The sequence below is a fragment of the Carya illinoinensis genome, chromosome 14, assembly GCF_018687715.1.
Source record: "Carya illinoinensis cultivar Pawnee chromosome 14, C.illinoinensisPawnee_v1, whole genome shotgun sequence".
Classification (NCBI taxonomy): Eukaryota; Viridiplantae; Streptophyta; class Magnoliopsida; order Fagales; family Juglandaceae; genus Carya; species Carya illinoinensis.
The window spans coordinates 33,277,465-33,418,919 of NC_056765.1; the positions used below are offsets into that span (position 1 = coordinate 33,277,465).

The 141,455-nt window shown below is 37.3% G+C and overlaps 12 protein-coding genes, 1 non-coding gene and 1 pseudogene across 26 annotated transcripts; 3 read left to right on the forward strand and 11 right to left on the reverse strand.

Moving 5' to 3' along the window:
• Positions 1-205: 205 nt before the first annotated feature.
• LOC122295210 lies at positions 206-1,788 on the reverse strand (annotated as a pseudogene).
• Positions 1,789-12,748: 10,960 nt separating this feature from the next.
• LOC122294945 (feruloyl CoA ortho-hydroxylase F6H1-3-like) lies at positions 12,749-14,409 on the forward strand. Its single transcript, XM_043103938.1, has 2 exons — positions 12,749-13,406; positions 13,536-14,409. The coding sequence occupies exons 1-2, from the start codon at positions 12,898-12,900 to the stop codon at positions 14,104-14,106; spliced, it is 1,080 nt and encodes a 359-aa protein (XP_042959872.1). The 5' UTR covers positions 12,749-12,897; the 3' UTR covers positions 14,107-14,409.
• Positions 14,410-15,010: 601 nt separating this feature from the next.
• LOC122294933 lies at positions 15,011-18,344 on the reverse strand. Of its 2 annotated transcripts, none has more exons than XM_043103929.1 (3): positions 18,217-18,344; positions 18,042-18,097; positions 15,011-16,706 (listed from the first exon to the last, which is right to left on the reverse strand). In XM_043103929.1, the coding sequence occupies exon 3, from the start codon at positions 15,699-15,701 to the stop codon at positions 15,213-15,215; it is 489 nt and encodes a 162-aa protein (XP_042959863.1). In that variant the 5' UTR covers positions 15,702-16,706; positions 18,042-18,097; positions 18,217-18,344; the 3' UTR covers positions 15,011-15,212. The 2 variants fall into 2 exon arrangements, with proteins under 2 accessions (XP_042959863.1, XP_042959862.1); XM_043103928.1 differs by having other exon boundaries at positions 18,042-18,103; positions 18,217-18,339.
• A 1,654-nt stretch (positions 18,345-19,998) lies between these two features.
• LOC122294266 (probable CoA ligase CCL12) lies at positions 19,999-47,202 on the reverse strand. 2 transcript variants are annotated; one of them, XM_043102860.1, is made up of 15 exons: positions 46,769-47,202; positions 46,224-46,262; positions 45,986-46,115; positions 45,607-45,866; positions 44,607-44,808; positions 24,531-24,571; positions 24,104-24,232; positions 23,903-23,976; positions 23,605-23,825; positions 22,761-22,855; positions 22,468-22,684; positions 22,079-22,204; positions 21,108-21,206; positions 20,734-20,940; positions 19,999-20,435 (listed from the first exon to the last, which is right to left on the reverse strand). In XM_043102860.1, exons 1-15 carry the CDS (start codon positions 47,035-47,037, stop codon positions 20,322-20,324), a joined length of 2,223 nt encoding a protein of 740 aa, XP_042958794.1. In that variant the 5' UTR covers positions 47,038-47,202; the 3' UTR covers positions 19,999-20,321. The 2 variants fall into 2 exon arrangements, with proteins under 2 accessions (XP_042958794.1, XP_042958795.1); XM_043102861.1 differs by lacking the exon at positions 46,224-46,262 and having other exon boundaries at positions 46,769-47,195.
• A 1,003-nt stretch (positions 47,203-48,205) lies between these two features.
• On the reverse strand, positions 48,206-52,725 carry LOC122294270 (constitutive photomorphogenesis protein 10). 2 transcript variants are annotated; one of them, XM_043102871.1, is made up of 4 exons: positions 52,367-52,725; positions 50,179-50,252; positions 49,031-49,178; positions 48,206-48,773 (listed from the first exon to the last, which is right to left on the reverse strand). In XM_043102871.1, the coding sequence occupies exons 1-4, from the start codon at positions 52,548-52,550 to the stop codon at positions 48,676-48,678; spliced, it is 504 nt and encodes a 167-aa protein (XP_042958805.1). In that variant the 5' UTR covers positions 52,551-52,725; the 3' UTR covers positions 48,206-48,675. The 2 variants fall into 2 exon arrangements, with proteins under 2 accessions (XP_042958805.1, XP_042958804.1); XM_043102870.1 differs by having other exon boundaries at positions 48,206-48,776; positions 52,367-52,722.
• A 39-nt stretch (positions 52,726-52,764) lies between these two features.
• Positions 52,765-52,836, reverse strand: TRNAM-CAU. Its single transcript has one exon. It is a non-coding gene; the product is annotated as a tRNA-Met (tRNA).
• Positions 52,837-53,477: 641 nt separating this feature from the next.
• Positions 53,478-59,785, reverse strand: LOC122294267 (glucan endo-1,3-beta-glucosidase 4). 6 transcript variants are annotated; one of them, XM_043102866.1, is made up of 6 exons: positions 59,515-59,785; positions 59,103-59,188; positions 57,209-57,342; positions 54,724-55,971; positions 54,015-54,042; positions 53,478-53,929 (listed from the first exon to the last, which is right to left on the reverse strand). In XM_043102866.1, exons 3-6 carry the CDS (start codon positions 57,273-57,275, stop codon positions 53,782-53,784), a joined length of 1,491 nt encoding a protein of 496 aa, XP_042958800.1. In that variant the 5' UTR covers positions 57,276-57,342; positions 59,103-59,188; positions 59,515-59,785; the 3' UTR covers positions 53,478-53,781. The 6 variants fall into 6 exon arrangements, with proteins under 6 accessions (XP_042958800.1, XP_042958799.1, XP_042958797.1 ...); XM_043102865.1 differs by having other exon boundaries at positions 59,479-59,785; XM_043102863.1 differs by having other exon boundaries at positions 57,209-57,365; positions 59,515-59,784.
• Positions 59,786-61,436: 1,651 nt separating this feature from the next.
• Positions 61,437-66,847, reverse strand: LOC122294269 (serine/arginine-rich SC35-like splicing factor SCL30A). 2 transcript variants are annotated; one of them, XM_043102869.1, is made up of 6 exons: positions 66,667-66,847; positions 65,494-65,648; positions 64,746-64,823; positions 63,683-63,847; positions 62,152-62,298; positions 61,437-61,819 (listed from the first exon to the last, which is right to left on the reverse strand). In XM_043102869.1, the coding sequence occupies exons 2-6, from the start codon at positions 65,634-65,636 to the stop codon at positions 61,639-61,641; spliced, it is 714 nt and encodes a 237-aa protein (XP_042958803.1). In that variant the 5' UTR covers positions 65,637-65,648; positions 66,667-66,847; the 3' UTR covers positions 61,437-61,638. The 2 variants fall into 2 exon arrangements, with proteins under 2 accessions (XP_042958803.1, XP_042958802.1); XM_043102868.1 differs by having other exon boundaries at positions 65,494-65,655; positions 66,668-66,846.
• Positions 66,848-75,129: 8,282 nt separating this feature from the next.
• On the forward strand, positions 75,130-81,756 carry LOC122295137 (IQ domain-containing protein IQM2). Of its 2 annotated transcripts, XM_043104200.1 has the most exons (9): positions 77,652-77,959; positions 78,749-79,256; positions 79,352-79,466; positions 79,551-79,616; positions 79,719-79,807; positions 79,912-80,002; positions 80,102-80,341; positions 80,490-80,591; positions 80,752-81,756. In XM_043104200.1, exons 2-9 carry the CDS (start codon positions 78,790-78,792, stop codon positions 81,493-81,495), a joined length of 1,914 nt encoding a protein of 637 aa, XP_042960134.1. In that variant the 5' UTR covers positions 77,652-77,959; positions 78,749-78,789; the 3' UTR covers positions 81,496-81,756. The 2 variants fall into 2 exon arrangements, with proteins under 2 accessions (XP_042960136.1, XP_042960134.1); XM_043104202.1 differs by lacking the exons at positions 77,652-77,959; positions 78,749-79,256; positions 79,352-79,466; ... (3 more) ...; positions 80,102-80,341; positions 80,490-80,591 and adding an exon at positions 75,130-75,567 and having other exon boundaries at positions 81,175-81,756.
• Positions 81,757-82,999: 1,243 nt separating this feature from the next.
• LOC122295139 (protochlorophyllide-dependent translocon component 52, chloroplastic-like) lies at positions 83,000-89,108 on the reverse strand. Of its 2 annotated transcripts, XM_043104204.1 has the most exons (7): positions 88,319-89,107; positions 86,611-86,798; positions 86,166-86,255; positions 85,895-86,084; positions 85,525-85,713; positions 83,811-83,998; positions 83,000-83,475 (listed from the first exon to the last, which is right to left on the reverse strand). In XM_043104204.1, the coding sequence occupies exons 1-7, from the start codon at positions 88,841-88,843 to the stop codon at positions 83,220-83,222; spliced, it is 1,626 nt and encodes a 541-aa protein (XP_042960138.1). In that variant the 5' UTR covers positions 88,844-89,107; the 3' UTR covers positions 83,000-83,219. The 2 variants fall into 2 exon arrangements, with proteins under 2 accessions (XP_042960138.1, XP_042960139.1); XM_043104205.1 differs by lacking the exon at positions 85,525-85,713 and having other exon boundaries at positions 88,319-89,108.
• Positions 89,109-102,831: 13,723 nt separating this feature from the next.
• LOC122295138 (protochlorophyllide-dependent translocon component 52, chloroplastic-like) lies at positions 102,832-108,989 on the reverse strand. Its single transcript, XM_043104203.1, has 7 exons — positions 108,127-108,989; positions 106,504-106,691; positions 106,039-106,128; positions 105,763-105,958; positions 105,424-105,612; positions 103,642-103,829; positions 102,832-103,306 (listed from the first exon to the last, which is right to left on the reverse strand). The coding sequence occupies exons 1-7, from the start codon at positions 108,649-108,651 to the stop codon at positions 103,051-103,053; spliced, it is 1,632 nt and encodes a 543-aa protein (XP_042960137.1). The 5' UTR covers positions 108,652-108,989; the 3' UTR covers positions 102,832-103,050.
• A 7,169-nt stretch (positions 108,990-116,158) lies between these two features.
• Positions 116,159-118,668, forward strand: LOC122294033. Of its 2 annotated transcripts, none has more exons than XM_043102501.1 (2): positions 116,159-116,309; positions 116,488-118,668. In XM_043102501.1, exon 2 carries the CDS (start codon positions 116,511-116,513, stop codon positions 118,188-118,190), a length of 1,680 nt encoding a protein of 559 aa, XP_042958435.1. In that variant the 5' UTR covers positions 116,159-116,309; positions 116,488-116,510; the 3' UTR covers positions 118,191-118,668. The 2 variants fall into 2 exon arrangements, with proteins under 2 accessions (XP_042958435.1, XP_042958436.1); XM_043102502.1 differs by having other exon boundaries at positions 116,495-118,668.
• A 124-nt stretch (positions 118,669-118,792) lies between these two features.
• On the reverse strand, positions 118,793-122,865 carry LOC122294035 (probable cytokinin riboside 5'-monophosphate phosphoribohydrolase LOGL1). The gene is made up of 7 exons (XM_043102505.1): positions 122,676-122,865; positions 122,435-122,532; positions 122,138-122,168; positions 121,940-122,039; positions 121,710-121,780; positions 119,644-119,787; positions 118,793-119,135 (listed from the first exon to the last, which is right to left on the reverse strand). The coding sequence occupies exons 1-7, from the start codon at positions 122,769-122,771 to the stop codon at positions 119,058-119,060; spliced, it is 618 nt and encodes a 205-aa protein (XP_042958439.1). The 5' UTR covers positions 122,772-122,865; the 3' UTR covers positions 118,793-119,057.
• A 5,399-nt stretch (positions 122,866-128,264) lies between these two features.
• On the reverse strand, positions 128,265-137,416 carry LOC122294034 (uncharacterized hydrolase YugF). Of its 2 annotated transcripts, XM_043102503.1 has the most exons (8): positions 137,038-137,414; positions 134,581-134,673; positions 132,408-132,616; positions 131,231-131,375; positions 131,071-131,143; positions 129,575-129,721; positions 129,249-129,374; positions 128,265-128,672 (listed from the first exon to the last, which is right to left on the reverse strand). In XM_043102503.1, exons 1-8 carry the CDS (start codon positions 137,310-137,312, stop codon positions 128,583-128,585), a joined length of 1,158 nt encoding a protein of 385 aa, XP_042958437.1. In that variant the 5' UTR covers positions 137,313-137,414; the 3' UTR covers positions 128,265-128,582. The 2 variants fall into 2 exon arrangements, with proteins under 2 accessions (XP_042958437.1, XP_042958438.1); XM_043102504.1 differs by lacking the exon at positions 134,581-134,673 and having other exon boundaries at positions 137,038-137,416.
• Between the last annotated feature and the right edge of the window lie 4,039 nt (positions 137,417-141,455).

The window sequence follows — 141,455 nt, forward strand, 5'->3', positions numbered from 1 at the left end:
CAAACTTCCCTTACAGCATACTGAGTAATGAAACGTCACCCGCTCCTTGCCACCAGTTGGCCAAAAGTACTTGAGAATCAGTTCCAACTTCAATGTTTACCATGATCTGAAGCTTTCAGCATACTCTCAGGCCATCTAGAAAAGCCGCCCTTACTTCAGCCATGGTTTCCACCGTTCTTAAATTGCTGGTCAAGGTTTTGGTTGTACTAGTCATCTAATACAAGAGTTATTTTGAAGTTGAGAGAACTGCATCTTGATTGAATAAACCCGGCCTGCTAAGTGCCTTTTTTTTTACTTAACACATTCGTTACACGCTCACACAAACAAACGTTTGTTCTAAAAAAAAACAAAGAAGAAGGATCAACGTGAAACCCAATTTTGTACAATCTACCATCTTGAAAGGATTCTTAGTCCTTAAAGCACGAGTCTTATTTCATACCAATGATCTCGATGACAATAGAACAACGTACAGCACCCCATAAAAAATATCATATTTTTGCAAACTCAACCGTGTTCTTCCCATCATGAGCCTTCCTGAAAAAATGCTTCACATAATCCGAATACAGAACTTGCCTATATGCTGCTTTCCCCCCTCCGGCGAGCACTTCTGGGAAAGGACCAATTATCTCACATGGCTTTGGATTCACGAAGATGGGAACCGAAATCCTGTTCTGGCTTCCATTGGCAGCACACGGTGCTCAATGCTCTTGTATCTTCCATTACTCATTATTTGAAGTGCATCGCCAACATTGATAACGAGCGAGCCACTTATAGGTGGAACATGGATCCAGCTATCATTTTTCCCTCGCACATAAAGTCCACCAATCTCATCTTGAAGCAAGATAGTGAGGGTTGAGACATCGGAATGACGGCCTACTCCCACCGTGAGCTCGGGGTTAGGACAAATGGGATAGTAGTTAAGGTTGATTCTCTTTGAACCCATCAACAGTGACTCTTTCATCTCATCGATTTCGTTCACATTTAATCCCTTCATTAGCACCTCTAATAGCCGTTTGATAACAACTTCAGAGCTCTTCATGTATTCCAGCACTTGATCCCTGAAAGGTCAAAACAATTAGTCCACAGCAAATATTTACCTGCATTCATCTATAAGATTAAGATAGATATTAGTGTCTGTAAATGTAAATGCATAAAGTGTTATTTATTCGTTATGTAGCTATGTTACTTGCAGACTGGAGGCCATAATGCAGAGGCCTCATCCTCAGAAACATAGAAGAGGCTGAGGTAATCCTTCCATTCAAGAGCCTTCTCTGCTTGAGGAGTAAAGCTGGTTCCAAACCGCACGTTGTTTGAAGGTGATTTCTCTTTTTGGAACTTCTTCTTGTCCTCAGCTGGCAACCCACAGATTGATTCTGCAACTTCTGGGTCGTTCCAGTTTGACATGTCAATGATGGGGATGGACTCTTGAGGCATGATGTTGCTGAAACTGATCCTTTCTTCTAGGGGTTGGATAAATCGTTGGGGAAGGCATTCGAGTCCCATTTCAGAGAGACCCTTCACTCCATTTCCTTTGCTTATAACAAAGTTTGCTATATCTGCGGAATCGGTGATCGGTGTAGCAATTGTTGGAGCCATTGCCTGGAATTGGAAATATTAGAAAAGAGGAGAAAGGGGATCTTTGGTGGGGTGCACTTTGAATATACCACCATAGCTATTTATAAAGCATTGTCTTAAAGGAGATCCTTTTGCACGTGCTTCACCAACTCAATGGCAGTCTGCATGCATTCCTTCACCAACCCAATTGATCGAAGCTGATGTTCAGTTTGATTCCGCACGTACATACATTCCTCCGGTTCTACCATTTGTCTTCTAACTTGACTTTGATTGAAAACAAGAGAGGACGTCGTAAGTCGAGCAACTGAGATTTTCATCCCTAGTACTCGATCGCTTGAACATCCACTCTTGGAGGAATATATATAAGATCTGGATCAGCTTGATTGATAATGTATGTGGATATTATTATATAAAGTTGTATATTTAATATTTTTAAATTAAATTACTTTCATCCATCGCACCGATTAAGGAGTACGTAGTAATAAAAAATTGAAAAATAGAGAATATGATTAAGCTTTATTATTGCTTGGCCAATTCTCATGTCAGCAGCTCATTAAACTAATTAAATAAAAAGGAAAACAAGCTTGAGAGTATAAACCAACAACCCCCTCGCTCGAGAGGAGTGGAGTGGCTCATGCAGCTTAATTGGTAACATGATCTGACACAAATTTAAAACAAATAAAAAATTTACAGAATTTAAAGTAAACATAATAAGAACTTAACAGATGTCATAAATTTATACAAATATCTATTCTAGATATGGTAGATGATCCTCATGTATGAAATAATGAAAAAAATACATATAATGAAGTAAAGCGCTAAATTAAGAATATTTAAATTGCATTTTTTTTCTCCATCTTTCTTTCTCTAGTTAAATATATCGGATGATTTTTAAATTGATTCAAGTATTTTAAAATCTCCAAAATATTTTAAAAGTTTAAAATCGTTTTAAATGACGTATTTATAGTGTTATTGAACAAAGTCTAATTTTCAAGTAAGCCCCTTTATATTTTAGACTATAGTTTTAAAAATCATTTTATTTAACTGATTATATTATGTTAGGACTATTATTTAATATTCATCAATTTATAATTTTATGTTAAAAATTATCCTTATTAATTAGATGACTCTATTCTCTTAAGAAATATTTAATAAAACATATCATTTTATTTTATAACGGAAAATATTGTTTTTGCATTAAAAATAAAAAAAAAATTAGTGTATTTCCTTTTTGTTCGATTATCATTCATTTCAGGATTCCAAACTGTCCTTTTAAATAAAATTACATCTTTATATTAAAAATGGAATACTTGTAAGGCTAGATTAGCCTATCCATTCTCTTGTTTGCTTTTCCTTCTATGATCTAAAATCATCATCCTTTTTCTATTTTTTTTCATGAAGGTGGACCGGTAGAGTATAGAAAGTTGTAAGCTTTTTTTTTTTTTTTTTAATTATCAAATAAGTATTAGGAACTCAACTTTTTGTTTTTGTTTTGTTTTTTTTTTTTTTTTAACTTCTAATCAGCAAGCTTTATTTATGTAACCTCACTTATAGCGAAAGAAAATCTTATTACAACCAAACAGCTTAAACCAAACAAAGAATAATTAAAGCAAGACATCTCAAAATTTCTAAAACAATTAAATTCTAATGCTTGGAAGACCAATCTTGTCTAAACGAATCATGCCTATTAAGTTATGTGGTAAAGAGGCAATTGTAATAAATATTCTATTAAGACCCTCCTCTCTCATCCGTGCAAGAAAATTTTCCAAACTATTCCCTTCTCTGAATTGATGCTCAATGGTAAAATAAAGACCATATAAATAAATCATCAACTCATCCCAAAAATCCTATAGGTGGAAAGCCTTGCACCGTAGATTTTTTATCCAGCTAACCACAAGACTAGATCGAGTCGTATTCAATCGTAACCTGTGAGAAACCTATCTCTTTGCAAACTCCAACATCAACTATTAAGACTCGTAGTTCTTCTTTATTATTAGTACGTACCATGCCCAAAATGAATAGAGAAAACACTTATAAAATTCTCTCAATGGTCTTATAAAATACCCCCACCACCATAGCTACTAGGATTACCATGACAGCTTCCATCCACATTTAGTTTGATCCGATCCTGTTCAAGTTTTCTCCAAAATATGAGCCTCGGTCTTCTTTTTGGATAATTAATAAAAGGCACCTCGAGCAATGATAGAATGGCCTCATCAGTGGAGAAAATAGACTATTTTTGAACCATAAGTGAAAAGAGTTTACGTAGCCATACCATCACCAACAACCACACTCTCATTGCTTAGTCATGCACCCCGTCCATCCGAGTTTTGCATCTCTTTAGCCATAATAGCCAAGTGATGAGAGACGATAATATGCCAATTAAACTTCCACAATGACTAAGCTTTTTGTTCTTTTTCTCTTTTCTTTTTTTAAAGTTTTGGTTTTGGGGCTTCGTGCAAAGTGATGTTAAGTTTTTTTTTTTGTTCATATCTTTGTAAAATGGGTAATGATTCCCTTGCGGTTACTCTACTACTAGTTTACTAGTCCTTCGTGGACTCTCTATTTTTGCGTTCTCTGAAAGCCAACCTCGCCCTTCTAAAATCATGTTTCCTTCTATCAAAGACTCAAACGATGTGATGCCTGCTTCTTGGAAACTTTACAAAATTTGGTGTATTTCCTTTCCATCTGATTATCATCCACTTCAAGATTCCAAACCGTCCATTTAAATAAACTTGCATCTTTAGATTAAAAGTGGAATACGTGTAAGGCTAGATCAGTCTGTCCGTTCTATTGTTTGCTCTTCCTTCTACGATTTAAAATCATGGTCCTTTTTCTTTTTTTCTTTTATGGGGTGGACCGGTTGAGTATAGAAAGTTGTAGGCTTTTTTTGAATTATCAAATCAGTATCAGGGACTCAGCTTTTTGTTGTTATACTCTTTTTCTTTTTTTAAAACTTTGGTTCTATGGTTCCGTGCAAAGTGATGTTAACTTCTTCTTTTTTCTATTCATATCATTGTCAATTTTTCTATTCATATCGGTTTTATCCACAGATCTTTTTTTTTTTTGTTAAATTTTATCTATTCCATGTGATTAATATAGAAAATTTTACTTTCTTTATACATTTTCATTACTCTCTCTCTCTCTCTCTCTCTCTCTCCCCTTCCATTTCTTATCCCCTCCAGCACTAAAACCCTTCCCCATTTATGAAAACTATGTCTCTTTCTTCCCCACTACTCTCTATTTTCAAAGGTAAAATAGTTTGTTCTTTTTTCCCTCTTTCTCTCCCTCCCCTTCTTCCCCTACTCCACCAAAACATTCTCCTATTTGTCAAAATCGCCTTTCTCTCTCTTCATTTTTGGGTCACCTCTCTCTCTCTCTCTCTCTCTCTCTCTCTCTCTCTCTCTCTCTCTCCACTGATACTCACCAGGAGAGCTCATCGCCTCCTCCTTCGTCGCTGACGATGTCAAAAGAACCTAAGTCAATTCTCTATTCCATCTGTCTCCCTCATTCAAGTCAATTCTCTGTTCCATCTGTCTCCCTCATTCTCTTTTCATGATTTTGTCAGACACTCTCCTCGCTCGTCTCTGTTTGGTTAGAGTTCCACTAGCTACCACAGCAACCCTCCACAAAATGAGAAGAGGCGGAGTGTTAGGGTCCCTAACACTGAGTCTGGCTAAAAAGAAATAAGGAAGACGCATAGTTTAAGTTGCAGAATCAATATGTGATGCAGCAAAGACATGAGTTTTTTTTTTTAAGGTTATTAACCTTGGGGTGCCCATTGAAGCGCTTGAGAATGTGAAGGATGCAACCCATTTTTTCATGTATATTTATGTGAAGAATATATATATATATATATATATATATATTCTAATCTAGACATGTATTACATATTGTGTTTGAATTTGGTTTCATTTCATGTATATGAGTATGATTTTGTTACATAATTTGTAGAAATTCAAACAGATTGTGGATTATATGTGAATTTGGAAAGTTTATGCGTATTGGTGATTCACCAATCATGTAGCTCTAGGTATACTAACTCTCAGATCTCTCTTCTCTCTATCTATTCAATCTTCTCACGACCATATAATTTTTAAAAAGTGATCCAGGCAAATATTATAGATTTTGTTTGGTTTCGTTTGATTTTATGCATGTGTATTCATCTCGTTTTTTCATGTATTTTGATTTGAATAATTTTTTTTTATATTTTTTTACATCTATATATCTACTACAGATTTTGTTTCGATTTGGTTTGGAAAAGAGAGATATGAGATTGGAACTTCGTTATAAAAGTAGAGGTAAAATAGGAAAAAAACAATGGACAAAAATAAAAATAAAACTATAAAGAGATAAATGAAACACTTTAAAATTACACTTTACACAATCGGTCAAAGGAATAAAAAGCACAAAATTATGAAAATTTTGGGAGAAAACTAAGGGCAAAATTGGGGGAAAAATTAGATGAAAACACCATTCATCTACTGTTGGGACTTATTGTCATCTAATAGAAGACTATTTTTAAAGTTGAGAGAAAAACATCTTGATTGAATAAACCCGGACTGCTAAATGCCTTTTTTTGCGTAATACATTCATTACACGCTCACACAAGCAAACGTTTGTTCAAAGAAAAAAAAAAAAAAAAGACCAACGTGAAACCACATTTTGTGCAATCTACCATCTTGACAGGATTCTTAGTCCTTAAAGCACAAGTCTAATTTCATACCAATGATCTCGATGACAATAGAACAACGCATAACACTCCATAAAAAATATCATACTTTTGCAAACTCAACCATGTTCTTCCCATCATGAGCCTTCTTGAAAAAATGCTTCATATAATCCGAATACAGAACTTGCCTATATGTAGCTTTCTCCCCGTCGGCAAGCACTTCTGGGAAAAGACTAATTATCTCACATGGCTTTGGATTCACGAAGATGGGAACTGAAATCCTGTCCTAGCTTCCATTGGCAAGCACACAGAGCTCAATGCTCTTGTATCTTCCATTACTTATTATTTGAAATGAATCGCCAACATTGAAAACGAGCAAGCCACTTATAGGTGGAACATGGATCATTTATTCCTCTCACATAAAGTCTACCAATCTCAACTTGAAGCCAGAGAGTGAGAGTTGAGACATCGGAATTATGGCCTATTCCCACCGTGAGCACGAGATTAGGAACTTCTTCTTGTCCTCAGTTGGCAACCCAAAGAACAAATATGTTGCATCCTTCACATTCTCAAGCACTTCAATGGGCATCCCATGGTTAATAATCTGAAGGAAACCTCATGTCTCTGTTGCATCATAGATTGATTCTGCAACTTTTGAGTCGTTCCAGACTCTATGTCTTCCTTATTTCTTTTTAGGCCAGACTCTGTGTTAGGAATCCTAACACTCTGCATCTTCTCATTTTATGGAGGGTTGCAGTTGTAGCTAGTGGAACTTTAACCAAAAAGAAATGAGTAAGGAGAGGGTCCAACAAAATCACGGGGAGAGAATAAGGGAGACAGATGGAATAAAAGAGTTGCCTTAGATTCTTTCAACATCGTCGACGACAGAGGAGGCAGCAATGAGCTCTCACGGTGAGTGTCAGTGGAGAGAGAGAGAGAGAGAGAGAGAGAGAGAATGTATAAAGAAAGTAATGAAAAAAATTTCTAAATTAATTACATGGAATAGATAAGATTTTTTTTAAAAAAATATATATATTTATGGATAAAATGAACAGAAAAATTGACAATGATATGAACAGAAAAATTGACAATGATATGAACAGAAAAAAGAAGAAGTTAACATCACTTCGCACGAAGCCATAGAACTAAAGCTTTAAAAAAAGAAAAAGAGTAGAACATCAAAAAGCTGAGTCTCTGATACTGATTTGATAATTCAAAAAAGCCTACAACTTTCTATACTCCACCGGTCCACCCCATGAAAGAAAAACAGAAAAAGATCAATGATTTTAAATCGTAGAAGGAAAAGCAAACAAGAGAACAGGTAGACTGATCTAACTTTACATGTGTTCCACTTTTAATCTAGAGATGCAAGTTTATTTAAATGGACGGTTTGGAATCCTGAACTGGATGATAATCGGATGAAAAGGAAATACACCAAATTTTGTAAAACTTCCAAGAAGTAGGCATCACATCGTTTGAGTCTTTGATAGAAGGAAACATGATTTCAGAAGGGAGAGGTTGGCATTTAGAGAAGGCAAACAAAAGAGTCCACGAAGGACAAATAGTAAACCAGTAGTAGAGTAACCGCAAGGGAATCATTACCCAATTGACAATGATATGAATAGAAAAAAGAAAAAGCTAACATCACTTCACACAGAGCCCTAGAACCAAAGCTTTAAAAAAAAGAAAAAGAGTAAAACAACAAAACGCTAAGTCATTGTGGAAGTGTGGTTGTTGGTGATAGTATGGCTACATAAACTCTCTTCACTTATGGTTCAAAAATTGTCTATTTTCTCCACTGATGAGGCCAGTCTATCAGCACTCAAGGTTCCTTTTATTAATTATCCAAAGAGAAGACTGAGGCTCATTTTTTGGAGAAAACTTGTACATGATCGGATCAAACTAAATGTGGATGGAAGGTGTCGTGGTAATCCTAATAGCTATGTTGGTGGGGGTATTTTACGAGACCATGGAGGGAATTTTATAAGTGCTTTCTCTATTCATTTTGGGCATAGTATGTACTAATAATAAAGAATAACTACGAGCCTTAATAGTTGATGTTGGAGTTTGCAAAGAGATGGGTTTCTCACAGGTTATGATCGAATGCGACTCAATCTAGTCTTGTGGTTAGCTAGATAGAAAATCTACGGTGCACAACTTGGTACTTGACTCACCTTAAAAATTGTTTTAAGAGTTACTCCCAAGTATAAGAGTTGCCAAGTAATAATAGGGAAGTACCTAAGTCATTTCCTCAAGGAATGATTAGTTTGAAGTGCAAATTCGTTCACTATCGAAAATAAAATAAAATGATTAACTAAAGCTATTTACAATAATATTCACAATGAGAATTGATTCTTGGATATTATCAAAAATACCTTAATTTCCTTTTGCATAAGATGGTGAATGAGTGCTAAAAATATGCAAGAAAAGATAATAAAATAATGTGTTAAACATGAGTGGAGAATAGGAAATATTTAGCTAACATGTAAGAAATTTATGCTCTAATGCACCTTGATGCTACTTCAATTGCTTCCATACATTAAGTGGATTCGTGAATGTGCATTGATTAAATTATGATTATCCTTGCTTAAGAAGCTAAACCACATTCATCAATGTATTCTAATCCAATGTTTCCAAGCAATAAAAAGAAGTTCACGAAACTTACGTTCTAAGGGACATAAAAGAAAGTAAAATTTTCTAAATTAATTACATGGAATAGATAAAATTTAACAAAAAACAAAAAAACAAAAAGATTTGTAGATAAAACTGATATGAATAGAAAAATTGACAATGATATGAATAGAAAAAAAAAGAAGTTAACATCACTTTGCACGGAGCCATAGAACCAAAGTTTTAAAAAGAGAAAAAGAGTAGAACAACAAAAAACTGAGTCCCTGATACTGATTTGATAATTCAAAAAAAGCCTACAACTTTCTATACTCCACCGGTCCACCCCATGAAAGAAAAAAGAAAAATGGACCATGATTTTAAATCGTAGAAGGAAGAGCAAACAAGAGAACAGTTAGACTGATCTAACTTTACATGTGTTCCACTTTTAATCTAGAGATGCAAGTTTATTTAAATGGACGGTTTGGAATCCTGAACTGGATGATAATCAGATGAAAAGGAAATACACCAAATTTTGTAAAGCTTCCAAGAAGTAGGCATCACATCGTTTGAGTCTTTGATAGAAGGAAACATGATTTCAGAAGGGAGAGGTTGGCATTTAGAGAAGGCAAACAAAAGAGTCCACGAAGGACAAATAGTAAACCAGTAGTAGAGTAACCGCAAGGGAATCATTACCCAATTGACAATGATATGAATAGAAAAAAGAAAAAGCTAACATCACTTCACACAGAGCCCTAGAACCAAAGCTTTAAAAAAAAGAAAAAGAGTAAAACAACAAAACGCTAAGTCATTGTGGAAGTGTGGTTGTTGGTGATAGTATGGCTACATAAACTCTCTTCACTTATGGTTCAAAAATTGTCTATTTTCTCCACTGATGAGGCCAGTCTATCAGCACTCAAGGTTCCTTTTATTAATTATCCAAAGAGAAGACTGAGGCTCATTTTTTGGAGAAAACTTGTACATGATCGGATCAAACTAAATGTGGATGGAAGGTGTCGTGGTAATCCTAATAGCTATGTTGGTGGGGGTATTTTACGAGACCATGGAGGGAATTTTATAAGTGCTTTCTCTATTCATTTTGGGCATAGTATGTACTAATAATAAAGAATAACTACGAGCCTTAATAGTTGATGTTGGAGTTTGCAAAGAGATGGGTTTCTCACAGGTTATGATCGAATGCGACTCAATCTAGTCTTGTGGTTAGCTAGATAGAAAATCTACGGTGCACAACTTGGTACTTGACTCACCTTAAAAATTGTTTTAAGAGTTACTCCCAAGTATAAGAGTTGCCAAGTAATAATAGGGAAGTACCTAAGTCATTTCCTCAAGGAATGATTAGTTTGAAGTGCAAATTCGTTCACTATCGAAAATAAAATAAAATGATTAACTAAAGCTATTTACAATAATATTCACAATGAGAATTGATTCTTGGATATTATCAAAAATACCTTAATTTCCTTTTGCATAAGATGGTGAATGAGTGCTAAAAATATGCAAGAAAAGATAATAAAATAATGTGTTAAACATGAGTGGAGAATAGGAAATATTTAGCTAATATGTAAGAAATTTCTGCTCTAATGCACCTTGATGCTACTTCAATTGCTTCCATACATTAAGTGGATTCGTGAATGTGCATTGATTAAATTATGATTATCCTTGCTTAAGAAGCTAAACCACATTCATCAATGTATTCTAATCCAATGTTTCCAAGCAATAAAAAGAAGTTCACGAAACTTACGTTCTAAGGGACATAAAAGAAAGTAAAATTTTCTAAATTAATTACATGGAATAGATAAAATTTAACAAAAAACAAAAAACAAAAAGATTTGTAGATAAAACTGACATGAATAGAAAAATTGACAATGATATGAATAAAAAAAAAAAGAAGTTAACATCACTTTGCACGGAGCCATAGAACCAAAGTTTTAAAAAAAGAAAAAGAGTAGAACAACAAAAAACTGAGTCCCTGATACTGATTTGATAATTCAAAAAAAGCCTACAACTTTCTATACTCCACCGGTCCACCCCATAAAAGAAAAAAGAAAAAGGGACCATGATTTTAAATCGTAGAAGGAAGAGCAAACAACAGAACGGACGAACTGATCTAGCCTTACGCATATTCCACTTTTAATCTAAAGATGCAAGTTTATTTAAATGGACGGTTTGAAATCTTGAAGTGGATGATAATCAGATGGAAAGGAAATACACCAAATTTTGTAAAGTTTCCAAGAAGTAGGCATCACATCGTTTGAGTCTTTGATAGAAGGAAACATGATTTTAGAAGGGCGAGGTTGGCATTCAGAGAAGGCAAAAAAAGAGAGTCCACGAAGGACTAGTAATGTGACGCCCCCAAATTCCGTTTGGGATCGGACGGACATTTGAAGCGTCGAGACATACAACACAAGATTACCTGCCCCCGTTCATGACATATAAGATGCAATATTCCTAACATGCATCTAACATTATGCAATATTCGCAGCGGATAATTTTTTTTTCTTTAGCAATACTATGTACCAAATTAAAAATATCTCAAATGCTTAAAACATACTTCATACATAAAGACCCATTGAACAATTAAGATCACAACACTAGTCCAAAATAGAAAAAGGCTAATCTATACTCCACCGGTCCACCCTCATGAAAAAAAATAGAAAAAGGATGATGATTTTAGATCATAGAGGAAAAGCAAACAAGAGAATGGATAGGCTAATCTAGCCTTACAAGTATTCCACTTTTAATATAAAGATGTAATTTTATTTAAAAGGACAGTTTGGAATCTTGAAGTGGATAATAATCGAACAGAAAGGAAATACACTAAATTTTAAAACAAATTTTATTTTATTTTTAATGCAAAAATAATATTTTCCGTTATAAAATAAAATGATATGTTTTATTAAATATTTATTAAGAGAATAGAGTCATCTAATTAATAAGGATAATTTTTAACATAAAATTATAAATTGATGAATATTAAATAATAGTCCTAACATAATATAATCAGTTAAATAAAATGATTTTTAAAACTATAGTCTAAAATATAAAGGGGCTTACTTGAAAATTAGACTTTGTTCAATAACACTATAAATACGTCATTTAAAATGATTTTGAACTTTTAAAATATTTTGGAGATTTTAAAATACTTGAATCAGTTTAAAATCATCCGATATATTTAACTAGAAAAAGAAAGATGGAGAAAAAAATGCAATCTAAATATTCTTAATTTAGCGCTTTACTTCTTTATATTTTTTTCATTATTTCATACATGAGGATCATCTACCATATCTAGAATAGATATTTGTATAAATTTATGATGTCTGTTAAGTTCTTATTATGTCTACTTTAAATTATGTAAATTTTTGATTTGTTTTAAATTTGTATCAGATCATGTTACCAATTAAGCTGCATGAGCCACACCACTCCTCTCGAGCGAGGGGGTTGTTGGTTTATACTCTCAAGCTTGTTTTCCTTATTATTTAATTAGTTTAATGAGCTGCTGACAAGAGAATTGGCCAAGCAATAATAAAGCTTAATCATATTCTCTATTTTTCAATTTTTTATTACTACGTAACTCCTTAATCGGTGCGATGGATGAAAATAATTTCATTTAAAACTATTAAATATACAACTTTTATATATAATAATATCCACATACATTATCAATCAAGCTGATCCAGATCTTATATATATTTCTCCAAGAGTGGATGTTCAAGCGATCGAGTACCAAGGATGAAAATCTCAGTCGCTCGACTTACGACGTCCTCTCTTGTTTTTAATCAAAGTCAAGTTAGAAGACAAATGGTAGGACCGGAGGAATATATGTACGTGCTGAATCAAACTGAACATCAGCTTCGATCAATTGGGTTGGTGAAGGAATGCATGCAGACTGCCATTGAGTTGGTGAAGCACGTACAAAAGGATCTCCTTTAAGACAATGCTTTATAAATAGCTATGGTGGTATCTTCAAAGTGCACCCCACCAAAGATCTCCTTTCTTGTATTTTCTAACATTTCCAATTCCAAGCAATGGCTCCAACAATTGCTACACCTATCAGTACCGATTCCGCAGATATCGCAAACTTTGTTATAAGCAAAGGAAATGGAGTGAAGGGTCTCTCTGAAATGGGACTCGAATGCCTTCCCCAACGATTTATCCAACCCCTAGAAGAAAGGATCAGTTTCAGCAACATCATGCCTCAAGAGTCCATACCCATCATTGACATGTCAAACTGGAACGACCCAAAAGTTGCAGAATCAATCTGTGATGCAGCAGAGACATGGGGTTTCTTTCAGATTATTAACCACGGGGTGCCCATTGATGCGCTTGAGAATGTGAAGGATGCAACCCATTTGTTCTTTGGGTTGCCAGCTGAGGACAAGAAGAAGTTCCTAAAAGAGAATTCACCTTCAAACAACGTGCGGTTTGGAACCAGCTTTACTCCTCAAGCAGAGAAGGCTCTTGAATGGAAGGATTACCTCAGCCTCTTCTATGTTTCTGAGGATGAGGCCTCTGCATTATGGCCTCCAGTCTGCAAGTAACATAGCTACATAACGAATAAATGACACTTCTATGCATTTACATTTACAGACACTAATATCTATCTTAATCTTATAGATGAATGCAGATAAATAGTTGTTGTGGACTAATTGTTTTGACCTTTCAGGGATCAAGTGCTGGAATACATGAAGAGCTCTGAAGTTGTTATCAAACGGCTATTAGAGGTGCTAATGAAGGGATTAAATGTGAACGAAATCGATGAGACGAAAGAATCACTGTTGATGGGTTCAAAGAGAATCAACCTTAACTACTATCCAATTTGTCCTAATCCCGAGCTCACGGTGGGAGTAGGCCGTCATTCCGATGTCTCAACCCTCACCATCTTGCTTCAAGATGAGATTGGTGGACTTTATGTGCGAGGGAAAAATGATAGCTGGATCCATGTTCCACCTATAAGTGGCTCGCTCGTTATCAATGTTGGCGATGCACTTCAAATAATGAGTAATGGAAGATACAAGAGCATTGAGCACCGTGTGCTTGCCAATGGAAGCCAGAACAGGATTTCGGTTCCCATCTTCGTGAATCCAAAGCCATGTGAGATAATTGGTCCTTTCCCAGAAGTGCTCGCCGGCGGGGAGAAAGCAGCATATAGGCAAGTTCTGTATTCGGATTATGTGAAGCATTTTTTCAGGAAGGCTCATGATGGGAAGAACACGGTTGAGTTTGCAAAAATATGATATTTTTTATGGGGTGCTGTACGTTGTTCTATTTTCATCGAGATCATTGGTATGAAATAAGACTCGTGCTTTAATGACTAAGAATCCTTTCAAGATGGTAGATTGTACAAAATTGGGTTTCACGTTGATCCTTCTTCTTTGTTTTTTTTTTTTTTTTGAACAAACGTTTGTTTGTGTGAGCGTGTAAGAGCATTGGCATTGGCTTCATCAAAGCCATCTTCAAATTTTGATGAAAAGTACATGTTTTCCATAATCATAAAATCTTCCTATCCATAATCCCACATTGGATTAGCCATTAGATTCATCAAAATAATAATATAATATTATATTTTTAATAATAATTTTTTTTTTTCATATTTTGCAATTAAACTGTATTTCCATTCAGTTATATATTGCTGTATATATATTTATAGTCAAGGCAGTATATGCTTTTTTTGGATATAAATATGAGACATACAGCTGCAACATCTTCTTAAATAGAAATACAAATTCAGTGGATTAAAAGCTACACATCTCGTATAAAACCAGTTTCTTAAAAGCTGGATTTAGCTCTACACAACTCTACAAATTCAGATTCTAAAACTGGTACACAATATGGAATATACATCTCGTATGGATCTAATAAAACCTACAAACTATACTATTGACTGCAACTATACAGCTGCAACATTTGGAGCCAATAAACCTTCACAAATTCAACTGCATGACATAAAAAATACAGCTTCAAAATAGGAATATACAGCAATCGGAAAAGCATACAAAATCAGCCTAACTAAATGACACCATTATCATATATATTGTCCACAAACAGATCCAACAGACAAGTTTAAGAATACTACCTCCATTCACTAAATACTTCCAGCAAATATCCAGTTTCATCACATACAAATAGATCCACAAACACTTCCAAAAAATGGATACTTCACAGATTTTCTATCCACAAAACCAAGTCCAAAAACTAAACTAACATTCACAAATTCTAATGTATTTCCATTCAAAAAAGCTGGAAATCAGAAAGTCATCCATTATCATAGTGGCTGCCCAGCCACATGCTTCATTATAAAGTCTTGTGGCTAAGCAGCCACTACAAGCTGGAAATCAGAAAGTCATTCGGATATACCATCTTCATCACTCATTGACTCTTCCCAAATTTTTTTCTGAACTTTACGGAAGTAGGCTTGCTGCATGGCATTCATACCAGAAAGATCCTTGCCCATCATCTCAGCATCAAACTTTCTTTTATCAAGATCCAGTTGTGCACCTCTATCACGATCAGCCTTCGTCTGCCATTCTCTTCTCTCCGCCATGAACAATCGTCTATCCTCGGTCATTGCTCCTAATGCAGTGTTGAACTCAGCATCAGATGATTCTTGAGCCTTTCGCTTCCTCAAGTTTTCCTTTTCAGCCTTTTTTCCAGCAGGCCTTTCAACATGCTCCTCCACAACATCTCCCAAAACTTCACTTGACTGCTCATTGGAAGGATGTTTATCATGTGGCTTTCTCCTCGTATTCAACGTATTCATATGTTGATGCCATTTGGGTTGGTGTCTCAAAAGATTCCAAGAATGATCCATTGTGAAATTTCCTCGTTCCATCTCTTTGTACAATATTTTTGCCTTTTCGATCTGAAAAAAGTTTTAAAGAATAGTGTCAAATAATAAATCTTTGAATAAATAGACCATATTATTAAAGGAAAAGTGTACATACCTTATCTTGTTCGGTTGCACCACTCGGGTGCAATGACTCTACTTGAGCTAGATATGCACAAAACTTATTTGTGCATTTCTGAATCATGGACCAACGATTGATCAATGATCCAACCGAACGGTTCATAGTCTGTGGTTTTTTATATTCGTGATAAAATTCAGAAATCCTCTCCCACATTTGAGTGGATTTCTGATCAGTTCCCCGAATGACATCAATACTAATGTTGAGCCAACCAGAGACAAGTACATTATCCTCCTCAACAGTGAAAGAAGCTCCTCTTTGAACTTTTTTTGTTGGAGGCCTCTTTTCACCGTGAAGGGGGGTTGAAGCGACCACAACATTAGAATGCTGTGAGAATGTTGGAGTGGTAACTAGTAATAGGACCTTCTCCTCCACTTTGTAAGAGAGTGGTGAAGAATGGGTCCTCATCCAACAGATTGTCCATCCTAGGAGAATTATAATTATTAAGTTGTCAGACAAAGCAGCACATACAACGCAGCACAATAAACAAGACAGTACATTTCAAGCTTTTAACATTAGCATATATAGCAGTATATGACTGCAATTGACACGAATAAATCTGCTACTAAGACACAAAATCATAGAGATTTTTGACTAATAAAAATAGAACACCTCATTGAAATTCTACTTAAATCTGAAACAGGTTTTATATAAATAGCAATCTTTGAAGTACATTTCAACTATAACATTTTTATTTTTTAAAGTCTAAAACAGGTTCACCATTTATTTGCATGAATAGCAATCTCATTTCAGAAAGAATCAATACTAAATGTTATAAGCACACATGAGTTGGTTTTCAGATGTTATGGATCCAGAAAATACAATACCAGAATCTGTGTGGTTGCTAGAGCCAAAAGCAAGACTGAGTGCACCTTAGAAAATCACAAAATTAATAAAACCAAAGTCAGTCATATGCATTGGAAGCCACCAAAGTTAAGTGCAGTAAGTTAAGTGCAGTTTATTTTGAAATATTTAACTATATATAAAAAGATTGAAATAGAAGCAGTTTATTTTGGAGGCAGCTGCAATCTTCATCATACAATTCAGTTAAGCATGGTCAGCATCTACCATGTGACCAATGCTTTTTCTAGTTAAGCATGCTCAGCATCTACTATGTGACCAAATAAATCTAATATCCAATGAACCTCACACAGTGGTATGTAGTGTCGAAGAAAACATGGGCAAGAAAAGAAACAGGGCACCCTCAAGCCAGAAATAATCTTGGTGTTACACAGTGGTATGTAACACCAATAATCTTGCTACTCCTCACTAGCTAGGCATGAATAATTGCCTGCATGTAAACTACTTGTATACACTAATTTCTTCTTCATATATTTTAATGAGTTGACATTCTCCATCAATGTACAAGGTACTATTATATATAAGGAAGTAAGTATATTTATTTGAAATACCCTGAATATATTTTATTTAAGTAATAAAATCTAACTAAATTAAACATACAAAGTTATTCATTGCAACAAGATTAACGCAATTAGGAAGGCATGGAAGACAGATACAACCACTAAGAAAAGGAAATAGAAATGATAGAGATGATCACTTTGAAAATATAGTATTGGGTTATACTTTATTTAGTGTTGATGCTCACATTATACTTTATTTAGTGTTGATGCTCACTTTATTTGGGTTATACTTTATTTAGTGTTAATGCTCACTTTATTTGGGTTATACTTTATAGACCCCACAGTCTCTAACACCCCATTATCCCCAACCCATCCTCTCCCACCCACCACCACAAAAACCACCCTCGGCTCCACCTCAAAACAAAACAAAACAAACAAACAAACAAAAAGAAAAAATGAAAGATATTAACGCAATTAGGAAGGCATGGAAGACAGATACAACCACTAAGAAAAGGAAATAGAAACGATAGAGATGATCACTTTGAAAATATAGTATTGGGTTATACTTTATTTAGTGTTGATGTTCACATTATACTTTATTTAGTGTTGATGCTCACTTTATTTGGGTTATACTTTATTTAGTGTTAATGCTCACTTTATTTGGGTTATACTTTATAGACCCCACAGTCTCTAAGACCCCATTATCCCCAACCCATCCTCTCCTAGACCCACCACCACAAAAACCACCCTCGGCTCCACCTCAAAACAAAACAAAACAAACAAACAAACAAAAAGAAAAAGCGAAAGATAGACCTAGGGTTGCAGAAATTAGGAGATGAGACGAACCTGAAGGGAGCAGAACGTTGCGCCAAGTGCTGAAGGAAGCAACCCAGTAAATCACTCTACTTCTACGTGAAGAAAAGACAAGGGGAAGAATCAGTGAGGAAATATCGTTACAGAGAGAAATAGAGAAAGGGAGAGAGCAAAAAACATGGGAAGAAAATGGAGAAGAAGATCGCACCTGATTTGAGGAGAGAAACCATGGATTTGCTTTGATTTTGCGTGGAGGAGAAGAGTCCCTTTCGATTTTCTGAGCTCGGACGAAAACGAGAGAAAGAGAGAAAGGGGGGGAGAAAGACGCGGGGAGGGAAATGAGAGAGAGAGAGAGAGAAAAGTAACCGGCTATGTATTAAAATTATAATAAAATATAAGGATGAAAGTGATACAGTAGCCTTTCAAATATGAAAGACATGAGCGATTCACTGTAGCTCAAAACTTGAGCGAATTGCTTTTACCGAATCCAATGCAGGACAGTTTCTTGTATATTCATCAAATTATAAAGATGCATTGGCTTTTGATGAAGCCAATGCCAATGCTCTAACGAATGTGTTAAGGAAAAAAAAAGGCATTTAGCAGGCCGGGTTTATCCAATCAAGATGCAGTTCTCTCAACTTCAAAATAACTCTTGTATTAGATGACAAGTACAACCAAAACCTTTACCAGCAATTTAAGAACGGTGGAAACCATGGCTGAAGTAAGGGCGGCTTTTCTCGATGGCCTGAGAGTATGCTCAAAGCTTCAGATGGTAAACATTGAAGTTGGAACTGATTTTCAAGTACTTTTGGCCAACTGGTGGCGAGGAGCGGGTGACGTTTCATTACTCAGTATGCTGTAAGGGAAGTTTGAGAAATAATAATATGTCTAGCTAAGGATCTGAAAACAGCAATAAGGCATATATATAGAGAAATAAACCAAGCTAAGGATTTTCTTGCAAAACAGGGCGCCTAAGGGTCTTCTACAGAATTTACGTCAGCTCCAAAAGATATCACAGGGTTTCTGAAAATTGATAGATCATAGGGTTGCCAATATTACGAAGAAAAAGAGTTTTTTTGAGTGTAAAGATATAGTTTTTGGCTTTTTTTGATTTTTTTAAAATCTCGTTTTTACATCTTTTTTTTTTTTTTTTGGACTTTTACATCTTCTTTCTTTCTTTATTTTCTTTTTTCTTTTTCTTTTTTTTTTTGACATCTAAGGTGTGAGGATGTAATCCTGGTATTCCTAAGCGAAGGAGATCATGCCATTATTGGCCATGTGCAGGCTAGTCATTGTCAAACAGTGAGATTCGTTGTGTTAAAATTCATTCCAGTTGGGTGTCCTGGTGGTGGGAAGAAGGCATGATCTCCTTCCTTAACACGAAATCGTTGCATGGGGATATGCGCCTATCAATGTATTGAGTATCTCTTCTTAAGTCTTCGCTATTCTTGACGAAATGAAAATAACTCCAACAAACATTAGGGTAGGGTATGTTTGGTTTTGTATATATTTTTTAAAATCAAATCAAACATCAGTGTGTCGGCATAACTACAATCATATAAAAATGTCATTCCTCACATTTCATACAATACTAGTCGCTGACTTGTGGAATGTACAAAAGCAGTTGAAGTTTTTTTAACGAATAATGTGTATTGTTCAGTAGTGAAATTAAAGTCATTTAATCAATATTAGTATATATATGTGCCACATGAGTAAAGTTCATTAGATGGCTATGTAATTAGAAATCAGTTTTGCAAATGATGAAATCATGAATATCTAAATTAAATAGGGTACTAACAATAGCAGGTCTTTAGATGTAATACAGTTGGTGAGAGAACTAGCAAGAACTAAGCTTCAACCAAGAGATTGTGATTTAAGAATGAATGAAGGGCAATCCTTTCGTTTCAAAACAGTTAGATTGTACTCATTTAACTTTATTTCACCTGTTAAAAAGATTAACTGTTTTGCATTTAATGGTAAAATAAAGATATTTAGATTCAAGTTTTTTCATTTGTCAAAAGGCCATTGCAACTTGGAAGCCTCTTACACCTCACAATCTGCAACTCCATGACAATTGCAATATTATTGTATCATCACGGTTGAAGGGGTAAGAGCCTCAAAAGTAATGCACTCCTATCTATTAATGTCATAAAAAACACGTACAGCAACCAAGGATTTCCAACTATAGTTTTCATATATATTTCTAAACCATTTCTTCTTATTCTATTCGTGCAGTTAGCATTCAAGCCTCTCAAAATGCTCACATGAACAGATTCCTGAGATCTGATACATCGACGATTGATGATGTTGCTGCTAAATTCTACTCCGAACTGAAATCTCGTGCTTCATTTGGTCCCTCAGCACCCTTCTCAGTAACTTATTAGAAGCTGTTCTGGGAAACTCCGGAGCAATCTTAACATAATTCACCTGTTAATTGGTTAAAGATCAGTTGGAGAAATAATGTAGATCAATAACTCAAAATAACATGTTCTCATTGGTGAGGACCATCATGACTCATGGAATTGAAATCTGTCTCATCTCATCCACGCTATGATTTGAAATAAGCATCTGACACTTTTGGCAACATCATTGGATTTTCAATGAACACTACTTGGACACAGTAGTTCAAAGATGACTCTTGATTCTCAACTATGAATTTTACCTACAGGAATTATCAAATGACGGTAAGACTGATTAGGGAAAGGAATAAGCTTAAGAGTCAAACCTTGAACAAAGGATTGAGGTTGCTCTGGATGGCCCTTGAGAATATAGTCTTCAGCTTGTCAGGTTCAGCATTAAACCCTTTCTTTAATACTACAAATACAACCAGCTGTTCTGGACCACCATTTACTGGTGCAACACTGATTGCAGCAGTCTCTGAGATGCTTTCATCAGCACAATCACATACTCGCTCAATTTCAATGGAGCTGGTCTGCATACCAGATATATTCAGTGCCCAGCATTTAAAAATTAGCCCAAGCATACTGACTAAATAATGTGATTATTCAGTTGAACAGGGTAATTGAACTATGATAGCATGTAGCAGGGTCATTGTTGAGCCATCAAATTAAAGAATGAGAGGATTTGAAAATGCCTTACCTTAATTCCTCCAAGGTTCATGGTGTCATCAGCCCTACCCTGTACAATTAAATAGCCTCCAACAGTTCTCTTAATGATGTCTCCATGTCTCCTTAAGTGCTGCCAACAAATTTATTGAGATAAGATAGAATACAAGGCCTTCTTCATGCAAATACTCCAAAAGGATTAGTTAATGGTACAACTGGAGCCATTTGGTATCATTATAAAGAGAAAGAAACTTCTCCCTTTAAAGCAATGTTAGATTCCATTCACTACCTATATTCACTCAATATGGGGTATCACAATCTCCCCCCTTTAAATTCCCAACTTCCTTGCCAAGCCATTCCATCATAGGTGTCACAGTTCAAAACCCAGATTTATGTTTGGGATTGGCTTTGATATCATTTGTAATGCCTCATGGGAAGGCCCATACCCCAATTGGACTAGTCAATCATGCAATTTGGAGTCCTTTGGAATCATTACAAAGGGAAACAATTTCTTCCTCCAAATAATGTGAGATCCCATTCACTAGCTATACTCACTCAATACAGGGTATCACATACTAAGCAGAACATCTTACATTTAAAATCTGATGTCATTTGAATCTCTTACAATTGAGTTTGTTTTGGTAGTCAGTGCATCACAAGAACTAGAGGATAGCAACACTCTATGTGGATCAGAAAATAACCTATTTCATGGATTAGATAAAGACATATATTAATAAAAAGATCAGGCTCACAATCAATTTTCAAGTCCCTCAAAACCCAAAACATATGCGCCCATCTAAAAGTATAACCCAGTTAGCAGACAAAGACATACATATAAAATGGGACTTTTCATCTATTAGTAATCCCTGATAGGGTAAGGGCCCTAATCATGCTGCTTTCTGGGGAAGAAACAACTAATACTCTCATACATAGTAAGCTATATCAAATTATGAATACAAAGAGGTGTATATGCAAGTATTAGTGAACAGTCAGGTATAAGCATACCATTCCTTTGTAAGTTGGCATTCCCTCGAAGTAAACTTCCTCATGATTGGCATTAAGCAATCTATCAGTTGCTCCCATGTATACAGGGAATAAGCCCACTTCACCAACACAAGCTTGATCATCTGGCTGTCATATAGGTCAAAGGGATCAGATTTATACATACAAAATGTACTCCTAAACATCAGTCATTTTGCTTGGCCCCTCCACGCTTATTCTCAAAACCACTAGAATGTTGCAATTGCTTAGAAGTTACTCATTGGCGGTCATCACCAGTATGCAATAACAGATACAGTCAAGTACTGGGAAGACCTGATCTGACAGGTTGGCAATTGCAATAGTACTAAAAGAAAATGAACCGCTACTATAAGCAATCCACAAAGTATTCTTACATAAGGTATCCCGTGCTCATCAAGGATGACAAAGCCACTTGTCATTGATGCTGAGCTAAAAGCTCCAAAAACTTGTGGCTGCAGTGGATTTCCTTGGATGTAAGACGACGCAAGTTCTGTTCCACCACAACACTCGATAATGGGTGTGTAATAAGCTCTTGAAGAAAGCCATAGGTCATCATCAATATTGGAGACTTCCCCAGTTGATGCATATGATCTGCACATATGCAATTTGTAAGTTCTTTTTCTTGGAGTTATATGCAAGGATATTTCAATAAATTGCTAAGAGACACCTTATCTTTGTCCAATCTAGGCCTTCCATACACATTGTACTCTTCCATGCTTTTACTAAGCTAGGAACTGTACCCAAAACAGTCACTCCTGCATCCTGAACAAAAGCAAGAGAAACATTTAGGTAGTATTTGGCAGGGGTGCTAACAATTTTAGTGCAAAATATAATTCTAGTATTGACTAATTTCTGTATGCTTGTATACATAATCACATTACTACTGGGGTATCATTTAAACCTATCTTTTTTGTCCTCACTTTCCTTATTAAAACTCATATCAAAACAGGCAGAGTTTTCCTCCAAGCTAGGTTGAAGGAGGAGCTCCTTCAATCTAGTCTATAAATTTGCCAAGCGTCCCTTGCGAGAAGCACATGTTTTTAAATAGTCGAGCCTATAAAATTTTCAGATGTCCCTTGAGCATGTAAGAAGCACGGTTTTGTAAAGATAATAAAAATAAATGTGATTTTCACATGCTAAATGAACAATTAACAAATTTCCTCCAACCTAGTTTAGAGAGTATTCCCGACAATAACGTTTTCCCCCCTTAAAAGAATGTACGGGGAATGGTTTGCCTTATTTCCTCCACTAACCAATAATCCCACCTTTGAAAGCAACCACAACTACAAGTCTACAATGGTAGTTTATAGGATTTTGAGGGATATGTGACTTTCTCTTCAAGGATATGATGGATCAAGAATTAGGATGCTGATCCTCCTAAAGGCCTTATCCCCTTGGTTTTATTCTCATTTACCTGATGGCTCCCCCAATAGGCCTTGTAAATCTTCGTTCTAATTGATTTAAGAATGCTTATAGACCCGAAAGTATACTAATATATATGCCTTCATCACCTGAACAAATTTTCCAAATCCACGGCCAAGAGGTGATCCATGATAGAGTGCAAGAGTTGCACCACTTAGAAAGCACGAGTAGAGTAATATTGGTCCCATCACCCACCCCAGGTTTGTGGGCCAGCAGAAAACGTCTCCAACTCGAACATCAATGTGAGCCCACGAATCAGCAGCACCTCGAATTGGTGAAAGTTGTGTCCATGGGATAGCTTTTGGTTCTCCTGAAGGAGCAAATAAATAAATTACACAATTATGATGAGAACATTGCACAACAATGCATGCGAGATAAGTAATATACCTGTAGTTCCAGATGAAAAGAGAATATTAGTAACGGATTCTGCAGGTTGATAGATTGGAATATAACTATTTGATCTGCCAAGAGATAGTCCTCACTGTAATTATTTCTCTGGCATTCTTTGTATGATAATATAAAGGTGGACCCTTATTTCCATCAATAAATTCTTATCTGACTAAACTCACACAATTGCTATAAACATACCCTGGATGGCAATTGGCACTGGAAAGAAAATCTTTCCACCATAAATCCTGTTCTCTTAACTGAATCCCTACATTATTCCCAGCCACGGGGAGCACTATAGCTTTAATTGGAGAAGCTTCTACAACTCGACTGCAAAGAGAGAGAAGATAGTCATGATGATGCCAAAGGTTTGCTAGAATAATGCATAGTCTCCTACCAACTAGGCAAATAATTCTGAGAACAGAAAAGGTAATTAATATGAAGTGCCTATTAAGCACTAAGACGGAAATTGTATTTTGGCATTTGTTTTCTTCAAGAGTAGTATTTTTTAAGTCTCAGCTTGGGTGAGCTTAGCATTCACATGCATCGTTTGTCACTTCAATTCTACCTCCAGTGGGAAAGAAAAAAGACGTGTCATCTGTCATAACTGTATAAAGGCAGTCTTTACCTGTACAATGGAACCTTACGATCTCCTCTTAATATGAAATCCTGAATACAAAATGAAAACGGATAATTTTCAGAACAAACTACCATGTGTAAAATCAATCACAGCTTGTTTAGAAATGCAAGCACATGACGACTTAAGCCAAATTGTCTGATCTCCATTTCTGGTCTTGTAAGTCCAAACTCACAACAGAGAGAACACAAAATGGATGTTGTATAAAACTTTTGATATGTATAGCGAAGTTCTGTGATTAATATAATACAGCCGACATTTTTCTTTCACTTTTGGTCCAAGCCTCATACATACATTTTCTCTTCCACTCTTACCATGGGATAGAAGTATACCATAAAGAGTCATAATATGATAAGAGCCTCTCCAAAAATCACTATTAGTCAAAGACACTTTTTTTCCCTTCTTTCTTCCAAATTTCACTACCTTACTAATAGTTACTAGCTGGAAAAGAACATCAAAAGTAGAGATGAAAGCAGACATTGACAGCTTTTTTTTTTTTTTTTTTTTTTTTTTTAAAACTTGGAACATTGACATCTAAAAATTATCACAAAATATTATGAACCAAGAGGAAATGTGGAAACAACTAGCAAAGATGACATCTAATTATTATAAAAAATAGTAATTGAAACCCATCAACATTCTTTGGGATATGGAATGATATTTTTTGGTAGCGAGAAGGTCAGGATAACCAGCCTGTACCTCTCCGGGAATGTTAAGCTTTAGTGGACGATCTGGTAGCAAGATGATTATAATGTCAACGTACAAACAGTCGATCTCTTATTTGTAGTAGTTCAGATTATATATATAGGTAGGCTAAATAGAGGGAGGCTACATACGGCACTGCATACGGCGCTGCTCTTCCCGCTCAAACTAGATAGTACATAGACATGTAAATATGTTCTATATAAGGGGGATAAATCCTCTTAAAGATGTATTGAATTGAATCCATTTGACATGGTATCAGAGCTTTCTTAATTTTTTCTGATCTATTTCTTGTGTTTCAGTCTTTCTCTACAGACACTTTCTTCTCGGTTGGATTCTTCTCAGCATTTCTCTACAAAAGTGGTCTGTTCTTTTTATTTTCTTTTCTTGGTTTCTCGGCTCCTCTGTTCTCTGTTTCTCGGCACATCTATGAATTGGTAGCTGTCGGTGCTACCTCCCCTTGATGGTGCTGGTCTCTTGCTGGCTTGGGTGTTCTTGGCACAGTGGTGTTCTTCTCGGGTTGTTAGTTCTTCTTCTACTGTGGTGTTCTTCTTCTCGGCACTGTGCCGAGAAGAAGAAGAACACCACTTCTCGGGTTGAGCCACCACAGTTGTGTTCTTTTCCTGGTCGGCCACAATTGCCATGGGATATAATTTATTAGTCTTGTCTCGGGTTCCATTTAATCTTCTTTTCGGATTTAATTTTTTTTGATATTTTCGGCTTTTAACATGGACTCCGTACCTGTATGTACTAAGTTTTCGGGAAATAATTATTCTACGTGGGCATTTCAGTTTGAACTTTTTCTTAAAGGAAAAGATCTTTGGGGGCATATTGATGGCACTGATTGTGCATCTAATCCTGATAAATCCAAGGATTGGGATGTACTTGATGCTCGAATTATGTCTTGGCTTCTTGGCTCAGTTGAGCCACATATTATCACCCACTTACGGCCTCATCGTACCGCTCAATTCATGTGGACTTTGTGATGACCCGCTTTTAAGTGTATTTTCGCTGAAATAATTATTTTTATTTTAATTAATATATCAGATATTTTATTTTATTTTAATTGCGTTTTTAAAGTCGGTTTTTAATTTATTTTAATTTATTTGAGGTTGTGTTTTATTTCTTTTAGTTGTTTTTGTGGTTTTAATCTTTTTGGCGGTTTGTTTCTTTTTCCCGGAGTGAGGACTGGACCTCATTTCTTTTCACATCTTTTTTTTTCTTTTTCTCTTTTTCCTTTTTTCTTTTTCCCTTCTTTTCTTTTTTCTTCTTTTTCTTTTTTCTCTTTCTTTTCTCTCTCCTCTCTCCCGCTCGACTCGGTCACCCCCCCCCGTGCTCTCTCTCTCTTCTCTCTCTCTCCCTACGCCGGCGTCACCTTCCCTAAGCCCTACCGCCGCCGTCCGGCCACCGTTCGGCCTCCCACCGGTCCCATTCTCTTCCTCTCCTTCCGGTCTACCTTCCCTCCAAAACCCACCCCCAACCGGCCGGCCATTTGGCCGGAAAAAGCTTCCAAAGGGTGCACGGATTTTGCTCCGATCCGCCGCCGTCGCTCCATCTCCGGCCACCATTTCTTCACCACTTCATCACCGACTCCTTGCCGTCCTAACCCACCTATTTCCGGCCTCCAACGACCACCGGAACAGCTCCTACGAGCTTAGTTTCCGTTTTGGGTAATCCGGCCATTTCCGGCCATTCCGCCGCCACCCACGGCCGTCCGTCGCTTCCAATAGCTTCACAACCATCCCTAGACCATTCCCTATCAATTTCGTGACCTAGTTTGTCCCCGTTCAAAAGTGGGTTTTTCGGACCCACGGCCACAGTGAATTTTCACTGTGACGTTGCTGTTTTTCCGCCGTTTGCAACGCCTCGTGTTTTCTAAAATTGTCGTATAGCGCTGTAAGTATTTTCCAAACCCTATTTTCAGATTTTAATATATATTGCTCATTCAATTGTTTATTTATTTAATTATTCAATTTATTATCTGTTGTTGGTTGTTGATTCCGGACTGAGTCCGAGGAGTTTCGGGGGTCGGATGGATGGAGGATGGAGTTGCTTGATTATTTGATTTATGTGATTGGATCATTTTAATGTGCTTTGTTATGGCATTACATGATGCATGCACGTGTGTTGTGGGTTTATGAGAAAAGCCTGTGTTGTGGCGTGAGTGTGTTGCGGGTGCGTGTGTATCACGAGCCCAAGCCGGGATGGGTTATTATCTCGGTGGAGCTCCTCTGGTCACTCGGGAGCGGAATAAACTGAGTGATGTCCCCTGAGTTATCGAAAGCGATAATGGGAGCGGGACTAGGGGGTGCTTGGCTACGAACGCGCCGGGCGCGGAACCGGGCATCGGCCTACTCACCGACTCCGTGGCCCTTCGCTGGCGAGGGCTAGAGGATGCTTGGCTACGCACGCGCGGGGCGCGGAACTGGGCATCGCTCGTTGGGTGTCACATGCGTGGCGGTACTCTGCGGTGTGACACTGGAGCCAGGGTGTGCGGATGACCCCTAGGGGAGGTCATGGTGCATACGGTTAAAATTGGATAATGGTTTGAGATGTCAAATGTGTCTTTTGGCGTGCGTGGAAAACTTGTGTTTTACGGGTTTGTGCATTGGGCATGTTTCATGCATCTTGTTTGAGTTATATGTGTTTTTATCTGGTAGTGTTTGGGTTTTACTTACCTGCGGTACCATTCGTGGTTCCGTAGCTTTTGGTGCAGGAGATGAGGTTGAGGAGGAAGAGGCTGAGCCCGAGGATGCGGCTCCGCCGGGTTGCTGATGTTATCTTTTTATTTGTTTAAAACTGTATTTGTGGTATATGTAATATTTTATCTATGTACGTTTTAAACAGCTTGTATTATGTTAAGAAAAATTCTGGTACTTAGTTATGACTATCTTATCCGCTGCGTGTTTCTCTGTACACTTTTGCTGCCTTGCACACACTCGGCACCCGTCGTTGGGGTGGTGACCCGGGTTGTCACCATCCGGACGTCTCAATTTCCCCCTGTTCGGGCGTGGGGATTTTGGGGGCGTCACAGGTGGTATCAGAGCGGTTTGGCTCTGGGTAAAACCACAAGTCCCGTAGGTAGTACCAGAATGTTTTTAAAGTTGTGTTTTAAAATTATGTTAAGTATAGTTGTTTTATTTGTTTTATTTGTTTATGTTTGTTTGCTTGTTTTATTTAGTTATGTTTTGGCACGCGGGTTTCTTTTGTTTCTTGTTGTGTGGTGCTGTTTTGTTTTGTTGGTTTTATGATGGTTTTTGTTTGTTTTCTTAAAGGAGGGTCAAGAGTGGTGTTGTGACAGAAATATGGGGAGACCAGGGAGACCAAGGAAAAATACTCAGGAACCGCAAGACAATACATCCAGGGATGACTCCATAGCCGAAGCAATTCGGCAGATGACGGAGTTCATGCAACAGAATATTAGGCCACAACAGGCAGGGCCTTGGCCACCACAAGGACCTTGGCCACCACAAGGGGGTCCTTGGCCACCATCAGGAGGGCCTTATCCACCATCAGGAGGGCCCTATCCACCGTCAGGAGAGCCTTGTCCGCCACAGGGAATGTATTGGCCACAACCAGGAGGTCCCTGGCCATATCAGGGAGGGCCTTGGATGTATCAAGGAGGGTCCAGTAGCATGGTGCAAGCCGGATGCACCTATGAGCGCTTCTTGGCGCATAGGACTCCACACTTCAATGGGAATGAGGATCCACTTCAGGCTGGGAAATGGATCAAAGATTTGGAGAAGACTTTTGAGGTGAGTGGGTGCACTGAAGCACAACAAGTACTCTATGCCAGCTACCTCTTACAAGGTATCGCTTCTGATTGGTGGGATACCAGGAGGGTGATGTTGGAAGCTGAACTGGGATCTTTCGCTGCGGTGACCTGGCAGCGTTTCAAGAAAGAGTTCAATGACCGCTTCTTTCCCGCATCGGTAAGGAAGCAAAAGGCGAGAGAGTTCTCCAATCTGGTCCAAGGGGGCGCAACAGTGGAACAATACGCCCGGAGGTTCATAGAACTTGAGCGGTTTGCTCCCATCTTGTTGCCACAGAGGAGCTGCGAGCTGAGCGTTTTCAGGAGGGACTACGCCCTGATATACGCCGATTGGTGGTCAGCCATCGGATATCCACTTTTCAGGAGTTAGTGGATGTGGCCACCCTTATAGAGCGGGAAAATAATCTGTGTATGGGATCCCCTTCAGGGCAAAAGAGGCGGAGTTTTTCTGGTGAAGGAAGCAGCTCGGGTTCGCCTCAGAAGTTTGTTCAGCGGACTGGAACCCGATCTCAAGCATCCTCCAGTGTTCGCATGGGAGGACGTATGCCTGTTTGTGGGGTTTGTAATAGAGCTCATGAGGGCGACTGTCGCACGAGTAGCGGACCCCAGTGTTATCGGTGCGGTCAAGTGGGACATATAGTTCGGGATTGCCCCGTCAGAGCTCAAGGAAGCCGTGGAGGTAGACACGGTGGAAGAACCAACCCGAGACAAGCAGTACAAGCCCGGGTTTATGCAGTCACACCCGGAGAGGTGGATGTTGAGGCACCAGCGACCCATGATGCTGGAGTAATCACAGGTATAGATTAATTTAATTTTTTTAAGTTGGATTTAATTTTTGGTGCATTTGGTTTCTTCGCTGTTTTTTTTGGATTTTATGGGTTGTGTGTTTGGTTCAGGAAGAGTTCGTTTGTATGAGTTTTATGCTTGTACCTTGTTTGATTCTGGTGCTTCACGATCGTTTGTGTCTTCCACGTTTGCTCGGGTGTGTAACTTGGTCACGGAACCGTTGCCGAAGGCTATGGTAGTGGCGCTACCCGATGGCGAGATGGTGTGGTGTTCCAAGGTTGCTTTGGGATGCCCGTTAAACTTTGAGGGAAGGTTTTTGGATGCTGATCTGGTGGTATTCAAGCTGTTGGGTTTTGATATCATCCTCGGGATGGATTGGCTATACCGATATTCTGCGACTATTAATTGCAGAAGTCGGACAATTAGCTTTCAGCTTCCGGATGGTGATTGCCTGGAATTTGCGGGGAGTAGATTAAAAGAAAAGCCGATGATTATATCGGCGATACAGGCAAGAAGAGAGATTGCATGGGGAGCGGATGCATTCTTGGTTCAGATGGTGTCCACGCCGTCTGAGAAGAAGTCCTTGGCAGACATTCCAGTTGTGGAAGAGTTCCCCGATGTGTTTGTGGATGACTTGCCCGGACTACCCCCCGTGCGAGAGATGGAGTTTGTTATAGACTTGGAACCTGGAGCGGCTCCTGTGCATAAGGCTCCTTACCGCATGGCACCGGCTGAATTGAAAGAGTTGAAGACTCAGTTGCAAGAATTAGTAGAGAAGGGGTTTATTCAGCCTAGTACGTCGCCGTGGGGTGCTCCAGTTTTATTTGTTAAAAAGAAAGATGGAACCCTTCGTATGTGCATTGACTATAGGGAGTTGAACAAGGTGACCATCAAAAATAAATACCCTCTCCCGCGGATTGATGACTTGTTTGACCAACTTCAAGGAGCAGCGGTGTTCTCTAAAATTGATCTGAGGTCAGGATACTACCAGCTGAGAATCAGAGAGCAGGATGTGCCGAAAACTGCCTTCAGGTCGAGGTATGGACACTATGAATTTAAGGTGATGCCGTTTGGGCTAGCTAATGCTCCTGCCGCTTTCATGGATTTAATGAATCGGGTGTTCCAACCTTATCTGGATTCCTTCGTGGTAGTATTTATTGATGATATACTGATTTATTCCCGAGATATTGAAGAGCATGTGTATCATCTTAGTTTGGTACTTGAGAAATTGAGAGAGCACCAGTTGTACGCCAAGCTCAGCAAGTGTGAGTTCTGGTTGGAAGAAGTTAAATTTCTTGGGCATGTAATTTCCCAGGGTGGAGTGGCAGTTGATCCCAGTAAGGTAGAAGCCATTTTGTCATGGCCACGCCCAACTACAGTACGCGAGATCAGGAGTTTCTTGGGGCTCGCCGGTTACTACCGAAGGTTTGTTGAGGGTTTTGCTCGCTTATCCGGACCTCTCACAGCTTTGACTCGGAAGAATACAGAATTTGTTTGGTCAGAGAAATGTGAGAGAAGCTTCCAGGAATTGAAGAACAGGTTGACGACGGCACCAGTGTTAGCACTCCCAGAACCGCATAAGCCGTTTGTAGTCTTCAGTGATGCGTCTAAGTTCGGTTTGGGTTGTGTCCTTATGCAGGAAGGACGGGTTGTAGCCTATGCATCTCGTCAGCTTAAGGACCATGAGAAGAATTATCCGACGCATGATCTAGAGTTGGCTGCGATTGTTTTTGCACTCAAGATCTGGCGGCATTTCTTGTATGGGGAAGCTTGCGAGGTTTTTACTGATCATAAGAGCCTGAAACATTTGTTTTCCCAGAAAAATCTGAATATGAGGCAAAGGCGTTGGCTGGAGCTAATCAGTGACTATCAGTGTGAGATCAAGTACCACCCGGGGAAGGCTAATATAGTTGCTGATGCTTTGAGCCGGAAGTCTCATTTGGAAGATGAAGCCGGGCCGTCAGAAATGGATTCGTTACTTTATGGGATGAGAAGGCTCCTTATAGAGAGTTCGCAGCAAGTAGAGATTTTGTCTTCGGTTCTGGACATTCGGGTAATAGATTTTGAAGAATTGAAAGCTCTCCAAAGAAAGGATCAGAAGCTGCTGAACATCAGGAAAAGAGTCCGAAAATCTCGAGGGCCGTTGCACTATAGCATGGATAGTGATGGGATACTTCGGTTCCGAGATCGCAGAGTGATCCCGAAGGACTCAGATTTCAAAGAACGAATCATGGCGGAAGCTCATGCGGCCCCGTATTCAGTTCATCCCGGCAGTACAAAGATGTATCGTGACTTGAAGAAAAATTACTGGTGGGATGGAATGAAGAAGGACGTTGCCTTATATGTGGAGAAATGCCACACGTGTCGTCAGGTAAAGGCCGAGCATCAGAGACCTGCAGGTATGCTCCAACCCCTCCCTATTCCTGAGTGGAAGTGGGATGACATCACGATGGATTTCGTAGTGGGTTTGCCGAGAACACCTAGTGGGAAGAACTCTGTTTGGGTGATCGTGGACCGGTTAACGAAGAGTGCTCATTTTCTGCCTGTTAACAACACTGACTCTTTGGGTAAGTTGACTCGTTTGTATGTCAAGGAGATAGTGCGACTACACGGTGTGCCGAAGAGTATAGTGTCGGATCGAGACCCGAGGTTTACGTCGCAGTTCTGGAAGAGTTTGCAGGCAGCTTTGGGTACTAAGTTGAAGTTCAGCACTGCTTATCACCCGCAGACAGACGGCCAGTCAGAGCGCACCATACAGACCTTGGAAGACATGTTGCGAGCATGTGCCCTGGAATTCCAAGGGAGTTGGGAAAATCATTTGCCGCTCATTGAGTTTGCCTACAATAACAGCTACCATGCGACCATTCAGATGGCTCCCTATGAAGCTCTTTATGGAAGAAAGTGTAGGTCGCCCTTGTGTTGGGATGAAGTTGGGGAGAGTAGAATTATTGGACCCGAAATAATTCAGGAAATGCAAAGCCAAGTCCGGATCATCAGAGAAAAAATGGCGGCAGCTCAGAGTCGCCAGAAAAGCTACGCTGATACCAGGAGGAGAGATTTGTCATTTGAAATTGGTGATTGGGTTTATCTTAAAGTCTCTCCCATGAGAGGTGTTAAGCGTTTTGGTAAGAAAAGGAAACTAGATCCGAGGTACGTCGGCCCTTTTCAGATTCTGGAGAGAGTAGGGTCCGTCGCCTATAGAGTTGCTTTGCCGGATTATTTTGGAGATGTTCATGACGTCTTCCATGTATCATCCCTGAAGAAGAGCTTTGGACAGCAAGAGCCACGTTTCGTCGACCCAGCAGGTATTCAGTTGCAACCGGATCTCACTTACGAGGTTGTTCCGTCGCAGATTTTGGATTGGAAGGAGCAACAGTTGAGGTCCAAGACGATACCTTTAGTTAAAGTGGCTTGGGGAGATCCGTTAGCTCAAGACTTCTCTTGGGAGCGAGCAGCGGACATGAGGGAGCAGTACCCGTATCTGTTCGGATGATGAAGGTATGTATTTTAATCTTGATCTCAGTTGGTTCATGTGCGTTTGTGTGACTTGGTTTAAGTTGGTGGTGATCTTGCAATTTCGAGGACGAAATTGTTTTTAAGGAGGGGAGGATGTGATGACCCGCTTTTAAGTGTATTTTCGCTGAAATAATTATTTTTATTTTAATTAATATATCAGATATTTTATTTTATTTTAATTGCGTTTTTAAAGTCGGTTTTTAATTTATTTTAATTTATTTGAGGTTGTGTTTTATTTCTTTTAGTTGTTTTTGTGGTTTTAATCTTTTTGGCGGTTTGTTTCTTTTTCCCGGAGTGAGGACTGTACCTCATTTCTTTTCACATCTTTTTTTTTTCTTTTTCTCTTTTTCCTTTTTTCTTTTTCCCTTCTTTTCTTTTTTCTTCTTTTTCTTTTTTCTCTTTCTTTTCTCTCTCCTCTCTCCCGCTCGACTCGGTCACCCCCCCCCGCGTGCTCTCTCTCTCTTCTCTCTCTCTCCCTACGCCGGCGTCACCTTCCCTAAGCCCTACCGCCGCCGTCCGGCCACCGTTCGGCCTCCCACCGGTCCCATTCTCTTCCTCTCCTTCCGGTCTACCTTCCCTCCAAAACCCACCCCCAACCGGCCGGCCATTTGGCCGGAAAAAGCTTCCAAAGGGCGCACGGATTTTGCTCCGATCCGCCGCCGTCGCTCCACCTCCGGCCACCATTTCTTCACCACTTCATCACCGACTCCTTGCCGTCCTAACCCACCTATTTCCGGCCTCCAACGACCACCGGAACAGCTCCTACGAGCTTAGTTTCCGTTTTGGGTAATCCGGCCATTTCCGGCCATTCCGCCGCCACCCACGGCCGTCCGTCGCTTCCAATAGCTTCACAACCATCCCTAGACCATTCCCTATCAATTTCGTGACCTAGTTTGTCCCCGTTCAAAAGTGGGTTTTTCGGACCCACGGCCACAGTGAATTTTCACTGTGACGTTGCTGTTTTTCCGCCGTTTGCAACGCCTCGTGTTTTCTAAAATTGCCGTATAGCGCTGTAAGTATTTTCCAAACCCTATTTTCAGATTTTAATATATATCGCTCATTCAATTGTTTATTTATTTAATTATTCAATTTATTATCTGTTGTTGGTTGTTGATTCCGGACTGAGTCCGAGGAGTTTCGGGGGTCGGATGGATGGAGGATGGAGTTGCTTGATTATTTGATTTATGTGATTGGATCATTTTAATGTGCTTTGTTATGGCATTACATGATGCATGCACGTGTGTTGTGGGTTTATGAGAAAAGCCTGTGTTGTGGCGTGAGTGTGTTGCGGGTGCGTGTGTATCACGAGCCCAAGCCGGGATGGATTATTATCTCGGTGGAGCTCCTCTGGTCACTCGGGAGCGGAATAAACTGAGTGATGTCCCCTGAGTTATCGAAAGCGATAATGGGAGCGGGACTAGGGGGTGCTTGGCTACGAACGCGCCGGGCGCGGAACCGGGCATCGGCCTACTCACCGACTCCGTGGCCCTTCGCTGGCGAGGGCTAGAGGATGCTTGGCTACGCACGCGCGGGGCGCGGAACTGGGCATCGCTCGTTGGGTGTCACATGCGTGGCGGTACTCTGCGGTGTGACACTGGAGCCAGGGTGTGCGGATGACCCCTAGGGGAGGTCATGGTGCATACGGTTAAAATTGGATAATGGTTTGAGATGTCAAATGTGTCTTTTGGCGTGCGTGGAAAACTTGTGTTTTACGGGTTTGTGCATTGGGCATGTTTCATGCATCTTGTTTGAGTTATATGTGTTTTTATCTGGTAGTGTTTGGGTTTTACTTACCTGCGGTACCATTCGTGGTTCCGTAGCTTTTGGTGCAGGAGATGAGGTTGAGGAGGAAGAGGCTGAGCCCGAGGATGCGGCTCCGCCGGGTTGCTGATGTTATCTTTTTATTTGTTTAAAACTGTATTTGTGGTATATGTAATATTTTATCTATGTACGTTTTAAACAGCTTGTATTATGTTAACAAAAATTCTGGTACTTAGTTATGACTATCTTATCCGCTGCGTGTTTCTCTGTACACTTTTGCTGCCTTGCACACACTCGGCACCCGTCGTTGGGGTGGTGACCCGGGTTGTCACCATCCGGACGTCTCAATTTCCCCCTGTTCGGGCGTGGGGATTTTGGGGGCGTCACAGACTTACTTAAAGAAAGTATATCATCAAGATAATGGTGCTCGTCGTTTTCAGTTAGAACATACGATTGCCCTGTTTTCACATGACAATCGTTCCATCCAAGATTATTATTCAGCGTTTCTGACTCTTTGGAACGAATATTCTGATTTGGTTACTGCGGATGTTCCTGTTGCCTCTCTTTCCACTATTCAAAGTCTTCACGAGACTCGTCGTCGTGATCAGTTTCTTATGAAACTCCGCCTCGAGTATGAATCTGTTCGATCTTCTCTGCTGAATCGCTCGCCTGTTCCTTCTCTTAATGTTTGTTTTGGTGAGTTACTTCGTGAAGAACAAAGGCTCAGTACTTAAGCTTCTCTGGAACATTCTGCTGGAAGTTCCGGATTCCCTCCTGTGGCTTATGCTGCTCAACGACGAGGACCGCCTGTTCATTCTCGCACCTTACAGTGTTTCTGCTGCAAGGAATACGGGCATATTGCTGCTAATTGTCCTAAGAAATATTGTTCTTATTGCAAGAAGAAGGGTCACATTATCAAAGACTGTCGTATACGTCCCCAGAATCGTCAGGCTCAAGCATTTCAAACTTCTGTAGCACATGGCTCTTCCTCAGGTGCTTCCTCCGATCTTGCACCTCCTGCAACAAACTACTGCACACCAGAAATGGTGCAACAAATGCTAATTTCGGCATTATTTGCAATGGGGTTTCAAGGTAAAACTACAACTGAACTATGGTATGTAGACTCGGGTGCTTCTAATCATATGACGAATACTCCTACTGCTCTATGTCATGTTCGGCCCTATGCTGGTCAATATGCCATTCAGACTGCCAATGGTAGTGCCTTGCCAATAGCTGCTATTGGAGATGCCTCTTCTCAATTTACTGATGTGTTTCTTGCTCCTTAACTTTCCACAAATCTTATTTCTGTTGGTCAATTAGTTGATAACAATTGTGCTGTTCACTTTTCTGGTGATGGATGTGTTGTGCAGGACCAGGTAACGGGGAAGCCGATCGCGAAGGGACCTAAAGTGGGGCGTTTATTTCCACTATTTTTACCTGTTCCACTACTTTCTTCAGTTTCGTCTATTAAGTCCTTTACTTGTCATAATGTTCCAGCTCTGAGTATGATGTGGCATCGTCGTTTAGGTCATCCCAATGCTCAGATTTTATCTCATGTATTGCACTCGGGTTTTCTTGATAATGAAGAACGTTCTTCTTTATCTCTTCAATGTGATTCTTGTAAACTTGGTAACAGTAAAATTCTTCCATTTCCGTTACATGCTAGTAGAGCTTCTCACTGCTTTGATCTTATCCATAGTGATGTTTGGGGACCTTCCCCGGTTAGTTCACGTGAAAAATTTAAATATTATGTGACTTTCATTGATGATTATAGCATATTCACTTGGGTCTATTTTCTTCGCTCTAAATCTGAAGTTTTTCGTACTTTCACTGAGTTTTTTGCGTATATTGACAATCAATTCTCTGCGACTATTAAGACATTATGCACAGATTTTGGTGGTGAATATTTGTCTGCTGAGTTTCAGGCATTCTTGGCTTCTAAAAGTATTATTCATCAACGTTCATGTCCTGCTACTCCCCAACAAAATGGAGTAGCCGAACGCAAAAATCGTCATCTTCTTGATGTGGTACGTACACTCTTGTTAGAATCATTTGTTCCATCCATGTTCTGGGTCGAGGCTCTGAAAACTGCTACTCACTTGATTAATCGTTTACCTTCCCAAGTCTTATACATGGAGTCTCCCTATTTCCGCTTGTTTGCTAAACAACCTAATTATGATAATCTTCGTATCTTTGGTTGTGTATGTTTTGTCCATTTACCTCCTCATGAGCGACATAAATTATCTGCTCAATCTGTTAGATGTGCATTCTTGGGATATAATGTGTGTCAAAAAGGATTTGTTTGCTATGATCCCACTTTACATCGTACGCGCATTTCTCGGAATGTTATTTTCTTTGAAAATCAACATTTCTTTCCTGTGTCTTCTATACCTTCTTCTTCTACTGTGGTCCTCCCATCTTTTGAACAGCAGTTCTCAGATCTTCATCCAGTCAGCTCCCGTTTTAAACCAGGTATTGTGTATACAAGACGCTCTCACTCACAGTCTCTTCCGGTGGCTCAACCAATATCTGATCCTACCATGCTCCAGGATCAATCAGTTGCAGCACCTTTAGAGCACTTGGTACGTCGCTCTTCTCGAGTATCAGTACCTCCGGATAGGTATGGGTGGTTTGCTTCTGCTCTTACTACTACATTATCCAATTTTGATATTCCCACCTGCTACTCACAAGCTGTCAAGCATGATTGTTGGCGACAAGCTATGCAGGAAGAAATTGACGCTTTAGAGGCTAACCACACCTGGGACATTGAGCCATGTCCTTCCACCATTGTTCCTCTGGGTTGCAAATGGGTTTATTCAGTCAAAATCCAATCTGATGGAAGTTTAGATCGTTACAAAGCTCGGCTTGTTGCACTCGGGAATAATCAAGAATATGGTGTCAATTATGAAGAGACCTTTGCTCCTGTGGCTAAAATGACTACTGTTCGTATGATTCTAGCTCTTGCTGCTTCCAGTGATTGGCCACTACATCAGATGGATGTTAAGAATGCTTTCCTTCACGGGGATCTTAAAGAGTGTATTTATATGAAGCCACCCCCGGGATTGTTAAGCTCTCCAACTTCACATGTGTGTAAGCTTCGTCGCTCTCTTTATGGTCTCAAATAGGCTCCGAGGGCTTGGTTTGATAAATTCCGCACAACTTTATTACAATTTTCATTCAAGCAGAGCAAGTATGATACTTCATTGTTTCTTCGGAAATCAGACATGGGTATTGTTGTTCTTTTAGTCTATGTTGATGATATTGTGATCACTGGTTCCGATTCTGTCTTACTTGGTCAGCTCAAGACTCATCTCTTAGAGTCCTTTTATATGAAGGATCTTGGATCTCTCACATATTTTCTTGGTCTTGAGGTGCATCGTAGTCCCTCTGGTATTTCACTCAATCAACATAAGTATGCTAGTGACTTGGTGGCTACAGCTGGTCTACAGGAGGCTTCTTCTGTGGATACTCCTATGGAATTAAATGTCAAGCTTCGCAAAGAGGAGGGTGACTTACTTTCTGATCCCAGTTTATATCGAAAGTTGGTGGGTAGCCTTGTTTATCTCACTATTACTCGACCCGACATTTCGTTTGCTGTACAGCAAGTCAGTCAGTTTCTTCAGACTCCTCGTCATCTTCATTTGGCTGCTGTTCGTAGGATCATACGATATGTTAATGGCACTTCTGCTCGTGGTTTATTCTTCCCAACCGGCAACTCGACTCGTCTGGCTGTTTATAGCGATGCTGATTGGGCTGGTTGTGCGGATACACGCCGCTCCATAACTGGTTGGTGTGTGTTCTTAGGTAATGCATTGGTCTCTTGGAAGAGTAAGAAGTAAGACCGAGTTTCTAAGTTATCTACAGAATCTGAATACCGAGCGATGTCTTTAGCTTGTTCTGAAATTATTTGGCTTCGAGGTATGCTTGCTGAGCTAGATTTTTCTGAGATCGATCCCACACCTCTACATGCCGATAATATGAGTGCTATTCAGATCACGGCCAATCCTGTCTATCATGAGCGCACGAAACATATTGAAGTCGATTGTCACTCTATCTGTGAAGCATTTGAAGCTCGTATTATCACTCTTCCACATGTTTCTACTGAACTACAAATTGCTGATATTTTCACCAAGGCTCTCACTCGTCATCGACATTGCTTTCTAAGTAGCAAATTGATGCTTGTTGATCTACGGGCATCAATTTGAGGGGGGCTGTCAACGTACAAACAGTCGATCTCTTATTTGTAGTAGTTCAGATTATATATATAGGTAGGCTAAATAGAGGGAGGCTACATACGGCGCCGCATACGGTGCTGCTCTTCCCGCTCAAACTAGATAGTACATAGACATGTAAATATGTTCTATATAAGGGGGATAAATCCTCTGAAAGATGTATTGAATTGAATCCATTTGACATATAATGCTGAGGGAAAAAAAACTCATGGGAAGCCTTGCCAATGGAATATGTGTTTTTGGTCAGATTGTCACCAGGCAATGGCAAAGGAAGGGGCGAATACTGAAAAAAAAAGGAACATTAATTTTCGTTCCAATCGTTTATTAGAAAGAATGGATTGAACAAGAAGCCTACAAAAATTTAGGGCTAGATCTGAACACCCAAGATTACAACTGTCAACTGCTGAAGTGAATGTTAGACTTGTGTCTGTCACAGTTTGGCATGATTAGGTAGAATAGGTTTCATGGTACTTTTGAATGGCTGAAGCTCCTCCTTTTATTGCATGAATGAAGATAATTAGGTCATATGCAAATAATAGATGAGAGAGACAGGCAGTCCCTCTAAGCTGAGTTTGATACCTCGAAAATCACAACCTTCTATTGTTGTATAAGAAGGTGAGAGAGAGCATCGAATCCTTTAATAGAAGGGTAATGCTATTCTAAAACTTCTACACCACACATTGCTTACAAGACATAATTTGATTTGGAAGATAAATTTTAAAATTTTGAATCTTATAAATCAAATATTATCATTTAAGTGATGTGGATGGTATACTCTACACACTAGCTTGAAAATAGAATAACTCTTCTATTATATTGTGAAGACCAAATGGCCTAGAGTGGTGAATATAGGTGGGACCGCTTGATTTTGGAATTAGTGCAACGTGAGTATAGTTCATTGCTTCGGGAAGATGACCACCCCAGCTAACAACTGGAGTTTTTTAGCTGTTAGGAAGGGATTGAGGCTGCACTATAAGTTGTACCACTCACTCCACGAGTGGGCAAAAATATATGGAAAGAGAGAGAACGAAATAGCAGGCAAATACCCTTTTTGACTCTAGTGAAGTAGCAGATTGATGCTGTCAACGTACAAACAGTCCATACAGGAGGCTACATACGGCGCTGCAATAGAGGGAGGCTGGTCATAAGGCTACATACGGCGCTGCAATAGAGGGAGGCTGGTCAACACTGCTAAATAGAGGGAGGCTACATACGGCGCTGTAATCTAAATCCTCAGGCGTAATTTTAGGGGCTCTTTCCGCTCAAACTAGACAATACATAGATATGTAAATATGTTCTATATAAGGGGAATAAATCCTCTAAAAAAGGATCATCGAATTGTAATCCATTTTGACATGGTATCAGAGCTTCCTTGAAATTTTTTTGTTTCGGTCTATCTCTATTGTTGTGGTCCTACAGAAATTTTTTTTTACAGAAATTATCACCGAGCTACCGCTGAAGCTGTTCAGACTTTCTTTTCAGCACCTCTTCCGAAATCCAGCTCTTCAGAAAATTTCGAAATCCAGCTCTTCAGAAACTGAAGCTCTTCAGAATTTTTTTTCAGCACCTCTTCAGAAATCCAGTTCCCGGTTCTGTTCTGTATCTTTCGGCACCCTCATCTCAACAGGTTCTCAGGCAAGTTCTCGGCACCATTATTTTCGGCACCCTCCTCTCCTCTCGGTTTTGTGTGTTGGCGTTGGGTCTTCTCTTTTCGCTAACTCACTTTCGGTCTCAGCTTTGGTCTTTATTCCTCAGTCACGTGTTGGGTCTCGGCGTGCTCAAATCACTTTATTTCTCAGTCACTTTCGGTTGGGTCTAACTCAAGTCACGTGTTGGTCTTTATTTCTCAGTCACTTTGGTCTTAATTCACGTGTTGGGTCTCAGTCTTTGGTCTTTATTTCTCAGTCACGTGTTGGGTCTCGGCGTGCTCAAATCACTTTATTTCTCAGTCACTTTCGGTTGGGTCTAACTCAAGTCACGTGTTGGTCTTTATTTCTCAGTCACTTTGGTCTTTATTTCAGTCAAGTGTCTCGGCGTGCTTTCGGTACCTCACTTTCACGTGGGATATTTTTTTTTAGTTTGCCGTGGGATATTGCCTTGGGTAAAAAGGGAACACTCTGCATTTCTTCTGTCGAATTTCGTCTGTCAAGTCACTTGATCAAATCCTTATTTCCACCTATTTTTTTTCGTTTAAATCATTTTCTAACCGTGGGTTTGTTGTGGGATATTTTTTTTTCGTTTGCCGTGGGATATTGCCGTGGGATATTTTCATCTTTAATCGTTTTCTAACCGTGGGTTTGTCGTGGGATATTTTTTTAACATGGACTCCGTACCTGTATGTACCAAATTTTCGGGAAATAATTATTCTACGTGGGCATTTCAGTTTGAATTTTTTCTTAAAGGAAAAGATCTTTGGGGGCATATTGATGGTACTGATTGTGCATCTAATCCTGATAAATCTAAGGATTGGGATGTGCTTGATGCTCGAATTATGTCTTGGCTTCTTGGCTCAGTTGAGCCACATATTATCACCCACTTACGGCCTCATCGTACCGCTCAATTCATGTGGACTTACTTAAAGAAAGTATATCATCAAGATAATGGTGCTCGTCGTTTTCAATTAGAGCATACGATTGCCCTGTTTTCACATGACAATCGTTCCATCCAAGACTATTATTCAGCGTTTCTGACTCTTTGGAACGAATATTCTGATTTGGTTACTGCAGATGTTCCTGTTGCCTCTCTTTCGACTATTCAAAGTCTTAACGAGACTCGTCGTCGTGATCAGTTTCTTATGAAACTCCGCCCCGAGTATGAATATGTTCGCTCTTCTCTGTTAAATCGCTCGCCTGTTCCTTCTCTTGATGTTTGTTTTGGTGAGTTACTTCGTGAAGAACAAAGGCTCAGTACTCAAGCTTCTCTGGAACACTCTCATGGTAGTTCAGGGTTCCCTCCTATGGCTTATGCTGCTCAACGACGAGGACCGCCTGTCCATTCTAGCACCTTACAGTGTTTCTGTTGTAAGGAATACGGGCATATTGCTGCAAATTGTCCTAAGAAATACTGTTCTTATTGCAAGAAGAAGGGTCACATTATCAAAGACTGTCGTATACGTCCCCAGAATCGTCAGGCTCAAGCATTTCAAACTTCTGTAGCACATGGCTCTTTCTCAGGTGCTTCCTCCAATCTTGCACCTCCTGCAACAAATTACTGCACACCAGAAATGGTGCAACAAATGCTAATTTCGGCATTATCTGCAATGGGGTTTCAAGGTAAAAATACAACTAAACTCTGGTATGTAGACTCGGGTGCTTCTAATCATATGACGAATACTCCTACTGCTCTATGTCATGTTCGGCCTTATGCTGGTCAATCTGCCATTCAGACTGCCAATGGTAGTGCCTTGCCAATAGCTGCTATCGGAGATGCCTCTTCTCAATTTACTGATGTGTTTCTTGCTCCTCAACTTTCCACAAATCTTATTTCTGTTGGTCAATTAGTTGATAACAACTGTGCTGTTCACTTTTCTGGTGATGGATGTGTTGTGCAGGACCAGGTAACGGGGAAGCCGATCGCGAAGGGACCTAAAGTGGGGCGTTTATTTCCACTATTTTTACCTGTTCCACTACTTTCTTCAGTTTCGTCTATTAAGTCCTTTACTTGTCATAATATTCCAACTCTGAGTATGATGTGGCATCGTCGTTTAGGTCATCCCAATGCTCAGATTTTATCTCATGTATTGCACTCGGGTTTTCTTGATAATGAAGAACGTTCTTCTTTATCTCTTCAATGTGATTCTTGTAAACTTGGTAATAGTAAAATTCTTCCATTTCCGTTACACGCTAGTAGAGCTTCTCACTGCTTTGATCTTATCCATAGTGATGTTTGGGGACCTTCCCCGGTTAGTTCACGTGAAAAATTTAAATATTATGTGACTTTCATTGATGATTATAGCAGATTCACTTGGGTTTATTTTCTTCGCTCTAAATCTGAGGTTTTTCGTACTTTCACTGAGTTTTTTGCGTATATTGACAATCAATTCTCTGCGACTATTAAGACATTACGCACAGATTCTGGTGGTGAATATTTATCTGCTGAGTTTCAGGCATTCTTAGCTTCTAAAGGTATTATTCATCAACGTTCATGTCCTGCTACTCCCCAACAAAATGGAGTAGCCGAACGCAAAAATCGTCATCTTCTTGATGTGGTACGTACCCTCTTGTTAGAATCATTTGTTCCATCCATGTTCTGGGTCGAGGCTCTGAAAACTGCTACTCACTTGATTAATCGTTTACCTTCCCAAGTCTTACACATGGAGTCTCCCTATTTCCGCTTGTTTGCTAAACAACCTAGTTATGAAATTATTTGGCTTCGAGGTATGCTTACTGAGCTAGATTTTTCTGAGACCGATCCCACACCTCTACATGCCGATAATACGAGTGCTATTCAGATCACGGCCAATCCTGTCTATCATGAGCGCACGAAGCATATTGAAGTCGATTGTCACTCTATCCGTGAAGCATTTGAAGCTCGTATTATCACTCTTCCACATGTTTCTACTGAACTCCAAATTGCTGATATTTTCACCAAGGCTCTCACTCGTCATCGACATTGCTTTCTAAGTAGCAAATTGATGCTTGTTGATCTACGAGCATCAATTTGAGGGGGGCTGTCAACGTACAAACAGTCCATACGAGAGGCTACATACGGCGCTGCAATAGAGGGAGGCTGGTAAACACTGCTAAATAGAGGGAGGCTACATACGGCGCTGTAATCTAAATCCTCAGGCGTAATTTTAGGGGCTCTTCCCGCTCAAACTAGACAATACATAGATATGTAAATATGTTCTATATAAGGAGGATAAATCCTCTGAAAAAGGATCATCGAATTGTAATCTATTTTGACAGATGCATGAGTGAAGCTAATTATCAAATAGCTCAAGTTTCAACCATACCAAAAAAAAAAAAACTTCTTTTATTTCTAATGAAAGGAACTGTCTTAAAAATCAGTGAATACGTCGGGCAGAAGGCAATGTTCAGACCACCACTTTTGCACCTTTGAACATCGACTTCATCTATGCGGTTTACACAATAGCACAATATATAGAACAGAAATATTCCTGCCAATTGATGATTTTAACGTATGATTGCACATTTAGAATTAGAATCACCTTAGATATCCTTGCCACAATAATTTTGTTTTTACTTCTTTTGGGGAGGGGGGATGGACATGGGCCAACTTGGTCCATTTCCTAAAGAAATCCTATATTTTTTAAGTAATGTGGAAGTGAATGATCACCTGAGTGAAGATAGCCTTTGCCTTTGACACACGCAAACGAGTTGCAATTTCCTTTGGGGCAAAGCTGTCAGCTATTGAAACAACAACAAATCCTGCTAATACAATTGCCAAATATATGATAACTGCATCCACTGTCATTGGCATGTCAATTGCAATTGCATCACCCTTTGAAAATATTGCATCCAGTGCATTTGCCACCAACCTAGGAGTCATATTGTAAACACATCACCCAAGTCAAAAAGGTAGGTGATTAAGGAACAGGTGGATGACCTTAAGATATGATCTAGCAAAGTGAAAAGAAGAATGAAGAACATATGATACATTAGGAGAAACAGGAAATGAGAGGAAGGACGCTTGTTTTCCAAAATGAGAATAACCCAAAGAATGCACCTATATACGACTCTACTCCTCCTAATAGTGATATCTCACAGTACTAGCTGGTTAGGTCCAATTAAGACTGTGAAGAAAGCTACCATTTACAAGATTTCCGAACAAGCCTTCAAAAAACAAAGAATACAGCTAGTTATCATTAGCTACTAGTCCAAATTTGCCATGTTTTTCTTTGTGCTATTATGCTAGCTCAAAGAACACAAATTATAATAAAATTTCCACTATAAGAAAGGTGTTCGTACCAATGACTAGACTGAAATTATTAGAAAGTATATCTTCTTTTTATTGGTAAGCTATACATGAACAACTGCCTCCCATGTTCCTTAATTTAGTAGCCAAATATCAAGATTTGAGGCAATTAATTCCCACCACAACTCATTTTCACTTCACATTCTACTGCTCTTGCTAACTTCCCTAATGGTGCATAATGTAAAAGAACTAAATTCTATGGAACAAGGCTGTATCCCTAATAAATCCCATTTTCATTCACCCAGATACACACACACACACACACACACACACAGAGGTAATAATATTGACATCACTTGGACACCACCTATTTGTACTGCACCTTGTAATAGATTGATATAGTCAATTGGGGAAAACGTACATTACTTGCTCTCGAAGTTCTTTCAAGGTCATATGGCTGATCTCAGAATTGTCACTGCCTTCATCCCTCCACACAACGGCCAAGCTAGTATCTTCTTTTCTTGGATGACTTCTAGGTAGTAAACAACATTCAGCAATATTCATAGAGCAACCAGGAAACCATGTTCCCCCATGTTTTGATTTGTCAGTGGTATCAAAAATGCACTTTGGGGCCTCATGAAATGAAACTGAAAGCTCTTTTAGAACAATCGACCAGTAAGCCTGAAAATCATTGCCATACACACAACTCCAATCAAACCTCAATTCCTCTAATTTTAAGTACTTCTTTGCATCCAACTTGGCATTTGTTGGCATGTAGGGGAAAAAAAAGCAAAATTTACCTCAGGATGCTGAACAGAGAACTTCTGAAATATACTAAAACTTGTGATAGGATCCTTATATGATTCCCCTAGTATCTTTGAGCCATAGTTTTCCAACAGACGTCCCAAATTTGTTTGTTTAGACTGATATCTGATAAAAAGAAAGAAAAATGATCATTCAGGAGTAAGAATCGTAACAATAATAACCGTTGAGATAAAATAGGGAACCTCAGAGTCACTACAACACAATCAAATTGACCTATCAGTTGGTATCCGCAAACCAGCAAATTTTATCTGGCTACAAAGATGTGGAAAAGTTTCAGTTACTACTCTTAAAAGCATTAAACATATCAAATTAGATTTAGTTAAGAGTACAGCAACAGCAGCATAATGATAATTGCAGCTTATGTTAATTACCAATCACAGCTAGCCTAAGATTAAACATCAGTAGGTTCCTATAGTATGTTCCAGAGAGCATGGGCAGAAACGTATGTAAATAAGCTCAATCCTTAAGAGCATTATTCAATGGAGATCAGATTAGTACAAAGAAAAGCATATTACCAATATAGTAATATATTGGTACCGCTTAGGTGATGAGTCCAATCTCTTTTGTCACGATGACATGACAAAACCACAAACAAAAATCTCTAAATAACTAGGAAGACAAATATACAAAAGAAACACAAACGAAAATTCAGGGACCAACTAGAAAATTATGCTGAACTATCGGAAACCACGAATGAAACAGTTGAAAGCGGATAGGCCAAATGATAGAGAGGGAGATTAAAGAGGAAAAGAACATACAGGGAAGGGAACCAGTAAATAGGGGGACCGTTGGTGGAAGAGTCCCAATCAGCATAGACTGAGTAGTAAACCAGTTGGTGCAGCCCATGCGGGTACCATGGCTTTAACACCTTACGAGCCAGCAGCTCGCGCCACACCTCTCGTGGGTCAGAACCTTTGGCTCCCGAAACTGTTTCATTAAGCACCCTATGGAATTTCTTGGCCTCCTCGATCGCTAGACCTGCCTTCACCAAGTCAGCCACTCCTACTGCACTGATGCTCCTTCCCATCTCTCTCTCTCTCTCTCTCTCTCTCTCTCTCTCTCTCTCTCTCTGTGCGCGACGTAGTTGTCTTGTTGACGTAGAATAGTAGCTGTTGGAAGCAGCTTAGTAAGGTGACAGGTTAAAGGGAGTTGGTGGGAGTGTTAAGGAGGGAGGTTGGTTGGCCACGTGTGTGGAGTTCATATTTTTTGGGGCGAGTGGGTGCGGAGCCGAACTTTGTTAAAGCAAATTCTTCCAAATGGAAAATGTTAAAGGAAAAAGATAACGGAATGCTCCCATTTGACCTCCGCATCTAGGCCTGGCTACACAGATGAGATAAAAAAAATTTAAAAAAATTAAATAAAATATTATTATAATATAATTTTTTAATATTAATATTATTTTGATATTTAAAAAAGTTGTATTGTTTATTATATCTTGTGTAAAAATTTATAAAAATTATAATAATAAGATGAGATGACATGTTTTTAAATAAACAAACGATTGAACAATGAACAGTCCTTCCAAATTGCTTCAGCTCCATTAATCTCTAACTCTGATACCATTCATCTGATCTACAAATCTCTCATTGTGCATTCTCAATGATTTATTTAAATTCCTATCTAATCTAAAATACCCATTTTATTTATTTTAACTAGTCATTTTTAAAATATACTTTACAGTTTATATCCTTTTTCTTCTTCTTTCTCTATACACTTTTTTTAAATAAAAAAAAAATACCAAAATGTATCCAAAAATGCAAGTGCAACATGCTGGTTTTGATTGATAATGGATCGACGTTCACCTTCAACAGATGTAATTCAAACGAAGTAGGTATGTTAATTGACAGCATTAGATTATAGAAAGACGTGCTATATTTTATCATCAAATGGACTTTCCTCCACCATTAATCCTACTAAGCCACCACACGTTTCAACGACCCCATTTTCTGTGCTAGGAAAATTTTGTCTTCTAGAGACTAGTGGGACTTGCGTTGATTTTTTTTTTTTTTTTTCAAATTCTCAATGAGCATCTGAATACTTTTCCCAACTAACCTGGGAAAGATGTTCGTTGTAAAAGCACTTCTGAAAAACATGAAAGCCAGTCTTTTTCTCTCTTTCATTTTCAAGATTTTCTTTTTGTTGGATCGAAATCAGAAGCTGACATATAATTCCTGCATTATGTACTTCATCATGCATTTACTTAATAATTTCACTTTATACGAATCAAATGTCACTGTGCCTGCTACTTGCCAGTGCATAATTCTGTTGGAAACGGAAATAATCAAATATGCCCACTTCTCCATTCTGACATGACTTTTGGCCGCTAAACCCTATCTTCAGTAGTGTCGGCGGCTATCCGCACTGCAAAACGACAATCACCAAACAACTATGAACTAACCACTATATTATATATTATTATTATTATATCTACATAGCCCCTGAATCTTGAAAGGACTTCTCATAGTCCATGTTGCATGCCATTATGTCTCTTTCAGCCATTATCATACATTCCGGGATGGTCAGAAGCTTAGACTACCATGCTTAGCAGGTTGCTGTGTAAACTTTGCAAGTATCCATTATTATATCTAATGGATACCTATCCATGAATTAAGATGTTCAAGGAATATCTGCAATTCAAACGGCACTTGCATCAGATTCACAAGAGTCACTTGGCAAATCTCCTTGTCCACTCTGCAGCTAATTCATCATGTTTAGCTCTATCTGCCAAGTACAATCGGGCAATGCCAGGGATTAGCGGACTATCTGCTGCAATGACAACAAAAATACGTTCAGTACAAGAAAGCCACATACATTCAAGAGTTACATTGCGACAACTCACTTCTCAGTTGAGTTATCAAGGTGTCTGCATTCCACAATTTGATAAGTGAAAAGGCCAGCTTTGTGTGTTTTATTCTGTGCGCACGTGTTTTTGGGTCACATACAAACACATATTACGAAGTTTTATTATGTTTAAACCACTATTGAAAGACAAATAGCCAAGAGAAATCATGAAAACTTACATGGGTCAGGATTTGTGAAAATCGCTCTGATTGCAAGAAGCACCTTGGTGATTGTTAGAGCTGGACTCCAACTATCCTTTAAGATGTCTAAACTCAAAACACCAGCAGTATCAACATTGCAGTGGAAGATTCGAGTTTTGAAAACTACCTGCAAACCTAATGTTAATACCTGATCAAAGAACATAGGACTAAACAACTTTCTTTTTGTTGGTAACAACTAAAGTTAATAAATAATGACACTAAAGCATAAGAAGCCGACACATTTCACTTATCAAAAAAAATAGAAGCAGACACATTTAGAATTCCTACAAACAAGGACACATTTGCATTTAATTACAATTTTTTTTTTCAAAACTTCAATATTGATTTATTGTTATAAATCTATGGATAGTTTAAGTGAAAACCTTAGATCTCTCTAGATCACAAGCCTGGCTTCAAACAGTAACCTCAAACACCTGTACTATGCCATCATGGTATCATAAATTAGAATCTCATAGGGTATATTTGGTACTTAATGTATTGGATAGCAATAGCATTCACCATATGCAACAACAGTATGTGCTTTTACAACCGTCAAGCATCCATAGAGCTTCACCGTACATCATGATGTTAATGTCCACCCAGGCTAACGAGTTTTAGCTCAATTGGGACCTCCTACCCTTGAAAGGAAAAGGTGGAGATGAGGTTATGGGTTCAAAACCCACAGAACCAATAAAAAAAATCTCCAAGATACTTGCCTACCCACAATTGGTTTTATTTTGCATCAAAATAGACATTAGCTAGAGCCTTGTGGAATGATTTCTTTGGTAGAATTGGGTTGGTTGAGACTGTGCCTAAAATGATAGTATACCTCTTTGTGTGAAATATTTTGGATAGGATTATATGGCTGCCCCCAAATCGGCAGTGTGAAAGATTGCTCCCATCTGTCTTGTGTGGTGTAGGGAAAGGAATGATTAAATTTTGAGGACCCTGAACAGACCCTGAAAGAGGTTAAAACTTTCTTCAATATTCCATTTCTTTGGGCTGCTGCTTTAGATTTTTTTTATAAGGAAAACTTTTTTAGTGGTGATATTGCAACAAAATATGCATTCTGGTGTTCCAGATGAAAGACCACTTGAAATCATTCAATTCAATTCAAATCAACGTACCTTCGGAGGTTTGAATGGATAATCACTTGGAAACGTTATGTCTAGGAAGTATATACCGCCTTCATATGGTGTTCCTAAGAAGGTGGGCAAAGAAAAGTTTGATCAAAATAGTCATGTCAACCATGCCAATGGCACACAAGTGTATTTCCTTAAAATCCGGGCATCTAGCATTAGAAAAATAAGCCAAGATAGCTGAAATCTGAAATATCAATCATATTCATCTGTTTATTCCAGTGATCAGCCAAGAACCCAGTGATGGAGTGAAACCCAACTCAAAAAAACTCACAATGGGTCTCATATTCACATCTACGGCTGCAATCGAGTCAAGTCAAGCTAAATATTGTATCTTCAAACTCTATTTGTTTGATTTTTATTCAAACATGAGCTGACCTCAAGCTTATCGCTGAGCTACATTTTATGTTCAAAATCAATTCAATTATTTTTTAAAAGAGTTCAAACTTGTTCACCAATAACTTTGATTAATTTATCACTTTCTTTGATAACATAAATTCCATTACCATAATCTTATATCTTTTCATAAATTCATTAATTAGTTACTTAAAATAGATTAAAATTCTATTATTTAAGTCAGTTATGGAAACTATATATGCTTACTTATAAAAGTTAATTGACAGATCTAAAATTTGAAAAACCATGTATGAATTTTTATCACAAAATAGGTTATTTATATTATAGCTTATGATTTTATCTACAGATTTCGATAAACCAATTTTAATTTATATCCGTTGCTTTAAATAGTTATATATATGCCCATACATATCTATATCAAGACTTGTATTCATAAGGCTCTAAATGACATAGCACTAAGAACATGATTCTCTCTTATTTTCTAAACTATTTAAGATGTTCTCATTGTGAACTTTAAAAAAAAAAAAGCAATGCACACATAGTGATACCAGTTATATGAGTTTATACAAGTCAAACCAAATGTATACAATTTTGGCCTGTTTGATAAAACCAGCAAAAAATTACAAGTCAGTCTCTCTTCTGCAGTTTTGTCCTCAACCAAACAGGTCCTTCATCCTACCGACTTAAAAAAATATATATATATATTTTTTTTTTATATCGGGAACCTCTCCAAGGCAGGGGGACCTTTGAACCCCTGCAAATTAAACCCCGGTCCCGTTCACTACACCCCTCGGAAGTTTCCTTACATGGAACTAGTTAAATCGCTGGCTTTTTACCAGAAGATGTGACCTCAAAGATAAGTACTCGAAAAAAATACTAACAGTTGAAAGATAGCCAAACACAAAAGATTGAGCAAGGCCATCACCTAATTATCTACAAGAACAAAATCACAATGTGAGAGAGGGCGAGAGCTACTAAAAGATTGAGACGGCCATTAACTGTTGAATAAAATAGCTTGATAGTGAGTTGAGATGAGATGAGTTGAGATGAAAGCTGAAAGTTAAATAAAATTTTGTTAGAATATTATTTTTTAATCTTATTTTTGTTTTGAGATTTGAAAAAGTCGAATATTTTTATTGTATTTTGTTGAGGAATTTGAAAAAGTTGTAATGATTAAATGAGATGAGTTGAGTTCTAAATCCAAACAAGGGAGAATGAGATCCCTGCTAAAGAAATCAACCACGAACACGAGAATTTAATCACCAATACAATATTCAAATTTTTGAAAACTGAAGCTTAAAACAAGGGAATGATTTTAAGCTCATGCTCAAAATAAAAGTAAACACAGATCATTAGAATTCCGGCGGTGAAACCAGAAATTTATCGCCAGGTCCACTAAAAACCATAAATACCAAGCTTCATTTGAGAAAGAAGTTAAGCTAACACACGAAACAAAGTAAAGCCAAATCATAAAATTAAGCTAGGAAGCCAAATTGAGAAGGTAGCTCAAAGCTAACACTCAAAAGAAAAAGCACAGCCAATTTAAGCTCAAAGATAAGAACTTCGCCATCCGCCCGTCAATCCAAGTCCTCGAACTTCAAGTTTAAATAAAGAAAATGAAGCGAGTAAATTCGAGTTCTTAAAGCACCACCACCCCCCCCCCCCCCCCCCCAAAAGTTCTTAATCCAATTCCTCGAACTTCAGTGGTAAAGATAAAACCCAATAATTCTCACACAAAAGAAATCACAGAAGACAAAAAAAAACTAGTTGAAGTTGTAGTGGTAGAGTGAGTGAATGAAAGGGGAGAAGGAGGTGGGACCTTGGGGACCGAGGATGGTGGCGACCCAATGGTAGAGATTGTCACCCTTGGGACCAGCGGAGCAGTCGGGAGGTGGGTCCAAGTTGAGCTCCGCCATTTCTCTCTGGATCCTCTTCCCAGAGGCGGAGACTGCCCACGATGAGGCCGATGGCGCAGATTTCCCTCCTCTTCCTCCTGATATCATCAGGATGCTCACGCTCTTTTGCTATGCACGCACCGTAACTTTGTAAACTCACCCAGAGAGACGAAGCGTCGAAGAGAGGTGAGAGGAGAAGCAGAATGAAAGAGCAATTGTGCAAAAACGCATCGTATCCGTAGGTCTAACAAAATAGATGCAAAAGAGTAGGGAATGGGAGAAAGGAAGCCACCAGTTTACTCTTTAAATGGAAATAAAAATATATCAGAGACAGGTTTCGATCCTGTGACCTGTGGGTTATGGGCCCACCACGCTTCCGCTGCGCCACTCTGATTTGTTGGTCATAGCACCACATATTTAAATCAAGTTTTTTAATAGTCTAAATTGTTATTTATGCATTAATGCTTAAAAGTAAGAAAAATGCTTTAACCACAAATGGATTACATAAAAATGAACTCACAAACTTATATGACTTGATGTGATACATTAGATTATAGAGTTACTTTTATTATAAAGTAAATCTAACAAATTTCATAAACCCACATCAGTTGTAGATTTATTTTGTATAATCTTTTTATGTCTATAACAGTTCTCTTTTTACAATGATCTGTATCAAGTTTATCTATTTAGAACATATACAAATCATTTCTCTTAATCCTTTATTGTTTGGTGATTTCTCGTTAAATTTATTTACGTAAGTTATTCTACTTCTAAGCCAATAAAATATATCATTTGTATCACTTAGATGAGGAAATTTGATTCGTAAAATTCAGATTTTAAAATTTTGCTTTCATTATCAAACGATGTCATACAGGTGTTTAATGACAGGAAGAGTGCCATGTATCCATCAAGACTACCTAATAATTATTCAAAGTAATAGACAAACATTTTTTTGACAACTTATTATAATCTGAGGACGTGTCTACTCCATCTGTAACGCCCAATGCTTTTCTTCTAGTTCTGGATGGAAGGATATTTGTGCGCTAAATTGTTCATTGTTAAGAACAAAATCAAAGGTACACTTACATCCTCCCAAAAATTCTAGTTACCTACTACTACCTAAAAAGAATACATTACAATGAATGAACCCAAAAGACATCCCCCCGCCTGATAAGAAGCAGAGGTGGACTATAAAAGCAAAACAAGAAACAAACAAAATTGATGAACAGCCATGATGAAAATGGTGTACGAAGATTTCCATCATTACATGAAATTACAATCATAGCAGTAATGCTTTAACGCTCAAGATGAAAGACAACTTTGAAGGATCTTCTACAAGTCAATGTAAAGCTAGAGCAACAACTATGGCAGATATCATATGCTGAAGCTTGGAATTGTGCCGCATTGAATTTGAGCTCCCGTCTAATGGGTTTGCAGGGCCAAGTGCCACAGGAGTTGAAAATCCCCCACTTGTGCTTGAATTAGAACTGTTTCAGAATATACATGTTTAGAGCCAATAACCTTAAATAATAATTTAGGTTTCTTCTGGAATAAATATATTCAGATTCTCACCTTCCTGCAAACTGACATGATCCATTACCTGCAGGATGGTATCCATCAACAAAGAATCACGAAAACATATTTATGTTAGAGACGGGGAGATGGAAAGGGCACAGCTTATTATATGATCGGATTGTAGAAGAATAGACATTGGATATAAAAATGTAAGGCTGACATATTAAGAAGAAATCGATAGCAACGATCATCATGGCCTTCTCTTTTATTTTTTATGATCTTTTGTGGTGGGCAAGCACATGGGAAGGGTGATAGAAGATGAAGGCACCGTTCAAGCCTCCAAGGAGACTAGCAACCAAGTATCCAAGTTTGAATAAAGGTACTCCCATCAGTAGACGTAACCTTCAGGCTAACGGGCATCAATAAAATCTTTAGATCATAAAGTGGTATACCGTGGGGGATTCAACTCAACAAACCAACCGTGTGGAAATGATTTCTCAACTTTATGTTTTCTCTACAATATTGGCTCAATTGTAAGAGAATAAAAAATCCTTTATAGTACTTAAGCCAAATGAATTCACAATAAATATCTTCAAATATTGAAAGAAACTGTTTCTCTTGGAAGAAAGTAGAAACAGATTGCTGAAAGAAAATGTCAGTCACATACACGCTTCTAGAAAACTTGTCCAAAAGAAAGCAAGAAACCAAAAGGAAAATATATGAAAAAAAAAAAATCCAAATAAGGAGAACAGTTACACGAACTTACTGGGATCATTAGTGCTGGTTATAGCTGTACCACTAAAGTCACAAGTTCCACCAACACTTCGCATCTTTTGATAATAATCATTATAAGCATAAGAAGCATGATTTTCAAGATTATCAGGGTAATAACATGGCTTCCCGGGTTGAATGGCAGTGCAGTTAGCCTGGCCAGGTCCACAAGCCCAGTTTAGGCCATCTTGCAACTTATCAGAATCTGTACCAGGTTTTGCCACACAGAAAACCACAGAAGAATTCTCTGTAATCCTATCAGAAGCACTCAAACTCAATGGATAAACAGTCGAACCATTAGCAAAAAGAATACCCCAATTTTCCTCTGACACTGGTCCAGGCCTCTTATCTTCATTGAATAATTCATAAATGTGAGCGTTAATGGGAATACTTGGCTGACTAGGTGGACCTGAATTGTTTAGAACTCGCTTGACTAGATTCTTAATAAAGGTTTCAGCATTTTCCACGGTGGCATCCGGTTCATCTGCTCCACCAAACCACGGCCAGCCGGTCTCTGTTACAACAATAGGGATTCCAGAAAAATTAAAAGCTTCTATAGAATAATATGTAGCATCCACCATAGCATCAAGCATGCTGGTATAATGGAAAAGAGTGTTTGGGTCAACAATCTGCTTGACTGAGGGAAGTGGTCGGAAAAGAGCATAATCAATTGGGAAAATGCCGTCTCCTTTCGTGTATCCATAGTAGGGATAGGCATTTAACATGTAATAGGAATTAGTATTTTTTATAAACTGGAGGAGTCGGTAAATAGTAGAGTTCCATGAAGAATTGAAGGTGGCAGTGGAGGGAGGGAAAGGTCTAGGAATTATATCCATGGACTGTGGAGTTGAAACCTTAATATGAAAATTGAGGTTTGCAGCGACTAGTGCTTTATGAAGGTAATTCAGGGCGGAAACCAAAACTGGAGCTGCATTAGGGATTGAGGAGAGGACCTCACTGCCGACAGCAATTGCCGTAATATTGGTTGAAGGCAAGTAAGCTGCAACATTTTTTTTAATCCAGGTTGCTGCTGCTGATGCAGATTCACCGATCCCTAAAACTTCCTCATTTATGACACCAACCATTACCTCAATCCCACTGTTAGATAGGGCTTTCAGCATGTGAGAATCAGCATTATAAAGGCGTACATGAGTAATCTGACGGGCCTTGAGAATCGCAACCACATCTGAAGCTGGTGGCAAATTGGAAACACCGGTGCCAATGTTTATCCCCACAAATGCACCTACCAATTCACAGTTACGATTCAGTGACAACCAACAACCTATGAGAAAGAATAATATGATTGAATATAAACTCCCCCCCTAGATCCAAATGACCCCAACACTCAACAGCTTCTACATCTGGCATTGCCCAAACTTTCCATATGGGTGCAGAACATATTTAAGATTTAGTTTTACATCTGGTTTTTTTTCTCTTTTGACAGGTAGATATTATTTTACATCAGGAAATTTAGCTAGATTAGTTTCCTAATTTAAAAATACATAATTCATGCTAACTCCCATGACAACCTAAGACTGGAATGCCCCAAGGAAAGCCTAAGCCACATCTGAGCTCATACTCCAAAAAGACTATCCAATGGCACAATAAGAGCCCCAATAGAATCATTATAAAGAACAATAACTTCTCCCTCTCAAGCAATGTGGGATCTCATAAACCACTGATACTCATCATTCGGTATGGGATATCACAATCTCCAACCCTTATATTCCCAACGTCGTCATCAGGACATTCCATTATAAGTGGCACGGCTCAAATTCCACACTTCTGGTTATCTTTGATACCCATTTGTAGAGCCCTAAGGAAGGCCCAAGCCACATCGAAGCCCATACTCCAAAAAGACTAGTAAGAGGTACAATTAGAGCCCCATTGGAATGATCATAAAGAACAATAACTTCTCTCTCCTAAGCAATGTGGAATCTTATACACTACCTATACTCATCACTCAATATCAAGTATTACAAAAACCATACATTCTGAGGCATCACTCAGTATAGAGTATCACAAAGATAATTATCAAATGAACATTGTTTTGTTTCCACAATCATAGAAAACAATTCTAACTTATGAACTTGCAAAAGAAGTACATTATAGCTTAAGAATTACAACGGTAATTTGCACGATCAAAGAGCAAGCACATAGACACAAAATTGGCAATGATAAATCAGTTTAATCCTCATGAAAACCATTCTCACCGTTGATATCCATAGTTCCTAACAGAAAAGGCAATTTTTTTTATTTTTATTTTTTTATAAGTAAATGGTAGTATTAATAAGAATAGGCAGAGTTTGAGTACACAAGAAGGTATACAAGAGATACACCTATCTAGTTCGTAATATTAGAAACAAGGACCTACCAGAAAGGCAATTCTCAATTCTAAACCAGCTTTTGCTCATAGTTTAATTAACATATTTGACCTTGAGCATGAAAAGAAGTGTGGCAATGGAGATGTGTACAATTACCTAATGAACGACTGAAAATGCCAACAACAAGCAAAACCAGAATTCCAAGCCATTTTCCAAGCTTCATCTGATCCGATAAAATGTCAAGCCTAGATGTACACTTATGAGCTTTTCACTCTGTGATGAACCTGAAACTGCCAGATTCAGCAAGCACGTGCTGAATGCAATCACGTCATAATAGCCAGAAAACTTCAGAAAAAAACCAATGCCATAACATAAGGATAATCTAGGGGCTTAAAAAATAAAAATAAAAATAAAATAAAAAAAATAAAAAAGAACCCTTTCAGAAACTTTCAGTGTGGACTTAAAAGTAAAAACCACGAATTTTATTGTAATGACCTGCAGAATATACAAATAGGAATGGCAGATAATTTAATCATCCAAAAAAAAAAAAAAGGAATGGCAGATAATGTATTAAATTTGAATCTACAAAAATTATAACCTCCAAAAGGCTTAAAACTGATATCCACAAGATTATTTGAGTTAGAGCAATGTTTGAAGCCAATCTCAGCATTATTTGAGTTACAGTAATGTACCAACATCTTAACTTTTTATAAACTCCTAATCCCCAATAAGTGATATCAAAGTTGATTGGGTGAGCATTCAATCTGACTGTACAGGTTGGTGGCTCCCACAATGAGCAATGGTGACTTTCGTGTTAGTTATACCCATGGTTGACTAAAGACTATGGATGTGAGTGAAGAAAATGTGCTTATGGTACAAGATAACTTCTACATTAGCACGACTCAAAGATTGAGTAAAATTGAGCAAATGTGCTACAATGGTGAGTATCAGACTTTTGTTGTGAATAAAAGGATAACAAAGGCTAGGGGTTCAGGGGGAATTGCAACACGGACAGGTGTATATATGGCTTGGGAAATTGGCGATGGGAATGTTTCCTACAATGTCAAGGAAGCAGCCCAGCTTGCAAGATTGTGCAAAGAGTAGTTGGCACTTCTGTGGACCTTTGGACTGTCAATGTGGAGAAATCTTTTAATCTGTCGATGATATCCTTAATCAGGGGACCTATTCTCCAGTCGGTTGTCGGGTGGCTATGTTGGATAGCAGTGAACCCCTAGCGAGTTACTCTCTAGAATGATATCATTCTGTTTTTGTGCTTGAGCCTCCTTGACTGCTACGGAAGGTCCATCTGGATCATATTTGGCGGTCCATGCATAGAGGGGGGGAGTGCCTTCAGAGGGTTCATCAGACTTGTTCAAGGGGGATTCCAGCCATGTAATTTAATTTGGCAGTAGACACGTGAAGGAGGAGGGAGGGTTGTTGGAATGATCACGTAAGAGTGGTGTGGTTAGTTTAGCGATCGAGCCACACATCAAGGTGATGGCAAGAGTAAGCGATCGAGATATTACAAATTAACCCAAGACGGAGAAAAGTAAAGACTTCCCAAGGTCTTAACATTCAACTCTCACAATTTACAAACCTTACACAAACCTTAAAACCACAACACTAAACTACAGTTGCATAAACCAATTCGCGGACATTATTCGGAGACTCAATTAGTGGCCAGATATAACTACAAATATTAAGGCAGAAAAGCTGTACATCCTTTCAAGAAGATATTCCTGCTCATAGCCAAAACCAGAAGACTAATCTTTTCCTTTGAAAAAAAAAAATAGAAATAGAATTCAAATCTTTATATGCATATCAGCCATTTAGCGAAGTTTTAAAAGGAACAATTAGAAAATAAAAATAAAAGTCCTAAACTTTGTAAACCCGGAGGTCAAACTGCCACCGTCCCTCAAAAAAGAAAATCAGATTGAAAAGCGCCGAGATGCCAGCAAAAACCCAAAGAGCATCGATTATCAAAGTACCCAGAAAGGAAAAGGAAAAACTGAACCCAGATGTAGAAATCGAGAGTGAATGGAGAGAGTACCTGATCCAAATGACCCGGCTGAACGGGCAGAGATAGTGAGATATCTACACTCCAAGCCACTTCCAAAGAACTGACAAAACAAAACCCTACAGGAAACCCGGCACGGTTACTTACATACTCGAGAGTCGAGACACAAAACTGACCGCCCAGAACGAGGAATCTAAGAAAACACTAGAAAGAATTTCAAAGCCCCACAGTAAAAGACCTATTCCTTAAATGTGGAACTACAAAACAGCATAATTAATAATAAACTATACGAACCATTTTCTGGAAACAAGAGTCCTTACAAACTATACCCCATCAGACCAAATTCTATTATAAACGAATATAGTACCGGTACACGTCCAACACTACTAATAAGATGTTCAGAGCTTACCCAATATAAAAAATAAGGTTACAGAGATGAAGAAACCTGTGATGGCAGCTTCTCTGTTGGTCTGAGGAACGGAGTAATACAGCCAACAGACATACAGACAACACACACTACTTTTTGTCTGTTGAACTGTACTTACTTTTCTTTAACAAGTTAAAACCTATTGATTATTGAATTTAATTCTAAAAAATGGGGATTATCACTCACTTACACGGTTAATGCATATATATATATACATTATTAAGATTATATGTAAGACTATGCAAGAGAACAAACTAGTGATTTTCCCTCCAAAAGTAAAGTCCGTGAGCTTGAAAGAAAGGCAGGACTGAGGAGGAGCTGAAAAGTCTGGTGGGAGAACGGTTTTAAATTAATTAAATTGGGTGGTGATCATGAAAAGATATATAAAAAGTCATGCTTAATAATTATTAGTAGTTGCTTTTGAATTTATGAGCTATGACTCCACATTATACAAATTATATTAATATATTGGAATATTTTTCAAAGAATTTTTTAGGCCCAAAAGAACAGCTCTTTTTTATAATTATTATTATTAATATTTGAAGATGGGCCCACAACATTCGAAGACAGTGACTGACTGCTGCACAAGAACTTTGGTTTTGTTTTGTTTTCAAATTCCCAAATCTCAGTTGGAGAGCTGTGAGTGTTGATGTTCATTAAAGTTAGGGCCTAAATGGTATGGTAGATATGAGGGTTGTGATAATAATTAATATGGTATGGGAACCTAAATCTGATATTTGTTGTATACTAAAGGAAACTGGACTTTGAAAATGATTAGAATGTATGGGAATTGTGGAATAATGTAAGGGCAATGGAATCTTACATTCCTACTCAAATCACTTGAAATTCCCACTACCTACTACCCTTTTTATCATTTGAAAGGCTTTGTGCAGAAATTACTTTTTTCTTTTTGCTGCATAAAAGGAGTACACATATAACATCAACCCAGAAAAAGTGACACACACAGCCTCACAAAACTTCATAATTTAACACAAATGGGTCCCAAATGACTGAACAAACGAAACCAAGTCTGAACATATATAAACATGAAAATGGTTAACTTATAACTCTTCTGCAATTATTTTACAACTCTATATAAAACAAAGCAAGTGTATTTTTGTAAAATTGAGGTTCTTTTTAATAAAATAGTGCGATTATATGATTGATTATAAAATAAACAACACAAATTGCTTTTAAGGTGTAAGCATATGTACTAATGAATTGAACGTTGCTGCTTAGTTGTAAAGGGTAAAATGCTGTGGACGTACACCAAACGTCAAAAAGCCTCTGTCTCTTTATAGACTGTTTTTGGTTAAGACTGCAACATCATCATTGGAAACTTAGTGGGATGTTTGGACGAGGATAACTTAAAAGTGAATAAAATCTCGATACCCGTGTACATATATATTTAAAATCCTTCTCGACCTTCTTTTTCTTTAGGGAAATCTTGATTTTCTTTGTACCTATGGGAATCCAATCCTCATTCCAATGCTACCATTTGACTTCTTTTACTTTTTTTCCAATTTGCCGATATTGTTATTATTGTGCAAGAATAGCTAGTTATTTTTTAGTGCTACCATTTCTCTGTTTCATTGTAACCATCTTTTAAACATTATGTACAATCTATGTTTATAAAAGAAAGATCAGATAAATTAAAGGTTAGAATATCAGTTCACGAGAATTCTATTAGATTCCCAATCATTTTAAATACATTCAAATTTTCAGGCATCGCATGGCCAAACACCCCCATTAGTCTTCTGAAAAATTTTCCCTTTTTTTCAATTAAGTAAATGCTCAAGGGGTAAGGGTAAAGGTATAAAATTCTTAACTGCCTCGCTCACAATCTCAGGAAACGAAATAATAACGTTAATCTGTGGTACTCGCTTTGGAGAAATGCCTTCCATTCTTTTGGAGTACTAAAATAGACTTGCCACAGCATGTTAGCAACCATAGTCTATCCGCATCAAACAGGTTTTTGAAAACGACACATTCAACCATAGTCTATCAGAGACAAGCTATCAGTTTCAAGAAAATAAAATCGTCAATGAAAGGGTACCAGAATCTGAGTCAAATTCATGGAACAGAACCAAATTACAAACAAGATCCAACAAAAACTATCATAACAGTACTGTTCAGAGTAGCTCACTGACTAGGAGACCTATCTCCATTTGGTTGCCTCGAGTATTCTTCTCGTTTAGGGCTTCGGCTTGGAGTCCGGCTCGGACCTCTAGCTGGACTTCGACTGCGGCTCCTTGAGCCATTGTAGGGCGACCGTGAATATGACTTCTCTTGACTGTACCTTCTGTCTCGGGGTGAAACAGATCTGCCTCAAAATAAGAAATCGCATTGCCACAGTGGAAAAGGTATGAATACAAAGGGGCAAGGAACAACAACTACTTATTAAGGCATCAAATTGCTAAGGGGGAAGAAGATAAAGATATCTATAGATCAGCAGTCATTTAATCACGCCCTACAGACACATTGCACACATAAATCAATACTCAGTTAACACCTCACAGATACATTCCTCAATTTCAAGAGCAACTAAATACAATTATCCTACTAAACAAGTCAGGTTTACCCCTAAACTTTGAAATAATGCATTGCACATTGGTAGATAAATAAAATTAAACAGAGATTTGCTTAATTCCATACCTTGAATAATGCCTTTGTTTGGGAGGGGGGGAATAGTCACGGTTTTGGGATGGAGATCTTGCATGGCGTGGAGGCGGAGACTGAGAGTACCTGGGTGAGCGAGAATAACGTGGGGGTGACCGTCTTCGATCATGATATCTACTCCTACTGTATTTAGAAGGTCAAGTCAGAACTCACAAATGCAACTTAGAAAATATTTTTTTAATGAGTGAAATTTAGAAAGAAAAAAAATTATAAATTGTTCAGTAGTAAGCTACTCGAAGTACTAGAATTTCATAAAATTTCATTACACCTGCCATGATGGTGCTAAGTATGATATGTAACACCCACCGATTATGTACTCCACACTCCGGGCATCAATTCACAGAGACAGTACGAATATGTGTGGCTTGACAACTCCACAGCCACATTAGTTTTTCTAAGATTAGTAATGTTATCCAAGCATTTCCTACATTGTTATTTTCAATATAAAAAAATCAGAAAGATAAATTGATTATGGGGCCCTATGAAATTGTCCCATCACTCCATAATCTCACTAGTATCAGCCTCATGCTAATTCCTGCTCTCTTCGTTAGGTAAAATTTTCTCTCTTTTTTTAAATTTGTCTGGCCAATGGCTATTTCTAGTGGGAAAATTTGGGGGGAAGAAGTACCACCTAAATGGGTCCACTTTAAACAATTAGTTGCAAAGTGTTAAAAAATTAAAAACATTATAATGAATGGTAAATAAAAAAAATTAAAAAAAATGAAAATAAAAAGACAAAAACAAAGATACTCTAATCGTTTATAAAAGCAGATACCAAATCAGAGGAATTCACTCCCTGGTATTATTATAGAGATTGCATATTCCATAGGGATTGTTTCATTTCTTGTCAACATTTAGACAAATCATCCAACGCCAAATCTCAGTCATCACTCTATGTGCTAAACTTGAGAAAAACTTCAAAATCTGACTGCAGCAGATTTACTCTAAACACAAATTCTACACATTGCACAAGTACAAATCCATATATACAGGGCAGTAATTCGCGGGATGTGCACTGTCCAATCCAATATCTATACTCCATTTCCATGCATGCATCCGACATTTTAAACTTGAATGGTGAAATGACTAAAATCATTTCACTTACTAGACAGCAAAGTAATTTTCTGAGAAGACTGACTATGGATTTTGTGTATGCTTATTTCAAAAATTCTAGAAATTGCATCAAATTTCTTCCTTTGAACATGATGATCAAGATCACCCCCCCCCCCCAACAAAAAAAAAAAAAAACCTAACGCCTTCCGCAGGTCCCTTTGATGATCCAATACTCTCATAATTAGAGTCATTCAAGAAGAGAGAAGTCTGTACATCATTCTAACAAAACCTTTATAATAAGAAAATCTTTTGAGTTCCGTGTGAAAGCATAATTCAACTTTCTAAAAAAGTATTGAGCTAAGTCTAAAAAGATTAATGGTCATGTCAAAAAAATAAAAAAAATAAAAATTTTCTACTACAGCAGAAAAAATCCCAATCAAAAAGGAAATCTTACCTCCCTCTATCCCTTGCCCTCATATCAGATGGCTTCTTTCTGTTCTCCTCGGCAAAGACAACAGTCAGCTCACGGCCAAAAAGAACCTGGCCATCCATTTGATATTTTGCCTCAGCAGCATCAGCAGGATCTACATATTGCACAAAGCCAAAACCACGGGGTTCCCTGGAAAAATACATGTGTACAAAACAAAGGGAAAGAGAACAGTGTCAAAACATGGGTTATGCTGAAAGGCATAACTTTGAGTCTTACTTTGCATGCCATAGATCTTACGGATGAAATTGTCCAAGATAATCCTCAGTAATATGGAAGGTCATGATAAAAAGCAAGCACTTGGCTGCTGACCTTGTAGTATCAGTTTTAAGATTGACTTCAAATTCTCCAAGACTTGGAACATCTTCAACATGTATTCAAAACCAACTTCCTTCCAATCTTCACTATCATTAACATCATCTTCAAAAGAACTCTAACTACTTGATTGTTGTCTTCAAAACTTTAGTTTCACTGTTAAATCTCAAGAACTTCAATTAACACACCCAACTGGAGATAAGAAAAGAGTAGATTATGAAGAAAAACGCCCACAACAAAAAAAAAAAAAAAAAAAGTTTAAAAGAAGGAACTTAGCAGGACGGGCCACATTTTGCAAAATGAGAGCTTTGAATATAGTTAGCATGTCCCAAACCTTTAACAAGATATATAAGGAAGAGGATTTTGAGAAATTGTCATTTTCTATATCTACAACTCTCTTCAGCCAAGATTCAGAATGAAACACATAAATAACAACACTACGAGAATTAAAGATGAAGACAGATAGAGAGAGATTTTCAATAGAAGTTCTTGAGAAGAAATAGCTGAGAAGTCAAACGATTCTAGTAACATATTTTTCAAATAATAAGATTGAGCAAAATGCTAATCTTATTACTTATGAAGATTAATAAGATTGAAGACAACATCATACCTTGCCATTGACTTCATCAAGCAAGGAAAATAATCCTTATGTACTTAAAAAGATCTTAACTTACATATAGAAATCGACTCTTACAAATATCTCACATATGCTCACCCAGAATAATAATCCTTCGGCAAGTAAATGTCCTTGAGATGGCCAAACTGCCCAAATGGTCTACGAAGATCCTCTGGCCTGCATGAAAGCATGTATTGAAAGTGAGCATAATTCCAGCATATATAAAATTTTGTGGATACGACTAACAAAATTATTTTGATTACAGACAGTTGCAGAAATGCCAATCAGTCACAATTCACAACCACGTTTCATCCCGGGACTATTTAATAAAGACAAACTTCGACTACAGTCCCATTTCAAAAAGAGAATATCTAATGTAGAACCTCCAACATTCTAAAAAGTGTATTGGCAAGAAGTCATAGAAACTCTAATCTTCTAAAAAAAAACTGTAGCAACCGTAATCTTTTAAAAAACCCATGTTTATCATAAACCATAAATCATTACATGGTTCAAACCACGCAATGATGAAAATGATATAGACAAAAATAATAAGCATATGATCTTGTTTCTTTACAAGTGATAATGACTTGCTAGAATTTTATATTTATATGCCATTTTCATTTCCCACAAGCTTACTATCATTCTAGGTTCATACTTCATACACAAAATACAAAGCAACCAAATTCCATAGAAAATAAACAGTGCAGAAACATCAACATGATCATCTCTAGCTTAAAAAAAATAATCAACAGACTTCTTAAACTATCCCATGATAGTTAGTTAATAACGTAGGGATAATAGTTCTTTATTAGCAATAAGGTAGAAATAATGGTTAATGAGAACAAACCTACAATCATGGCGAAGGTTACGAACAAGAAGGCTAGTAGGACCATCCCTACCACGGCCACCATAGCGACCTCTAGGGCTAGGGCTCCGTCCTCTCCTGCCATGACCCCTTGGTGGTGATGGGGTATAACTCCTCCCCCTCATTTATAGAAATCAGTAGGACCTGTAAACAATTTCTAGAGATTCAAGGAAACTGCAAAATGGCAAAAAGGACGTAACCTAAGAAGTAAAAACAGTTACTCCAACATACACGCAACAAACTTAAGCTATTATCTCAAATGGCTACTTTAGCCCAAAGCTTGGTATAAAAGTATAAAAAAAGATCTAATTCTAGAAGAGAACTCATAAAATGACTAACAGGTACCACACAAAGTACATGAAAATAAGAAGAAAATTTTACTGAAATAATGTACATCACAAATTATGATTTTGAAAATCTTTCAAAAGGCTGGAAAACCAATTACAACCCCAAAACTGTCTCCCCTAGAACCCACAAAAAAATAAAGGACCAACAAGAAACTAATTTCTGCTTTGTCTTGACCCCAATACAAATTTTTACTACAGTAGATCGTCCTCTTTTAACCACCCATTTCTAATCGTTGTTCTTAACAAACCCATCACGTATACAAATCATAAAAGAGATTTACATCATAATTTACTTTAAATCTCATAATTTACTTTAAATTATCTTTAAAGGAAAAAATAAGGAACCCTTCAAATATATAAAAGAAACCAGAATAAAGAACACCATGGCCGTGTAAATAAAAAACAAAGAGAGCATTCTAAGGCAAAACCGATATTATATGAACAAAGCTTTTCTGAAATCACTGTACATATAATTTAGAATTCAAAAAGAACCAAAAGTTTGTATAAAAAAAAAAAAAAAACAGAAAACTACTTATTTTACCCTAAATTTAACAAAGAAAACATGCATTGTGCGTCGAATATAATAAAACTCCAAATAATTTAACTAGCACGGTAAACCCTACAATATAATGCCAGGAATTTAACAGAAACGAAATGATAAATCAAATTCGTAGAAGCCATAATCGAGAGAACAAGTACGTGAATGGAGCTCGAAATTAGAAAAATTGAGAAAGAACAAAGTAGGGCACAACAGAGATCCCTAAACCCTAACTATCGTGAGAGAGAGAGAGAGAGAGAGAGAGAGAGACCTAAAAAGACGGAATCCGCGAGGTTTGTGTATGGCCGAAAAGGCTTTCGGCTCTCGCGAGAGTATTGGGTTCGGAATTCGGATATGATTTTTTGAAATTGGATGCGACGGCTGCGCTCGAGAACGTCTATAACAAACAGGGCTGGGCAGGTGATACGCTATTATCTCGAGTGTGGCGGTGGTCTAGGGTTTCTTAGTAGAGTTTTACTACATATAAACACAGTTACGCATTAATATGTATATTAATATTGATTTATTCATACTTAAAATTTAAATTAATATTATTTTTAATCAAATCTATTTTTTGACTAATCACATCACATTGGTGCACAGATTAATACATAATTATGCTTACAACTATATTTTTTCTTCTTAGTATTATTATATACAAATATAATTTTTTTATAAAAACGTAAATCTTATTAATAAAGAATAATTTTTTATATTTTTTAAGTGTGATTGATTTTATTAGAATGGTTTATATGAGATTTGTCTATTTAAAATTTGTACAAATCATTTATCTTCTCTTATATTATTTATTTTATCACGTTATAATAATGTGGTCCCACATAATTTATTAAAAGGACAATGCTAGATGTGCATTCCAAGTAGGCACACTAGTCCAAATAAGTTTTTTTGCTTTTTTAAAAGTATTTTTTAAACATTATTATTCATTAAGAAAAAATAAAATAAATATAAATTTATTAATAGTGACTTATTTAACTATTAAAAAAATAAAAATAAATAAAAATATATGAGTTAACATATTTGAGAGTAATATTATCATCATTTTTCTTATTAAAGAAATTTAAAAATAAATATTCAAAATAAAATTATGATAAAAAATTAAAACCCAGGATTCCCTCTACCCTTAGATGTTTGTGTTTTTAAATTTTTTATTTTTTAATAAACCATATAGTAGCACATTGTGGTGCCGACAAAATGAGTCCTCTAAATTATGAGATATAATAGCATGATTTTTTTCGCTTTTTAAAAGAATAAATTTGAAAATTTACTTCAATTTTAATATGGAAGATAAATTTTAAAAATTTAAATTTTATTATTAGATATGGTGTGACACCGAAAATAAAATAAAAATGTTAATAAATTCATCTTCTAATTTTCCAAAAAAAAGGAAAATAAAAGTATCTTGTATGGATGACTATCAAATTTAATTGTAAAATTGGCTACTTTGTGGAAGGAGACTGTATATAAAATGTTATAAATTATTTTCTTTGATTTGGGACATTTAGAGCGGGGGATTGAACTCAGAATCTTTCTTATGGAGATTAGGTCTCATATTATCTGAGCCACATACTTTTGACAAATGTTATAAATCATTAAAGTGGTGATACATAGTATTTTAACATGATAATTTTGTATAGGATATAAGTATCACGATTAGCTATATTAACAATAAAATATTAGGGTGATCTAAACTAAAAATTATGTGGCCTTGATTAATGTTGCCGCATTTTTTAAGCATGTGGACAGCAAGTGTCACTTTTAGTGTCTTTTATCAAGAAAATAAATTCCAATGGGAGTGACTTTTGTCGTGCTACCATTCTCTCTCCTTTTTGCTTCCTTTTCTCTATCTTGGACCCCATGGTACGGTGCAATCTGATTTGAGGGAGGAAGAATGAGATATAAGGCCAAGAATCCACACCACGAGACTGTAACTAAGGGCCCACTGCCACACATATTGAAGGCAGTCATCCGGCCTAACGCATCTCACTTATAGCCCATGCTTTGGTTTGGTAATGAAGAAAGAGAATTCCTTCTAGCCGGTCGGGCTGCCTTTTCCAATTTAACAGCCACCCAATAATATGTTGACACGTAAGTCTTCCACCTCAACTCCTATGGACTTTTGATACACCGAATCATCCTCACCGAAATCATCACTTTCACTCGTGCTTGTGCCCAACGAGACCTAGAAGTACAATAGTTCGAACCCCTTCCCTGTCGATGAAGGGAACCATCACTTTCACCCGTGCTCGTGCTCGTGCTCGTCGCAGGTGAAGGAGGCAGTAGGGAAATACTTCGCCAAAGGAGCGATTCGTGCTCGTGCCGTCGCAGGTGAAGGAGCGAATCGGGAAATACTTCGCCGCGAATCGTGCTCGTGTCTTCTTCTCTGCGATTTCGACGCCGGTAAGCATTTTTGCAGCCACTGATTTCACACTCAGATTGTCACCACCACTCACGCACACACACTTCAATTTCGTGAATATACAAATAGTATTGAAATAGTCATGAAATTTTTAGGGTTTGTAGTCTCGATCTAAAATTTGAAATTTAGCCCCAAATTTCTGAAATTGGATCTCAGAATTGGGTCGGAAAACTTGGTCCAGGGAGACTTCTAAACACCCACGAAATTAACCAAACAAAAAAGTTTAGTGTGAAAACATAAACAATTGCTTGATTTAGTGGTTTGGTATTTTTGTGTGTTCGATTTCATTTTATTTATTTTCATTTTATTTTCATTTCATGCACAGAGTTATGTCTTACCTCGTGAACGAGCTTGTCGTTAATAGCCTTGCCAACAGGTACCTTGCACACCTGCGCCACATAATCTGCCTTATGTGCTCGTATTCTGGTGTTCTGTTTGATATGTATAACATGATGATATTATAAAACAGAAGCATGTGTTTACCTTCTTGACATTTGAGCCATTGTAGAGAATGTCAACATGGCAAACGTTGGCACCCAGATCAAGTTGAACATTCTCATAGTAATTTGTCTCACAATCAACGTATTGATTATCTTGAAAAAAATCTCAGTGCATTTACTTTCTCTATCACAAGTGATAAACATTCAAAATTGTCTGATTACCTTTTCGTAGGTTTTTACCATTATCGAAGATGACTGCAACAATTGAAATTAAAAATGTATGTATTAAAATAATGATACTTGCAGTTTTGATATGTTGTACTTTGGTTTGTAGGCAAGAAAAAAAGCAAACATATGCATGTCTTTATGTTCAAGTTGGAATATTGTGTTAACATTCTCAGAATTTTTTGCTCTGCTTGGTTAGTTTGTGTTAACATTTTGTGAAATTTATTAGCTGCTTGGTTCTTTTTTAGCAAGCAGATTTTCATGCCTCTTTTTTACAGCAAGTTCTAGAGAATGGCCTCCTCTTCTGCTTCAAGTGAGTGTACTGGAAAAGGGGAAGACAAAGCGTGTGTTGAGCGACCATTTTGCTATTGTGGATGCCAAGCATCATTACGGATTTCAAGAAAATCCAATAGTTTTGGTAGAAGATTTTACAATTGTCTAAATTATAAAATGAAGCAACAATGTGAATTTTTTGAGTGGATTGATCTTCAAAGTGACCAAAACAACTGCTGTAAGCTGACATTGGAGTTAGCGGAACGAAGGAACGAGAGGGTACTTCATGAGCGTCTACGCATCGAACAAACTAGATTCAAATCAATGGAGAAGAAGTACAATAGAGTCTTGATTGTGTTAATTTTGTCATAGTTTTATTTTTTTTGGTTTGTACTGTAATTTAAGACGTCTTGGTTAGTGTAATTTAAGACATGTTTTGGTTAGTTAGTGTAACTTGAACAGATGTAACTGGATGGTTAGTTTATGTAACTGGATGTAACTTGTTGGCCCTTTATGTAACTGGATGGTTAGTTTATGTAACCGGATGTAACTGGATGTTTTGGTTAGTTTATTCTCTAAGTCCATCTTGCCTCTTTGAGTGGAATTTTTTGGAATAAATTGCAATGTATCAATGCTGATTAATACCCTGCTATGTTATACCTGCACGTTACATTTTTGCCCATCCATTAATACGGCTAACATTTTGAACTATGAAATCAAGCATGTTCTCTCTACCCTTATAATCATAAGGGTGAAAAAATATAACAACCTGCATGTTTTTAGCAACCAAACTCCTAACAACCTGCATGTTTTTAGCAACCCGACTAAATTCAAAATGTCCTTAGCTCAATTTTCTCCATACATACAAAGCTTCCAAAAAATATAATGGCACAAAATGCATCTTCCAAAAACAAAATAATCAAAGTTTCCATTTAACAAAGCTTCCGCCCAAATAAAATTGTACTTAGAATCGTTTTTAACAAAATTTAACAACCAAGTTACCAAAAAATAAAATTGTACAAAGCTTCCGCCCAAATAAAATTTAACAAAGCTTCCAATAAACATGTAATTTCCCAAGAACTCTACTACTAGCTTGGAATGAACATGCCCACTCTTCCCAAGCTTCCGCCCACATTACTCCCTGTCACATTAACAATAAAATTGGATTAGATTAACAATAAAGGCGGAATAAATTAACAATACCAACCAATACATGATGTTTCAAGATTTAATTGGTCCAATTCTCAAGCTCAAGCCATGACAGAGTCAAGTAAATTGAATTTTATTTGAGATTATTTGTCCTAGAGCCAAGTTTTGGACAGGCAAGTATGTTTTAGTTCCAACCTCCCAAGTGCCACAGCCGGATGTGGAGGCACCAAAGAAACACTACCCTTTTTAGTTCTTGGATGGGAATGTGCATCCCTTTTAGATAACAAAAGACTCTTGAATTTCTTAAAAATCTCCAACATGTAAACACTACCGCGTAAAGGTGTAGAATAAAGATAAATAGAAAGTAAAGATCATTGGAAAAATATGTATTTTATATCTTTGAATCAGGACCTCTTTTATAATATGCATCTTAATTTATTAGATTTTGATAACTTATACTCTGGAAATTATTTTACTATTAAGATTATACCTTTATATATTTTTATTATTATTGAATTTAGCAGTTAGATCTTAGACATTGTTTACAATTTGATATTATATGGCAACAAATTCTGATGGTTGGAGCTGCACTTGAACAAGACTCGTTAACTTTGTTTCACTCAAATTTTTTATTTATATATAAATCCACCGTAATTTCAATTATTTCACCTAATCCTTTCCCTAAGGTCTGCCAGCTAGTATCAAGGGCTTAGGCTATCACCCTGATAATCAAGTTGATCCAAGGCCTAACCCAATCCAAGCATATTCTAGTTGGTGCCAGAGGAGTAGCAGAAAGACTCAGAAATTCATCTCTTCAATTTCTTTAACAAAGCTTTAACAATTCATCTAAAGATAAATCCGAACCATAAACATAAAAGGAATTCTCTTCAATTTAACAAAACTTTAAACCGATTCAAAAAATAAATAACCCGATTCAAAAAAAATAAAGAAACACAAAGTGTGCGGAAAATCGTTTTTACTTGGGCGTCAACAATCGGTCGACTTTCAGGCATTGTGGTGGAGGTGGCAGCCTCGGAATTGTGCTGGACTGGTGGAGGTGGCGTCGGGAGGTGGTTGGCTCTCAGGCTTGGACGTGAATATCGGCTTAGTGGCTGACTAAAATCGTGGGCAAACCAAGCACGACTCAGCCTCGGAATCGAGGTGGTGGACTGGTGGAGGTGGCGTCGGCGAGGTGGATGGCGCTCAGGTGGAAAAATGTTGGGGTGAGGTTCAAACTCGTTCGAGTTTAGAGAGGGGGTTGCTACTCTTTTCACTCGGTTTCAGAGCTGGCCGTGTTCTCTACAAGCTCGGTTTCAGCTTGTTGCCTTCCATCCTGTGTAACTGGTTCTACTTCTATTAAGGTGTAATAACTGAAGTGTTATCTTTCTATTGGCTGGCTGTTAACAGCCCTTTACCAGCCCGACCGTTTAGAAGCGGCTTTGATGAAGAAATACTCAACAGTCAACACGTACGAATATATTTGACCGTCAGAAAAGGTTGCTGTGCAATGGATATATATCTATTGAAAAAAAACAAAAAGAAACAGCGAAAAACATGGATGACCTTTTCAAATGATTTTCTGCGTGACTTGTAAAAGATAGAACGTTGATCCTACGTACCCATCTACACTGTTTAATTCGAGAATCGAGAATCGAGATAAAGAGTGCATGTAGCTTGCTTAGTTGACAAGGTCACGAGTCGACGTTGGAAATACTTGCTCCACAAGCTTCTTAATTCTAGACTTAGGACATGGGGGTCCAAGTTGAAGACTTGAAGTTGTGAATTCATTCTAGTCATCGTCTATCACCCGCACCACCAATTATAGTTGAATTTTAACATTGAATTGAATTGAGTTTAGATTGAGTTTTTTATAAATAATAATAAATTAAGATGATAATTTAAATTTTGTAAAGTTCATCTAAAATAAATTTAAATATATTTATAAAAAATTAAAAAATATTATAAGTCCTACATATAAAATAATGTTAAATTAAAAAATATTATAGGTCTAATTTGTAAATAAATTTTTGATTAAGATGAATTTAATAATTTAAATATAAAATTAAATTTAAAATTAAATTCCATCAACCAAACGACAGCTTCTCGACTAGTTTTTATATAGTACGTCAAATAGGTGCCGCCAGCTAGACAATCACAATTAAATATTACGTCTCTGTCGTTTGCTTTACTCTGGCTCTTTTTTTCACCTGAAACTAAAGTACCATCACTATTGGTTCTCGGTCTAAACTACGTATTACTGCAACACAACATGACCACGTACGTACACATGAAAAAAAACTAATTCATCTTATAATTAAAGTCCTATATGTTTTGGAAAACACTACTTTCATAAAAATTTGTTCTGATTTATTTTTATTTAATAATTAAGCAAATATTTTTTTATAAATTTGTAATTTTTTATATTTTTTTAAAAAAATTTTAGACCCGTCGGCAGGAGTTTTCGGTACATATTTTCTGAGGATCGAGCTAGGAGCACCGGTGCCTTACCTGTAATAAACATATATAATTTAAAAGCTTGTGTTCGATCGTGTCTGCTTCTGAGAGTTTTCATATATATTGGTACGTTACGTAAAATCATAGAAAACAAATTAATTAAGTTAAACAAGACTCGGACAAAGAGACAGCTAGCTCGTATGTATATATGTATTATTATTATTATTATTATAATTTAATGGAGCCATAGGCTGTCAGTGTGGTGTCCAGCTAGCCATGTTGTTGGGTCGGGGGGTTACCTAGCTAGATAGCTAAAATTTCCTGGATTTTTAATTAGCTTTAAATTAATGCATGCGTGCAAGCATATATATATATATATATAAATATATAATTAACTATTTCTGATCAGCGTATGATACTCAGCAGCGTACTTTTGCTACATTTTAAATAAGGATAATGCTTTATCCACAGAAGGTGGCCACATTGATAATGCTTTATCCACAGAAGGTGGCCACCGAATGTGGCCACCGATTGCACTTTTTAATTTTTTTAATATATATTTTTTAACTTAGTGATTAAAGAAGTGTTTTTAAATGATGTTGTGATTTTTATTTATTTTTAAAAAATATTTAAATATATTAAAAAAATACATATAAAAAATAAAAAACAAAAAAAAAAAATTGTTTTGCCTTTTCGGTGGCCACCGTCGGTGGCGTTTTTCTGTGGACGTAGCAGCGTCCTTTAAATAAATAAAGATAATCATGCGATCGGAACTGTTCATACCAATGAGATCGGTCCCCCTGTTACAAAATCATCAAAAAGGTAAAGTGGCATGCAGCATATATGCAGTTGCATGCGTGGTTAGATATGTAACTTACACGTGGACAATTCGTACAGTACTGCAAATAATTAGTACCCAAATCTCTTTTATTTTCACTTGCAGATCAACTGAATGACATACAAGATTGAGAGGTGACAGTAGTATACATTCATGTGTGTATATTATTTTTTTTTTTTTTGTGATTTTAAGACAATATATTTTTGTTTCAATAAGCTAAAATGATTACATTATACACATAATGAATAACAAATAAAGTTAGATATTAGACGAAAGATTAAACATAGCCTCAATCGAAATCGATCGTGATGTTGGACAGACATAATGTATATATATGAATAATATTATATATTAAACTTTTAAAAAATGCTAGATACAAGCGGGGGGTGTAATCGGCTTGCAAGCGACGTGTCCACGTCATTTAATAAAATGGTATATTTTTCATCTATTTTTTCTCGCTCTCAGTTTCCTCCCTTCCTCCCTCCCTTCATTTCCATCTCCGTCTGACCTCTCCATCTCATTTCCTCCTTCCTCTTCCTCTCCATATCGAAATTCATCCATTTCCATCTCCTCAGTACCAGTTCTTCCATTTCCCTCCTCTCTCTGCTTCTCTCAAGTCCACGCTTGCCATTCTCCTCAGATCTCATTTCCTTTATTTCCCTCCTCAGATCCATCGAAGGCTAGCTCTCCCTTTCTCCACCCTTCGAAAAATTCTCTATCTCCCCCTGTTATCTTCCCCAACTCCCTTCGAAAACCAGAAAGTGAGAAATGGGCCTTCGTTTCAATTTGCTTTTATTTCCTTCGAAATCCCCTTACCTTAATCTCTCTGTCTCTATTAGCTGCAAAGACACAGAAACAGAGTCCCCTACTGCCGTATACAAAGCTCAAGACTTTCTCTGTCTTGCTCTATCTGTTCCATGGGTTTTCTGGTGGCCTACACGGAGCTTCTCCTCCCGAAGCTCTTTCTCCACACGCTTTCAGTTCTGGGTTTCCTTATAAAGTTTATCTCCACCCTGTTTCGCTATCTGGGTCTTGGGGACTTTCTGGAGCATGACATTTCGTGGCCTGACACGCCTGCTCGAATCCCTGAATTCCACTTCGTGTCGGCTGTTCTGATTCAGGAAATCCTTCCGGTGGTGAGGTTCTCGGAGCTGGTGGACTCGTCGGATTCCTGCGCCGTCTTCCTGTACGAGTTCGAGTCCGAGGACGAGATCCGAAGGCTCACCAACTACCGCCACATCTTCCACAAGGGCTGCCTCGACTGTTGGATGGGGTACGAGCAGAAGACGTGCCCTCTGTGCCGAACACCCTTTATTTTGGACGATATACAAGGAACTATTAACGAGAGGCTCTGGGCTGCTTCTGGGATCTCCAACTCCCTTCGAAGACCAGAAAGTGAGAAAGGGGCATTTGTTTCAATTTGCTTTTGTTTCCTTCGAAATCCCTTTCCCCTTCATCCCGAATTGTCTTCGTCTGTCTTCAACAAAGCGAAAGTTGCGATGGTTTTTGAACGAAATGGAAAGTAGATGGCAAGCGTGGACTTGAGAGAATAGCAAGCGTGTGAGATTTTTTTTTTTAATAGATGCTGACGTCAGTCGACTGCACGGCGACTATAATCGACGACTGTACGTAGCAGAGCTCTAAACTTTTATTATATTTTCATTATATTAAGTAAGATATAACTCATTTATTATTATTGAATGAAAAAATATATATATAATAAATAATTATTTAATGATTAATAATTATTTAATAATTAATAATTATCTGAAATAAAAATAAAATAATAATATAATGTATAGAATTTTCTTATCTATCTCGGTGATGATTAATTCATGTATCGAACTAGTCCTACCACAAGCTGCTAGCTAACTTCAATATTGATTATGACGTGTGATTTATATAATAAACTAAATACGATTAATAGTTAGATTAATCATAAAAGAGAAGTTCTTTTTGAAATAATAATTATTAACCCGTTATTATTAAATATTATATATATATATATATATATTTATATCAAACCGGCCTTATTTTGGGACACAAGTCAACTGGCACTTGCAGGTCATCCGAGAAGGTTGCATCGAAGTTTCGAAGACCTTCAGCCTTCACTGTCTGGCCAATTACGTTCATATTCAATGCAGGGACGACATGCATTTGCTGGCAAACTCCTACTTATATTCCATTCCAACAACTCATGTCCATACAAAACAATCCACGTATACTTGACCAATACATCTTGGAACGTCTTTGCGTCAGCTCACACGTCGGCCCCTTCCCCGGCAACTTTAGGCTATGTTTGATAGCTCAATCCTCGTTTGTTTTGAGAATTATTTTTATATTATATTATATTATTTTATTATTATAATATTTTTAAAAAATTTATGCACATAATAAAATAAATAATTTAATTTTTTCATATCTTAAAATAAAAAAATAAAAAAATTTATTTTAATAATATTTTATTCAACTTTCAACTCTTATCTCAACTCATCTCAAATAATTATTAATAAGATTCGTTACTTTTTCAAAATTTTATAAAAAATTTAAACTCATATCAACTTATTTAATACATTTTAATATAAAAATTTAAACGCATCTTAAGTTAAAAAAGTTAAATCTATATCAATAACACTCACAAAATACAAATATTCACAATTCAACTCATCTTAACATCTAAAAGCAGCATTAGTTACATATACAATAAATTTTAGGAGAAGTGTTACATCAGTAAATATATCTTACATAAACAAACTTATTTAACGATATCGATCTATTTTATAATAAAAAAAAATTTTAAAATAATCTAATCATGCTCTGCATTCATGTAACTATATCAATTTATAAGTTTATTTTGATATAATTATTTTAGAGACCAAATATTTTTCAAACGATGCATGACGTTTAATATTAATATAGGGGAATAATATGAATAATCTTACTGAAAATTAAGCTTGGGAGCTAAGTTACGTTAGCTGTGATGTAATGACGTAAGCAGTGGCGATTACTCGTTTAAAGCTAATACTTGAGCATACGTTAGACGACACGGTGAAGTTGACTTTATAAGAGAGTTGATCAATTCCGAGAAAATCATGCATTTAATTAGAATATATTCCTCTGATTTACCATAAAAACGGAGGAGTAGTGCATTGCAAGTTAAAGCATGCTCGTATTTATCACTCAATCAATGGCAAAATCTTTTTGGATTCCTAAATTTAGTGGAATTAATGACAATTTAAACAAATATTTGGATTTCAACTTAGCAAATCCCAACAATTTTTTAATAAATAAAAATATAAATAAAACATTATTTTTTTCAAAACAAAAGTTAAAAAAAAAAAAAATAATAACAATAATAATAAAAGGAAAAATAATAGATGAAGAAAAATGGGAAATAGCTACGCCCTTTAAATAAGTCCTCCCCACGTGGTTGGAAAGTAACAAAACCCCTCCGACCCCCCCAAAAACACCCTCGCTCCCTCTCTCTCTCTCTCTCTCTCTCTCTGCTTCTCTAAGCGCTATATATAATACAATTAACGTTAACTACAAGCTTTGTATAGAGAGGGAGAGACAGACAGGAGGAGGTATAAAGAGGAGCAACTTTTCTTTGCAATATGATCCAAAGCCAACCCTTACCAAAAGCAATCAAAAACAAAATAAAATTCTCACCTTTCCATCAAATTCGGAGTTCTTTTCCATTAATATACATATACATTTGTTGGTTCTCTTAGTAATCCTAAATTTAAGGTACAGCCTTTAATCATCGTTTGGTTTTAAAGCTCTTTTCTTCCATATTATATTGTACTGTTTTGTATTCTTTTCTTGTTGTGTCTGTTTGCAAGATCATACAGAACCCACGACAGAATGGTATATACATTTGTATCTCTGCATTAGCCTTTGTTGTTATGCTGTTTTGATTAAATGCATGTTCTGGGTGTTTTGAATTGGATTTTAATAGGATGATATATGTTGATGCTTTCTTAGATTCCTCTCCACAGAATGGCTTTTCAGCTGATGGGTCTTGGAATATTATTTAAGCTCATTTAGAATAAGCTTTTATCCTATTTGTATGAAATGGGTATTTTCTGTTTTCTGTATTGGGTTTCGGTTTCAAAGATACGTGTTTGTCTTTCAATAGAAAAAGAAAAATGAAAAGCTTTTTTCGGATAGCTGTTTTTGCAGATACCATGGACTTTTCTAATTGGCTTATCGACAACTTACTGTTCGGTAGCAAGCCATTGCTCGGCTCCCCTAGTTATATCAAACATTGAAGGTTCTACCTTATAGACAATTCTATTAGGAGAGAGTGGGTGTTTTTTGGCTTTTTGCCGTTTCAGTCATTTACTTTCAAACCCATTTGTTTTTCAAGGTTATCGATTATCTATTGTTATTTCCATAGGTTTTGTGAATTTAAGCTCGTATTGACAGCAAACTTGCTCTAATCCATTCTTTGAGATGTTTGCCGTATATGATGCATTATCTAATATGTTTCACTTCGATTAACTTCAATGCATTTTGTCTGTTTTGTACTGACAGGAATCTGGTTTTATTGTTCCCAAGACACCTTTCCTTATCAAATGGGGATTTCTTTTTCCTGCCCATTTGCTGAATATGGTGATGTGCAAAATGGCTTGGAATCTATAATCGTCAAGTCCATCAGTTTTTGGGATGACGAAGTCAAAACTCCTGTGCGATCTGTCACTTTCAACAGTGGAGATTCTGAACCCACAATATTCAAAAGCTTGAGTTCTGGAAAGATAGCAATAGAAGCATCGGTTAGACACAAAAGTATAAAATTGGAAAATATGGCCTCAGGCAAGGCTCCACTGGACAAAGAACGCATGGAATCAAACAGCCAACAAAACAACGTAATGGACGATCAATCCCCAAAATCAGATGGTCAGGTGGGGATGGTCCAACCATTACCAATTTCGGATCCCACCAACCAGGAGAATGTGGCTGCAGTGAAGTTGCAGAAAGTGTACAAAAGCTTCCGAACCCGAAGGAAGCTAGCAGATTGTGCAGTTCTAGTTGAGCAGAGCTGGTAGGCATCGGGTTTGCATGCACCCATACTGTCCTTTTCTACAAAATTCTGATGTCTTTCTATTTTTTGCTAATTAAATTATGTGTTGATTATAGGTGGAAGCTCTTAGATTTTGCTGAACTCAAGAGAAGCTCTATATCATTCTTTGATATTGAAAAACATGAATCTGCCATTTCACGATGGTCGAGAGCAAGAACCAGAGCTGCCAAGGTAAATTTCAAACTGTTTGCTCTATGCTATGTTTTTATGTTTTGTAATTTATTTCTAAGTTCAAGCATCTCTTTTTTACTGCAGGTTGGAAAAGGTTTATCAAAGAATGATAGAGCTCAAAAACTTGCTTTACAACACTGGCTTGAGGCTGTAAGTCAATTGCACTGGAAAAATGTTTTAGTTTAAGATTTATCCTTTTCAGTTTTTATTCATCAGTCTTTACTGATTTTGATGTTTCTTTATCTTAAACAGATTGATCCACGGCATCGATATGGACATAATTTACACTTTTATTATGATAAATGGCTTCATTCTCAGAGTAAAGAACCCTTTTTCTACTGGTAATTTTCTTTAAACAAAATGTTTTTGCTTCACTACTAAAATTTTGATCTCAAATTTCAAGAACTTAGATTGGAATATAAATATACTGATTTTGGAAATGTAGGCTGGATATAGGAGAAGGGAAGGAAATAAATCTTGTTGAGAAATGCCCTCGATCAAAACTTCAACAGCAGTGTATCAAGTATTTGGGTCCGGTAGGCCTTTATTTCTTTACTTTATATCTTTTATTTGTTTTTTTTTTTTTTTTTTGCCTTACTTAGGGAGATCCATTTTCCTTTTCATTGTTTTTATAGATGGAAAGGTTGTCGTATGAAGTTATTATGGAGGATGGAAAGTTCTTCTACAAGCAATCTGGGAAGCTCCTTGACACGGTCAGAGAAGACAAAGATGCTAAGTGGATTTTTGTTCTAAGCACATCTATGTGCATGTATGTTGGTAAGAAGAAGAAAGGTGCTTTCCAGCATTCTAGCTTCTTGGCCGGAGGAGCTACATCTGCTGCTGGGAGATTAGTTGTTGAGGATGGCATCCTAAAGGTATAGCTATTGGATCAGAGCTAACTAATTCTTGTGGTAAAATAGAAGAAACTCTTGTAATAAAAGAATTAAAGCTAATACATTTGTACTTCCTCTTAACCATAGTCCCCATTATCACCAGTCTCTTAATAATGATTTCTCTCATCAGGCAGTTTGGCCTCACAGTGGTCATTATCAGCCGACAGAAGAAAATTTTAAGGACTTTGTCTCCTTCCTCAGAGATAACAAAGTGGATCTCACTGATGTAAAGGTAAAACAAAAGGGCTTTGTCTTCTTTGAATGCTATGATATATCTCGCCACCCCCCCCCCCCCCCCCCCCCCCCCCCCCCCCCCCCCCTCCCTCCTCCCTCTCTCTCATAGATAAGCATTAAAAGCCAATATACTGAGGATTTTATTCTGTTATATCCAGATGAGTCCATTTGATGAGGAAGTCGAATCATATAGCAAGCAAAGAAGCAGTAGTCATCTTAGAAGTTCATCTGAAGAAGACTTTACTAAAAACTTGAGTGGCTTGGATTATGAAGAGACCTGTGCCGAAGATTTGACTCGAGAGAAAACTGATTCAACAGAAGAAGACACGACCACTGCATTGGAACTGCCCATATCAAGCCGGTTATCTGGCCTCAGAAGAAAATTTGGTAACCTTGAAATACCGAAAAGGAATGAATTGTATGAGAGGTTAGACAGTGAAAAGCAAGATTTTGGACCATGTCTTAACAGTTTACCAGCAGAATCTCCTAGGGGTGGTCATGAAACAGCAGAAGAAACATTATCTTCTGGACAGGATTACCTGGCTTCAAAGCAGAACTTAGGTGATGATCAGCCTGAAGAGAGCGAAGCAGAAATCATTCCTGAAGAATCAATTCTCAAAAGGATTAATTCACATAAAGGAATGAACTCATATCAATTAGGGAAGCAATTGTCCTGCAAATGGTCAACGGGAGCTGGACCCCGCATTGGCTGTGTAAGGGACTATCCCTCAAAGCTCCAGTTCCAAGCTTTGGAGCTAGTAAACTTGTCTCCAAAAAGTGATGCCCTTTCTAGGTCATACTTGTTTCGATTCGTTAGAGGGCTGAGCTCTAGGGTATTGCTGCCAAGAAGTTCTGGTAGGGAAAATGCTCCAACCACTCTAAAAACTGATCACCATTCATGAACGCAATCCTCCCCATTGATTAGAGGAAATCAGTAACTGCAATTGCTGCATGCGAAGAGTAGGATCAGGAAATCTGTTTGATCTATTCTATTTGTGTGAATATATAATAGATGATATAGGAATTCTTTCTCATTCTTTTCATTCAAAGTCACGTATATATTGTTCCTTCATCTTGTATAGAAGCAAAAAATTGTACAATTTTGTGGGGTTGATGCCCTTTTGAATACAAAAGAAGATAACATTTTTCCCTAGCAGTGTTTATTTCTGAAGTCATCAAACACTAGGTGTTTCTGAGCATCCTCAGCACTGAATATAGATAAATTACCAGAACTAAATTTCCTTCCTTTGGGATTTCAATTCCGATACTATGGTGTTTCCGAGCGTCCTCAGCACTAAGATTCTATTTGGTTTCACTTTCCAACAATTTGTAGTGTTTCTTAGGATTAATATGAGCTCCATGGATCCCCTGCCCTCAAGGTTTCGAACTCTGAACTGGAAGAGAGCTCTAACGTGCAGGCCCGCCCCACAGACCAAAAGAAATGCTGGCCTTGCAGCAGTATATAAGAATAATGTGGCTATTAGAATCCGAGCCACGGTAACGTATTCATTCAATATCAGGTGGTGCTTGTTTAAATGGAAGCCTGTGCACCTCCATGTCGACCTGAAACTCCACCTTCCCGACTGTTTCACAACTAACGGGCTTTGTATAATGGTTCCTTTCACGTACAAATCAAATACTCTGTTTGTAGCTTAGAATCATGGTGGAGCAGCGCTTTAGCCCGTCTCGTCTGAGACAGTAAGGCTTGAAAACGGAGTGAGGAAAAAAAGAATGTTTATATTCATCAGTACGTACGTAATTCAATTTCCGAGTTGCGAAGGTCGGTGTGGAAAACCCAGAATATTTCTGCATGCATTGACATGTCTACATAAGTTTAAGATGGAGAAATTTGTTTATAGTGGCATTCTGATTTTGCGGCCAACAAAAACAAGAAATTCTGGTTTCTTGGACTGTTATACTTCCGCTGGATGAATGTAAGAACGTCTAGTCTACATAGACAGTGACTAGGTGACGAAAACGAATGACAACGTTTTTACACTCACGTTTGTCATTTTCAGGTGCATGCTATAATTGATATTAGGCTTTCCAAGTAGATACTTATAACTTGAAACAGAACATATAGAGACTCAAATAGCGAACTTTCTACAGCCTCTGCTCGCTCATGCCAATCACTGCAGCAACTTTCTTGCTTTTACTTGACAAAAATATATAGACACAACTAGTTTACAGCTACAGAAAATAGATTGGAAATGAAAAACCCTTTCGATTTCTGGGTAGGAAGTTTCAAAAAACTGACAAGCATTGACCATAACGGCAAGTAGTTAAGGCAACAAAATGGCTTCTCCTTTATTGCTACGAAGGGTAGTAGTTCATTCATTTCCACTCACTACTTGCACTCAATTCTTACAAAATGGCCCTTCCCCACGATTCACTACAGTCCATTCATGCTGTTGAATTTGTTGTTTGAATAAATTAATAATGATCAACAAAAATTGAATCAAGATCCGGATGAAATGGCCAACCTCCAACACAATACCAAGTTTATGCAAGTTTAAATTTTATACATAGTTTGCAAGTTTCACCGACCTTTATCGTACACGGAAGATGCTATATTTTACACTGCCTAAGATTAGACTTTGAGGCCGAAAAGCAAGTGAGATTAATCTCAACGAAGAGCATGACTGTAGTCATGGTAATGAAAATTCTTGTAGATGAAGTGAGCCAACCATCTCGAGGATGCATAGAATAGTACTGCCAACAAAACGATGGTTGTTCTTGCAGCTGCTGACATCGCACCCTGCTTGACAGCAGCAACTATCCCAATTGAAGCCACAGAGGCAACTTGAAGGACAACTTCAAGAACATTGAGACCCTTGTATGCAACACTGCAACTGCGGCAGTTCACCACATGAGACCGGTACCTGAAAAAGATTGTAAAAATAGTTTCTGTGACCTATTTCTCATAATGCAGACTAGTTTCAAGGATCATCATATGTAAGAATGAATGCTCGTGTATCAGTCAGAAAGAGCACTTTCTAAAATATTCTAAAGTTACCAAATTACAACCATAACTTCCAGTGTCCTCCAGTTTCAACATTCAAGGTTGCAACAAGAAACAGGTTTAGCTTCTTGTGCAAAGATCCATGGAACTTTTGTAAAATACTTCAAAATTTAAGAGAAAAAGTAATCAATGCCCAATGTCAAATAACTTCATCACATTGGAGCAGGAATACACATCAGTAGTTGTATGAATTACCTATCCATCAGCTGTTCTCTTGGAGGAGTTGGGGGAAGAGCCCCACTGTACTTGCCTCTCCAATCAACTTGCCCTCCAGCATACCTGTTTAACCATTTTCTAAATCCAACCACAAGGGCATCTGACTTTGTTGGCACAAAACAAGCTTTCTGCCAATTGGTAGGACCAGCATCTATTATCTTCCGCTCCTATAGAAAGAGCTCAAGAGTCGGACGCCAAGATTCAAATATTATAAAATGTTACTGAGTCTATAGAATTGTGATTGATGATCATGCATATAAAGAACTTCAGTCATGGCTAAATTCGTTATCCAGTCTGGAGACTTGGCTAAAGACTAGCGCTTTAGTGGGAAAAGAAACAAAATTACCCATCCCAGAGGGTATATTGCAATTCTGTAGTGGAAAAGTGTAGTGATCGATTTCAATCCCATCAACTAACAGCTTTCATAAGACAGACTAGACATTTACGGGTTGAGAAGGTCAGAAGTGAAGTCTCTATGCAGAGTCCAGAAAATAACCAAAAAGAACTGTTGCTATGCGGGACAAGATATGAAATGGGAAGAGATTTTCATGGCTACATGTTACCCCTACTACATATTTCTGTTAAAATAGAAACAAGAGATCTGCAGCTAAATTTGAAAGATTGAAGAAGCTATATGTTTTAACAAATGAAGAATCAAATGTGAACATCAGAAAGAAACACAAGATTTATTGTTGTTTTGTCAGGAACAAAGGGAAGAAAGCCCAAACAAACAATCCATCATGAAAACATAGGGCAATTGAAATGGACAAGCAGAAAAAAGTAGTGATGCATCATGAAAACAATCCATCACGACAACATAGTGGATGAAATTGGGAGGTTTTCGGGTATTGGATTAAGAGAATACAAATTAGCTAGAAGAAGCTATGATGGTATGCAGCAGCTCTCTCTCTCTCTCATGTCACTCACACTCTCTGGCCAGTCGACTAGGTCCTAGTAACCTTCACTCTATCTGGAATTTGGATCATCATCTTAGAGAAAGCAGAATTCTAGGTCTCATCTCATATATGCAAGGAATCACCGTCAAGATGAAGATCTGACTCTGCAGTCAATCTATTTAAAAATATAAATATATATATATATATATATTTCAGCAGTCAATTCACTGTAGTACAGGTGGAAGAAAGGGGAAGCTTCAAGCATTTAAACCTATTTCAAAGAAGTTCTTATGGGTTAGTTGTGCTAGGTAATTAAGTGGTGCTCAAGCCCATATGGAGTCCATAATTGCCACAATGCTACCAAGGCAATCATTGCATCTCTGGAGTAAATTGAAAAAAAAGAACATAATAAGTTACAGAACAATAGGTTGTTGTGAGAAAAGGCCAGGATGTAACTTTCTTAAGGGGAAAAAAATTGGTGACCCTTTTGATCCAGTTGTAAAGGATAGGGTAGTAGCGGACTAACTCAAATCTTGCCAATATAACAGAAAAGAAGAAGGGCATATTTTTCCCCTGAATCTTTACTTTTTTTTTCCACTCTCATAAGACATGGGAAGTAAAACCCCACATGTTTTCTTTTTTAGTAGCAAAACTTTGGAATCTGTCAATATTGTTGATCTGGTGATCTTACAGTAATTTTGATAGTAACTCCGCAAAAGCAAAAGTCAAGTTTAACGGAATATGCCAAATATCTAGATTGAAAATAACTTTGTAATAACATAAGAGATTGGAGTCACCTCAATGTGAAGAAGATATAAATCTGAATCTAAAATCAGGTTTTGTCCCACATGAAACATCCATCGTGGCACAACCTTATCAATCCAAAGGCCAAAGTTTCTTGGGAAGGTCCATATCAACCTGCTATTACCTGGACTAACTGGAACACATATAAATACTAAAGAAAATTTCCGCTGCACTGAAGTTTTCTGCATCAACCAAAAATTACTTAAGCAAGAGTATGCTAAGAACACACCAAAAAAAAAAAAAAAAAAAAAAAAAGAAAAAAAAAAAGAAAAGAGAAAAGAAAGATATTAAGGATTAGACTAGATAGATCCCAACTTTTGCTGATCAGCATAATACGCAAGATTGATCGTTGTGATTTACTACCTTTTTGGTTCCAGCAGATGATGCAGATCCATTAGTTTGATCCACCATGGAGTCAGTATAAGCATAAAACACACAGGGGGGGAAAAACTTGCTTCTGCTCCTCTCGTCTTGATCTGCCTCAAAGCCATTGATGTCTAACCTTTCAATAATCAATTCGAGAGGTCTGCCCCCCTCTCTATCAGCCTTCACTGTGAAGGCAACTTGATCTCAGTTATAAATTAAGAGACCAGAACAAATTGAATGGAAATAAGGATTATCTGAAAATACTTATCTGTTTTTGGGTTGTTGCATTTGCATTATTCCATAATGCGCATATGGAACATGAGCGGGGTCCATAAGATTTTCTATTAATACCTCATAACTGAATGAAAAATTAATACTCAAAGTCAGATTTTCTAAAGAGAAAATATTTAAAAGCATAACTGAAAAACCAATCCCCAATGAATACATGCACAGCTTCTAGTGAGAAATTCATTTGAGGAAACTCCAGATAACAATTTCTTTAGATCAAGTACGAAAATTATAATTTCTTTCGACGCTATTGGCCAAAATAAAAACAGAAACTACTAACAGTAAATATGTAAAAATTTGTGTGCCTAGAAGTTCTATAACATATAGCAGAAAATAGGCCAGATCTTGTACAAAAGTAGCAACAATGAAGTCTCTATTTTATAGTAGAAAACAGGTTTAATTCATAAGAGACTGAAAGACCATACCCATAAGGAATTTCCCTATTTCCCATCAATTTAGTATAAGAAGGATCATCTATTTCTGATATATAGGGTGGTTTTCTCTCCATAATAATATCTTTGTATTGAGGATCGGTGTTTGGCCAAAACCAAACAATGTCATTCTGCACAGTACTTGGATAAACACCTACACATGCTTTCTTGAATGTGTGCACCTGCATAATTATTTGGAAAGGTTAATCACCATAAATGTTGCTTAATAAATACAAGTACTTGTAATTGTATTTTGTGCACTGCTTGAGAAAAGTTCAGTTTCAACATTGTCATATTTAATTTCAACTAAATGATACAAGACTGACACAATTTTATCCCATCTGTCCATTAGTCGTATGCAAGGTTATCATATGTAGACATCTACAACATGCTACAACAATCCAAAAAATTGTAGACTCCAATGCCTGAACAATTAATTAAAAATTTTAGATTCCAATGCCTAAACAACAAAAGGAATGGCCAAGCCAATTTCTTCATATTTTCTTTCTTTCAAGTTTTACCTTTGAAGGGAAGACCTAGAGATTTCAACATCATAAGTCCAGTGGAATGAAGAATACTGAAAGAGGTATGATAAACAAAAGGAATGGCCACAGCACCTGAAGAGAATAGTATCATTAGGGACACATTGATCCTTGTTCATGTGGTTGATTCTCAATTTTCGAGTGCTTTTAAGCAAACAATAAGAATGTGTAGCATAAGAATGACTTGTCAACTTCTTTTAATTGGAAAACAAGCTTGTTGGTGCTCATAAGTGAGCTTCGTGGCCCTCCTCAATCCCATTCTAGAGTAATTGATATACTATATGGTTCTCAAAACTTTGCAACACCAGTAAGAAGATTTAACATTATACTAAAAGAAAGGGTTAACATTATACGCCATAGACACCTTGTTAGCAGAAAGAAAAAACAGTAACATGAATCTTAACCATTTTATTCTAGTCTTTTGAAACAAGCCAATTAATCGTATTTTGATTTTTTTCAACAACGGTGAGGCCAAGTGTTAATATCCTTCAGGTTCTATTATGCAAAATTCTAAAACCAAGTTCCATATGCTATTGTAAGGACTCCTGGATACACGATTGGCATAGTCGGTTCCTTGTATCTATATGGGAAAATATAATAATACCAAACAAGACTGTGATATAAGAGGTTAAAACCAGGGGGGATCCTAGAATGGAGTAGAAAGATTGTCACTGTAAATTTCTAGAATTTATCTTTACATAAAATCTTAAACCTCGCAAGTCTTAAACATTCAAAAGATGGATGACATTATACAAGATGATGAAATAAGAGCATATGGATTTTCACATTTTATCTTTGTTACAAATAACTAGACTTGTATTCACATTAGCCCTGTAGCTGTATGTGTAAGTGGTGTTCAGCTTTCAGTGATTAGGCTTGTTTGTGCTATGGCTTGAGCCTTGGGATCAAGGAAAAGAGAAGGCATACTTGTAGATGCAACTATTTCGATTATCCTAACATACTCGATCTGATTTCATATCTTTATTCCAATTGATTATGCTGTGTAGTCAATGAAAAGGCATAGGTAAAGTATCTAAATTTGGAATCGTGTCACAGACCAATATTAGATACAACATCCCAATATATTCAAAGAATAAGAAAACATCCAAAAGGATTTACACAATGTTGATCCCAAGTTCCCCACGCTTGAAAAATATTACCGGAGGGCCATCAGGAGGTGCTTGGGGGATGAACTTGCAGTCACCAGAGCCATTAAAACACCAACCATGGTACACACACTGCAACCTGCCCCTCTGATCAATCCGTCCTTCAGACAGTGGGGCCAACCTATGAGGGCAGCTATCCTCAAACACTTTCCAAGCACACTCATTCCTATCCCACCACAAAACCACATCAAGACCAATCACTTTTTTCGCATGTGGCACCCTCTTGTCCAGATCACAGACCGGCATAACTGGATACCACTGTGCATACCAATCAAATTTATCATCTTTACTGCGAGTTTCAAACTCTGCGTCAGGTGGGTTTTTGGTTTCTGTTGAATCCGTGGATGATATGGTGGTAAAAACCTTGAATTTTGGTTGGTTTGTACCAACTAATGAGAACGATGAACGAGTTGTTGGGCCAAAATGAAAATTCAGGAACATGGGTTTTCTGAATTGGGTTCTATCGAATGCAGTTCGAATGCTAAGTGAAGTAAGAGAGGAAGCTTTAACAGATTCCATGGCTACTGGTTTCACAGCTCGAACCGGAGACGGCGAGAAATTTGGAGCTGTTAATGTTCACAAGTATGGAGAGGTAGAGTCAAGTGTAAGTTCGTGGCCTGGCTCTGAATCCGTTGAGGTCTATGAAAGCGTGAAAAACTATAAATCGAATGTACTATCTAAGTTGATTATCCCATAAGATGGATAAAGCAGTGTGGGTGAATGAGAAGGGGTCTGAGTAGACTGAGTGTATGGCTCTGCTTGTGGCTTTGAAACCGAATTAACGGCACCAACAGAGTGCTCCGACCATAATAATAATAATAATAATAATAAAAACATAAAAGCATAGCCGCATAATTTTATGATAATCTTCAGTAATTTTTGTTCACGAACCTTCAATTTTTTTGCAAGAAGCTTCCGTCGTCAATGTCAATGCAACCATTGATTGTAATTAATTGAACAATTCAGAAAGTAGAATACATACAGAACTTAACTGGTAATTATTAATCTTCCTTTTTCATCTTAATTAATAATATATCGTGTCATTATCTATAAATTCGTCACGCATTCCTCCAGAAATGCATATTTTTAATAATCTAGTTTATAAATTTATATTTTTTGTGCTTAATAATAATAATAACAATAAGAGTGATTTTAAATATAGTTTTAAAATGTGCAAGTTTATTATTTTAATTAATAAAAAATAAATTCTACTAAAAAAATATATTTTTTATGCAAATTCAAAGTTTGTCCTATAAGAAAGTAAGAATATTTATCTATAAATCAATTTGTCAATAATAATAATATTCTATTCTCCTAAAAATGATATAATTTGAGAATACAAATTCTTGTTGTATCCTAAAAATGGATTTTGGTTAGAATCATTAGTGGAAATCATCATATGATTCTGTTGATATATTCACGTAATTAAACATTTTACAATCAGTAAACTAGATTTATTATCATAAGCTACATTTTCCAACAAAACATGTCTATTTAAACCATGATCATGAACAAGTGCATAAATATACTCTCGAAAGATAAGTGGGTATATGAAGTTATGCTGTCTAAATCTATGTAGTTCTAAATATCCTTTTAATTCCTCAATTTATTTAAAATTAGATTGAAACTTGGGATATGAGATTTGATTTCTTGGATTATTAAATGACACATTCTCCTCTTACTTTTCTCTCTAAGGAAAAGAAGGTAAGGTAGAGTGAAAGTCTTTCTTGCTCATAGGGGCAAGTGAACGAAGGATCATTGGTCTCTAGGGATTGAGTTGAGTGGAAGGGATGGAAGAATTGGAGGAACGATGGTAACAATTACAGCTTTTGGAAGAAGAAAACTTGGAGATTAATCTGGAAGTAGAACATATGACAGAGGTGGAAAAAAAAGGTGACAGAATTGTAGTTGGAAAATTATTATCAAATCGTGTGATTGAGAAGAAAGTGATAAGAGCTACTATAGGGAAAATTTGGAAAGTGGAGAAGACCTTTTTCCAAGACATTAGTCCAAACCTGTTTGTTATCATGTTTGATAATCAATCAAATATGAGAAAGGGTGCTAGAGGATAAACCATGGCTATTTGATAATTGCTTGTTCTTATTGAAACTGTTTGATGGATTAACACCTCCAAAGAAGATGTGTTTTGACTATGAAACTTTTTGGATTTAACTACATAATCTGCCGTTGATGTGTATGAATCGTGCAACTGGGAATCAGATTGCTGCATCTATTGGCTCAGTTAAGGATACTGATGTTAGCGAAGATGGAATTGGATGGGGCAATGTTCTTAGAGCTAAAGTAGAAATTGATGTTAGGAAGCCATTAGCACGAGGTAGGACTTTTAATTTGATGAGGAAAAGGATGTGGATTTCGATAAAATTTGAAAAACTGCCAAGAATGTACTTTGTATGTAGCAAGCTAGTTCATGGGCCATCTAGGTCCAATGGAAAAGGTGAACGAAATGTGCAAGACATTAAGGAGAAAAATCAATTCATAGTTTGGCTTAGAGCAAGCTCAAATCTGAGAAGAATGAATGCAGTTAATTCTCATGTAGTAGATCATGGAAACTCAACAAATAATGATCAAGAAACAAGTCATGAGGGTTGGAGATAGGAGAACGCCAAGAAGACGGCAGTGTAGGTTGACAACACTACAAGCATGGAGGAACCTGGTGGAGGGGAGATGGAATTCGAAAATAAAGGAAGTTCAAATTTTGAGATTGTAGAGGAACCTAGAAGAACGGAAGGATTACAACTGTAATTCTAATATAGGGACTTTCAAAAATTTGAAAGTATTGGAAGATAAGTTTGAGGATGCGGGAAAGAAAAACATCTCAACAGCACAATAGATGGGCTCAGTAATTGGTAAAGTGGGCATGTGGCCCAAAAAAAGACAAACAGAGGTTTATGAAGCTCCTGGTCGAGATATTGGTACTAGAGGCCCTATCAAGAGTAACGGTAATGAACACTTGCTTGCTATACATGCTTAGATTAATACAGGAAATCTAGGAAAAGGAAAGGCTGATTAAAGAAAATGGAAGAGAAGAGCCCATGTGGTAGGTAATGCCTCTGTTCTTAGTATGAATATAGGTCGTAAAAGAAGATTAATAGATGAAGAGGAAGATAATACACTAGTGGAATTGTCAAAAAAAGGGAGATTTGATGCAGTGGGAGAAGGTAACTCAACAGCGCAATTAATGGGGTGGTTATGGCTCAGCTACGCCAAGCATTATGAAAATATGGAGTTGGAACTGCCAGAGGCTTGGGAACCCCTGGACAGTATTTGAACTTTGCCTGTTGGTAAAGGTAAAGAAGCCCCAAGTAGTGTTTTGGTTTGAAACAAAACTACTTACTTTTAAGGTGGAAAAATAAAGAATAAATTAAACTTTGATGGCTTTGTATTCTTTGAATGCTACGATATATTCCCCCCCTCCCCCCCCAACACCACCACATAGATAAGCATCAAAAGCCAATATACTGGGGATTTTATTTTCTGTTATATCCAGATGAGTCCTGTTGATGAGGAAGTTGAACTATATAGCAAGCAAAGAAGCAGTGGTCATCTTAGAAGTTCATCTGAAGAAGACTTCACTAAAAACTTGAGTGGCTTGGATTATAAAGAGATGTGCTGAAGATTTGACTCGAGAGAAAACTGATTCAACAGAAGAAGACACAACCACTGCATTGGAACTGCCCATACAAAGCCGGGTATCTAGCCTCAGAAGAAAATTTGGTAACCTTGAAATATCGAAAAGGAATGAATTGTATGAGAGGTTAGACAATGAAAAGCAAGATTTTGGACCATGTCTTAACAGTTTACCAGCAGAATCTCCTGGGGGTGGTGATGAAACAGCAAAATAAACATTATCTTCTGGACAGGTTTACATGGCTTCAAAGCAGAACTTAGGTGATGATCAGCCTAAAGAGAGCGAAGCAGAAATCATTCCTGAAGAATCAATTCTCAAAAGGATTAATTCACATATAGGAACGTGTTGAGGGTCCACCCCATGTGTGCCGTCCACTCCATGTGTGCCCATTTGTTGGTGGTGTCCAATTCACATGATTGTTTTCCTCCCATGTGCTTCTATGTGAATTGGACATTGAGCATCTCCAGCTTGTGTCCAGCGATTGTAATGTGGAGGGAGATGAGTTCAACCTCTCCTATAAATAGGAGAGGTCATCTGAAGGGAAAATCATCCCATTGAGAGAGTGAAGTAAGAAGTGTGTGTAATGCCATTTGAGATATAATTGTTTTGAATATAGTGTTTCCGCTCAGTGGATGTAGGCAAATTGCTGAACCACTTAAATATTGTCTCTATCTATTTTGTGTTTATTTTCAAGGCAGCTCAAGGCATAACAATTTGCATCAGAGTTTTGGTTCGTGCTATCCAAAAAATTGCAGTTGATCGAAATCAACTTTTGATCACACCACAACGTTCCTCTCATCAAGACGGATCTGTTGCCGCAAACGACATCGAAAACGAAGACCGGAGGAGCCCGCACGCGCCTCTAGAAGTTGGAGAGTGTGATTCACGCGCCTTAGTCGCAGCCAGAGGAAGAAGACGACTGAAACACACGCGCCCACGCTCCCCCACGCACATCGGAGGTTGAAGACGCGTGAGATACACTTCCCCACGCGCCCTACAGAGCTTTTGCGCGTGTACGTCACGCGCCTCACGCGCCGCACGGGCACAGAGGAGCTGCTGCGGGTGCACTCCACGCTCCCGCGTGCCGACCAGACGCCCTACTCAGCGCGTGCATCTCACACGCCAGACGACCAGGACCGTCCATTTTTCAGATCCATTTTAGGCTTGATCTAAGCCATTTGAAGTCTGATTTCAATAATCAAATAGTGCTTTCCAACTATTTGGATCATTCCGGACTCATCCATAAAATTAGAATTTTGAAATTTTGTGTCTAAATTTTCTAAATTCAAATGGAAGGATCTGGAAGAGATAGGAATTCTGAAAATGCCAGTAGCTCTGGACGTCAGTCCACAGTGTCAAATGCGAAATTTGAAGTTGAGAAGTTCGATGGAACAAACAATTTCGACATGTGGCAGTGTGAAGTCATGAACGTTTTGATCTAACAAGAGTTGGATATTGCGTTGGAAGGAAAGTCAGATGATATGATTGATCAGGGTTGGAAGAAGCTTAATACTCAAGCTTGTAGTACAATCCGATTATGCCTTACCAAAGAACAAAAATATTTTGTCATGAGAGAGACAAATGCTAAGACACTTTGGCAGAAATTGGAGGATAAGTTCATGAAGAAGAGCATTGAGAGTCGTTTGCACTTGAAGAAGAAGCTCTTCAGATTCCAATTTCATGAAGGTATTTCAATGTCTGAACATCTGAACAATTATAACCAAATTCTTGCTGATTTGTTAAACTTGAATGTTAAAATTGAAAATGAAGATAAAGCTTTACTTTTGTTAAATTCCTTACCTGATACATATGAGCATTTAATTACTACTCTATTGTATGGGAAGGAAAAGATTAGTTTTGAAGATGTATCTAGTTCTTTAATTAGCAATGAGTACCGAAAAAAAGATAAGCAGGTACAACAAAATATATCAAGTGAAGCTCTAACAGCAAGAGGGAGACCACAGTCAAGGTATCCTGGAAAGAAGAAATGTTTTCAATCGAAAACCCGAGCCACATCACGTGGTTCATCAGTCGGTAGAAAGCTCGCCAGAGACGAGTGTTCCTTTTGTCACAACAAAGGACACTGGAAGAAGGATTGTCCCAAACTAATGGGACAATAGCATAATCAACCCACCACAGCCAATGTTGTAGACATAGATGATGATTCAGATTTTTCCTTGATAATTTCATCATCCATTTGTCATTCCGATGAATGGATTATGGATTCCGGATGTACTTATCACATGTGTCCCAATCGAGACTGGTTTACTGACTTCACAAAGATTGAAGGTGGAGCAGTACTTATGGGCAATGACAGTGCCTGTAAGACTCAGGGAATAGGTAGCATTCGGTTAAAGATGCACGATGACAGCGTCAAGACTCGGATAGAAGTTTGGTACGTTCTAGACTTGCGAAAGAATCTCATTTCACTGGGATCTCTGGATTCAAAGGGATTCAGAATCACCATTGAAGACGAAACTCTCAAAGTACTAATGGGAGTTCAGGTGGCTATGGAGAGTTTGAGGCGAGAAAACTTGTACTTCTTGCAAGGAAGTACTGTTGATGGAAGAGCTTCCACAGGCTGTGAGAAGCTAGATGAGACTGATGCCGAGACCTCCGGTCTGTGGCATATGCATATGGGACATGCAGGAGAAAAAGCTTTGCAAATATTGGTGAAACAAGGCTTACTCAAAGGTGCCAAGACTGGTAAACTGTCTTTCTATGAGCACTGTGTATTGGGGAAGTAGAGACGGATCAAGTTTGGAACCGTTGTACACAATACACAGGGAATACTTGACTATGTACATTCCGATATTTGGGGACCCACCCAAAATGCATCTTTGGGAGGTAAATATTGTTTGTAACTTTTGTAGATGATTATTCTCGTCGTGTGTGGGTATATACGATGAAGAATAAAGATGAAGTGCTGCAAATCTTCATTGATTGGAAGAAAATGGTTGAGACTCAGAACGACAGAAAGATCAAGCGGCTCAGATTTGATAATGGAGGTGAATACACTTCAGATTCCTTCATGGAAGTATGCCGGAGAGAGGGAATTGTCAGACACTTCACAGTACGAGGTACACCGCAGCAGAATGGTGTGGCAGAACGAATGAATTGTACTTTACTAGAGAAAGTGCGATGTATGTTGCTGGATGCTGGATTCAGTAAACAATTTTGGACTGAAGCTGTGACATATGCCTACCACCTCATCAACCGACTACCCGCATCTGCCAATGACGGGAAGACACCCACTAAAATGTGGAGAGGTACACATGCTACTGATTATAACTCTTTACACGTTTTCGAATGTCCTGCTTACTATCATGCTAAAGAAAGTAAACTTGATCCTAGAACCAAGAAAGCAAAATTCTTGGGCTTTAGTACTGGTGTAAAAGGGTATAAACTTTGGTGCATAGACTCTAAAAAGGTGATCATCAGTAGAGATGTTACATTCAACGAATCTGAGATGCTTAAGTCACATAAGCATAAAGATTCTAATGAAGGCAGCCACAATAGCGAAACACCTGGTGATTCGCAAAAGGTGAAATTTTTCACTCGAAAGGATTCATGAGAAACAAATGGAGAGCATGGACAAGATGAGGTTGATAGTCCAGTCACAGTACCTCCAATACAACCTGAATCAATAGCAACCAACAGACCGAGAAGAGAGAAAGGTGTACCGACACGTTTTGTGACGCCCCCAAATTCCGTTTGGGATCGGACGGACATTTGAAGCGTCGAGACATGCAACACAAGGTTACCTGCCCCTGTTCATGACATATAAGATGCAATAATCCTAACATGCATCTAACATTATGCAATATTCGCAGCGGATAATTTTTTTTTTTTAGCAATACTATGCACCAAACTGAAAATATCCCAATACTTAAAACATACTTCATACATAAAGATCCATTGAATAACTAAGATCACAGCACTATTCCAAAATAGTTATGATCCAAAAGTACTGGAGATGTAACTCCATCGTACAAGTAGTAATTTAACTACTATATTAACATTAACGACGCACCGTCGTTCAGTCGACTGTGTCTAGTTGGTCAGCTCCTGATCCTCCTTCAGGTCCTGTAACAAGATCTACCATTCGGGGGGAATGGTAGTTGGGACTACCACAGTGAGATTTGATTACAAATCTCAGCAAGTTAACAAAAAACTTCCATACAAACTAATGATGCATGTATGACAGTAAAAGCATAAATGCATAATCAAATTTATAAGTAATTAAAGCATAACTTAGCGTACAACATAACATAATTGACATAGCTTAAATTAAATCATGAACTGAACTTGACTTGACATGAACTTGATCTGAAACTTGATTTAGCATGAACTTGCTCTGAAACTTGAATTAACATGAAAAATACATACTCCACAGTTGTTGTGGCCCCATGTATTCTACGTGTAAATACATACTCCACAGTTGTTGTGGCCCCATGTATTCTACACAAACTTGACTTAACATTAAAAATACATACTCCACAGTTGTTCTGGCCCCATGTATTCTATGTGTAAATACATACTCCACAGTTGTTGTGGCCCCATGTATTCTATACATCACCATGTAGTTAAATACATACTCCACAGTTGTTGTGGCCCCATGTATTTTACATAAATTGAATATACTCAAGATGAAACGTGACTGGAATATGAAAGGACTGAAACCCTGACGTAACATAACGTGACTTGAACATAATTTGAAATACATAACCAACTTGAGATAGTAACATTTCGTAACATGGCATAACATATAACAAACAACATATTTAGCATGACATATTTGTAATGTATAGTAATACATGACAGAATATATTGTGTAACAGATAAAAATTGATGACAGAATAAATTCTGTATAATAGACAATTACATGATAACTTGGCATGGCATGACATATATGATAACATACATACATACACTGTAATTCTTTTACTTAGCACACATACACAGTAGACTGCTAGTAAGTTAAAAGCTAACTTACCTCGATCTCCGCGTTTCTTATAAAACTTCAAGTGCGATTACGAGGAACTGTAATTAGTGATTCTAAAAGTTAGAACTAAATCACTAATAATTTGAAATATGGAAAATACTAACTTAAAGAGTAAAATTTTCATTTTACTCTCTACATGTGGGAAAATGACCGTTTTACCCATAACTTAAGGATTTTGCATACTAACTCCAAAAGTTTCCAAAATTTACATTCCTCATGTAAATCTTGTCCTAAACTTAAATATCAACTCAGAAAAATTTAAAACAAAACACAACTATGAAGAACACACTATGGTCGAAACATCCATAGGCCATTTCCCTTTATTTTTGTTGCAATTCCTTCCAACTTCAAAACTCATGCTTAAACCAAAATTTTGCAACAAACATCTTCCAATCCTAAGTTCAAAACTATACTTAAAACATCCATTTAGAAAAAGCTAATAATCAACACCAAATTTTTTTGTAAAAAGATCCAAGCACTTGAATCACAAGTTTTGACCTTAAATCAAAACATCTCCAAGAATTTCAAAAAATCAAATCTTACTTCTAACATATTCATAATATCATCCTAACATCAACCATGCTTTAAATCATCAAACTAAAGTCACCAAAATTACAAAATAACATTTGGAGTTTTTGGTTTTACACTTAGTCCAAAAACATAAACTTTTCCCTCAACTAGTTTTGATAAATCTCTTGATCTATGACTTATAAATATATGATCTTCAAACCAAACCATCACATGGTTTAAAAAGATGTCCTAAAACATATATAAGCTTCTAATTCAAGATCATATGGTTAGAAATTAACCAAAACATAAATTTAGCCAAGAATATCTACACTTTGACTTATTTGAATATATCTTTGCATAAAATTTCATATCTTTGAAACTAATATCAAATATCTTCAAAATAATAATATAACATGTATATAAGATGTTTAGGATCCTCCAATAAAATTATCAAAGTCATTAGAATAGGTTTAGACCACCAAAGAGTTAAACTTTCTCAAAACAGAAACTGTTTTTCCTCTTCCAGTTTCTAAGTTTCTAAATCTAAGAACATCTTTTATCAAAACCTTTAATCATGCAAAAATCCTCAACCAATAGTCACATATACATGTTAACAATACTCCATAAAAATTTCGGACCAATATCTATCCATTAGCTTGGTCAAAAACTCCAAACTATAACATATTCTCCAGTTTATCTCCCAGAATGACCTTTCTATAGTTTACACAATATTTGACTGACCAAATGATCTTCAAATGGGGCAAATAAGATATCCATGTAAACTAGACTAAAAAAGGAACAACTTATATGAAGGAGACTTTATGATAAAACACTTACAACAACTTCGAAATGGGCATGCAAAAGATCTCCTAAAATCTGTCCGAGAGAGAGTATTTGATAATCTTTTATTAGAAGGAGTAATTGAAGATAAGTTCATGGGTGCTGGCTGGACACATTTATGGACGAGATAAGGGAGGTGATAAGGCTGGAGTTGAGAGTTAAGTGTGGTTTTCTCCTACCCAAAATATCTATAAAAGATTATCTCATAATATTCTATCCAATAATATCTACAAAAATCAACTTAAGATATTTTTATCTAATAATATCTATAAAAATCAACTCAAAATATTTTTACCCAATAATATTCACGAAAATTACCTCAAGATATTTCTTTTTATCCAATAATATCTACAGTTTTGAACAGACGTTTTGTCCGAAAATATGAAAAAATGTTATTGCGCCATAAGACTTTAAATAACCCTCCGAGTCTAATGGCACAAACCATAATACATTTTGACACTTCTAACTATCTCCAATAATCAAAAATACACTTCTGATACTATAGTAAATAATAACACTAACTATGTAGTTAGACAAAAACCTATACGATTAATGGATTCATGAAAACTTATGGGTTTTTCACGAGATTCCTAAAGTTAATAGAAATTTCACAATTGAATTTCTAGTGGGCTGTTACACGTTTTGCAGACTATGTGACATATGCATTACCAGCTGAAGGGGGTGAGATTCCAACCACTTATAGAGAAGCCATACAGTCTAGTGAACAGGTTGAATGGACAAAGGAAATGAATGAAGATATGCAGTCTCTTCACCAGAACCAGACTTAGGAACTTGTGCCGCTTCCAAAAGGAAAGAAGACAATTGGCTGTAAGTGGATCTTCAATCAGAAAGATGATCAAGCTGCTAAAAATGGAGTGCGATACAAAGCTAAGTTGGTAGCCAAGGGCTACGCTCAGACAGAGGGAATTGACTACAGTGAAGTATTCTTTCCTATTGTGAAGCATTCATCCATTCGGATATTGCTAGCTTTGGTTGCACAATATGATCTTAAGTTAACACAGCTTGATGTAAAGACAACTTTCTTACATGGTGATCTGGAAGAGGAGATTTATCTGTCTCAACCAGAAGGATTCAAAGAAGCTGGCAAAGAAAATTAGGTATGCAGTCTGAAGAAGTCTCTCTATGGCTTGAAGCAGTCACCTCGGCAATTGTATAAGCGGTTTGACCGCTTTATGATGGATCTGAAATACACTCGTTGCCAATACGATCATTGTGTATATTTCAGAAAACTTGCAGATGGATCTTTCATTTATTTGATTTTATATGTAGATGATATGTTAATTGCATGTAAAAGCAAGGGGGAGATAAATCGCTTAAAAACTCAGTTAAGTCATGAGTTTGACATGAAAGATCTGGGAGAAGTTCGAAGAATACTGGGGATGGAGATCAGTAGAGATAGGGTGAAAGGTACAGTTCACCTTACTCAGAAGCAGTATCTGAAGAGAATATTGCAACGCTTTAACATCGACTCGAAGATAAAGTCGGTGAGTACTCCTATGGCCCCATATTTCAAGCTCAGTGCATTGCAGTCTCCTAAAACTGATGAAGAGCGGGACTACATAAGAAATGTCCCATATGCAAGTGTTGTTGGAAGCTTAATGTATGTCATGGTGTGTACACGACCTAATATCTCCTAGGCCGTAAGCTTTATTAGCCGCTATATGCATAATCTTGGAAAGACTCATTGGCATGCGGTTAAGTGGATTCTACAATATATTTTAGGAACCGAAGATATTGGTTTGAAGTTCGAGAAGAGTGAAGATAGTCTAGTAACTGGGTCTGTTGACTCAGACTATGCAGGTGATCTTGACAAACTCCGATCGACAACTAGATATGCGTTCACTATGGCTGGAGGACCAGTTAGTTGGCGATCAACTTTGCAGTCTACAATTGCACTATCATCCACTGAGGCTGAGTACATGGCTGTAACGGAACCCGTGAAAGAAGCTATTTGGTTATAGGGATTGGTAACAGACTTGGGCTTTAAGCAGCAAGAGGTTACAGTTTACTGTGACAGTCAAAGTGCAATTCATTTGGCAAAGAATCAAGTGTATCACTCTCGAACAAAACATATAGATGTCTGTTTCCACTTCGTACATGAGATATTGGAAGAAGGGGACATTCTATTTCAGAAGATTGGCACTGAAGATAATCCAGCAGATATGTTAACGAAAGTCGTCACCGGGATCAAGTTCCAACACTGTTTGGACTTGATTAATATCTCATACTGCTGAGCGCCTACGGGTGCATTGGCGCCTTAAGGCGCATTTGGTAGCGGAGATCTCTTATGGCAAACGAACATTTCGATAAAGGGATGAAATCATTGGAAGGATACAACATTTAGTATCCTAATGTGGCACACTTGGATGGAGGGGGTGATTGTTGAGGGTCCACCCCATGTGTGCCGTCCACTCCATGTGTGCCCATGTGTTGGTGGTGTCCAATTCACATGATTGTGTTCCTCCCATGTGCTTCCATGTGAATTGGACATTGAGCATCTCCAGCTTGTGTCTAGCGATTGTAATGTGAAGGGAGATAAGTTCAACCTCTCCTATAAATAGGAAAGGTCATCTGAAGGGAAAATCATCCCATTGAGAGAGTAAAGTGAGAAGTGTGTGTAATGTCATTTGAGATAGAGTTGTTTTGAATATAGTGTTTCTGCTCAGTGGATATAGACAAATTGTCGAACCACTTAAATATTGTCACAACAGAATGAACTCATATCAATTAGGGAAGCAATTGTCCTGCAATTGGTCAACGGCAGCTGGAACCCGCATTGGCTGCCTAAGGGACTATCCCTCAAAGCTCCAGTTCCAAGCTTTGGAGCTAGTAAACTTATCACCAAAAAGTGATGCCCTTTCTAGGTCATACTTGTTTCAACTCGTTAGAGGGCTGAGCTCTAGGGTATTGCCGCCAAGAAGTTCTGGTAGGGAAAATGCTCCAACCACTCTAAAAACCGATCATCATTCATGAACACAATCCTCCACATTGATTAGAGGAAATCAGTAACTGCAATTGCTGCATGCGAAGAGGAGGATCAGAAATCTGTTTGATCTATTCTTTTTGTGTGAATATATAATAGATGATATAGGAATTCTTTCTCATTCTATTCATTCAAAATCACGCATATATTGTTCCTTCATCTTGTATAGAAGCGAAAAATTGTACAATTTTGTGGGATTGATGCCCTTTTAATACAAAAGAAGATAACATTTTTCCCTAGCAGTGTTTATTTCTGAAGTCATCAAACACTACGTATTTCTGAGCATTCTCAACACTGAATATAGATAAATTACCAGAACTAAATTTCCTTCCTTTGGGATTTCAATTCCGATACCATGGTGTTTCCGAGCGTCCTCTGCACTAGGATTCTATTTGGTTTCACGTTCCAACAATTTGTAGTGTACTTAGTGTCGATTGAGTAGGATTAATATGAGTTCCATGGATCCACTGCCCTCAAGGTTTCGAACTCTCAACTGGAACTGAGCTCTAATGTGCTGGCCCGCCCCACAAGACCAAAAGAAATGCTGGCCTTGCAGTATTATATAAGAATAATGTGGCTATTAGAATCCGAGCCAAGGTAACGTATTCATTCAATATCAGGTGGTGCTTGTTTAAATGGAGTCCTGTGCACCTCCATGTCGACCTGAAACTCCACCTTCCCGACTGTTTCACAACTAACGGGCTTTGTATAATGGTTCTTTCACGTACAAATCAAATACTCTGTTTGTAGCTTAGAATCATGTTGGAGCAGCGCTTTAGCCCGTCTCGTCTGAGACAGCGAGGCTTGAAAACGGAGTGAGGAAAAGATGAATGTTTATATTCATCAGTACGTACGTAATTCAATTTCCGAGTTGCGAAGGTCGGTGTGGAAAACCCAGAATATTTCTGCATGCATTGACATGTCTACATAAGTTTACGATGGAGAAATTTGTTTATAGTGGCATTCTGATTTTGCGGCCAACAAAAACAAGAAATTCTGGTTTCTGGGACTTTTATACTTCCGCTGGATGAATGTAAGATCGTCCGGTCTACATAGACAAGGACTAGGTAACGAACGACAACGTTTTTACACTGACGTTTGTCATTTTCAGGTGCATGCTATAATTGATATTAGGCTTTCCAAGTAGATACTTTAAACTTGAAACATAACATACAGAGATTCAAATAGCGAACTTTCTACAGCCTCTGCTCGCTGATGCCAATCACTGCAGCAACTTTCATGCTTTTAATTGACAAAAATATATAGATACAACTAGTTTACAGCTACAGAAAATAGATTGGAAATGAAAAACCCTTTCGATTTCTGGGTAGGAAGTTTCAAAAAACCGACAAGCATTGACCATAACGGCAAGTAGTTAAGCCAACAAAATGGCTTGTCCTTTATTGCTACAAAGGGTAGCAGTTCATTCATTTCCACTCACTACTTACTCTCAACTCTTACAAAATGGCCCTACCCCACGATTCACTACAGTTCATTCATGCTGTTGAATTTGTTGTTTGAATAAATTAATAATGGTCAACAAAAATTGCATCAAGATCCGGATGAAATGGCCAACCTCCAACACAATACCAAGTTTAGGCAAGTTTAATTTTATACATAGTTTGCAAGTTTCATCGACCTTTATCGTACACGGAAGATGCTACATTTTACACTGCCTAAGATTAGACTTTGAGGCCGAAAAGCAAGCGAGATTAATCTTAACGAAGAGCATGATTGTAGTCATGGTAATGAAAATTCTTGTAGATGAAGTGAGCCAACCATCTCGAGGATGCATAGAATAGTACTGCCAACAAAACGATGGTTGTTCTTGCAGCTGCCGACATCGCACCCTGCTTGACAGCAGCAACTATCCCAATTGAAGCCACAGAGGCAACTTGAAGGACAACTTCAAGAACATTGAGACCCTTGTATGCAACACTGCAACTGCGGCAGTTCACCACATGAGACCGGTACCTGAAAAAGATTGTAAAAATAGTTTCTGTGACCTATTTCTCATAATGCAGACTAGTTTCAAGGACCATCATATGTAAGAATGAATGCACATGTATCAATCCGAGTGAGCACTTTCTAAAATCTTCTAAAGTTACCAAATTACAACCATAACTTCCAGTGTCCTCCAGTTTCAGCATTCAAGGTTGCAACAAGAAACAGGTTTAGCTTCTTGTGCAAAGATCTATGGAACTTTTGTAAAATACTTCAAAATTTAAGAGAAAAAGTAATCAATGCCCAATGTCAAATAACTTCATCACATTGGAGCAGGAATACACATCAGTAGTTGTATGAATTACCTATCCATCAGCTGTTCTCTTGGAGGAGTTGGCGGAAGATCCCCACTGTACTTGCCTCTCCAATCAACTTGACCTCCAGCATACCTGTTTAACCATTTTCTAAATCCAACCACAAGGGCATCTGACTTTGTTGGCACAAAACAAGCTTTCTGCCAATTGGTAGGACCAGCATCTATTATCTTCCGCTCCTATAGAAAGAGCTCAAGAGTCGGACGCCAAGATTCAAATATTATAAAATGTTACTGAGTCTATAGAATTGTGATTGATGATCATGCATATAAAGAACTTCAGTCATGGCTAAATTCGTTATCCAGTCTGGAGACTTGGCTAAAGACTAGCGCTTTAGTGGGAAAAGAAAAAAAAATTACCCATCCCAGAGGGTATATTGCAATTCTGTAGTGGAAAAGTGTAGTGATCAATTTCAATCCCATCAACTAAAAGCTTTCGAAAGACTGACTAGACCTTTACGGGTTGAGAAGGTCAGAAGTGAAGTCTCTATGCAGAGTCCAGAAAATAACCATAAAGAACTGTTGTTATGCAGCACAAGATAATCTGTTAAAGCAGATTGAAATGGGAAGGGATTTTCATGGCTACATGTTTCACCTACTACATATTTCTGTGAAAATAGAAACAAGAGATCAGCAGCTAAATTAGAAAGATCAAAGAAGCTATATGTTTTAACAAATGAAGAATCAAATGTGAACATCAGAAAGAAACACAAGATTTATTGTTGTTTTGTCAGGAACAAAGGGAAGAAAGCTCAAACAAACAATCCATCATGAAAACATAGGGCAATTGAAATGGACAAGCAGAAAAAAGTAGTGATGCATCATGAAAACAATCCATCACGACAACATAGAGGATGAAATTGGGAGGTTTTCGAGTATTGGATTAGGAGAGAACAAATTAGCTAGAAGGAGCTATGATGGTATGCAGCAGCTCTCTCTCTCTCTCTCTCTCTCTCTCTCTCTCTCTCTCTCTCTCTCTCTGTGGCCAGTCGACTAGGTCCTAGTAACCTTCACTCTATCTGGAATTTGGATCATCATCTCAGAGAAAGCAGAATTCTATGTCTCATCTCATATACCCAAGGAATCACCCGTCAAGATGAAGATGTGATTCTGCAGTCAATCTATTTAAAAAAAAAAAAAAAAAAAAAAGATTTCAGCAGTCAATCTACTGTAAAGCTTCAAGCATTTAAACCTATTTCAAAGAAGTTCTTAGGGGTTAGTTGCGTTAGGTAATTAAGTGGTGCTCAAGCCCATATGGAGTCCATAATTGCCACAATGCTACCAAGGTAATCATTGCATCTCTGGAATAAATTGAAAAAAAAGAACATGATAAGTTACAGAACAATCATTGAAAAACATTTTATTCTAATATGTTGAGCCCACTGCAAATAAACATCGAGCTAGGTTGCTGTGAAAAAAGGTCAGGATGTAACTTTCTTAAGGGGAAAAAAATAGGTGACCCTTTTGATCCAGTTGTAAAGGACAGGGTAGTAGTGGACTAACTCAAATCTTGCCAGTATAACAGAAAAGAAGAAGGGCATGTTTTTCCCCTGCGTGTTTACTTTTTTTTCCCACTCTCATAAGACATGGGAAGTAAAACCCCACATGTTTTCTTTTTTAGTAGCAGAACTTTGGAATCTGTCAATATGGTTGATCTGGTGATCTTACAGTAATTTTGATAGTAACTGCGCAAAAGCAAAAGTCAAGTTTAATGGAAGATGCCAAATATCTAGATTGAAAATAACTTTGTAATAACATAAGAGATTGGAGTCACCTCAATGTGAAGAAGATATAAATCTGAATCTAAAATTAGGTTTTGTCCCACATGAAACATCCATCGTGGCACAACCTTATCAATCCAGAGGCCAAAGTTTCTTGGGAAGGCCCATATCAGTCTGCTATTACCTGGACTAACTGGAACACATATAAATACTAAAGAAGATTTCCGCTGCACTGAAGTTTTCTGCATCAACCAAAAATTACTTAAGTAAGAGTATGCTAAGAACACACACACACACAAAAAAAAAAAAAAAGATATTAAGGATTAGACAAGATAGATCCCAACTTTTGTTGATCAGCATAATATGCAAGATTGATCGTTGTGACTTACTACCTTTTTGGTTCCAGCAGATGATTCAGATCCATTAGCTTGATCCACCATAGAGTCAGTATAAGCATAAAACACAAACACACAGGGGGGAAAAAACTTGCTTCTGCTCCTCTGCTCTTGATCTGCCTCAAACCCATTGATATCTAACCTTTCAATACTCAATTGAAGAGGTCTGCCCCCCTCTCTATCAGCCTTCACTGTGAAGGCAACTCATCTCAGTTATAAGTTAAGAGACCAGAACAAATTGAATGGAAATAAGGATTATCTGAAAATACTTATCTGTTTTTGGGTTGTTGCATTCGCATTATTCCATAATGCGCATATGGAACATGAGCAGGGTCCATAAGATTTTCTATTAATACCTCATAACTGAATGAAAAATTCATACTTACAGTCAGATTTTCTAAAGAGAATATTTAAAAGCATAACTGAAAAACCAATCCCCAATGAATACATGCACCGCTTCTAGTGAGAAATTCATTTGAAGAAACTCCAGATATAATTCAAAATAAAAAGGCAGGGAATTTTTTTAGATCAAGTAAGAAAATTATAATTTCTTTCGACACTATTGGCCAAAATAAAAACAGAAACTACTAACAGTAAACATGTAAAAAACTTTTGTGCCTAGAAGTTCTATAACATATAACAGAAAACAGGCCAGATATGGTACAAAAGTAGCAACAATGAAGTCTCTATTTTATAGTAGAAAACAGGTTTAATTCAGAAGAGACGGAAAGACCATACCCATAAGGAATATCCCTATTTGCCATCAATTTGGTATAAGAAGGATCATCTATTTCTGAAATATAGGGTGGTTTTCTCTCCATAATAATATCTTTGTATTGAGGATCGGTGTTTGGCCAAAACCAAACAATGTCATTCTGCACAGTACTTGGATAAACCCCTACACATGCTTTCTTGAACGTGTGCACCTGCATAATTATTTGGAAAGGTTAATCACCATAAATGTTGCCTAATAAATACAAATACTTGGAATTGTAGTCTGTGCACTGCTTGAAAAAGTTCAGTTTCAACATTGTCATATTTAATTTCAACTAAATGATACAAGACTGACAATTTTATCCCGTCTTTCCATTGGTCGCATGCAAGGTTATCATATGTAGACATCTACAACATGCTACAACAATCCAAAAAATTGTAGACTCCAATGCCTGAACAATTAATTAAAAATTTTAGATTCCAATGCCAAAACAACAAAAGGAATCGCCAAGCCAATTTCTTCATATTTTCTTTCTTTCAAATTTTACCTTTGAAAGGAATGGCTACAGCACCTGAAGAGAATAGTATCATTTGGGACACAATGATCCTTGTTCATGTGGTTGATTCTCAATTTTCGAGTGCTTTTAAGTAAACAATAAGAATGTGTGGCATGATAATGACTTGTCAACTTGTTTTAATTGGAAAACTAGCTTGCTGGTGCTCATAAGTGAGCTTTGTGGCCCTCCTCAATCCCATTCTAGAGTAATTGATATACTATATGGTTTTCAAACTTTGCAACCAGTAAGAAAATTTAATATTATACTTAAAAAAAGGGTTAACATTATACTCCATAGACACCTTGTTAGCAGAAGGAAAAAACAGTAACATGAATCCTAATTATTTTATTCTAGTCTTTTGAAACAAGCCAATTAATTGTATTTTAATTTTTTTCAACAATAGTGACGCCAAGTGTTAATATCCTTTATCTTCTATTATGCAAAATTCTAAACTCAAGTTCCAAATGCTATTGTAAGGACTCCTGGATACACAATTGGCATAGCCTGTTCCTTATATCTATATGGGAAAATATAATAATACCGAACAACACTGTGATATAAGAGGTTAAAACCAGGGGGGACCTAGTCTGGAGTAGAAAGATCGTCGCTGTAAATTTCTAGAATTTATCTTTACATAAAATCTTAAACCTCTCAAGTCTTAAACATTCAAAAGATGGATGACAATATACAAAATGATGAAATAAGAGCATATGGATGTTCACATTTTATCTTTGTTACAAATAATTAGACTTGTATTCATAGGCCTGTAGTTGTATGAGTAAGTGTTCAGCTTTCATCGATTAGGCTTGTTTGTGCTATGACTTGAGGCTTGGGATCAAGGAAAAGAGAAGGCATACTTGTAGATGCAACTATTTCGATTATCCTAACATACTAGATCTGATTTCCTATCTTTATTCCAACTGATTATGCTGTGTAGTCAATGAAAAGGCATAGGTAAAGTATCTAAATTTGGAATCGTGTCACAGACCAATATTAGATACAACATCCCAATATGTTCAAAGAATAAGAAAACATCCAAAAGGATTTACACAATGTTGATCCCAAGTTCCCCACGCTTGAAGAATATTACCGGAGGGCCATCAGGAGGTGCTTGGGGGATAAACTTGCAGTCACCAGAGCCATTAAAACACCAACCATGGTAAACACATTGCAACCTGCCCCTCTGATCAATCCGTCCTTCAGACAGTGGGGCCAACCTATGAGGGCAGCTATCCTCAAACACTTTCCAAGCACACTCATTCCTATCCCACCACACAACCACATCAAGACCCATCACTTTTTTCGCATGTGGCACCCTTTTGTCCAGATCACAGACCGGCATAACTGGATACCACTGTGCATACCAATCAAATTTCTCATCTTTACTGCGTGTTTCAAGCTCTGAGTCAGGTGGGTTTTTGGTTTCTGTTGAATCCGTGGATGATATGGTGGTAAAAACCTTGAATTTAGGTTGGTTTGTACCAACTAAAGGGAACGATGAACGGGTTATTGGGCCGAAATGAAAATTCAGGAACATGGGTTTTCTGAATTGGGTTCTATCGAATGCAGTTCGAATGCTAAGTGAAGTAAGAGAGGAAGCTTTCATAGATTCCATGGCTACTGATTTCACAGCTCGAACCGGAGACGGTGAGAAATGTGGAGCTGTTAATGTTCACAAGTATGGAGAGATAGAGTCAAGTGTAAGTTCGTGGCCTGGCTCTGAATCCGTTGAGGTCTAAGAAAGAGTGAAAAACTAGAAATCGAATGTACCATCTAAGTTGATTATCCATCTTAGTTGATTATCCCATAAGATGGATAATGCAGTGTGAGTGAATGGGAAGGGATCTGAGTGTATGGCTCTGCTTGTGGCTTTGAAACCGAATTAACGGCATCAACAGAGAGCTCCGAACATAATAATAATAATAATAATAATAATAATACATAAAAGCATAGCCGCATAGTTTTATGATAATCTTCAGTAATTTTTGTTGATAACCTTCAATTTCTTTGCAAGAAGCTTCCGTCGTCAATGTCAATGTTGCAAGAAGCAGAATACATACAGAACTCAACTCGTGTCATTATATATCGTGTCATTATAGATGTGATTTCTCTTGGACAATTGGATTGACAATTTGCCTCGCCTCACCTCACCTCGCAGATTGGGCCCCTTTTTTTTTTTTGTTTTTTTTACTGTTGCTTCTCATTGCAACTCTAGCAAGAAATAGGACTATACAGGAACCGACGCCGCCGACCGCCACCGACGCCAACCGACTGCCACCGCACGGAACCGGCCGAAACCGGTAGGGAACCGGTCGGCCGTCGGTGCTATTTATGTAAAACCGATGTCGGTCGGTTCGGCAGCGATTCACCTCCCTAAAAACTGCTGAACCAGCCGACTATTTATATTTATATATTTTTTTAAAAATATACTTATCTAAACGGCGCCGTTTCACTCAAAACTGAAGTGAAACGGCGTCGTTTTATAGCTTAGTATTGGAAAAAAAATTTAAACGAACGGCGCCGTTTTAACTCTAGGGTTAACACAGCGCCGTTCCTCTTCCCTTCGTCTTCTTCTTCTTCTTCTTTGTATCTCTCTCTCACCAGCCGCCGCTCCTCTCTCTCTCTCTCTTCCCTTCGTCTTCTTCTTCTTCGTATTTCTCTCTCTCACCAGTCGCCGCTCCTCTCTCTCTCTCTCTCTCTCTCTCTCTCTCTCTCTCTCTCTCTCTCTCTCTCTCCCTTCGTCTTCTTCTTCTTCTTCTTCGTATCTCTCTCTCTCGCCAGCCACGCAGTCACCGTGGTCTTTCGCTCTCTCTCATGGCGCACACAGCCACCAACGACGCCGACGAACCGATCGGAGTTACGCCAAGACCGAGGACGACGGTTTCCTCCCCCTTCTCCGGCCGGTTTCGGTCGAGATTTTCATCAGTTTCACCCCATCGGTTCGGTCTCGGTTTTTGTCCAAAATCGAAACCAATATGTTGGTTTTCACCCCTAGCAAGAAATCTTTCCACATTTTTTTTTATCTATAAATTCGTCATGTATTCCTCCAGAAATGCATATTTTTAATAATCTAGTTTATAAATTTATATTTTTTGTGCTTAATAGTAATAATAACAATAAGAGTGATTTTAAATATAGTTTTAAAATATGCAAATTTATTATTTTAATTAATAAAAAATAAATTCTACTAAAAAAATTATCTTTTTATGCATATTCAAAATTTGTTCTATAAGAAAGTAAGAATGTTTATCTATAAATCAATTTCTCAATAATAATAATATTCTATTCTCTTTTGACTTTTCTCTATAAGAAAAAGCGGGTAAGGTGGAGTGAAAGTATTTCTTGTTCGTGGGGGTAAGTGAAGGAATGATCACTGGTCTCTAGGAACTAAGTGCAGTGGAAGGGATGGAGGAACTGGATGAACGATGGGACCAATTACTGCTTTCAGAAGAAGAAAACTTGGAGATTTATTTGGAAGCCAAACATATGGCAGATGTGGAAAAATAGGTGACAAAAGTGTAGTTAGAAAATTATTATCAGATTGAGTGATTGAGAAGGATGTGATAAGAGCTACTATGTGGAAAATTTGAAAAGTGGAGAAGACCTTTTTCCAAGACATTAGTCCAAACCTATTTGTTATCATGTTTGATAATCAATCAGATGGGAGAAGGAAGCTGGAGGGTAAACCATGGTTGTTTGATAATTGCTTGTTCTTATTGAAACCATTTGATGGATTAACACCTTCAAAGAAGATGTGCTTTGAATATGAAACTTTCTGAATTCAACTACATAATTTGCCAGTGATGTGTATGAACCGTGCAACTGGGAATCAGATTGCTGCATCTATTGGCTCTGTTAAGAATATTGATGTTAGTGAAGATGGAATTGGATGGGGCAATGTTCTTAGAGCTAAAGTAGAAATTGGTGTTAGGAAGCCATTAGCATGAGGTAGTATTGTTAATTTGATGGGGAAGAGGATGTGGGTTCCGATACAATATGAGAAACTACCAAGAGTATGCTTTGTATGTAGCAAGCTAGTTCATGGGCCATCTGGATGCAATGGAAAAGGTGAACGAAATATACATGACATTAATGAGAAAAGTCAATTCAGAGTTTGGCTTAGAGTGAGCTCAAATATGAGAAGAAGGAATGCTGTTAATTCTCATGTAGCAGATCATGGCAGCTCAACAAATAATGATCAAGAAACAAGTCCTGAAGGTTGGAGACAGGAGAATGCCAAGAAGACAACGGTGCAGATTGACGCACTACAAGCATGGAGGAACCTGGTGGAGGGAATATGGAATTCGAAAATCAAGAAAGTTCAAATTTTGAATTTGAACATCCAAGATTGTAGAGGAACCTAGAAGAACGGAAGGATTACAACTCTAATTCTAATAGAGGGACTTTCAAAATTTTGAAAGTATTGGAAGATAAGGTTGAGGATGCGAGAAAGAAAAACATTTCGACAGTACAATAGATGGGCTCAATAATTGGTGAAGTGGGCATGTGGCCCAATAAGAGACAAATAGAGGCTTATGAAGCTCCTGGTTGAGATATTGGCACTGGAGGCCCTATCAAGAGTAATGGTAATGAACATTTGCTTGTTATGCATGCTCAGATTAATACAGGAAACCTAGGAAAAGGAAAGGCTGATCAAAGAAAACGGAAGAGAAGAGCCGGTGTCATAGGTAATGCCTCTGTTCTTAATATGAATATAGATCCTAAAACAAGATTAATAGATGAAGAGAAAGATAATACACTAGTTGAATTATCAAAAAAAGGGAAATTTGATGAAGTGGGAGAAGGTAACTTAACAACTCAATTAATGACAGTGGTTGTGGCTCAGCCTCGCCAATCATTATGAAAATATTGAGTTAGAACTGCCAAGAGCTTGGGAACCCTTGAACAGTTTCTGAACTTTGCCTATTGGTAAAGGAAAAGAAGCCCCAAGTAGTGTTTTTGATTGAAACAAAACTGCTTATTGTTAAGGGGAAAAAAATCAAGAATAAATTAAACTTTGATGGATGTTTTGTGGTAGAGCCTATGGGAAGAAAGGGGGTTGGCTCTTTTATGGTCTGTTGATATGGATATAGAAATTATTAACTAATCCAAATATCATATTCACTCCAAAGTAGTTTGCTTAGAGAAGAATTTATGTTGGTTTCTTGCGGCTTTTTATGGTCATCCTGAGCTTAGTAAAAGGAAGGAAACATGGGGGTTATTGTCACTATTAAAACCAATTGAAAATCAGCCTTGGTAAGTAATGAGAGATTTCAATAAAATACTAGAATAGTTTGAAAAGTCAAGGGGGAGGGAGAGACTTGAAAAACAAATGGATGATTTCAGAAATGCTATTGAAAATATAACATTTCTGATTTGGGATGGGTTAGCGACAAATACACCTAGAGTAATAAACATGTTGAGGATACTTTATAAAAGAAAGATTGAATAGAGTGGTGGTTAATTCAAAATGGTCAGACTTATTCAACAATGGATTGGTAACTGTTTTACCCGCTATTAGGTCTAACCATAGGCCAATTATGCTGGATTTGAATAGAAAAATTATGATGGGAGAATGGAGAGGAGAATATTCAAATTTGAAGCTAAATTGGTATAGGAGGAGGAATGAGCTTTTGTTATTCAAGATGCTTGGTTGAGCAGTGCATTAGATCAAGTCCTTTGCAAACAATATAGAAGAAATTAAAGGCTTGTGAAGGGGCTCTATTAAGATGTAGTTCTTTGAAAGATAATGAAGAAGGGAAGCACACTAAGCAAAAGACTGAACTGTTGAGAAAGGAACAATCACATGAATGTCCTCATAATGCATCAATTATCAAGCAATTACAGACTGAGATCAATATGCTCTTGGAAAAAGAAAATGTGAAGTGGAGACAAAGAGCAAAAATCAATTGGTACCAAATGGGGTTAAGGACACCAAGTATTTTCATGTATGTGCTAGTCAAATAAGAAAGAAAAACTGGATTAAACAGATTAAAGATGATCAAGGCAAACAGTTGGACAATACAGAAGATATTGAAGATGTTTTTCACCATTATTTCTAAAAGATTTTTTCTTCCTCAAATCCTTCCATGGAGGCAATAGAAGATTGTATTAGCAAAATGGAATATTGCTACTATGAATAATGATTTGCAAAAGGAACTCACAAGAGAATAAATTGAAGAGGCATTGAAGAAATGGGGCCCCTCAAATCTCCACATCTAGATGGGTTTGGAGCTCAATTTTATCAGTCTTATTGGAATATCGTGGGTGAGGAGGTATGTAAGGCTCTTTGGCTCTTTTGAACTTTCTAAATGGAGGGTCATTGGACTCTAGTGTCAATTATACTTTTATTGCTTTAATTCCTAAAGTGAAAAATCCCTCTGTTGTTAGTGAATATAGACCATTAGCCTATGTAATGTATTATATAGAATAGCATCCCAGGTGTTAGCAAACAGGTTGAAGAAGGCATTGGGATCCATCATCTCTATCAATCAAAGTGCTTTCATTCCAATGAGACTTATTATAGGCAACATCATGATTGTTTATGAAACACTGCATACAATGAAGATAAGACAAAAAGGTGGTTATGCTAGCATGGCATTCAAACTAGATATGGCCAAAGCATATGGTAGAATTGAGTGGAAGTACTTGGAAGCTGTCATGAGAAAATTGGGATATGGAGCTCGATGGATAGCATTAATTATGGAATGTGTTACCTTAGTTACTTATTTTGTAATTGTAAATGGCCAACCTGGGAAAAGAATTAAACTCATGAAAGGGTTAAGGCAAGGTGATCCAATGTCTCCTTACCTTTTTATCCTTTGTGCAGAAGGGTTGAGTTCCTTGATAAATTCACCTAAGAACAATGGTGAAACAATGGGTGTTTCAGTCTAAGGGGGTATTCGAGTGAACCATTTGCTATTTGCTGATAATTGTATTATCTTTGGGAGGGCTAATCTTGTTGAATGGGAAAAGATCCAAGTTTTTCTCAGTAGATATGAAAAGGCATCAGGTCAGCTTATGAATAAGCATAAAACTACAATTTGCTTCAGCTCAAATACCTCAATTAGTATAAGAAGACACATTACACAGGCAACAGATCTGAAGGAATGTGGTAGTTTATGAGAAATACTTGGATCTGCCACCTATGCTGGGTAGATCTAAGTATAACACATTTAGACATTTGAAAGAAAAGGGATGGGGCATGGTAAATAGCTAGAAAAACAAGTTCTTATCTCAAGTAGGAAAATAAATACTGGTCAAAGCAGTATTGCAGTCTATCCCTACATTTTCAATGAGTTTATTTAAGCTGTCGAAGAAGTTATGCAAGGAACTTACTTCATTCATGTCAAATTTCTGGTGAGGTCACAAGCATAATGAGCATAGAGTACACTGGAAAAGATGCGAAAATATGGGAGAAAGGAAACAAAGAGGTGGATTAGGCTTAAGAAATATTAGAGTCTTCAATTTAGCTATGTCGGCAAAGGAATATTAGAAAATGCTAAAACAACCACAATCTTTGATTGCAAAGGTTATGAAGGACAAGTACTTTAAGAATGGTGGTCTACTATCTACACAGTTGGGGAATGGACCTTCACTAATATGGAGGAGTCTCTTTTCCTCTATAGATTTAGTGAAAGCAGGTCTGATATGGAAGGTTGGAAAGGGAGATCAAGTCAAAATTTGGCAAGATAAATGGCTACCTGTACCTACTTCATATAAGGTACAATCCCCTATTAAAGTCTTAGAAAAGCAACTGTCGATGAATTAATAGAGCATGAATTTGGTAGATGGAAGGAAGATCTTATACATGATATTTTTATAAGAGATGAGGCTGATATGATCATAAGTATTCCATTAAGTAGGGTAGGAATTTAAGACAGGGTCACCTGGATTCATACTACAAATGGGAGGTTTTCTATCAAGAGTGCATACCATTTAGAGTATACTAGGAGCAGAAAGTTGACAAGTGAGATATTGAGACAAACTGATAAAAATGAAGGGTGGAAGAAAATGCGGGATCTAAATGTGGAAGGGAAAATCAAGTAGTTCTTATGAAAGGCTGGTCAGGATATTCTATCAACAAGACTGAATCTCTACAACAAGAGGATCATTAACAATAGTCTGTGTCCAATATGTGAAAGGGAGGTCGAGTTAGTTGTCCATACTTTGTGGAGTTGTTCTACAGCTTCAAATGTGTGGCTGAGAAAGGTAGTCCAATGTAGAAGTGGTCGTGCTATGAGCATGGTTTTATGGATTTATGGAGGAAGAGGAATGGAAAGTTGAGTGTGGAAGATGTTGAAGCAGTAGCATACACAATGAGGAGAATCTTGCTGAGACGAAATTCCCTGTATTTTTTAAGAAAAGTTTGAGCTTCCAAGTCTAGTGTTGTTAAATGCAAAGCAAAGTCTGATAGACTATGATGCTGCACATCAATATCTTCAAGGAAGAGAACAACAGAGAAGCGTGAATAGGTTGATAGAGCTCTAGAAGAAGCCAACTGGAAATGCTTACAAAGCTAATCGGGATGCTACAGTGGACAATATGACAAAAATAGTTGGAAGAGGAGTGGTGATTAGAGACAACAATGGTGACCTGCTTGCTGCCTTGTGTTCCAACATGAAGTATATAAGAAATCATGTAGCTGCAAAGGTGATGGCTTTAAGAAGAACTATGAGACATGTATTGAACCGGGAATTTCTGCAGTAATCCTAGAGGGAGACTCTCATATTGTTGTTAAAAGACACAAACAGCTTGGAAGACATAGAGGTAGAGCATGGTAATATAGTTGCTGATACCAGAAGTATGCTCAAGGAAAGACCGAGTTGGAGTGTATATTTCACATGTAGAGAGGCAAATAATGTAACCCACATGTTGGCAAAACTAGGTTTGCCATGTTTAAAAGAGAGAATCTGGATTGAAGAGGGACCAGTAGAGATTTTGTCATTAGTCCATAAAGATAAATTCTGTAATGGATGATATGTTTTCTGATGAATGGAATGTTATGTTTTATTTTATTTAAAAAAAAAATTCTCAATAATAATAATAATAATAATAATAATAATAATGCTGACGTGGAGAGTGCTCCTTCTAAACCACCGAAGAGTAAAGAGGTTCACTAGACGTGGACAATCCAACAACACCCCTCCCTCGCCCTCCCTCGGGGCCTCACCCACCCACAACTTTCGGCTTTTCGCTTGCTTATGGCTAAAGCCTCAAAACACGCTCTCAAACACCTGTACTAACACCCATTCCTCATTCCCGTTTTCAACTGTAAGTGCAATTCTTTCTCCTTGCTTTCTTAGTTTCTTTTTTTCTTTTGAATCCTATTTCTCTTACATTTTCTTTCATAAACCCACTTGTTCTTCTGCACTGATTTCACGACCTGTTCGTTAGCCGAAAGGAAAAACTTTAATATTTGGGGTTCGGGTGTTTCGGTTTTTCTTGCAAGATCACAGCTTTCAGGACAAACCCATGAAAGAGTCGAATCCAAGCACTGAGCCCATAGGACAGAACTTAATCAAATTGATAAGCAATGTGTGTTTCTCAGTGTTTGTATTCTCGGTACTCGTGTTCACCGTGATTGCCATCACCTACCAACCCCCAGACCCATGGCTTGAGTCAGCTCCGGCCCTGACCGAGCTATTCACCCAATCTGAAAACGCCACCTTCCAAAGTGACAATTCTATCCTAAAAACTGGAGAAGATTTTCCTGTGGAGCGTGCCATGCCACCTGAAAGCAAGCCACTTACCGAGGCTGTGATCGAGAAAGCCGAAGGGAAGATTGCCAATTCAACCCCGGAATTCCAATTGGCTTGCGACGAGTCCAAGCAAGTTGTGAATTGTTCGGACCCACGAGTTCTGATTGCGGTTGAGAAGTTCAATTTACGGGTCTTTAAGTCCATTGTGTTCTTAAAGTATCAGATGACAGCTAACGGGTCAAAACCGGACGAGTGCGATGTGGCATGGAGGTTTAGGAATAAGAAAGAGAAATCATGGAGGAAGTATAGGGATTTTAGGAGGTTCAAGTTTGGAATTGGTGAAAATTGTACGTATAAAGTGGTGCAGGCGGGTGCATGGCATTCTGGTGTTAATGCCCGGCAGCCTAGGAGTAGAATCAGAAATGGTACAAGGAGGGGCAGTGGAAATAAAGCTAAGATTGTGCCCCCACCAGTCCGGGATGAGGAGATCAATGACACAATCCCGACTCTGGGATCATTGATGAATTTCAACAAGGGGAGGTACTTGTACTATTCCCGCGGAGGGGATTATTGTAAGGGAATGAATCATTACGTTTGGAGTTTCTTGTGTGGTTTAGGGGAGGCTATGTTTTTAAATAGGACGTTCGTGATGGATTTGAGTATATGCTTGGAAGCAACATATAATCCGAGTAATAAAGATGAGGAGGGAAAGGATTTTCGTTATTATTTTGACTTTGAACATCTTAAGAAGGTGACATCGATTGTGGAGGAGGGCGAGTTTTTGATGGGTTGGAAGAAATGGCGTCGGAGCCATAAAAGGAAAGTTCCTACTAGGAAGGTTGTGAGTTACAAGGTGACGCCAATGCAACTTAAGAAAGATAAGAACACAGTAATATGGAGGCAGTTTGATGCTCCAGAGCCGGAGAACTATTGGTATAGAGTATGTGAAGGGCAAGCTGCCAAGTACATCCAGAGGCCATGGCACGCTCTTTGGAAATCAAAGAGATTGATGAATCTTGTTTCAGAAATCAGTGGACGAATGGACTGGGATTTTGATGCGGTCCACGTGGTTCGAGGGAAGAAGGCACAGAATAAGGAGCTTTGGCCTCATCTGGATTCTGATACATCCCCTGATGCCCTGTTTATGAAGCTTAAAAGTATGATTCAGCCATGGAGGAATCTGTATATAGCCACAAATGAGCCATTTTACAATTACTTTGATAAACTGAGATCTCAGTACAAGGTACATTTGCTCGATGATTACAAAGAATTGTGGGGCAATGCAAGTGAATGGTACAATGAGACAATGCTTCTAAATAATGGACGACCTGTTGAGTTTGATGGTTACATGAGAGTTGCCGTGGATACTGAGGTCCTTTATAGGGCAAAGACACGGGTGGAAACGTTCTATAATTTGACAACAGATTGCAAGGACGGAGTCAATACCTGCTGAACGGGTTGGGTTATCCCCTAATGTTTTGATTCTTTGAGTCAATTCTGGTTTGTTCTTTTTGTTCATATGTTCCTTTATTGCATCGACGATCATTCATTATGACTAGCTCATATCTGTATTGTTTAATGACTACCCCGAACCCAGAAGCTTCACAAAAGACTTCCTCATTTGTTATTTACCCATATGGGATGAGAACTAAGTTTATCATGTAAAGGGAAGAGAAGAAGAAGAAGAAGAAGAAGAAGAAGAAGGAAAAGAAAGCTGTGTAATGGTATTTCTGCTGGTCAATGAAAGCTTTTTGTTCCTTATAGCATGCACTTGGAATTTACCTCTTAGACAAGATGCTATTGGAAGATAGAGGTGTTTTTTCTTTTTGCCCATGTAATGGGAAGCAGGGTAGCTTTGCCCTTTTGGCTTGTGTTTACAATTCCTGTACTTTTTATATATCAATTTATTTTGGTGTCTACTGAGTACTGAAGAATCATGTCCGCTTTGGTTGATCCTTATACGATTTTTTTATATTTATCTTTTTGGTGATAGAAACTGGATACATAATTAACTGAGCAACATGAGAGTCCATAAATTAACACTCACAGCCTTCATGCCATGCGAAATTTATAGTCTCTTATTATTCCATTCAAGTAGATACAAGCATTCAATTTGTGAAGTCAATCGAAGAAACACAATCAACGAAAGGGTTTCTTCAGAGAATTAGTGCCCTTGTCTATTTGGAATATCTCTTTTTTTTTTTCCTCTCTTTCTTATTATATTATCTGCTTGCACATAAGATTTCAACTGCCTTTTAGGAAAATGTTATTACAATAAGCACTTCCCCTTCCCCTCTCGGAGGGCAAAAGAAGGGTACAGCTACAAACTTACATTGTGATTTTCTTCTATGTTCCAACTCTGTCTCGTTGCCACTTGATCATGCACAGGTATGTATTCCTACAGAAACACATCCACAAGAAACAAGTTAGTTACATAAGATAAATGATAATAGACTTCAGGGATTATGTCACTGCTAGTTAAAATGTTAGTGCCACAGTTTTTATTCACGTTTTCATCGAAGTCTTTGCCTGCTTAACTTCTTGGTTTGGTTTTGGAACGTGAAAAAACTCTATTCTAAGTAAAGCAGTCTGTCATCATATAGAACAAGCGTGCTGGGACCTTTGACATCCCTGAAGCTTTGAAGTTGAGCAAGGTTTCTGCCATGCTCAGTTAGAGTACAGGACTCCTAGAACTAAATAACTAATGTGCCCAGTTAGCCTAGCCACATAATATGTCCTATTCTTACAGGAGAATTAAGCACTTCACTCAAATCTGTTCATCTGTTTATTTAACTTTTTTGGTCGAATATTTCCTGATTGAACATAGTTTTGCAATTTTCACGAAGTGTGAGATTTTTTGTGCTTTTGATGTGGTTAATGTAGAAGGAAATTGTATATATATGTACCTCCATCCTCTGTATCAGCTCTCGAGCAGTCTTTGCGGAAATGATAATGTTCCTGGCAGATGGATTAATGAATCCTTCTTCCACCCCTTTGTCAAACAATCCAAGCAAGCAATCATAATAGCCATCTATATTCAAGAGACCCACCTGTGTTTGCAGCCAAATTATGCTGAGTGTGATGCCGACCTTAATAGTACAACTTTTTGAGCTTTGTTTGTTTTTAAAAAATAAAAATAAAAATTGAAGGAAATATATATGGAGTAACACACATGAAAGTTCTGAGCTTAATTGTTGACAACTGGCCCAAAAAAAAAAAAAAAAAAAAAAAACAAAGAAATGTCAAAACTCAGGGCAAGCAAACAACCATTAAAGTCAAGGCTTCTTGACCTCGTTCGTAAAACTGTTTTTTTTTTTTTTTTTTTTTTAACTGAAACACGCATGCTGATCATCGTGCTCATTCGTTTTCATTGGCTTAAACCTCACCGACTTCAATTTTGATGTGTACTTTCGAACTTTCTCTTATTTAAACTTGGAACCCATTTTCATTGAATGAGAGCGATTGTTGTGACATTATAAACTACTTTTTTCAAAGAAAAGATTAGGCTAATTAAGGGCCTAAAATGGGTGTTAAGTCTGATTCATTGCCATCTCTGTCATATTTGGACAGCCGTCAAGGTCGAGGGCCAGATCTGGCCCCATACAGCCATACATACGGGCTAAAGGCATTCAAACCCCACGCTTTACTTTAATTGCTTCCTCGAACTGGTCATCAAGATATTATCTAATTTTTACTTTTAATTATTGGGATTAGGGAGAAGAATTAGAAGCTACTCTTCCATTTAGTGAGCTAAGCCAAGTGTTCTTAAAAGGACTCTTACAGGTCAAATTATTTATGATATATAGGATGAGAATTTTTTTTTGAAAGGTATATAGGATGAGAATTGATGAACCTCAATATCATCAACATCCTCATCCTCAGGCATATTGCTGCTACCTGGAACTTCCAGTAATGATGAGGAGTTCCATGCATGATCCAGTACTGTTCTATCTGATTAATTATTCCTTGGATCAAACATTTTTTAAACAAATGAAAAATGAAGCCGAAACCATGTTACTTTCAGTTCCTATATATATATATATATGTAACTTGAATTGGAAGTTGCAGTTAGCAATACATGATGATGATGAAGTCGAGTACTCAACTCACATAGAAGAAAATATATATATATACATATAGAAGATAAGTTTTGCTTTAATTTGGTGGAGTCAATCGAACCCCAAAAGTAGTACTGTGGCTGATCATCTCATGACCCAATTACTGTTATCGATCGGGTAATTGGTCTCAATAATTAGTCTTTATTTCCCACAATAGAGGGCGGTCAGAAAAAGTCGTGTAAAAGAAGGAAATAAATAATAATGAAAACGAAAAGGACTACAAACAGTGTTTAATTGCTTAACCTAACTATATTAATATTTTTCCGACAATTAATGCATGCCTACCTGCCTGCTTTTAATATATAAGTTCTCTTTTTAATTGTAATTCTACCTTCAATTAGTAATTGCATCTAAATTAATAATACTCCATCGCCATGTCATGTGAAGTACTATATATATATATACACCTAGCAAGCGAGGAAGATTCCTCAAGTCAATACAATATCAAAGCTACCCTTTTGATCTTTCTTGCAGTTGATCAGGGAATAATATTAATATATATACACGTTAATGCTATTATATATCAATATGGGTCATGATCAGAATAATTAATGAAGGATATATACAATATGCAGGCCTAATTAACATGATGATCCATGCAGGTGTTAGCTAGCTAAGTAGTACTACGTTTAGTAATTCTCTCTCTCTCTCTCTCTCTCTCTCTCTCTCTCTCTCTCTCTCTCTCTCTCTCTCTCTCTCTCTCTCTCTATATATATATATATATATATATCATGATATATATATTCAGGAAACTTTGGGAATTACTACTGTAAATTCCCCAAATTAAATTGAATTAGTGCTTATTTTATAAACGTTCATATATGTCGTGAGGAGCAAAAGGCAATTTAACTTACTGGTTTGTCATGTATCCCAAGCTGAGACCATGTTATCATCTCAAGCAACTCTTCCATGGTTCCATATCCTCCTTCATATTTATATAACAGAGAGAGAGGGTTAAGGGGGAAAAACTTGCATCGATCAATATCTAACAAATTAATTAATGAAAGTACTCTTATTTATGCTGTATATGTACATGTTCTTTCTTTTTCGATCTCAAAATTCACATATATCTGTATATATATACCAGGAAGAGCGACAAAAGCATCAGCTCGACGAGCCATTTCGGCCTTCCTTTCGTGCATATCTGATACAATCAACACTTCTCCCACTGCATGGCCAGATATCTGAGAACAGTTCATAAGCAGTACTAGTCACATCCGAGAGAGAGAGAGAGAGAGAGAGAGAGAGAGAGAGAGAGAGAGAGAGAGAGAGATCTTCATACCTCAAAAGGAATAAGTTTAGTTGGGATAACTCTAACCAAGAAACGGAAAAAGATGATGATCAGTTAGAATAAAGACGAAATGACAACATGAATTAGTACAGATTTTTTTGGTCTATATATATATGGAAATATATGCACTAGAAAGAGACTTGGAACATACATTAAACCAAACCCAATAATTCATCAAAAAGGAAAAACTACACCCAATCAGAACATATATATTATATGTATTCTACGTTGTTAAAACACTGAAAAAGCCAAGTCTTATTTTTTTATGCTCCCCATTAAATCTCTTACCCTAGCACATGACATCCACCATCAAAAGCTGTTTGAGAAACCAATCCCATCAGCCCAACACTTCCTCCTCCATACACCAAATCCATCTTCCTCTCCGCCTGCAGTAAATGATCACCTTTTTAAAACCCTTAAACGAATGTTTGAAACCCAGATATAGGTGTTGACTAGTGTGTGTGTGTGTGTGTGTGTGTGTGTGAGAGAGAGAGAGAGAGAGAGAGAGAGAGAGAGAGAGAGTACGGACCAGTTCTCTTCCAAGATCAAGAGCTGCATCACTGAAGATCTTTCTGTTCCCTGAATTACTTCCACAAAAGACACAGACCCTTTGAAACTTACCCATTTTCTCCTGAAACCAAAACGACTACAGCTGAAATATTCACTATACAATTAACCAAGTCCCCTCATAAGTTACACTTTATTTTATATTATATGTGACCGTCATAATAGTATATGATCGAGTACGATATTCGTAGGACGTGCTTGACACGTGAGAGATTATGTTCATGGCCCATATGAATGAAAATAATGCAAGTTTTCGAGTCAAAGGGGATTCTCACTTTCTTTTCCACCTTTGTTTTCTATCTCAGATTTGTTTTGGTGGGTGCACCAATAATATCCACTGTTCACCTGCTTGTGATACAGGGCTGGGGGAGGCTCCTGATGATCTTCTACATCTTGGATCTGGAAATTAAATCCAATTAGGTGTTTTCGTTTGGTGGTTAGTTTGTATCAAAAAAGTTCACTTCTCCCCACAGGGAATAATTTTTGATTCATGAGTGCTGTCATATTGTCCCAGCTAGCTAGGCAGGCACTCCGATTGAGGTGCCAGAACAACAATATATGAATATGTTTTTTTAAATAGTGATTGAATTTTAGTATACAAAGAGTACCTATAACTTTTACAATAAGTTCATCACTTTTATATATTTCTTGTTCACTTCACTAATATAATTGGTTAAAACAGTTATTTTATATTAAAAAAAAATAATGCAATCATTCACATTAATAGGGTACATAAAAAATACATAAAAATAACTGTTAAGTGAAAACAAAATGACAAACACCATTACTTAAATTACAAAGATCGAGTTAATTGGAAAATATTAATACCGACGAGGGTAAATCCCATTTTCAACAAATTAATAATCAGGCCTTATATACATGCACTGATTTTTCATTAATTCTAATTAGCCCAAGGACACATCATTTCCACAGTGACCCCAGTTATATTATTATATATACAGAATCTAGCGTTCCAATCCATACAAGCTACGTACGTAGATATGTATAAAAATATGCATATATGTGTGTATAAGTAGACCAAGCTAGCTGCAGCTTTGATTATCTTAATTTGGTTCTCAAATTCATCACAACCCATTGATGAAGCTCTGTGTCGATCCCATGAATTAGCAATCCTCTTGGTTATTAATATAAGTGATCTCTGTCAAACTCTTCTTGGAGTGCTGTATTCGTAAATAATACATGTAAGGCTCATCTGTTACCCTCATGAAATGTTTTAGGCACATGTACAAGATAACACAAAAAGATCAGTCTCGATTGAGGTTCAAAGTAATCACTAATAGAGTCCAGCCTGCATTATACCTTCCCAATCTAATATGAAATGTAACGGTCGGCCTGATCTCTCATGATTACAACTCTTTAATGTCATCATCAATTTGGTTCCCATATCATCGATCGATCATTAGGAATTGATGTGCCACCTACCTGATCTGCATGCATGAAACCTAAAAGGGAGTAGTCACAATTGACTTACATATCTAGCCCATATCAGTTCACATGCATGCTCATGTAATTCCGAATATGAAACTCGGGAACATCTCTTCTTCAGCTCCCACTTTCCATGATCCTTTCAAGAGAATCTCGTTGGCCACTTTTCCATCATCGACTAGTTCAGTATAATTCTTAGCCCTGTACCCTCGCTTAACATTCATGCAGAGGATGCCCATTCTTTCCTTCTTTTTGCATGATCATTCGGTTTGGATATAACATGGCTTCTTCAGAATAAAGTCCACCATCGCTAGCTAGCCCCTCCTTGACACTCAAGGGTAATGGAAATGCATGGCAATCCATCCACCCCGACATTGGGCATGAAGAATGCCGGTCTGTGAAGAATTTCTCCTAAGCTTAAATCTCACGCAGATCTCAATCTTTGATTTTACTAGGATTCCCTGACGGAAACCAAAGAAATTTACGGATGCCAAGAAAAGAAATCTCGAAGGCTTAGGTATCATGGTTATGGGAAAATTAGATCCAACTGTCCAAATATATACATCATAAGGAAAAGACATGAATGCCATGTTGAGTCACATTGAATCTGATTCTAGTGACTTTAACAATGATTCTTCAATTGACGAGATTAAAAATTTATGGCCTTTATCACTTCAGTAGAAAGAAGTATTGTGTCATCTGGTCATGCTAGAATGATCCCAAGATGACTCTGGCAATGATGAGGACCTTCGATAGGCTTATGACAACCTTTAAGGAATGGTTGAAAGTGAAAAAAAGTCCAATAAATCACACCTTAAGAAGTTGAACGATGGAATGAAGCCCAAAATCTGGCCGACCAACTTATAGATAGCAATGTGTCCATAGAAGATAAAATCAATACAATAGAAAGTGACTTAGAAAAATCAAGAGCACAACCTCAAAACTTTCGTAGTGTCGATAAACTAGATCACATATATATTATGTGTTGGTAAGGCAGATAGTAACGAGAGAGGTTTGTGTTGTGTTGAGATTGGATCATCTCCTCTTTCTACTTCACAGGCTCCTGCTACAAAGGTAAAGGATTGCATTTGTACCTTCATCTTCAATACGTAAAAAGGATTTTTAAGTCTTTCTTAATTGGTGCATACAAAACTCTCAAGCCGAAATCCTTTTTTTCTTTTATGCTATCATAATAATATTCTGCTAAATTTGTTTCCTATCATTTTTGTGGTGAGATTTATCAAATATGATTAAGGTCTTTCAACTTAATTATACCCCCTCCCCTACACATTCTTCTAGAAATTCCTATTTAGGAATAATCATTGGAATCTAGGGAACCGTGTCATGGTCTTGACACAGCAGACCAAACAAATTAGTGGTCAGTTTTCTGACTTGAGTACTGCTCTCACTAATCTTTGACTGCTCTCACTAATCTTGATAGGAGGCAGAGTAGTTTTGTTAGGAGGAATATTACACATGCACACCAGGGACAAAAAGACTCACCACTTTTATCCCATAATGTTTGGGTGCCAAAACTTGTGGTCTCCAATTGAGTGTCAAGCATCATTGAAGATCTCTGTTTCCAAATACAAACCAATAAGGTGATAGAGCTTTGCTACTTGTAACACTCCAAATGTAATACTCATGTGATATCATTGACATGACAGATATTGATATATCAGTTACATCAACAATAAAAGAATATTGGCTTTACTGTCTGCCACAGTATTGGTGTTATACTTGGAACAGTTAGGAGTATAATTTTCCTTAGGTGATAACAGGTTTCTTTGCTTAAGCCCTTCATCTAAGCTTTCATACAAAACAATGGCAACTTAAGAGAGTAACACACTAGTTTTCACCCAGTTTCTAATATTCTTTGGCATCTCTATGGCTTCTTAAAAAGAAACAGTGGTTTCGTGATAACTCTTTACTAGTTGATCTTGGGCTTAAATGAACAAAAGGAAAAAGAGAGTTTCTCTAAAATCCTTCTTCCTTGAGTAAAAGGTGCCCGGCCAGGTTGGTCTCATTCAGTGAGCCAAAATGTGGTAAATACAGTGACAAATATAATCTTCCATATATATATATATAAATAATAGTAGAAAGACATAACAGGTAGTGAGCTTTGGAATTTGAGATGATATGATCAAGTAGCTTTCCATTTTGAAAGAAAGACTTCGATTGATCCCTACTGTTTGAGTCACGTCTTGGCCGACAAAAACTTTGTTAAAGAAATATTTAGGTGGTGGTGTATATAATATATGTGCATCTATATGCCCATATGGGCGTGGATTTTACTAATAATTAACATAATATAACATAATCCTTCCATTGTTGGCTCTCGATCCATCGATCCTTTCTTACTTTTTGTTCTTATAGTATTGATATTGGGGCTATGACCTAATATATAAGGGTTTCATAATCCGCCCCATATATACTACCCTTGATAAACTTTCTAACATGAACAAATACACTTAGAGATAATGGAACCAGATAAAACTACTTATAAAGAGCAAGCAAGTGATCAATTAAGGAAGAGTTAAAAGGATGATGTTGGTGCACTAGTAAATACATGATGCTCATGACTTCACCCATGATGTAATTATGATAGGCATGGGGCATGGTATAAAAATGGGGTTTCAAGCGTGCGTTAGAAATGATGATGATGTGGGAGCCACAGTGATTTATTCTGGCCAAAGAAATCATACTTAATTAATAATAATCATGTCAATTGCTAGCTATTGGTGAGATCCACATAAACAAGTTGGAACCACAAGAAACCAAAAGACAATCAAATTAACCACTTTTAGCGAGATCTCAATATATGTGCTAGCTTTTCAAACCATCCTTCTACATGTGAGAATTATAAACAGTTCCCTTTAAGTTGGTAGCTCACACCAGGATGATCCGATCATGACCATATATAATGATGGAAACAGAAAACTTCTCCTTTTCCTGTCGTTTTCAATGGTTGATTGATCCATATTTGATTGTGAGCTGGCGTACTATTTTTGCAAGGTTCGGTCAAGCCATTTTCAAAAAATACACGAACTCTCAAAGAGTACCATTGCATGTCTGAAAAAAACTCCTCCATGCCTAATGATGAAACAAATTAGAGAAATTATTCTCATCAGCCACTATTTATCATTACACACCACATACCCTATAAAAATTATCTATATATCTCATGAAAAATATCTTTATATCTTATGAAAAAATTAAAAATATATAATATAAAATTAAATAGTAGCTGATGCATATCAGTTCTCAACAAATTAAGCCTCTTAATTAGGGTGATGATTTTAATTTTGATCACTCAAATATATTAAATTTTAATTAGCAATTGGATCGAACATGTTTACACTCAAAACAACTTTAAGATATGACTTTGCTTTCTCTATGAAAGGAAATAGGACGTTAGAGGCCAAATGGGAATATTTTGTCGGTGAGATGAGATTGTCCCTAACGTATGTCAGAGGTCATAATTAGTGACTGTTGCTTGCTTTTAACCCTCAAATGTTGCATCTACGGCCTACAACCTAATTAATAACACTCTAATCAAAGGGAAAAACCGCAAAGTCAAATTGGAAAAAATGTGAACGAAAATACAATGATGTGACATAAAATGACTGACTAAAGGATCACGTAAATCACATGTTCGATTTTAAATACTTCCGTGCTTGATAAACATAGCAAAGAGGATATATGATTTGTAATAATCAATTGGTTCTCAAGAAGAGTGAAAGTCTTAACAGCAGCAAACAAAGTCTGTACAAATTTTTGTGCCTTTATTGTGTGTTGAATCGACAGCCTTCAAAGAGGAGTTGGATTTGGAGTTGGAGCACTACTTTCTTTTGTATCAATTAGTTATAGAAGTGATTCATGAAAATTAATCCATTTCAATTTGACACTTCAATAATTGAGGGGCCGCCCTTCCACCATGATTTTCTCATGTTTTATCTTTTTGTAATACCTCCATAAGCTTTCTTAATCACAAAAAGATGCACCTAAGTAGCCCTCCCCGTCTTTAATTAATACTTCTGCACAAGCTGGATGATAAACCGACCACTGAGTTTCGTGCATGTGATTGAGATTGTAAACAAGGAAATTGCAAAACTTGATATTTCATACGGTGAAAGGGCTTGCAGTATGTAATTACAGATAGATGGTTGAATCGGGTTCAAACCTTAAAAATATACAATAAATGCTGTCCAAGTCTAAGAATTCTAAAGACTTTCAAGCACCCCACCTCCCCCTAAAAAAAAGAAAAATAAAATAAAAAGTGATGTAACCCACATCTGAAATTGAACATACTGATGATTAAAAGGGAATGCGAGACTTGGCTAGCAGTGCCTTGAAAAAGGATAAACCATAAACATCTCTGACGCACTAAGGAGAAGCTAGCAACAAACTGGCATGCCATTGATCAGATAGTTGTGGAGACACTAGCAGATGGGGTGGCATGGCGTGCCACAAATGACTTGACAAGTGGATTCACAAGATGAGGTGCTTCATCCTTCATTTCCATCAACAAATCATTATATTCAAAAGTTATTATCATCAATAACAATATTAACTTCATATTAAAGTGAAAACAACAAGCGATTGCATTTAAGTATAGATAGGGAAAAGGGCCTTTCTCTCCACAGTTAATGAATGATTTGGCATTGATGGAACATCAGAAATCAGTGCGTTAGACCTTGAAATAATAGCACGTGCAGAGAAAGTTCTGTTTAGATTCTTAGAGTCCTAACAGCCCTTACACCTCAAAGCTTTGGATACATTCCAGTTTTATTGCATGCCTCCTAACAGATTAAAAATTTAAAATGATAAATTAAATCGTCCATGAACTGTACATAATTACCATGGTACAAGCTGTGCAGGAGCTAACATTTTTGACACAAAATATAAATAGAACTATATGCATAGCCCTCCAAAGCAGGTGTAGAATACTCTCTATTGTGCCACACACAAACACCACCAAATCAAGACACTGCCGCATGTGTTGTTTGTGAGGGCAGATGGGTGGGTGGGAGTTAGTCAATGTGTGTATATGCATGTGAGAGAGAGAGCAACAGAGAGAGAGAAGTACCTGGGGGCAGTGCCCAACATTGGGCAGGATGACAAAGTCTTCAACAGAATCAAAATTCCCATAGTTTCTACCAAGCTCAATGGGTTCCCAAGGATCCTTGTCACCCCATGCTATTAGAACTGGACACTGCAAAGAGCAAAGTAGGATCATTAGTCTTATTACAAATGCTGGTCTCACTTCACTGGATCCTGTAAGAGTGGCTTGGATACAGTCCTACAATTGAGAATTTTTCTTTTTGGCATGGATGTTTGCTCTCAAGACTCATCCACAACTTTGTACTCGTAGGATCAGTAGTTAACAAACTGAAATACAATTGACACACTGACCTTAACTTGAGGCAGAAGTTCCTCAGGAAGAGGGCCGCCTGAGTAGCAAATAAACTCAAGAAACACATCAGCAGCACCAGGTTCCAGTCCTGGGTTAAGTATTTTCTGAACCAGTTCCTCCGTCACTTGGGAGGTATCATGGTAACACTGAAACTCATTTAATCAGAAACAATCAGCACCAGTAAAGGTATGACGTGCTGGATTCATTCTTTTCAGTTAAACATACAACTTAGAATAGGTGTAGTGCAGCATTTCATTCCCTATTTTATACTACTGCACTTTCTAAGATCAAGGCATCAATCGTCAGTCTAAAATGACCTGTAAATATTCTGTCTCTAGACCATCTCTTTTGACTTAAAATCCACAGCATTTCCTGAATTTCAACTCCAAAATGAATTACCATAAAATTTACAAAATTTAAGGTTCATTCTTGAAGGAAGCTTTTTCTTAGGCAGGAAATATGCAGCATATATAGATCATAGACAACACAGTCAAGTATGTCGCATTTGTAGCTTTTTTTGTCTTGTCTTTTCCTGTATATCCAGTTAGTGGATCCATTTATGTGCATAGACAAGATGCCAACTGGTCATGTACTTGCTATACTTTACCACCTATACGCATAAAAGCTTCTTAGGGCTTGTTTGGATACTAAGAATATCTCAGAATATATGTGAATAGTAGTGAAATAATTCAAGAAAATCTGAGAACATTTGTGTTCCCAAACAGGCCCTTAGTTGTATGTAAAAGAACGAGGTTTTAACTTCCCGACTTTGTGATAAGGAATAAAAAATGAATTCATAATTGTGAGAATCAAAAATCATGTATATCAATCAGATCACTATAGATTGACGCATCAAATATCAATGGGTTGATAGACTATTCCAAGCTTGAAGTGCAAATATCTGATGCATACAAGATTAGGTTCTGAATCAACAATGTTTCAAAGATTAAATTCAGATCAAATTTGTAATTTCAAAGCCTGATCCATTACATACCTACACCTCTTCCAAGGGAAAATTATGGTTCCAATAGAGAATATCTTGAACTCAACTAGGTCCACTGATTGTGATTTGCATTCTAGTTTCTCATGATATTACTCCATTTCAATAAAGAACTACAGATGATGAATCAATGAAGTTTATATGGTGAAAGCAAAGTGGAAGGAAAAAGACGAATGGTTACAAATTCCCACGGAATGGTGAAAATTACAGGAAGAATGTTTATATGCTTTTATAGGAAAAGATGTAGGCAAAAGAAAATGATATTTTAGCCTTGTGGAGGACTTGGAAGCATTGCCAAATTTGGTAACCATTAACATCTGAAGACATTTGTGCATACTTAGTGATATCTTGCAAAACATACGAACAGGTCCAAGTAAAATTGTAAACCTTAAAAAATTATAGTGAACTTGTGGTATTGACTACCACATTAGTGCTAAATTCATTATTTCAATTAGTCCTTCATGTAATTAGCACTAATAATTTGTATAGGAATACCTGGCAAAGAATACTTTTCACAGATTCTGGTGTAGCAACAATTTTATAGAAATATTTTCCCACAGCAGTATTCCTGGCACAACAGCATGACTACCTTTAAGTCTTACAGATGCAACCTTAAATAATAGCCCATCAAAGGAGCTGATACTCAAATCTTTACCTCAGCAAACTCTGGAATGACCTGATGAAAGGTCTTCCAAACCAAGGCTGCTTCTTAATATGTAGCATACGAAGAGATATATTTAGAATGATGATGCCTTTGCAGATCTGTGGTGCCATAACCGCTGCCTGAAGACCAACAACACCTACATAATACCAGGAAAAGAAATTTCATTGAATGCATCATTATCATCAACCTATTATTAAATTCATCATCAACCTACTTTTCTGAATTTAATAAAACAAAATTAGATCTAAGGCTTGTTTCCAAAGAAAATAGCACTAGAGAAGAAATATATCAATGGGTTTGAATTAGGTGGCTAATTTTTATAGAATATTTATATCCTATTGTTTTTAAAACCAAGCATGACAGAAGATGACGTGAAGGTTTTAAAGACAGCATATTTTACAGCAGTATCTTCTCAAAAAGTTCTAAGAAAAGAGCACAAGCAAGAAAGCATCCTTCACACGCCAAGACGATAGCCTTCAGGTTGCCTGATAAATGTATTAAAAGTAACGTGCCTAGAAAAAAAATTTTCTCAGCAGCAAGTACTGGGAAAAAAAAAAAAAAAAATCAGAGAGAGGGAGCAAAGCAATATAAATATGCGCGCATTGCACTTTACAACTGGAAACTATATCTTATTAAAATTAGCAAAGACAGAAGAATACAAGTTCCTTTTTGAGACTTTGTAAACCATATTGATTCCAAGTTCGCATGCATCAACCCAAAAGGTCAGAGATGATTTATGCATTTTTTCTGAAGTTTCTGGGAAAAAAATAAAATCGGAAGAACAACATATTCGGATGCAAAACACAGAACATATATGGAAGAATGAAGAATTATGCAACATTGCTCTTAAACCCAAAGTAGAGTACCAGTATATAATGAACTAAAAATCTCTACAACATATAAGACTCGGCTGCAATATTACCCTAGCTCAATAATCAGCAGTTGTAAAGTAAATGCATTTATTGTGGTTCTTATATTTTAATAGAAAGTCATGAAATTTAAATTAGTTCTACACTTGCATATTGCATAAAAATAATTTTGCATAGCTGCTAAAAAAACAATAGGATTTTAAGCTTTTATAAAAAAGAATATGCATAAATTAGTCAAGTATCAGAACTTATAATCAATAACTAATTTATTAAAGCCAAAACATTGAAAAGGAGCTCACCTCCAATGGAATTGCATATAAAGAATGCTTCATCCTTAACCACATCGTTACAAAAATCATTTAGTTGGGTGGCCCATGTTTCAAATGTATAATAGTTGTCACTAAATTGACGAGGATTTGGTTTATCCGAGTATCCATAACCAATAAGATCAATCGCGTATACCCTGTGTGATTTTGCCAGAACTGGAATATTTTTCCTCCAATGGTCACTGCAGCCAATCTGCAATTGAGTCACAAGTACTAACAGACACACCAAAGATGCAAATTATTTAAGAATGAAAATTATAAGCACTACAAAAATTAAAACAAAAAACATCAAGCTTTTAGATTGCAACCAAAACCCGTCATAAGGAATTGAGCCTTTTCATAGACCCCTTGGACATGTAAATGAGTTTCAGAAGCTAGACTCTTGGCTGATCATGCGATGCATAACCATTAGTGCTGTACTTTTTCTGTTGACTGGGGCCACTCTGAAATATGCCTTCGAAAAATTGTTTGCCTGTTATTATAAATAGATAATAGCTTCTGCTACTTCCCCCTTCGTAAGTTCATATTATAAATAGATAATAGCTTCGCCTCTAGTTCATCTTTTAAGCTCATTTACCAGAGATAGACATTGATGCAATCTTAACTAATGCAATCCTGATGTAAAACAGATTTTGAAGTAGTATTAAATACTTAAATATTCTCTTCTATGATTCATTCCTATGCTCATAAATCCATTTTGCTTTACTATACTCGACCAATGGCTTAAAAATAAAAGGCTAGCCTCAAAGAATTATGCAAGTTCTATTGGTGGAATATACTCTTCAAAGAACTAGCTTTTCCAAATTAAGCCTCTTGGGTACCACGATGAAGTACTTTCCTTAACATAAACTAGAAGGTTAGGCTTCCACTCATTTAAAAATAGAAGGTGTCAATGTGTTATTGCATTTGTTATTAGTCATAAGCATCAGTATGCATACTGCTGAAAATAAGCTAGAGGGAAGGTTCACAGAGATGTCATGTCAGTCAGGTTAAACATTTCAACAATCATTATCTTGGTTCCTTGCTTGAGCATATCCCTTAACCATAATGATCAATGAAGTGGTTAACAAACTGAGTAGTCACTACATGTTGTCTCATTATTGGCATTACCACAGTCCAAAAATCATGTCTAGTAATTTAGATAAATATAAAATGAATGTGACGTTTCATTTCTGTGGTGAGCTTCAAATATGACTATTGCTACAAATATATTGCAGAACCTTCCTGAATGATATACCAGTGATTCTCCAAGTACAGTCCCACACCAATTCCAACACATGCATCAATCCTCCAGAAACTAATTGTTAACCACACTGCCCTATATGGATGGATGTACCCGAACCAAAGGGACCAAATTTGGGTTCTGGTGATTAGGGTGGGGAGGGGGTTTATCCTGTGCTCAGATACAAAGAGGATTGGACTATTAAAAAATAAAAAATAAGTATTAAACAAGTGAGTTTCTTTTAAACACTGAATTCACTTTCATATTGGGCTATAAAATAAATAAATATTAAAAAACTGAGTTTCTTTTAAACACTAAATTCACTTTCATAATTCTGGGTTACAAATATTACTCATACTAGTAAATTTTTAATTAACATTAGAAATTTAGAGGAAAAAGAAGAATGATACACCAACACTGATGAGATATGAGGATTTGATTATCGCAGAGAACAGTGTAACACCTAATACCAAGTCACATAAGAGACCATCAGTACTGTAATCGATCTGGATGATTTAAAACTTTATGAAATAACTCTTTTTGTTATAACACTTTCATAGGCTCTGAACTTGAGTTTTTTCTCCTAAAATTACCCTGCAATGCTGTATAGACAGAAACAAGAGTGGGCAAATGCAGTTTTACCAATTAAATGAGGTCCATCCATTGTTCAACTTCACTTACAAAATATATTGGTTGACACCACAGACAAACTATCAAACCATATACTAAAAGAGTTTCAATCCTAATCATGCCTAGAAGTTGTCCAACCTGACCCTTGTTTATACCAAAATTCAAGTGTCAGAGTATGCATGCAATCGGCATGTAAGTTTATATGAACAACGAATATACTCTGCAATTTATGCATTCAATACCTATATCAATTAGGTGTCTGCTAATGAGAAGCAAAATGTGATTGATGTAGACCTGTTTGCTCCAAAACCATGAATTAAAACTAATGCAGGGCCACTGTTCCCAGAGTACTGGTAGCGAATAGAATAACCTCTCCAGTTCCACTTACTACAAGACAAAAAGACAAATTAAGAAAAATATAATAATTGACTCCGTCCAAAAATTTAAAAAAAAAAAATTTACAAAATAAAAGCCTGCATCGTGGGTAACAATCACATGAAATAAGGGTGAAGCTTTTATTCAAACAAGGTATAGAACTTGATCTAGAAAAAATGTATTCATATGAAGACACTCATAGATCATGTTAAAGACACAATAGTAATTCAAAAGAACCAGAGAATTGAAATGTGTGGAGTGAATGATTGCAATTTACAGTAATTTCTATGGACTCACATTTCCTAGGAAGGACAACCACAAGGGGGGCCCAGTAAGCATATTGATCTCCACATTATTTATAGAAGGATCGGCAAGTAGAGTTGACTGTTAGGAACGGTAAGACAAAAGGTAAAACAAAAAAGTGGAATCAATCACACACGACACAAGATTTAAGTGGTTCTTTAACGTGCCTACATCCACGGATATGCAGAGGATTTTATTTCAGATGATAAGCAAATGCAATGCGGGAGAACGACAGCCATACAGGGAATGATACAATAAATATATATATATAGGAACTCATTGAAAAAATCCACCAAAAAACTGCAACGAATCCTTGTCAGGTCGGATTGAATCATCAAACTGGGCCACGACAAACACAACCAGGCTCCACGCATAAGCCTCAATGGTATGAACCACTGAAATTTGAATTTTGAGGCTCATTGCTTGCCCATAGGTTATTATGCTATCAGAGTGAATCTTCCACCAACTATTATTGACGAGACAATTAACCTCCATAATTATTTCTATGCAGAGGCAGCAACCTAGAGGTACCTAAGTGGTTAGGCCATCTTGAATCCATTCTATATTAAAAGTATACTCTTTATTACCCATAGATAATGAAGGAAACAAAATATATTGAATTTACTAGTTGCATGTTGAGGTCATATTAAATAAAGGCATACTACTAATTATTTCACAATCATAGAATGCTAAAAAACATGTATTGTTTAGGTTCAGCTGCGTCCTGTTCCAACGTCAAGTTGGTATTTGGAGTCAGATGTCTTTAAGTATCTAATTCATATATATTTTACAGATTTAAAGAATAGAGAATTTTCAATCTAGGACTCATCTGCAGAATGGTTTCTCAAGGATGGAACAACGTATACAAAATGGGACCCAATAAATAAGATTTTCACAACAGAAAAGAGTAAAAAAAAAAAAATCTGAGCCCCCAAGCCTAGCACGGATGGCTGATTTCCATGACGGAAAAGAAGACAAAGGAAATGAGGAGTTGATAGCGAAGCAAACTATGAACGCATTCTTCTTCATCCTCTGATAGGTCTTGTCAGCCACCCTGCTGAGTCTTGATGCAAAAATAAAGGATCTATTGACTTACTTTCCTGAAAGTAACCTTTCAAAATGAATGATTACCTCCATCATGATGGGTTTAAATATTCTAGTTATGGAAGCAAGGAGCCTATAGATCCTCAATGTTTGCAGCAAGGAATCATTAAATTATACAAAATGTTCCTAAAATTTGGTCGAGTCATTCATATCATAGAAAGTTATGATCCGTTGGTAAATTTAATTTCTTAATGTTACCACAACAAATAACAAGAAAAAAAAAAAAAGGAACCTCGTGCATGTAAGGTCTTTTATGTTTAGTCCTCTGCATCTTCCTCTTTGGTAGAAGAAAGAAAAATTGTGCAGCTGATTATTATGAGATGGGTGAAAAGATTCAAGTAAGATATGCACCCCTTTAGCCCTTTCTAAGAAGCTTGTGTCATCACCAATAGAAGAAAAAATGACAAATTTTCTAAGAGGATACAGCCCCTCGCAATGAAGATCAATGACTGAAATGCTGTAGAGGAGTGTTTGTAGAAAAAGCAATTAAGTAAAGGCTGAAAGTGGTAGATGTTAGAGGCTACATGTTTGCAGTAACATTCATCGGTTTAGGAAGGGCAAGATTTGATCGATTAAGATAACGCCATAAGTGCTATTTTAAATATCACCAAAACAAATAGAGAGCCAAAAGGCCAAAGAACTTAACCTTGGTTGTACCATTTAATCAAAACTTAAGTCAACAAATTTACCACAATGTGGGACAAGACGAATAAGATGCAAGCAATACACTTAAGTTTCTATAGTTAATATTTCAAAAAAAAAAAAAAAAAAAAGCTTCTATAGTTAAACACAGACACCCACGTATTCACATATCTAATTCATAAACAATTTGGTTTATTAATTCATTTATTTCAAACCCCGCAAACAGAAAAGTTTTAAACTTCTTTTCCACCAGTTTCCTGCAGAGCAAACCGTACCGACAAATTCAAATCGAATATCTCCAAAATAACAAGGTTCGAAACCCATTACCGGATTTGAACTTCGTGCGTGAGATCATTATTGGATGCCGTTCCCTGACTGGATAGGCAATTACGTTCAACCTGATCGTTCGAACGACAATGTACGACACACCCATTTGAGATAATCGGATGAAACTTGGAAACTCTGCGAAGAACAGAATATTGACGGGGATGAGTTCTGCAACAAGAGATTGAAGATGATGCAATCTTCGTTTTTATCCGAGAGGAAAGAACAATGAAATCAGGCTTTGCGAGTGGCAGTACAGGGGAAACCGTGCATGCCATAGCTTCAGAGAGGAGCAGAGTGTCCTCTCCGGTATTGAATGTTCCCTCAATCCGTGCTCGAGGGAATGGATACGTGTTTGGTACTGCTCCACGTAGCCAACATACAGATCCAGTCGTATTCTATCCAACATTTGTCATTGAGTCCCGCTAGGATCCCACAAAAGGCTCGACGAGGCAGTGACATGTCAGTTTTTCTAGTCACTTGAATTGGGTTATTGGCTTAGGTCCACAAATGGAGTCTTTTAGTGAAGTAGTTTATTGATAAATACTTTTTGCAGTCGGGAGATGTAGTCGGCGTGCAGTCGATTGTAAAAAAAAAATTAATACGGGACCTACATGAAAAAAAAATTATTTTTATAACTTTTTATAATTCATGTAGGTTCCCTTGAATATAAAAAAAAATTTTATAATTTTTTTTTTATTCATTCCGTATAGTCGACTGCACGCCGACTGTATGTGGCGACTGTATGTAGCAAAACTGTAGTTTATTTGTTCTAGTTTGAATTGTTAGTTGACAGAGTCCTTTTGATCGTGGTTGTCAATCCAAGTCTTGGGGTCGTGTCCGGAAGAGTGGGGCCACTTGAGAGAGCGTCCGATGATTCAATAGTCCATGTTCTTATTTGATTTGTTCCTTGTATTTCTCATTCTGTTGAGTCAGTTTACCTTATATTTAAGTTAGTTTGTTAATGAGAAATGACAACAAGTTTGAAACCAACTTTTATCGTACATTGGAGGACTTAATCCCGTCGAAATGATTAATAAATTTAACTAGTTTCTGTCAGGGCCTTAACATTTGGTATACGAGCCAAGTTATCACCATGGCTAAGGGCACGAGTACCATGTAGTCTTAGCTGGCAGAAGCTATGGCAAATGTTAGGCACACACAGGAGATGCAACAAAAAAAATTAAGAGTCTTTACAACAAACAGTACAAGGATTATCACAGCAATTACAGAACATGAGCAATAATTTGGAAGCATTCATGCGTGTGCATAAGGAAGGTAGAAGACTCATCATCTGGCTCACAGGTTGCAGATCCATTATTTGAAGAACATGGTGACATCCAAACTCGTGCTATATGCTTGGATTTCCCAAAGTTTGATGGCGAGGATACTTAGGGATGGGTTATCATGCTCAACAATTCTTCATGTATCACCAGACCAATCCCATCATAGAGTACTCTTGGCTTCCTTCCACATGGAAGGTAAGGCTCTTGTATGGTTTCAGTACTTGGAGGTTGGAAGTATCACCAATTGGGAATAATTCATCAATGCCCTATAAACAAGATTCAACCCCACTGTTTTTGAAGACCCTATGGAAGCACTTATGAAGTTAAAACAAACAACCACAATTAAGGCTATAAGACTTAGTTTGAAACCTTATGAAACCAATTGAGAGGTTTAGCCCAGCCTTATAAGCGTAGTTGTTTTCTCATAGGGCTGTGTGAAGACATATGAGGATGCTCAATCCTCAAAATGTGGTAGCACCAACTCACAGGTTTATGGTGAGGACGCTTATAGGGCTGTGAAGACGAGGCTGTGTAGCATATGGATTAGCAATGATGGAAGAGGAAAATGTGGCAGCACTTAGAAGGGCCAGTAGACTGGGCCCAGTACCATTCGGCCAACACTTGGCCTACCACTTGCCGTGGAAAGGAAGGCCATTATTCCTATGCAGCGTCTCTCACCAACTCAAATAAAGGAACAAAGAGATAAATGATTGTACTATAATTGTGATGACAAATGGAGTCAAAGACATAAGTGTAAGGTAGCCCGTTGTTCATTATGGAATGTGAAGATGAAGAGCCTAGAGACAAGGAAGCACCTCTGATCATGGAAAGAGAGTAGCAGAATCAATTCTGGGCCAAAAATTGTAGAGGTTGAACTTAAGATCTCAATCCATGCTCTTGTGGGTTGCCCAACTCCTAAAACAATGAGACTAGTGGGACAGATTCAAGGCTACAGGGTGGTGATTCTAATTGATACGGAGAGCACTCACAATTTCATGGATCCATCCATTGTCAAGAGAGCTCCATTGCAAACAATACCTACAGAAGGATTAGTGGTCAAGGTAGCTAAGGGGGACACAATAATCAACCAAGGGAGATGCCTCAAGGTAGTGATGCACATGCAAGGAAACTCTTATAGCACTGATTTTTGTCTTAACTTCGGGTGGTTATGATATTGTGCTTGGAGTTCGATGGCTCAGTACCTCAAGACCCATTTTGTGGGATTTTTCTAAGTTACTAATGGAATTTTAGTTCGAAGAGCAAAAGAGAAAGTTAAAGGTTATACACCCTTCAGAATTATCCTTGATGATTGGGGAAGCGTATGGGAATTATCATATTATTCTTAAGAATCTAATCCAGCCTTATTAGAATTGATCTAGAAATTTCTCATTGGTTTTGATGAACCTAAGGGGCTTCCCCCTTCTAGAGATCAAGACCACCATATAATCCTTCAACCTGGAACCAAACCTATATGTGTGGGGCCTTATTGATATCCCTACTTCCAAAAAACATAAATAGAGAACCTGGTACAGGAAATGCTACAATCAAGAATAATTCGACCTAGCCAAAGTCCATTTTCTTCCCCGTCCTATTAGTAAGAAAGCAATATGGAAGTTGGAGGCTTTATGTAGACTATCATGCATGAAATAAAGGTCAAATTCCCTATTCCAGTAGTAGATGAATTGTTGGATGAATTACATGGTGCCACCATTTTTAGTAAACTTGACTAAAGGTCTAGCTACCATCAGATTAGAGTTTATCTCGAGGACATCCCAAAGACAGCTTTTAGAACCCATGAAGGACATTATGAATTCTTGGCCATGCCCTTTGGATTGACCAACGCATCTTCTACCTTTCGAAGCCACATGAACCAAATATTTAACCCATTTTTTAGAAAATCCCTCTTGGTCTTTTTTTTTTTTTTTTTTTTTTTTTTTTTTTTTTTTTTTTTTTTTTTTATGGCATTCTAGTTTATAGCAAGTCCAAAGTTGAGCACGTCAACCATTTAAGAATTGTGTTAAAGACACTAAAACGGCACAAGCTCTTTGCTGAGAGATCTAAGTGTAGTTTTGGGTGTTCTGAAATATAATACCTCGGGCACTTAATTTCTAAGGAAGGAGTGAGGGCTGACCCAAAAAAATTGAATCCATACTTAACTAGCCTTTCCCAAAAAAATCTCAAATCCTTTCATGGTTTCCTAGGATTAACTAGATACTACAGAAAATTGATCTAGGGATATGGTCTTATAGCAGCACATTTAATTGCCCTCCTTAAGAAAAATTCATTTACATGGAATGAAACCATAAAAGAAGCCTTCTTAAACTTGAAAAAGGTTGTAACTAATCCCCATGCTTTGATTTTACCTAATTTACTCAACCTTTTATTATTTAATATGATGCTCATGGGTATGGAATTGGTGTTGTTCTTATGCAACAAATAAGGCCTATAGCTTACATGAATAAAGCAATTCATGGTAAGGCCCTTCAAATGTCAACCTATGAAAAAGAGTTGATGGCATTACTGCTGGCAGTAAAGAAGTGGAAATCCTATGTGTTGGGCAATCATTTAAGGTACAAATAGATCACCAAAGTCTTAAGTACCTCCTGGAGTAGAAAGTTGGAACTCCCGTACAGCAGCGTTGGTTGACTAAATTACTTGGATATGATTCCCAAGTTGAGTATAGAAAGGGGAATGAGGATTATGTGGTTGATGCCTTGTCCCGGAAGGAAGAGAAGTCGATAGGGAGTCTAACAACCCTATCCACACCTACAGCTCCATGGACCACGGATCTTATAGCTTCATACAACAATGATGCCAAGGCTAAAAAACTATTACAAGCCTATGAGACAACAAATCTAAATTAGCAGAAGTATCAAGTGAAGGCAGGGTTGCTATTCTACAATAATAGACTCTATATAAGGAATTATCGACCGATTAAGAGCCAGATTTTACAGCTTGTCTGTAGTAGCCCTGCAGCAAGGGATTCAGGCTTCCACAAAACCCTTCATTGAGCAAGGAAAGAGCTTTATTGGTTAGGCATGAAAAAGGAAATTAAGTAGTTATCAAGGAATGCGAAGTGTGCTAGCGAAACAAAGGGGAGAATATTCATCCAGTGGGTCTCCTTCATCCCCTGCC

Coding starts and splice junctions, on each gene's coding strand:
- LOC122294034 (XM_043102503.1), bottom strand. CDS start 137,312: ATGGCATGCACGGTTTCCCCTGTACTGCCACTCGCAAAGCCTGATTTC. Junction 131,376..132,407: donor TATATGCAATTCCATTGGAG/GTGAGCTCCTTT, acceptor GGTATTATGTAG/GTGTTGTTGGTCTTCAGGCA. Junction 128,673..129,248: donor ATGTTGGGCACTGCCCCCAG/GTACTTCTCTCT, acceptor ATGGAAATGAAG/GATGAAGCACCTCATCTTGT.
- LOC122295139 (XM_043104204.1), bottom strand. CDS start 88,843: ATGGAATCTGTTAAAGCTTCCTCTCTTACTTCACTTAGCATTCGAACT. Junction 86,085..86,165: donor ATGCAACAACCCAAAAACAG/ATAAGTATTTTC, acceptor AGTTGCCTTCAC/AGTGAAGGCTGATAGAGAGG. Junction 85,714..85,894: donor CATCTGCTGGAACCAAAAAG/GTAGTAAATCAC, acceptor TGGTTGATGCAG/AAAACTTCAGTGCAGCGGAA.
- LOC122295138 (XM_043104203.1), bottom strand. CDS start 108,651: ATGGAATCTATGAAAGCTTCCTCTCTTACTTCACTTAGCATTCGAACT. Junction 105,613..105,762: donor CATCTGCTGGAACCAAAAAG/GTAGTAAGTCAC, acceptor TGGTTGATGCAG/AAAACTTCAGTGCAGCGGAA. Junction 103,830..105,423: donor TATATCTTCTTCACATTGAG/GTGACTCCAATC, acceptor CTCTTTCTATAG/GAGCGGAAGATAATAGATGC.
- LOC122294270 (XM_043102870.1), bottom strand. CDS start 52,550: ATGATATCAGGAGGAAGAGGAGGGAAATCTGCGCCATCGGCCTCATCG. Junction 50,253..52,366: donor CACCATCCTCGGTCCCCAAG/GTCCCACCTCCT, acceptor CCACCTTCTTAG/GAACACCATATGAAGGCGGT. Junction 49,179..50,178: donor ATCCATTCAAACCTCCGAAG/GTACGTTGATTT, acceptor TTAGGTTTGCAG/GTAGTTTTCAAAACTCGAAT.
- LOC122295137 (XM_043104200.1), top strand. CDS start 78,790: ATGGGGATTTCTTTTTCCTGCCCATTTGCTGAATATGGTGATGTGCAA. Junction 79,808..79,911: donor AAAGAACCCTTTTTCTACTG/GTAATTTTCTTT, acceptor TTGGAAATGTAG/GCTGGATATAGGAGAAGGGA. Junction 80,003..80,101: donor GTATCAAGTATTTGGGTCCG/GTAGGCCTTTAT, acceptor TTGTTTTTATAG/ATGGAAAGGTTGTCGTATGA.
- LOC122294945 (XM_043103938.1), top strand. CDS start 12,898: ATGGCTCCAACAATTGCTACACCTATCAGTACCGATTCCGCAGATATC. Junction 13,407..13,535: donor TTATGGCCTCCAGTCTGCAA/GTAACATAGCTA, acceptor TTGACCTTTCAG/GGATCAAGTGCTGGAATACA.
- LOC122294035 (XM_043102505.1), bottom strand. CDS start 122,771: ATGGGTAAGTTTCAAAGGGTCTGTGTCTTTTGTGGAAGTAATTCAGGG. Junction 122,533..122,675: donor TTGATCTTGGAAGAGAACTG/GTCCGTACTCTC, acceptor CATTTACTGCAG/GCGGAGAGGAAGATGGATTT. Junction 122,040..122,137: donor CTAAACTTATTCCTTTTGAG/GTATGAAGATCT, acceptor AACTGTTCTCAG/ATATCTGGCCATGCAGTGGG.
- LOC122294266 (XM_043102860.1), bottom strand. CDS start 47,037: ATGGGAAGGAGCATCAGTGCAGTAGGAGTGGCTGACTTGGTGAAGGCA. Junction 46,263..46,768: donor ATTTACTGGTTCCCTTCCCT/GTATGTTCTTTT, acceptor ACATCTTTGTAG/CCAGATAAAATTTGCTGGTT. Junction 20,436..20,733: donor ACCTCAATCCTTTGTTCAAG/GTTTGACTCTTA, acceptor ACCAATTAACAG/GTGAATTATGTTAAGATTGC.
- LOC122294269 (XM_043102869.1), bottom strand. CDS start 65,636: ATGAGGGGGAGGAGTTATACCCCATCACCACCAAGGGGTCATGGCAGG. Junction 64,824..65,493: donor AACCTTCGCCATGATTGTAG/GTTTGTTCTCAT, acceptor GCTTTCATGCAG/GCCAGAGGATCTTCGTAGAC. Junction 62,299..63,682: donor AGGGCAAGGGATAGAGGGAG/GTAAGATTTCCT, acceptor TTCTAAATACAG/TAGGAGTAGATATCATGATC.
- LOC122294933 (XM_043103929.1), bottom strand. CDS start 15,701: ATGGAACGAGGAAATTTCACAATGGATCATTCTTGGAATCTTTTGAGA.
- LOC122294267 (XM_043102866.1), bottom strand. CDS start 57,275: ATGAAGCTTGGAAAATGGCTTGGAATTCTGGTTTTGCTTGTTGTTGGC. Junction 55,972..57,208: donor CATTTTCAGTCGTTCATTAG/GTAATTGTACAC, acceptor GTGAATTGGTAG/GTGCATTTGTGGGGATAAAC. Junction 53,930..54,014: donor TCATGTCAGTTTGCAGGAAG/GTGAGAATCTGA, acceptor ATTCTGAAACAG/TTCTAATTCAAGCACAAGTG.
- LOC122294033 (XM_043102501.1), top strand. CDS start 116,511: ATGAAAGAGTCGAATCCAAGCACTGAGCCCATAGGACAGAACTTAATC.